This window comes from Tenrec ecaudatus, chromosome 17 (genome assembly GCF_050624435.1).
Source record: "Tenrec ecaudatus isolate mTenEca1 chromosome 17, mTenEca1.hap1, whole genome shotgun sequence".
Lineage (NCBI taxonomy): Eukaryota > Metazoa > Chordata > Mammalia > Afrosoricida > Tenrecidae > Tenrec > Tenrec ecaudatus.
Window position 1 is genome coordinate 38980514 of NC_134546.1, and position 142674 is coordinate 39123187.

Consider the following 142674-nt stretch of genomic DNA (forward strand, 5'->3'; position numbering starts at 1 on the left):
TCTTCCCTGAATCTGCGAACATAGACCTCCTGTGAGAACCTAAGGGTCGCACTTTTCCATAGAGCTCTGTAGTGTACCCATCAGGGTAAGCCTGCATCATCGGCATCTCTGCATTGTTTAAGAAGTAAAAGCTCTGTGAAAGAACTTCATGCACTTCGCCCCTTCTTTTAAAGCAGAATCCCAGCGCGCCAATGGTGGAGAATGTCTTCACACGAGAAGATTGATCGGTGGCCCCTCCGTGAAACCTCTGGTCTACTCTGTCATTTACTGATTGCTGTTTGTTTTTTCTGTTCTTAAGGCTTTTGAGGTTGTGAATTGCTCGACAATCAATATTAGGAAGTAATTGTTTAGCATGATCTAATCCCCCACCCCCCATAATGTCCTCTTCAAATATGTGAATACACAGGGAATGACTGACAAGGGTCTCTGGACGTCTTTCAATTTGCTTCTGAATCTTGGATTCCTTCCCTCGTCCGAAGAAAACACTGCCATGTGTTATCCCACAGAACCAACATAACACTCACTCGCGGTTTGCATGGGGTTCCATTTCTCTTTGGGTAGCTCCTCTTCGCGTCTATTCTTCGATGACAGTTCTAAAGCATCTGAAACCTAGGATGTGACCCTGGATTGGTTGTGCTGCTACAGCATGGGGGTCCCAACATGTCTTAGAAGGACCTTTGTAATCCTTGGTCAGTGACTAACTTTGTCTTAAGAACTGCCCACTGGTGACTTGAGATGGGGGGGGGGGGGCGCATAGAGTAACTGAATAGCAGAAAATAAAGCAGAGCTGCTTCTGGGTGACTCTGCACTGTACTCTGTGCTGTAAGATGAAGCGAGTGAACAGTACACGGCACGAAAGGGTACATTCATTAAGCTCGAACGTGTTCGACAGTTCGATAGAACTGGCTCCTGCGCTTAGAAACATCAATTTGCAGGCTTCGTATATATCATGAAATTCTTGACTTGCAATGTCTTCACAATATGACGTTTAAGTAGTAAATATGACCCATTTCTCAGCAGGTTTTCCATCTTCAGCAGGTTTTCCATCTGTTGGTGTTATGGGTCTCAAAACTGAGCAGATCTAATGAGAAAGGAAAGAGTGATGTGATTGGTAAATGATAACTGAATGTGAAGTTATACCTGCTCACCCTGAAAGGAAAATATAAGTGTGATCCTATGAGAAATTTATGAAATTGTATCCATGTCATTTAGGGGCCCTGCTAATTCCCTTCCATCCAGGTGCTCACGTCCCTGTGCTGTCTGCCTCGCAGCTCTGGGTCCTTGCTTTGGACAGCGGGTGTGCCTGTTTCTTGCTTGTAATTAGCTTGTTTATTTTAACAGTTTCACCGATGTACCACTCACATTCGTTTCAAGAGCTCAAGCTCCCCATTTCTGGCCAGCCTCCCCTGCCATGCCCCTTTGAACCTATTAATCCAGTTACCGTCTCTATCCTGAGTTTTATACACACACAAAATACAACAGTCAAAACAAAATACAAAGGGCCCAACAACGATCGAATAAAACAGAGAAAAACCTCCATCAAAAACAGCAGAAAATATTAAAAACTGGAATCGTTTCTACATTGAATCAAGAGGGAGACAATGATGAGGCGTCACATTTTGACCTAACTGCAATGACAATATTCCACCCGACAATGTACTCTGTCTGAAAACAAGGCCTTTCCCACAGCCAGTCCACAGTCAGAGGGGATTCACCAGAAGCTAATCCCCTTGGAAGACTCTTCAAGTGGGTTTGGGGCTTTCACTGTCATCGTAACCTTCTGCAAACCAGATGTTCAGAATTTAAGCTCGAATACCATTTCCTCCTCCAGGTTGGGATTTTATTATTTACAATTCTTGGATCACACATGCTCCTCTGTGGGGACTTAGCTGACGCCTCAGTTAGATGGCTGCTTGCTCTAAGAGACACCTTTTAAGATGCCAGATACAAAACAAATAAATAAATAAAATAAAATTGAGGGAGAGAGAAAAGGTTCACAGCCTTAAAACCCCTCCAGATGTTTTACCTCTCAGATATAAACGTTGGTCTGAGTGGCAATAAAAGGAGACAAAATAAAACTGAAGTGGACTTGGATTCTTTAGTGACATACAAGCTCATTTGAAACATGTTAAAAAAAAGAAGAAGAAGAAGACCCCAGACACTATGCTTTCTGCTAGTCAGGCAGTATCTGCTTTCTCCACCACATTTGCTGTAGCACCCATAGCGTCGGTGATGACTCCATGGGGTAGGTACTAAGCAAGGCCATGTGATAAGAACCATTTTTTCTTAGATTAGGGATAGGATGAAATTGGAGCTCAAAATCCATGCACATATCTGTGGTTTATATGTGTCCTTGGTTTATTTTAAAGATATCAATATTATTTTGTTGAAAGACATTGTAAATTATCCCCATGGGCATATGGTAGTTCTATTGATATTACCATTAACTTAGTCGATGGTATAGAATTTTAAACACTGACAGCATTTTAGACAGAAATACATGGATTGTTGGCTTGTACGGATTAACAATTTAGGTGCCTGAACACTATTTACACCAACAGGGAAAGTGGAAAGCTTTCAGTAATGCTCAGTCACAAAGGTAGGACTGGCCTATCCATGTCCTAGAAGAACAGCCAGCATCAAAATAGCAGATCCACAGTGGTCTTGAATTGCCACTTACTGGGCACCTCAAGGCAAGCCCCTTGAAGCAAAGTCCAGTGATTTCCACATCCATAGTCTTGGGACAATAGTTGTCTACTTATTCTCACACTGGCATTTCAGCCTGAGGTCCATGGGAATCTTCTGGTTTTCCCATCTACTACCAGTATGTTTAAGGAAAAGTCCAGTTCTTCTGGTGGGAGTTCCAAATTGGATCCTTCCGGTGTAGCCTTTGAAAGATGTTGTGTACCTCAAAAGTGCAGCGTCTAAAGTCCTGGTTGTATTACATGTCCTGTCACCAGTGCCCGAGTGAAAACTAAGCCAAAGGGGCCCGGTGGGGACATGATACACATGTCTTCTCTCCTTGGTAGAGGTCGTTTATAGACTTAATGTTGAGCATTTTTCCCAATGGCAGGCTGTCTCACCCAGTTTCCCCATCAATGAAAGCATGGTCGCCTTCTCTGAGGAGACGTGCCTTCCACTCTGCCACTGCCTGACTTGGGTTTCCAGTGAGGCTCTCTAATCATTCTTGCAGGGGGTGCCTGTTCATTTTGGGGTGACCATAGAATAACACTATACGGTAAGAACTGACTGGTCTTCTCCATCTCTCAGTATCATGGGAAACTGACCCAGTGGAGGTGAGGCCTCTCCCGTGAAAGTGTTTTTTAAGATACACAAACAAGGGGTGGTAGATGGTTTCAGATGGAGCCCTGGGGGTGTCTCAGTATTGAGTCAGACTGTGATCGGCATGGTTGGCAGTTCAAAATCACCAGCACCTCCAAAGGAGAAAGACTGGGCTTTCTACTCTCATAAACAGTTACAGTCTCAGAAACCCACAGGGGTGCTGTGAGTCAGCATTGACTCCATGGCAGTGAGGAGACCCAGAGGGTGCTGTGAGTCGGCACAAACCCTGTGGCAGGGGAGATGGTTGATGAGCTCTAGGCAGGCACATGACCTCGTTGTCTGGGACATTGGAATAGAAGATGAGATGACTTAGGAACAGAAGCCTGCCTTGGCCTTGGTGTTGTTTTTATAATAGCGGTCTCATATGATATTTGTCCTTTTGTGATTGGCTAACTTCACTCAGCATATCAGATCCCAGATTTATCCATATCATGAGATTTTCACGATTTCAGCACTGTTCTTAAGGGATGCGGTGTTTTGTTGTTGTTGTTTAATTTTTTTTAATTGTATCTGCCTTTGGCTCCTTTTGAAAACCTCCCTGTCAATTTATGGTAGAGAGTATTATCGATTACTCCCCTGGACATAACAGTCTTTCATTAATATTGTCTTTGATTAGCCCCTGGTACTAATTTTTTAAAGTCCTGTTGAGAGAGGGCTATTAGGCCAATGGAGGCGAACTCCATATCACAGTACCTGAATTATTCACTTGTACAGATCAGTGGGTTTCGTGACTGGATGCTATTTACACAAACAATGGGAATTGGTTATCAATCAGGAAAAGGTTATTATAACAAATTCACTGAGAATGTCAGTCACAGGTTTGCCAGAATAATATACACCTCCATACAACACACAGGACCTTGATGTAGCAAGACCACATTTGTCCAACTACCAACAGATCAATAATCTGGGTACCGCTGTCTTCTGCTTCCTCGGACACCATGTATTTTCTGACTTAAGTGCTCAGGTTACAAGTGTGTCTGAGGAAGAGGCCAGTTCACGCAGTGGTTTCCACATCAGGTCTCACTGATGCAGCATGTCTGGAGCATGTCATGGGCCTTGAAGATCCAGGATTCAATATCCCAGCATTCCACAGCACCCAGTCTGGGTCCACAGGGTGTGCCCAGAAGCCCGAGTCAATGTGGTTCATTCGGTGTATACCACTAGGGACACGCCTGCACTAGGGTCCCCCAAAGCATTTTCAGTCATTCCCCTCCCCCCTCCACTTGCAGTGGGGCTGATTGCTGCTTGTGTTGTGTTGTTTTAGAGGAGCCAGGTGCTATTTTCCAGGGAGTCAAAGAGCACTGGCTCTCTCTGAGAGACTCATAGGAATGCTTCTTCGAACTGCCTGCAGCTAATATCACTATGGAATTGAGCTACTACTTTATCCTCCTATGGCTTCACTCTTTCCTTAGTCAGTCAGTATTCTGTTATTTGGAGGGAAAGTTGGATGATCCTCTCAGGGGACGCTGGCTGGGTTTTTGTGGACCCATGAGGATGGTGTTGTAGTGGGTGATCTCACAAGAAGCCATGATGGTGTGCCCCGTGGCAGCTTGGGGCGCCGCAGAGAGCGTGTGGGGATGCCCATTGCAATGGGGGTGCCACAGAAGGCTGGTGGGTTGCCTGTTTTGGTGTAGAGCAGAGTGAATGGTGGGTGGAATTTCCCTGGTCGGGATGATCACTGTGGAGTTTGGGCAGAGGTTCCCGCAGCAGCGTGGAATGTTGGTGAGTGTTCACAGAGTTGCCTTAGGTGATGTGAGGCACTATGACAGGTGGGAGGAAGTTAATTCAGTCACGTGGGACCTCAGAGGACAGGTAGGAGCTCCACGAGTCATGCAGGCAGGATTTTCCCTGAAGAAGGTGGGCAGGATATCCCCTGGTGCAGGGCAGGCAGTTGGGCTTTCCCCAGCCTTGGGCTACGCTGCACAGGGTGGAGTTTACCTAACAGGGTGGAGTGCAGGCATAGATGTCCTAGGCTAAGGGGAATGATCTGGAGGTCGGCAGTGGTAATGTGACAAAAAATGGAAGAGGCAAAGAGGGGAAAAAAACAAACAGAAAATCTAAGCGTGCTGAGATCGTGGATGCCCTGAGAGAAGAGAAGGGAACAAAAGTAACAATATAGCTGAGCCCGGATCCCTGCCCATGGGGCTGCAAGGGTTTAATCTCTACCCCAAGAGGTGGCAAGCTGTGGCTGTGTGGAGATAAAGCCCGTCTGCCAGCTCCAAATAATCCTGGCTCTGGCCGAGACAGTGGCAGGGCTAAGGTCAAACCCTAGCCGGCCTCTACTGTGGTAAACTAAAAGCCCCGAGCCCCTCAAAACCCTGTGGGTCTGTGCCTACTTATCTTTATGATGCTCCTCCTGCGATCCGACAGTGTTGAATTTCCCTCTTAGTAACTCTTCTGGGCTGATTTCTGCAGAGTCCCTCTGATATGTGTTACTCAGTCACCATCTTTCCAGAAGTCATAATAGAATTTCTTTACCCATTCTTCCACTGTTGGATATTTGAGCTTGTGCTATTGTGAATTGCACTGCAATGAACATGGGAGTGCATACAGCTGTTCATGTTCTGTCTATTATTTCTTTGGGGCATATGCCCAGGAGCAGTATTGTTGGGTTGTGTGGGGTTTCTATTCTCTGGTGCTCCTGTTTTGTGCTTTCTGAGCAGATGCGTCCCTTACTAAATGATTAAACCATCCCTGCTTCAGGGGGATTTGCTGTAACCCAGACCCCAGGAAACAACCATGGGCATTCTGTAAGCCACCATGACATTTTCAGTGGGGAACTATGTTGACCTAATCAGGGAATGGCCAGGACTGTGCTTAATGTGTGGGGAACGCAGATCTTTTTAGGGCAGCATGCTTGATGATGCCTAGAACTTTTGATGAGATCCAGAACGGCTGCAGCCTGAGTCAGAAGCTGATCCAAGGAGGAAAGAATGGAGAGCACTGTGAATCAAGACAAATACATTTCTGGGTTTCCCAGTTCAGACATTCACTCTCTTCCCATGCTGCTGAAGTTGGTGTGGGCGGGCGTTTCTATTATTTGGAACCCAGAAACCCAGCCACAACACACAGGGATCCACCGAAAACTATCCCCCCTCTCCCATTTCTGGATTACAGGTATGGAAAGCTCCACAAAATGACAAAAATATGTTTTAGAAACTTGCTTTCCTCCTGAAATAACCCTTCTCAGTGTGATGTGGGCAGCTGGTTACATGGCTAAGAACCAGAAGAAGGTGGAATGATTAAGAAATGGAGAAGGAAGTCTAAAGAAGCAGAGTGGACAAAAAGGACAATAAAAGGGGGGAGGGAACCCAGATTAATGGGATCATAATGTAGAACTTCAGAATGACCCTAGAATTCTCTTTCTTTTTGCCTCCTTGACCCTCCTCACACGGAGTCTATTCTTTCACTTAAATATTCCTCAAGCCTTCTTGTTAGTTACCATGCTAAGTTAGACCTTCATGATACCTTGTTCTCTCTCTCTCTCTGTCTCGGCATTCACTCTCACCTCCTCCAAATCCATTTTTCCACACTATTCCCACAGTGACCTTCTCGAATAATAGATATAAACTTGTCCTACTTCTACTAAAAACTTGAGGTGCCTCTCTCAACGTAAAACATGAGAATAGCATGAGATTTGGAGACTGTTTTGAAACTAATCTCTGCCACTTGCCAACTCGCTGGCCTTTAATCAGGCTCACAATGACCTTATAGGACAGGATAGAACTGCCATTGTGGGTTTCTGAGACTAGAACTAAAGAGCCTTTCTCCCATGGAGAGACTGGTGGTTTCTAACTGCAGACCTTGCAGTTAGCAGCCCAACAAGGTAATCCACTATGCCAGCAGGGCTTCACTGTCACTTGCCCAGTCATTTCTTAATTGCTCTGCATGTCACTCCCCTCATCCTTAGTTGTAGCAGTTACATAATCCCCTGTCAACTTGTGAAGGGATGGAGTCTAGCCAGTCAATCAGGTCATAGCCAATGAGGCCTCTGTATGGGCATGGCCTTCTCCTGAGGATTCTGGGAATTCCTGTCTTCCTCCCTGGAGGTGGGACACACACTGTCTGCTAGACTTTCCTGTTGACAATCCACATGGAGCTACGCTGATGGAGCCAGAGCCCTGGAACTAGAGAAGCCATGTGGAGACCCATGCCAGTGGTAAGATGCTTCCACTGTCACTGGATCCACAAGACTTTCCACCCAATGGCCTGTGATCTGCCTGCATTTGACATCATTGCATGTGTTGTGTGAGTCTGAAGAGGAATTTATAGACTGGTATTGTACATACGGGCTAATATCAGACTTATGGACTTGAACTGGACTGGGCTGAGATGTTTTCTTAATATACAATTATTTTTTTGATATAAAGCTCTTTCTTTTACACATATGAATGCCTCTCGATTGGTTTCTCTAGTCAACCCAGACGGACACAGTAGTGATATACTGTAACGATTCCTTTGGTTGCTAGGGACAGAAAACAAACCAGTACTTGCAAGGAAAAAATTATTTTAAAGAAGAAGAGAAGGTACTGGAGAGGGGGAGCATTGATTAAACCAAATGACTGATGGGAGGCAGAATGTTAGTGCAATCGGATTGTAGGGAGAACTAGAAGCAGGAACTCATAAATGGCTTGTTTTCTTTCTTCCTTCTTGGGAAAAGAAGCCCTCCCTCCATGTTTGCTTCTCTCTGCACTTTGGCTTCGTTTTCCTGGCTGGCTATTTCCCTACAGCCATGAAGGGCCAACAACTTCCAGGCTCACCTTGTCTTCCTTCCTTAGTCAGTAAAAGCGGGGAAGCATCTTGTCTTGGGTTCCCCATTCAATAATCTCAGGAGAGGGCTTCAATGGTCCCAACTTGGATCAGGTGCCCACCCAGGGCTCATCACAGTGGACAGGGGCAGAGTGAGTTGATGATGTTTTATACAGCCCGTAAAAACTCTCCAAAGTCACTGACATGGAGTCATTCTGACTCCCAATGACCCAACGGGACAGAGTGGAACTGCCCTTTAAGGTTTCCGAATGAGCCCTAGTGGTGTGGTGGCTGTGTGTTGGGTGTGTTCTGCACGGTCGGCAGTTCGAAACCGCCAGCAGCTCTGAGGGAGAAAGACTGGGCTTCTATTTCCAGAAACAGCTGCCGTCTTGGAAACCCACAGTGGGGTCGCTGTGCGTCAGCGCTGACTCGATGGCAGTGAGTTTGGTTTGGGGGTTTCCAGATTTCTCCCATGGGTTCAAACTACTGGTCTTATGGCTACCAGCCCCCAAAATAACCCACTCCGCCACCAGAGCTCCTAGAAGTTACGAAAGAACATTCAGCAGAAGCAACGGTGCTGTTTTGGAGAGACAAAACCTTAAGTCTTTTCTCTAACTCTGCCCTGGCATGGTTGTTTTGGAGATTAAATAAGTGGTTGTTTTGGAGATTAAATAAGACAACCTACCCAAACAGGTGCAGCCCACAGCACAGAGCCTGTCTACAGTTCACAGAGATAGCATATAGCACAGCAGGAGTGACACAAATTCTTCTTCTTGCTCGTCATCCCACCTTGATTCCTGGGACCACTGCTCGCCTCTGTCGCTGCCCTCTGAGTCAATGTAGATGTCCAATAGACATGATTTCACCAACAGAAGTCGCCTTTGAAAAGAAAAAGAAGTGCCTCTTCTCAAGGAACAGTCTTGAGCCCGGGTCCAGATTTTGTGGGTAGCCTGTGGGCCAGCTTTCTCCCCACGGCCTCTCTTAGCTTGTTACTTTTGTGCAGTGTACAGACTGCCCAGCTGGGCAAGGCCCCACACTCCTCAACATGGCTTGCAGAGGCCTATGATTTGGCACCAATGCATGCTTCCCAATGAAACGCAAGCCTGCCCGTCTCCCAGGCTCACTGTTCCCAGAACGCCTCGTGCCTGGGTGCTGTTCCTTCTTACCTGGCTGCGTTTTCCAGGTTTGAGGCTCTCTGCCAATCAGCTGCTTAAGCCCCAAGTCCATGGCAACTCTTCTGCAAACCTTTCCTCAGCACACCCAGAGCTGAACACTGGCCGTGTCCTCTGCCCTCCCAGCAGCCTGCTCTTTATCCTCTGCCACGGACCAGATAATATTGTATCAGCTCCCCCACCTCTCCCCACCCCCAAGCGCTTGTGGCTTTTCCAGCTCCTGGTCCTCTCAGAAACAGAGCCTGGCATCTTGTAGACCTTAATAAATGCGTGCGAAACAAAATAGCGAATGAATCAGTGTGTGTGTGGGGGGGGGGGGGTAGAAAAAACTGAGAGAAGACATTCCACTGCTCTCAAACCCACCTGCGTTTGCTTTGACGTGTGCAGTTAAAAAGGAAGGGAGAAAAGCTCAGTCTAAGACGATTTGAAACAAAGTAGCTTCCTCTCTCAACACCCTCACATTTGAGAAGTGTCTTTTTAAATTATTTTTTTTTAACTACAGGGCATTATCTTCTTCGCTGTTGACTAAATGAGGTTGAGGTTTCATTGTTTCCTTGTGTCTGTTTGGTCCCAGCGTTCCTGGGCTGACCTGGGGGCATTCAGGAGAATTCTCTCCATACTTCACAAACAGGCTGGGTGTGAGTTGTTACAAAAGACAAATAAAATTGTGTCCCCCACAGGGGGTTAGGGGTGGGCTTTGGGCCCCCCCCCCACCACCACACACACACATACACAAAGTAGTCTGTCTTGTAAACCATAATCTCTAAACCTGTGTCTATAATGCCCTCAGGGGACTGAATGTCCTTTGTGATGTTGACTTGGCAGGATTCGTGTAGGGTGTGTTTTAGGGCCACCTTTTTTGAGATATAAAGGAGATTAAACAAGCAAGTGAGAGAAGCAGAGATAGGGGAAGAGAAATACAAGACGTGACAGCCCCTTCCTCCTGAGCCTACAATGAAGGAAACATTTCTCTAGAGCTTCTCAACCCGCGGGTCGTGACCCCTTTGGGGGGCCAAATGGCCCTTTCACTGGGGTCGCCTAAGACCACCGGAAAATGCATAAATATTTCACAATATATAATTGCATATTGTTTTGTGATTAATAACTATGCTTTAATATGTTCAATTTGTAATAATGAAAATACATCCTGTTTATCAGATATTTACACGATGATTCATAACAGTAGCAAAATTACAGTTATGAAGTAGCAATGAAAATAACTTTGTGGTTGGGGTTCACCACAACATGAGGAACTGTATGAAAGAGTTGCAGCATGAGGAAGGTTGAGAACCACTGCTCTAGAGCCAGTGCCCTGAATTTGGGCCTTGGGTCTCCTAAGTGGTGAGAAAATGCATTTCTTTGTTCGAGCCCTTACTGGGCTCTTTCTGTTACCGAAGCACCAGATAACGAAAATACTGCGCATGAACTTCCCTCAGCTGTAAGCTCTAAGTATTCCTGGCAGACGGTTCTGGCATTTCTATGGGCCAACAGGATGAGGTCATCGCCACCAGTGAAGTCAGTGCTGCATGATTCATCTGACATCAGTTCTCTGGTTGGAGTGCCGGACATTCACAGAGCTCCTCCTGGCACACCCAGAACCCAGCATCTGTGGACATCTTCAAGGTTCTGGAAGGGACTCTCCAGCTCCCAGGACTCCTGCTAAATGCCTGTCCCTTAGGGAAGCAATTTGAAATTTGGGAGCCGGAAATGCTAAAGGGGAGAAGACTTAAGAGAAAGCCCTGCCTTACAGACTGGGGGCAGCCTTTGCCCTGCCCTCATGACAACACTACCATCGTCTCCAGCAACTGCTTCCTACCTTTGTCCCAAAGCACAGCCTGAAGGGCCGGATTCTAAAGGACCCAGGTGTCATCCATGGGATGACAGATGAGGAAACTGAGGCCCAGAGAGGGAGGTGGCATGCTCAAGGTCACACTGCCACTTAAGGGGGTCACACTAGACCTGGGACCAAATTCAAGTCCCATTGGCTGAATGTACTTCAGTATCTTCTAAAGGTCTTCTGTGAAATCATTTTAGAATACGAAACCAGACTCCTAGCGATCCTATGGACTAGGTAGAACTGCCTCTGCTGGGCTTCAGAGACTGTCACTCAACGGGAGTTTGTCCTCTGCACAGACTTGTGGCTTCGCACCACTGGCCTTGCCACCAGGAATCCTTTTTTAGAATCCAGTCCCAGCAAATGCTGCTGGTCCTGAAGGTAAAGAAAGGGGCAAACCCTTCTCTCGTTTTCTCTAACAGCAAATGGAAAAGATTGGCTTTGAACCAAGATCAGGAGCCTTGGTGGCTAGTGTGTTACCCACGAGGCTGCTAACTATGTGGTTAACAGTTCCAAACCTCCGGCTGCTCCACAGGAGAAAAACGAGGCTCTCTAACTCCTTTAACCCAGAGACAGTTCTACCTTGTCCTGATAGGGTCACTATGAGTCAGAATCAACTAGATGGTTCTAAGTTGTTTTTATTTCTTTGCTTGTTTGAACCAACATCTATCTGACTTCAAAGGCAATGCAAATACCCACACTAAAATGCCAAGGGAGACTTCTGGTGAATCCAGAAGGAATGTCCAGGAATCCACGTAGACCAGGGAGAGTGGAAGTCACCATAGGGATTTGAGAGTCCTGTCCTTGGAGTCTAGGAAGCGGGGCTGTGGATATAACAAGTCCCAAAGTGGGCTTTGAGTCCGTGAGCGCTGTTATGAACTGTGGAATGCTCACTTCACCGATTTCGGTCTCCGTGCGCTCATCTGCAATCTCAGGGAGATGCTCCCAGTTTACACCGCCTCTCGCCTCTCGGTGTTTCCGAAGCAATCAGTCAATGAGAGGAAGCGATTTCTCTCCAGCCAGGCGGGGGATAGGGGCTCAGGTGTCTACATAGAGTGAAATCCTTCTCCCACCTGCGGGTGCACCATGCCCAAAGCTCTGCTGACCAGTGAACCCGCCCAGGCGAAGCCAATTGACGTTTTCAGGCTCGGCTGGCTCGGCTAGGGGTTACCACCTCAATCACATGCCTTTAGAGCATACAGCATGTCACTTCTCAGGAATCCAAAACGAGTGCGTCCAGGGACTTTAAGGACTGAAAGGGGGCCTCGGAGATGGTCGCCCCCACGGGAGACCAGGTACAGTCGCCAAACCTTAGAGCCAACAGCCCCGTCCCGTCCCCCATCTGTCTGGTGGTGGTGGTGGAGGGGAGAGAAGGGGGGGGATCCTTAGTTCAAGATGCTCTAACCGCCCCCGTCCCCCGTGTCCAGTTTCTCAGTAAACGATTCAAGCTTGGGCGGGGCAAGGCCTAGAGGGGAGGGCCAGGGAGGGGACAGCAAGGAGCCCGAAATCCCTGCCCCCGTCCGGGGTCTCCGGGTTTTGTTTTTGTTTTTGTTGTTTGAACCCTCTTGGCCTCTTTCCCTCCTGATGTCTTGCTGCGGGGACGCACTCATGGGGCCGACAGGACGGATCCTGCCTTCCGGGTGGCGTTCAGCTCCAACTGTACAATTGTGCATGACTATTGCGTCACCGTTGGAGTCGTCGTGGCTCCTCAAGAGACCTCCTAGTCTTCCCCAGCACCCGGGCCTGTGGACGCTTCCAGGCGCTGCGGGCACTTTCGCGAGGAGCCCTGGGCCTCTCGCTCGCGGTTCTCCCCGCCCACCCCGTCACCCGCCCACCCAACCTTACCTCCGCGCCCATCCCTCCCCGCTGACTCCTCCTCTCGCCCCCTCAAGCTAGGGTGAGCGCGCAGGCCCGGGAGGCGCGCGCGCGGGCGGGGCGCGCGGGCGGCCCGCACTCCGGGGAGGCTCCTCGGCCCGCCCTCCGCTGGGGCCACGGCGGGAGGGGGCCCGTCCGGCCGCGGGGCGGGGAGAGCCGCCTGGCCCCTCCCCTCCGCCGCCCTCCCCAAAGTTGCCGTCTCCCCCGGGGCCGGACAGTCTTATGATCCGGCGGATCCTCCCGGGGAGGCCGGGCCGGAACGAGGGCGCGGGCGCCGGGCGGCGGGGGCAGCGGGCGGGCGCGGCGGCCGGGGCCGGTGCCGGGGCGGGGACCCGGGCAGAGACCGGAGCCGCGGCAGCGCCCCGGGCCCGCCGCCTCCTCCCCTCGGGCGGGGGGACCGCTGCATGGGGCCGGGGGGGCGGCGGCGGACCCCCCAGGCGGGCTGGGGCTGAGCCCGGGGCCGGGGCGGGGGCTCCGGGGGGACCATGCCCGGAGGCCGGCCGGCCGCAGCATGGCTCACGGGCCCGGCGCGCTGATGCTCAAGTGCGTGGTGGTGGGCGACGGGGCGGTGGGCAAGACGTGCCTGCTCATGAGCTATGCCAACGACGCCTTCCCGGAGGAGTACGTGCCCACCGTTTTCGACCACTACGCAGGTAAGCCCGGAACTGCTGACTAAGGGGCTGCTCCCGGGCCGGGAACTTTGGAGCAACTTTGGCAGAGCCCCCTCCCTGCCTCCCCCGAAGCGCGCTCTCTACCGCCTCCCCCGCGGGCCCTCCGCCGCGCTCCAGCTCCACCCCCGAGGCGCTGCTGGCGGCCACCTAGCTCGCTCGCGTCCCGACCCCCTCTTCCTACTTCCCTCGGTCCCTGCTCCCCGCACTTCCCAAACATTTTGGCTCCGCGAAATCGCCCAGCCGACCGCCTTGACCTTCTCACAGCCACCTCCCCTACTGCACCAAGCCCCCGGGGGATGGGGGTGGGGTAGGGGGCGGCACTCCATGGGACCCGAAGGGAGATGAGCACCGCACCCTCGCACCCTCATCAGACACTACTTGGCTGTGAGCCTGGAGCTAGGGAACAAGAGTGACTTCTCTGGGTGGGAGGGTCCCTGCGAGCCAGACTTCATCCCACAGGCCTGGTCTTAGTGAGTTTCTCCCCGCCCCGTTTCTGTCCTTGCAGTCAGCGTCACCGTGGGGGGCAAGCAGTACCTTCTGGGACTCTATGACACGGCCGGACAGGTGAGTGAGTGCTTGGGCCTGGGTCCTGCTGACAATTTGGGGGAGCTTTGAAGGACCTTTGGAAACTGTCTGAAAGAGAGAGTATGCCTTGGAGTCCCCCCACCCCCTTGATCCGGATTCTTATTTCTTTGTAAAGTTATCAAATTAAGAGGGGGGGGGGACAACAAAAAATCCAAAGACCAGCACAGCCCACCCCTGGGCTGGGAAAGTGTTTGCCTGTCTGTACTTGTGTCCTTCTGTATGGCTGCTGGTGTGTGGGTCCCCACTCCTGTTGCAAAGTGGCAGGGCCAATCATGAAGCGCCCTTATTTTTAGTTGCCCATGACCGCGGCTCCCCCTCACAGCCTCTGTCTGGGCCCTCATTGGTGAGCGGGCTGCCTGCTCGAGGAGTCGGATTGGTGGGAAATGGCATCATCTAATAGGATGGGAAGGCATTTGGTCTTGGTCATGTTTATTACAACAGCGTTGCTCTCTGGGACTCCAGACTCTGGAAACGTAATTTGTGGAGCTACCCGAGAACCACAGGGGAAAAAAAATGACGAAGAAACAACAACCAGCCAGCCACTCCTTGGGGCGGGGTGGGAGAAGAAGGGTTAAGAGTTCAGTAAGAATCTCAGAGGAAGAGGTCCCCCCCACCCCCCAGGTGGCCAGGTGACTTTTGTCTGGTTTTCTTTGGGAGAATATGTGCAGAAAGAAAATGAACTCTTCCTACTGCCTCTGACCTGGGTTTGCAAGTCAGAGGTAGCTCAGCTTTGCCATTAAAATGAAAGCCTCTGAACTGTTGCCCTGTCCCAGCTCCGAAGGCAGGCACTCCGGCATAATGGTTACCGATTGGGCTGCTAACTGCAAGGTCAGCCCTTTGAAGCCACTAGCTGCTCCTGGGGAGAAAGATGTGGCATTTTACGCCGCCAAGATTTACAGCCTTGGAAAAGCACAGCACTGCTCTCTGGTCTCCTAGACCAGGGTCACTCCGAGTGGGAATCCACTTGATGGCAGTGTGTTTGGTTGGGTTGGGTCCCAGGTTCACCCTCCTTCCACGCCCTGTTTGCTAAGGGGCTAAGGATTGTGCATAGTGAGGTTTTGCAGAATCATGGAGACAGGAAGGTGTGGAGATGCTGCTGGGCTGATTGAATCGCTGAGTGCCCAGACTACGCAACCCGGGATTGTCATAGCCTTTCAGGGGAGAGAACTTAGTTCCAGAGAGCACAAGAACTTGCATAAGGTCGCCCAAAATTGAGCCCATTCACAAAGGCAGGGTTTCCCGTATGTGACCCTCCTCACTCTGGTGGAGGGTTGAAAGATGTGTACGGAGCAGGACCAAGCCTAGGCCGCTTTTATTCAGAGGTGGGACACCTACTCTGTTGGCCGCGTGTGGTTCCCTGGGCATCTCTCTCAGTGTCTTAGGCACCAAGTGATCGTTCCGCACAAAGGGTCCTGGTGGTGTTGTGGGTTTGGAGTTGGGCTACTAACTATGCAAGGTCAGCAGATTGAAACCAGAAGCCACCCCAGAGGAGAAAGATGGGGCTTTCGGTTCTCTTGAAAAGTTAGTCTTGGAAACATGCATGGGCAGTTCTTCTCTGCCCTTTAGGTTACTGTGAGTTGAATTGACTCACTGGCAATGAGTTTGGGTTTTGGTTTCTACTACTAATAAGCAGTCATAGCAAGGTAACCAGCACTGAGACGGAATGATGCGTGCTCCTGAGGGTCGGGGAGAATAAAGGTGCAGATTTAGGAGGGGTATCAGCCATGGCTGATTTTAGCATTGATAGAAACGCTTGGTTCAAACACCTGTTCATGTGTCATGTAGGAAATTCCAGTGTTGTACTTGGTCATTAAGACCCCATAAGGAAGGGTGGGGGAGGTAGGGGGGAAAAAGATACTCAAGTAGAAAGAAAATGCTTTGAGAATGATGATGGCAACAAATGTACAAATGTGCTTGACACAATGGATGGATGTATGGATTGTGATAAGATTTGTGTAAGCCCCCAATAAAATGATTTTTTTTAAAAGATCCCATACATCTATCATCCAAGATCAGATTCAGTATATGATCCGGCGTCAGATGCAATAAAAAGTGTGTGTGTGTGTGTGTGTGTGTGTGTGTGTGTGACCAAATCTGTTGCCATGGAGTTGATTCTAACTTACAATGACTCAATAAGACAGGAGACGTGCCCCATAGGGTTTTCAAGACTGAAATCTTACAGAAGAGGATGGCCACAGCCATGGACAAGTCCAAAAGCACACCACACACAACCGATCTCGGAAATGGCACAAATCACAGCAGTACGAATCTCTTAAGGGGGTGGACCCCACCTTCCTGAGGAACATGCGCTTTGCCAAAAAGCACAACAGGAAGGGCTGAAGAAAATGCAGGCCTACAACGCCAAGGCCACAGCTGCTTGCACTGTGGCGATCAAGGATCTTGTGAAGCCCATGGAGGTCAAGGTCAAAATCCTAATGGGCATCAACTGCAAGCTCAGCCGACTGGCCTACATCACCCACCCCAAGCTTGGAAAATGGGCTTGGGAATGTATTGCCAAGAGCCTGAGGCTCTGCTTGCCCAAGGTCAAGGCACAAAGCAAGGATGATGCTTCAGCCAAGGCCTTGACTCCAGGAAAAGTCCCAGAAGGTGCCCAGGCTCCCACAAAGTAAGTGTGAGCCCTGTGCCATCATCTGCATGGCACTGGTGTCCGTGGGTGCTGTTGGTACAAATAAACCCAGACGGCGCTGTTAAACAACAATAAAAAGATGGTCACAGCTTTCTCCCTGGGAGTGGCTGGTGGGTGCCAACTGCTGACCTCGTAGTCAACAGTCATGATTATGTGTTGAACTACGGTCTGCATGGACCACAGATTGAAACCACCAGCCAGACCCGCGGGAGAGAGATGGGACTTTCTACTTGCTTAAAGAGTTAGTCTTGGAAACTTAGAGGGGCAGTTCTACCCTGTCCTCCAGGGTTGCTGTGAGTCCGCAGCAGTTTGATGGCGGTGAGTTTGAGGGTTCTGTTTGTTTGAGAGTCAGGTGTGTTAACCACTGTGCCTCCAGGGCCCGTGTGTGTGTGTGTGTGTGTGTGTGTGTGTGTGTGTGTGTGTGTGTAAGCTTGATGGGCATTAGAGAAGAGCATGCTGGCTTGGGTTCAGCTCTCCACCTGTAGTAGCTGTGTGACTCTAGATAAGTTATGAGCTTCTCTGCGATTAGGCAAAATGTACATCATTTACGTCTCTACTCGGGGTGGGCTGTGGTTGGCCTAAATTGCTACTTTCTATGTAGTCCGCAGCCCTTGTCTTTCACACTCCGTAGGTGTGTATTAAGTGTTCTAAGGAAATATTGTGTTCCTCTGGCAGTTTCATGGGAGGAAGGGGTCTTCGGTGGAAGAAGACAAGCAAGCCTGGGGTTGATGGGAATGCCAGCTCTCACAGTACAGTCTTTCCAGCAGAGGCCTGGCACCAGCTCTGTGTTTCCTGACTCCCAGTCACCATCATGGACACTGGTCCCTGTAGACAGCTCTCTGCTACCAATGCCTTGTGGTTGTGTGTCAGGTGCTTTTTTTTTTTATGTCTAACCACTGTCTGCATCCCCAGTGTTGCAAGAGAAGAGCGAGCTCTGGGTAGAATTTAAGAAACAAGTCAGGGATGGGGGCTCCAGAGAATTGCATTGGGATGAGGAGGAAGTTTTCCAAGGATCCTTGCAGGTGGGCTGGCTCACTATGCTGGAATCCTGGCTACAGTGCCGCTCTGGCAGGACCCTCAAGATGGCACGCCTACCCAGGTCCTCTTCGGTGATCCACTCAAGTTCAACGCCATCGGCTTCCGTCACCCAGTTAAGCAGTGGCTGTAATAGTTAACTTTTCCAGAGCAGGCTTTCCCCTCCCACTTGGCCTCCACTGCTCTTAGCAGAGAGGGAGAATGAATGTGAATGTGCTGGACCGGGCAGTCCCCATCACAAACCCTGCCTGGGGACATCCCTCAACATCCCCAAACATCCCCAGCACACACACTAGTATCGCCCCCTGTGGAGAATCCTCCCCTGCCTTGGCCATCTCAGGGGGGTGGGTGGTGGTGGTGCTGCATCTTGGGGTGGGAGTCAGATGGAGGGATCTGATTTCCAGCCCAGGCCCCAGTGGAGCTGCTTCCTTATGATCTGCCATTCAGAACTTCAACCCAGAGTTCAGAAGTTCAGGGGGCTTCTGTCTGTTCTAGGAGGGGCAGCAAAGGCAAGATGCGCCCTCCAACCTCGGCCCTGTTTGGAGTGGAGAAGGAGGGAAGTGCTCCCCACCCCCCCACCACCCCATCATTCCCAGAGAAGCCAGTGGGGAGCTGCCTGGCCAGCTGCTCCTCGCTGCAGGCTCCAGACTGATGTCTTCATCCTTGGCAGGAAGGCAGAATTGGAGTCCCGTTTATCCCCGGTCCCAAAATCCTCACCCTCAGAAGGATACCCGTGTTGGGATGAGTTTGTTGGGATCCCTAGAATCCCTAGTGAACCGCTTTGTGCGGCATGGTGTGCCTGTTAATTCAAACACACAGAGTTCTGGGATGTACACACGGGCACTATAAATAGCCTCATCGCAGGCCTCCTCTGGGGTGGCTTTATAAATGACAAGTGAGATCTAGCTCCCTCTTGACAGAGCCCAGATGCTGGGGCTGCCCTGCTGGCCCCCAGGCCACCCCGCCTCCCGCACTTGCCCCACGGGAGGGACTCCTCAGTGGAAGTCCCTGGAATACCCTGCCTGCTGCGCACTCCCTGGGGCAGCCTCCAGGGGCCCAGCATAGTGGGAAGGGGAAAGGAGGGGCTAGGGGAGGGTATTGCTACCTGGGAATGAGAGGTGATCAGGACAGTGTTTTCTTTACCTGGGAGCATCCCAATGGCTAAGGAAATGCACCCTCACAGCGCCCAGTTCTGGGGAGCAGAGCAGACCCAGAGTCCCTACCAGGCATCCATGCAACAGGTGAGGGGCTGCCACTCGGCGTCCTGGGTTCCCTTAGTAACCCACTGGAGCGTTGTCATCCGTGCATCTTGCTAACCTTTTAAGAAGCTATTTATAGCCCAGCCTGCACCGCCTCACACGGAAATGCTGGTTTCCTCCTCTGCTTGAGAAGATGGATGGCCTGTGTGAACTCCAGAGCCGTTGCTGTTACTGAATGCCTTGGCTTCCCCTTCCAAAGACGCTGACGCAGGTGTGCATGAGTGTCAACTGAGAGCCTGGCCTGGCAGGCCGGGACCTTGGGGTGGGAGCTGGGGGCTCCCCCCCAAGCCTGGGGTGCTAGCACTGGCGTGAACCTGCGTCCCCTCAGCTGTGGCCCATCCTTCTCCAGGTCCTGCATCCGCCTCGGCTTCCCTACCCTTTCCCCACCTGTCCTGTGATTCTCTAGAGGTTTGGTGACATGTACGCTCTTCCCACCGGAGCCTCCCAACAGGTGCTGCAGGCTTGGGTGTTTCAGGTGTGCCAAGTTCCTCTCGGCCCGGAGGGGGCTGAGCAGACGCTGTCCTTTTGGGGGAGGCCTCGGGAGCACCGGGTGTCTGCGGTTTTGTTGTGGGATTTGGGCTTTCAGAACACGAGACCGAACGGTATGAAAACAAACAGAGCAGCCCTCCGTGGGGGTATCGCTTTCCAGCAGTGACACATGCTGGCAGCCCTGGCTACTACCAAGAGGGCTCCGGGCAGAGCAGCAGGGCTGGAGGAGGAGGAGGAGGAGGAGGAAGAGGAGGAGGAGGAGGAGGAGGAGGAGGGAGAAGACCTCTCAAAGGACTAGACGTGTCTTTTCACATGAAAATCCCAACCCTCTGTTGCATTTCCTCTCACTCTGAGGGGCTGGCTGCGCCCTAACACACACAGCTTGAGTCACGGAGCAGCTTTCTTCGGCCTCAGCAGTCTGATGTTCCTCTTTCAGGGCCCGACAGGAAGCTGATTTTACACGAGGAATGGACGAGTCGCAACCTGGGAGGCCTGCCTCGAGTCCTTGGGGTGGCCAAGCTTCAGGGTGCTCCTTGATGCCCAGCTCTCAGCTTGGCATCCTCTCAGATCCATGCCCCCCCCGCCCCCCAACACACACACAAATACACAGAGCCCTTCTTGGTCTAAGTGCCTGCCTTGCTCTCCACCAAATTCCCAGCACTGTGCGCCGCGGGTCAGTGGAAGGCACGCCACAAGCGTTTCTTCCATTGACTTGTCAGCTGGAGCTTGCCAGGGAGGGGTGGGGCAAGGGGAGCAGCTTGGCAGTGGAACGAGTGGGTTTGGGATTTTTCCAAAAGTAACTTTGAATCCCAGCACCGCCTTTTTGTAGTTGTGGGGACATTAGCAGGCCCGCTCCGTCTGTGAGCCCTTTACTCAACTCTACAAAATGGGGAGATATTTCTACCTGGCAGAACACCTTTAAGGATTAGAGGCTGTCTGTACGTAAAGTGGCCCCACATGGCCTGGCGCTCACAGAGGGCCGGCTGAGGGTGAAGGCCAGGCCAGATGTGTGGGCTGCATCCACTCCGTTGGTGAAGTGGCTGGGGAGGAGGAGGAGGAGGGAGACTAAACTGAGGAGTGACCTGTGAACACACCTAGGAAATGGTCTCACCTGGGATCAGGTGGCACGGGGAGCCTGGAAGAGATGCAAGCTGGCAGGATGAGGTGGGAGAGAGCTGAGAACACTGCTTACCAAGGTGGGCCCGCAAGTTAGGCTGTCTCAAGTTCAACCACCTCGGCCTTGCCATGTCCCAGAGAGGGGCTTGACTCTCTGAAGCCAAAGTTTCTTTATCTGTGAAGGGTGGGGCGGTGGGATGGGGAGGGGCACAGAAGTGCTTTTTAAAAAAAAACAAACAAACTCAGTTGTCCACAGGTTACTTTCAAGCCCTGGTAGCCCTCACGTGTCAGGGTACAGCTGTGCTCCTTAGCACTGGGCCTTTTTCTCAAAGTTCCTCTGGGTGGACATGAACCTCCAGTCTTTGAGTTAGTAGCCACGTACTTGAATTGCAGGCACCACCCAGGGACACTGCCTTAGAGGTTCTTGAATGAAGTCAGCCGCCCAGTTCCAGGAGGGGCAGGTGGGCATGCACAGTTTCGTCTTGGAGCCACGCTAGGGCTCAGGCTGGTCACCTCCAGATTGAGTAGTTGAACCTGAGCCACTTAACCCCTGGACCACGACTCCACCTGCTGGGTGTTGACCAGAGGGGCTCATCTCTATGTGTGCCATGGAGTGAGACATTGGGGGTGTTGGCCTATCCATCTCCAGCCATGGAGTGCGATATTGGGGGTGCTCACCTGTTCATCTCCAGCATGGAGAGGTTGAGGTGTTGACCTACAGGCATGGGGTCTTCCCCATTTGTCTTTTGATGGTCCTCAATGTCAATATGTGGGGTCAGGCTGGTACTCAGCTATGGAACTTCTTCATTGAGTAATGGATCACTCTCTAAGGCTGAGAATCTCTGTGGAAGGAGACTGTCACAGCTTTGTCCCCATGAGCAAGTGGTGGGCTGGAACTGCCAACCTCTCATTAGCAGCTGAATGGTTCACCAGGGCTCCACAGGGCTCCCAGGGGGTGCAGTGCTGTTCAGAGGCTTCTGGCTTGTGTCTTGTTCTATATGACTTTCTGTGTTAGAAATCCAAGGGAGGTAAAGCTGTAGCAATGATGGATAATGACCGAGGGTCATGGCAGGGAGGGTTGGGGGGGGAAATGGGGAGCTGACCACAAGGAGGATGTCGAAGAAGAAAATTTTCAGAAATGGATTGTGATGATGGTTACACAACTCTTCTTAATCTGCCGGACCTGTTGTATGACGTGTGAATTTATATGCCAATAAAACTGTTAATAGACAAGAAAGGGGGCGGGCGGAGGGCCTTTCTTGTTGCTGCTGTTGCTTTTGGAGGGGCTGATGGAATTAGTGGACCCCCTCTCTCCCTGTGCCCTTACCAAACTCATCAGCTGAGCCCCAGTTCAGTGTGATATTGGGGGCTTCATCAGGCCAAGCTGGCCATTGGATGGCACTCCAGCAGAGTGCAAAGCCCAGGCACCTGCTTCCTTCTTGAGGCCCCTCATCGCTCTGTGAGAGGTGAGAGGAAATAGGTGGTGTGTGTCTCACTTTGCAGTTCAGGGAGGGTGAGCGGCTTGCTCCGTGCCACATAGCCGGAAGAAGGCAGAGCCTAAATTCCAACCCTAAACCACTGTCCTCTATGTTTTATACTAAACAACTAAAATGAATCACCCCGGCCATGTTAAACTGTCTCCTTTGTGTCGAAGATGCATCTTGTGCCTGGGTGTTTCACATAAAGAGAACACTCCAAACCTGTCGCTTTCCTGGGGGAAGAGGTGTTGGATAAGTGTCGTCCTTAGATGGAACAAGTAGGGGCTGCTATTAAAATGCCCCTTCACCACCCAGGAAGTGAGGCAGGGGATCCACCGGCAGAGGATGGCCTCCGTGATAAAGGTGGATGCAGTAGCCGCAGCTGACACCCAGGGAGAAATGATTGTGAGCACGGTGCAGAACTGGGCAGTGTTTGGCTCCCTGGTACCTGTGGGATCGCTGTGGGTCGGAACCGACTCGACAGCACCTAGCAGCAACATCAAAGTGACCGGAGGTTCCTGAGGGGTCCTCTTGTTGACTAAAAGGCTGGAAGTTCCAGTCCACCCGGAGATGCCCAGTCAGTCCCTTGGGCACCCTGCGCATGGCACAGAGTTCTAGAACTCTGACACAGGACATCGCCACGAGTTGGAGCTGACTTGAAGGCAGGAGGTGAAGGGTGTCTACTCAGTGCGTTCCTAACCCGACACCCTGGCTCAAAACGAGGCACACTGCTGGGGGGCCACTTCCCAGGAAAGAGGAACTGTGGAAGATTCTGGTTTGAACCCATGCTGGCTCCAGTGGGCTCCCTCTGCCCCGTTCTGCTTACCAGCCCTGACTGGTCTGTGCTTGCTGTTTGGGGCACTGCCAGGCACGGCAGCTTCAGCCTTCCGATCATAAATGTCTCTTCTGCCCCACAGGGGCTGCCCCAGGTCTGCCTCCCTATAGTTTTTTGTTCAGGGAAATCCGTTGATGTAAATGCCTGTCTTTCATCTTAGCTTTCTCTGCATGAATTCAGAGACTTCCCCTGTAACCACAGCTTGTTTTGTCTGAGTTCCCTGTTCACACCCTCCCCCCCCCCATCATCCCCCCCCCCATCCCCACCTGCCTTTCCCCAAGGCTCCTGAATCTTCCCACCTGGTGGCTGTCAGTAAAAGAGAACACTGGGTCACTTCATCAGCAGCAGGTATCCCCTGAGCATCTCTCCAGGGCTGGCACCTGGGCCAGGCTCACGAGTTCAAAGATTGGCCAGGCCCAGGCCTGCCACCAATAACTCACAATTTCATGGAAGATTATGGCAGACATAGGTGAAAAGAATGCTTTATTTGTTCTCATTTTTGACCCATTTAGAAGTGTTTTAGTTTGAATAAAAAAAGAAGGGGAAATACATGTGGATTAAGCCTCCATTGAATTCCCTCTGACCATGTGAATAGGCTTGCAATCCTGCACTGGAAAGTGGATTGTGGCGGTAGTGTTTAGGTGAAGATTGAACACCTTCTCATTTGAGCTCCCTCTTGACTCATTTTCAAGTTGTTCTAGTTTTTAATAGCTTCTACTTTTTGTTTCAGTTGAAGTTTTTCTCTATTTTATTTTGTTGTTGTTGTTATTGTTGTTAGTTTTTTGTTTTGTATGTTCTGTATATGAAACCCAGGATAGGTAAACCTATAGAGACAGTAACTGGATTCATAGTTTCTTGGGGGTGTGGCGGGGGGGGGGGGAGGTGGGGGAAAACGGGGAGCTAATAACCACGAGTGGAAGAACAAACACAATGTTCCTAAGTTGATGGAGGTAGTGATTATACAACTCTTCTTGATATGATTGAACGATTAAATTGTTTGCTATGTGGATTATATGCCAGTAAAACTGTTGAAAAAGAAGAAGGAAAAAGAAAGAAATGAGGGGTGAGGCGCGGTGCCCTGTCCCTTGGGGGCCTGGAGGAGACAAGCAGATCCCAAGAATTAATCCTTAACAGTCGGGCTGGGTTCTCCAGGTCCCTTTCTTAAGCATGAGATGGCGTGCAGGCTGGAGGTTCACATGGACAAGATGCTCAGCATGATCCTAGGATAGAACCGCCTCTGTACACTTCTGAGACGATCCATCTTTACAGGCTCAGAAAGCCTGCTCTTTCTCTCGTGGGGCTGGTGGTGATTGTGAACCGCTGACTTAGCGGGAAGCAACCAATTGTGTAACCCGTTATGCCACCGGGTCTTGAAGGCAGTGAGCTTGTTTTTGTTTTGAGATGTGAATCATTGCCTTGACTCTCAGTGTGAGGTCCTGGAACCGAAGTGCACCTCCTTGGAATTCACTGGGAATGGGAATCCTGGGCCACATCCCAGACCTATTGTGTCAGAAATGAGGAACTCCCTGCTCTACCACAAGCACTCGGTGATGCTGATGCGTGCTAAAATTCCTGAGCCCCCAGAAGTGGTGACAACATGAGTATTTAGGCTCCTGGAGCACCTACCCGTTGTCCCTGGAGGGCTGGGAGCGCCATTTATTCGTTTTCATGCACCTGTCTTTTCTCATCTTTGCGCCAAGCTGGGCCTCCGCATCTCTGTTGGCCTGCACCGAATCACCGAGCCTTGGGACTGCCTGCCTAGCTTTCCTGGTGGTGATGGGCCCAGGCTCGATTCGGAAAAGAACAGGAGGAAAACTTCCCACGACACGCATCGTGGAGGGTGCTGTGCACACAGTCGGCCTCAATGCCACACCCTTCTCTCACCTGCACGCCAGTGGCTGGACAGGTCCTGAGGCTGAGCCCAGCTCTGTCCGCATAGCTCAGTTATCTCCTGTGGTGGAAGCCAGGTCTGGCTGTGCTAAGCGGGTTCCAAAGCAGCAGGTGGGCGGTGACATCCCTTTGTCTGAAAGTCCCGGGGGCAGTTAGAGGAAGGACTGGATTGTTCAAGGGCCATCTCCCCAGTCAGTGCTCATCACCCTCTGAGCAGAGCTTTCAGGGTAAGCCCCCCTTTCCCACCCACCTCCACGCCTCTTCCCTTTTTCCTCCCCCATCACCCCACACCCCAACATGTAGAAGCGTATAGCCTCTTTTCCAAGGGCAGGATGAGTTGGGATTATAAATGAGTCCGCTCAATGCATGGCCCCATCAAAAACCTGCCGAGAAGAGAATGCATTTCATCCTGGCTGGCTCCATTCAAATTCCATTTGACTCCAGCTAAGTTTTCCAAGGGGTTCTGCCCAGCTAGCTGCTTCAGGGCTCACAAGGTTACCTGAAGGGTCTCCTGGACTCTGGAGGTGTGCCTGTGGGGTGGCAGTGGGATCTGCTGGGAAGGTTATTATGGAAAGAACCTTTCCCATGACTTTGTAGGGGTCACCTGTGGCGTTGTCTGCTCTTTTCCAAGAGGACTCTGACCTGTCTGTTCCTTAGAATCAGATAAGATTGGGGGGTAATGTGTCACAGAAATCCTGCTCTTTTTACCACCGCTCACAATGAAGCGACATAAAGTAGTTTCATCATGTTGCGCTTCCAGTACCACTAGTCATTTCCCTTATTCAACAGTAACCAACCCCCCAGTCCTCATGGCCCTTTATTGCAGTGGTTCTCAACCTTCCTAATGCCGCGACCCTTTCATACAGTTCTTCATGTGGTGCTGACCCCCAACCATAAAGTTATTTCATTGCTACTTCATTACTGTCATTTTGCTGTTGTTATGAATCAGGCGACCCCTGTGAAAGGGTCTTTCGACCCCCAAAGGGGTCGAGACCCACAGGTTGAGAACCACGCTTTCTCGGGGATGTCTGTAAATCCCTCCAGGAGCAGACAGCCTCACTGTCCTCCAGCTGCTGCACATCTTGTTGTTGCTGTTGGGTGTCATTGGGGCATTTCTGACTCAGAGCGGCCCTGTGCACAGCAGAACAAACACTGCCAGCTGAGCCCGTGATCAGTCCGTCCTGGTCGAGGGTCTTCCTCGTTTTCTCTACCCCGCTAATAAGCACGGTGTCCTTTTTCAGGGGCGAGGCGCTCCTGATAACATGTGCACAGCACGTGAGGCGAAGTCTTGGCATCCTGGCCTCTAAGGAACATGCCGACGAGCGTTCTGTTGTACTTCTTCCAAGACAGATTTTGGTGGCGGTTGTTCTTTTGGCAGTCCCTCGTACTTTCAAGATTTCAAATGCATCCATTCTTCTTTGGGCTTCCTTATTCAGTGTCCGACTGTCACATGCTCAAGAAGCGCTTGAAAAGAACTGTGGTTGTGGCTGGCTCGGGGCAGGCACCCCTTAGTCCTCAAAGTAACATCCTGGCTTTGCAGCACCCCTGGTTCTCAAGAGGCCTTGTGGGCACGTTGACCCAGTGCAGTGAGTCATTGGATCTCTAGCCTGCTGCTTCCATGAGCATCAACTGCAGCCAAGCAAGATGAAATCCTAAACAACTTCAGTCGTTCCTCCGTCTGTCATGATGGTACTGTCAGCCCGGTTGTGGGGATTTGAGTCTTTTTTTACATTGAGTCGTAATCCCTCCTGAATGCTGAAAAACCTTGATCTGCATCAGCACGTGCTTCAAGTCCTTGTCACTTTTAGCAAGCACGATGGTATCATCTACCTATCACGGGCGGTTGTTAATAAGCCCTCCTCCAACCTGGATGCCACACTGTCCTTTCTGTAGTCTAACGTCTCGGCTTATTTGCTGAGTACGTAGGTGGAACAAGGATGCTGAGAGGGTACAACCGTGGGGCACACTTTTCTTGATTTTAAACCACACAGCCTCTCCTCAGTGTGTTTTCAGACAAACGCCACTTGGTCCATGCGCAGTGAAGTGTCCGGAATTCCCACTCTTCTCAAGGTTGGCCGTAGGCGTTATGGCCTCACAGTGGAATGCCTTTGCCTAAACAGAATACAAGTAAACATCTTCCCACAGTGACCACCAACACACTTCATTTTCTGTGCATTGCCTCTTCTAGATATTTCAGACCAAGTTGCAGTTGGTCGTTCTTGTGGGGTTCATTTCCAACTTTGGGGACCCTGTGGATCCAGGATAGAATTGATCCCTAAGATTTTGCCAGACTTGTCTTCTGAGGTGCTCCAGGCAGGTTCGAAGCACCAGCCTTTCTGCTAGTAGTCTAGGGCTTTAGCCATTTGCACGAGCTAGAGCCTCATTCAGGCTTCTACAGTGTTTGTCCTTTTGTGGCTGGCTTGCGGCATTCTGTCTTCAGAATTTACCCATGTCATGGTACGTATCAGGACTTCGTCTCTCTAGGTAAGTAGCCGATTGTGTGGATGCCCCACATTTTGATGGGGCCTAGGTTGTTTCCACCTTGGCCAGGGTGACTAATGCTGCAGTGGAATATCAGTGTATGCAGGTGGTGGTTTTAATACATGTCTCTTTAAGCACGGTGGAATTCATTTATTAACTCCCAGGACCCCATGAGCAGAGTGGCTGTCGGGAGTATTGGATAAATTATTGGCTACATGTTCTCCTGAGAGCCTAGAGCTGTAGGAATCCTTTGCCCTGTTCTATGTAGGGTATTCTCTGGTCTTCTGCTAGGAACCAAGAGAAGTGGCGGAGATGCACTGAGGGGACCAACCTGCTCAGTTATGCCTTCACTGGGAGGGGAGCCCCAAAGGTCCCCTGCTACACTGGGGGAAGGAGGTTCCATCTCACCCTGCTGCCTGAACAGACCTTGTGGAAGCCTGAGCAGCTAGGCAAACCGGGGTTCGGAAAAAGTGGTGGACCAATCTGCCTGCCACATCAATGCTTCCTCCTCCTTCCTTTTTATTCCTGGCCGTCAGACAGCCCCCCGCCGCTCTGGGAGCCATGCTCTGGCTTGCCAGGCGGAATGTGGAGTTCGGCTGCTGGGCACTTCCAGAAGCATCTCTAGCCTCTGCCTCCGGAAGGGTGTGGCTCATCTCCCTCTGTCCTTTCACTGACTGGTCCTCTCTCTGCTGCTGATCTCTGTCTTCCCCACCCTCTTAGCTTTGTATTAGTCAAACATAGAGTATCTGTTACGTGAAAGACAGAGATGAGGTGAGGAATGGACACAGTGATCTATCAGCCTGGGCCCGTTCTGTATCTAAACTTGGAGGCTGCCTGGTAGGGAGAGAAGACGCACACAGATGACCAGGAGCCGGGGGAAAGTGGAATGTTCAGTAACCAGATGGAAGTGGTGAGGCGCGAGAAGGGTCCTGTGATACCTGACCGGTGGCCAGAGTCTCCCAGGTGGGCAGTGTCCAAGCTGGGGTTCCTTGGGCTAAGGAACCTGACTCTCTGGGCCCTCAGGGCTCATCAGGCTCTTTGTCCCTTAGCTCATGTGAGACTGAGGCATCAATTAACCTGCGAAGGATTAATTTGTCAAGTGGAAAAGTGGGCAAAAGACAAACCAGTAGGTCACAAAAGAGGAAATGCAAAAACAAACAAACCACACAATATCCAAATATATACAAAAAAAACAAATAAATCCCCCTCCCTCAGTTGTTGCACATAGGACTGTGTCCCCCACCAAGAGACATGGTGAAGTCCCATGTGTCCCACGTGTCCCCTCCCCCCCCCCCAAGACATTGTTTGGCGCTAAGGGGATCTCAAGGACAAGAGCCACCCAGGGGAATGTCTCAGGGTAGAGCAGGGCTGCAGCGGAACTGCCCAGGAATGCCTGGGGCAACAGGGAATTGAAGAAAGGAATCTTCCCTGGCCCTGCTGGTTCCCTGAATTCAGACTCCCAGACTGCCAGGCAAGGAAAGGATGTTGGTATTTGCCATCCGGTCATGCTTTGCAGCAACCCTAGAAAATGAATTCCCCGATCAAATTGGACAAGATGAGAAAAAAAATCGATACACAAATGACTGGGAAGTGAATATTTTATGCATTATTATTGCGAGAAAAAAAATGGTTTTTTTTTTTCAGCTCAATTTGGCAACGACCCTCAAATTTGCAGTGATACATGTCTGTGAATGCCTGCCAAGGAGGGGGTGGCATAGACAGAGATTTACATGCATGTCATCCTTCACAGCATGATTAGTAATGGTGATAAATCACTGTGATCCTTGTCTATAGCACAAAGGATTGGTTCAATTAGAACATGGTGTGCAGTATGCAGCCATTAACAAGCGTGCCCTCAACAAATACTTAAAACTGTGCGCAGACTAATGATGGGCTAAGTGGGATAAGAACGAATCACGCCTATACATAGCTCGATGACAACTTTGAAGAACATGCATAGAAATAAATCGGTGTGAAATTGGGAGAATGTTCAGAGCAGTTTGCTGCTTTATGCCTCACCTTGGTGGTCCCCGTTTTCTCTTTCAACATCACCTTTCTTTGTATCCAAGTTGTGTATTTGGGTGGTTCAAAGAGCCCACACTTACTGACGGTGTTACTAGGAAGAAACAAATCTTGTCCTTCTCCCCCCCAGAAGGGGACTCCTGGAGGGGTGGCCCCTTTCAACAATGTATCTATTCTTTCAACAATGTATCTATTCTTTCAACAATGTATCTATTCTTTCAACAATGTATCTATTGGTAACACATACTTTCTATTGACTTTGCACCAGGAATAATGAGACTTTAGCTCTCACACTTTCCCATCAGCCTCCTGCTTCCCTTGACCTATCTCTGGTAGCTGCATTGTTCTTTCAGTTTGATGAATGATCAGTGTTTATAGTTTTATGATTATGTTATCAGAGCTGAGCCATATAATGTACTAGAATCACATTCCCCTCGGTACCACTTTTTATTTCTTTGGAGCTAATGGTTGTCTTGTTTTTTCTCTTGCTTAAATTGTCTCACTAATTTACCCAACCTTTACCTTCCTCAATGGGAGCCATAATGGCATAGGAATTACTCCTGGGGCTGCTAACTGCAAAGTCAGCAGTTCAAAACCACCAGCCACACTGTAGGAAAAAGACGGGGCTTTCTACTCTGATAAAGAGTTACAGTGCTGAAAACTCACAGGGGCAGTTCAACCCCGTCTTCCAGGGCTGCTGTAAGTATCAGACTCTGTGGCAGTGAGTTTTATTTGATTGATAGTTTACAAATAAGTAGAAAAAAATTTAAAAGCGGGGAGGCAGTCTATGCTGTTTAGAGGTCTGAAGACAATTTCCTCATGGATATAATGTTAGGGACCTGTTCTCGCACTCTGGAGACTGCGGGGAGCTGCTGTGTCACCCTCCCGACATGTCAGGCTGGACTAACTGGGACGGGCCGAGCCCTGGTGGCGTGGTGGGTTAGGTGGTAGGTGGCTAACTGCAGAATCGCTGGGTCAGGCTGCAGGGAGCTGGAATTGACTTGCTGACGGCAGATGGGTTTGTGTGTTTGTTTTGATTTTAACTGGGTACTGTGGATCTCTTATCAGGAACCTCGGGCCTTTCAGTTCTGGGGAAATTTCTTCACTTTGATTTCTTCACTTCCTGTGAACCTCTTCTGTTAGGCAGGAATGCCCCGGGTTTAGATGCTGGGCTTGCTGGAGCCTTCTCCTAATGCTTTTATATTTGTTCTCTCTTTGTCCCTTTGCTCAGCTTTTGGGGAAGAGTTTCTTAATTTTGGCTTCTCTCCCTACTGCTGTTTGTTGTTACTGTTTTCCTGATGTGATTTTCTTTTTCATCTTTAAGAACCTGTTCCAGGTCTCTGGATGCCCTCCTCTTTTTCTTGCGCTTCCAGGTTCTGCCCTGTTTTGACGGGGTGGAACCTCTGGGAATGTTAGTGATGGATTTTGGAGATGTCTGTCTTCCAACAGGGTCTCTGTCTCTCACCACAGGGGTGTACCTCCAACGGCTACTCGGATTTAAAAGGTAGGACCAGAGAGTATAGGAAAATCTCTGTTGCTTCTGAGGTTCATGGTAGAAGTGTTTCTCAAACATCAGCTTATGTGTGCACGAGAGTGGCTTGCCTAAGCTTGTCTGTGAGAGAGGCTGGCTGGTTCTGGCCTTCACTGTAGCTTAGACTTTCACCTTCTGCATGTTGACAGTTGGGGCCAGTGTGTTTGTTGTTGTGGGGGGCTGTTGTGTGCCTGTAGGATAACTGCCAGTGTCCTTGGCTTCTCCTCACTAACTCCCAGTAGCATCTTCCCCTCCCCTCCTCAGGTGTGACAACCCAAACTATCCACAGACATTGCTAAATATCCTCCTGGTAAAATCCTAACATCCTACTCGCTACAGCCCTCCCTCCCATGTGAGGCCATGCCTGGGGGGTCTTTTTACCAGGGACCCATAATATCCGGAGGTTTGTGAATGTGTTTGTCTGGGTAGACTAGAGGAACAAATTCCTAGACATCCATATGTGTATCGGAAAGAGCTTTAGATACAAGAGCAATTGAGTATTGAGAAAACATCCCAGCCCAGTCCAGATCAAATCCATAAGTCCAATATTAGTCCATAGGTCCAATACCAATCTTTAAAGTCCTCTTCAGACTCACGAAACACATGCAATGATGCCGAATGCAGGAAGACTGCAGGTCAGTGGGTGGGAAGTCTTGTGGATCCAGTGGCGGTGCAAGCATCTCAGCACTGGCAGGGGTCTCCACGTGGCTCCTCCAGCTCCCAGGGCGCTGGCTGCATCAGGGTAGCTTCATGTGGCTTCTCGTCAGAAATGTCGCACAGAGAGTGAGTGTGTGTCCTGCCTCCAGCAAGCTATTTATCTCCTTAGCGTCTCCAAATGAGGACATCAAGCTGGGACCTGATTGACAGGCTAAACTCCACCCCTTCGCTCTTAATCCTCTCAGATTAACAACAGATTATGTAACTGCCACTGCATCTGTCTCTTTTTTTCTTAGACTGGTTGTATTTTCCTGGGGGGAAAAAATCTGTCCTGCCTGAGGGGTCCATGGTGAAGTAGCATGTCCGTGACAAAGAGGCAGGACCTCCAGGAGACAGTGGCTGCAGCAGCAGGCTCCACCGGAACCCCATGTCGAGGTCGGTGCAGGCTGGGCTGGGCTTCAGTCTGTTGCCCATAGGGCCATCTTGGCGGCCGCTAACACCACCATCCCCACCAGTGTTCTGGAGCCAGAGGGGAAGGCCTCCCGTTTTCATGAGGACCCTGGACTCTCCAGAGAGCCTTCTGGTTGACCCTTTCCAGAGAATTGGTATCCTCTGCTGTTGGTCAGGGTGGAGGAGAGTCTTTTGCCCTGGTAAAAAGAAGAAAGGGGGATGGTGAGGACGTACCTCTAGCTGCTAACCCAAAGGTCAGAGGTTTGAATCCACTCAGAGACACTGGAGTCTTGGTGACTTGATTCCAAAAGAGCAGCCAGCACTCGCGGGGTCATCAGGAAGTTGGAGTCCACTCAAGGGCAGCTGGGATTTTTAAACACAGACTCCCCATTCTTCATCTTGCTTGTGACTCCCTCCTCAATGTGCCCAACTCCATTTCCAAGGACTGTGCCTTCAGGAGGCTGCCACATGCTACCTAAAGCTCCTCCCACCAGGGCCTCAGGATCCGATGCCCCGCTTCCACCAAGTCAGGGCTCACCGGTCCTCTGCCCTTTCCCTCTTTCTAAACACCGGTGCGGTATCCTCTTTTCCCTTTTGCTGTATGCTTGTGGGCTTATGCCTGTTTGTTTATTTTTTAAATTACCAGACACCATAGAGGGTTTTCAAGAGTAGCTGTGTGCGCTCAGCCTGTCAGGAGTTCACTGCACGTCTCCACTGTCCCCTTCTAAGTCTAGTTTAGAAAACCCAAGGGTGAAGGAACACCGTGACAGTGGTAGGTTCCCGTGTCTGTCCCCCAAGGAGCCTTCCTCAATTAGCATCTAGGCCTCCGGAACAGTGAGTTCCTGAGACAGCTGCGTGGCACCCCAGAGTCTGCATCTCATCCGGGTCCCAGAACTGCGCCGTGAATTCTTCCTGTGTTCACACAGCTTTGTAATGACCAGACTCTGTGTCGGCCAAGTTCAGTACTTTACCCTTGGCAGAGCTGGATGGCAGTCGTATCCTGGTTATGCAATCCCTGCTTTGTTAGACTCTGTAGAGTCTGGTAGGCCAGGCCTCTCCAGCTAACATATTTTTCAGACAGGCCAAAGTACACTCTATTAAGTTACAGGTTTCTCTAGTTACAGGCCAGTTACCTTGATTAGATTTGGGTGTTTTCAAGAGACTCCAGCATCTCTTGCTAGAATCCACAAGGCAGATGACTATTAGCTGTTACGTGTTGAGTTTTGTTTGTTTAATTCTCAAAAATGTCGCCCAATTTCAAAATGATTCCTGTGCCTTTGCTGGGGCCCCCTGCATATGTTAACTGTACCTAAGTGTCGGTGGCACTGTGAGTGGGGAACAAGCCCACTTGGCTGTGGGGGCTGTGGGGGAGAAGGCCTGCACTGTCTTCCTCCAGAAGATGGTGTGTGTGTTTGCGTGTGCGCGGCGCGCTCACGCACAGGTCTAGGGAGTAAGAGGGGGGACCCAGCTGGGATAAGGCATTCTGGGCCAGGTGACAAGCTTAGAAAGAGGCACGGAGTCATACTTAACCTGGCAGGGGAGAGACCATGATCACGAAGGTGGTTCTCCCAGGACGAGGCTTATTCATTGCTCTCCGGATGTGCTGACCCCTGCGATTTCCCCAAATGTGGGAAACTCGACTGCATAATTTGTGGTAGTGGGGGACTGCGTTCACGCTCTCCCCTGATAAAAGGAAAAAGAAAGAGGCACAGAGCCACAGTGCCTGGTGGTTACAGAGTAAGTGGTCACTGGGGAGGCTGCTAGAGACAAGATTGATGTGTTAGTCTGGGTTGACTAGAGAAAAAAATTCATAGGCACTCATATGTATAAGAAAAAGTTTTATATAAAAGAGCATTTGTATATTGAGAAACATCCCAGCCTAGTCCACATCAGGTCCATAAGTCCGGTCTCAGCTCATATGTCCAATACTAATCTATAAAGTCCTCTTCAGACTCACGCAGCACATACAATGACGCCAAATGCAGGAAGATCACAGGCCAGTGGGTGGAAAATCTTGTGGATCCAGTGGCAGTGGAGGCATCTCTGCGCTGGCAGGGGTCTCCACGTGGCTCCTCCAGCTCCCATGGCTTTAGTGTAGCTCCATGTGTCTTCTCAACAGGAATGTCTCACAGGGAATGTCTCAACAGAATGTCTCACAGGAATGTCTCACAGGGAGTGAGTGTGTCCTGCCTCCAGTGAGCTGCTCATCTCCGTTGAGTCTCTAAATGAGGTCATCAAGCTTCAACCTGATTAACGGGCCAGGCTCCACCCTCTTCCTCAAGTTGACAGATTATGTAATTGCCACAGTTGGGAAAAGATGCAAGGCTAAAGAGTGTGGACTCTCTAACAGGCACGGTGGGGACCTAGTGCAGGCTTCTGAAGTTGAGTGCCAAAGTGTAGAATTAGTAGACAGTGGATTGTGCTGATTTTCCAAAGGAGCTCTTTTATCTGGTGTACTCCTGACTTTGTTTGTTTGTTTGTTTGGTGGTTGTGGGTTCCTCCTCTGTCTGTATTGCTTCTCTTGATCTGTTTCACTGGCTCTCATTTTGAGTCGCTGACCGCCACGTGTCTCACTAGCCAGTTCTTTGTACTAGGAGATCTAGCGCGTCTATTGACCACGTTCCCGGGACACAAAAGCTGCAGATGTATGTAGATTCTATGTGTGTCCACTTAATGTTTTACGGTCAGCCGCTTCACAAGGTCCATTTTCCCCATAGTCCTCATTTCCTACTGCAACACCATTCGGGGAGAACTTGATGACCACACACGCCATGTGCATCGTAGGGAGGCTTCAGGTCTCATGGCGCATCCACCCCTGTGTGTTTGTTTTTGTAGTAACCCTATATATGTGTCTGTATTTGTACAGCGAGGGGGGCCAATATACAGTTGCAGTAAGTCAGAATTGACTCTGGCAGTGGGTTTGGGGGGCGCTTAAGATTGTAGGGTTTCTGAGACTAGATCTTTTCGGGAGCAGGTGGCCACCTCTTTCTCCCACAAAGCGGCTGGTGGGTTTGAACGGAGCCAGGCCCTGTGGTCAGCAGCTCACCACTTACCTTACTGTGTCAAGAAAGGGGACCCGCGGGACCCACCCACAGCTGTCAAGTCAGTCCCACTCAGTGACCCTGCGGGTGAGCGGAAACCTGCCCGGAGGGTCTCCAGGGCTGGAAATCCTTGGAAGGAAGTCTGCCTCCACTTTCTCCCACCGGGTCGGAAGCTGAGCACTTCACCACTGTGCCACTAGGACTCTTACAATGGGGGTGGGTGGGGGTGCAAAGCGAGTTGTCAGGAGACCTGACTTCCTCGGGCCAGCTCAGCTGAAGCTGGTCTTGGTGGCTCTTCTCTTCTCCCCTGGGCTCCCGGCTCTTCCCTGCATTGCTTCTCCATCTGCACTTCGAGCCCACTTTGGATGGACTTTTCAAGGCCTACATCCGACACCACACCCCTCCTTGTAACAACAAACCTCCTCTTCCACGCAGCCTAATGGAACCAGAGGTGAAATCGTTCCTCTGTACACAGATTAGCCACAGGGGTAACGAGCCACAGGGTCAGCAGTTGGAGATCATCAGCGACTCCGAGGGACACTTAGGACAGGTGTGCCCAGGATGTGACTGCTGCCCTCCCCACCCTGCCCGATCTCATGGGGCAGGCCCAGTGGGACAGTAGGGTTAGCATGTAAGCCGGACTTACAGTCACGGAGGGTGAATGAGGCTGCCATCATGGGGTCAGCTTACTCAGAGGGGCTCGGGAGTAAAAGTCCCCTTTCCAGGGGAGGAACCCAGGCTCACTTGGTAGCCCCCACCTGCATGTCTGTGGAGGCTCATGTGAGGCGAGGATGCCCAACAAGTTGCAGTGCAGCATACAGACTAGAGCCCACAAGGAGCAAAGGCTGACGGTCCGTCTGAAAGCACCCCCACGCAGACCCCACAGATCCCGGGGTCTCTGCCTGGGAACAGGGACCCCAGGTTTGGGCTTTAGTCTGTTGTACATGGACGTCTCCAGGAGTTGTCAGCTGATACCATGGAAGTGACAAAGACATAGTGAAGTGACTATCATCAGCCTGCTGTAGGACGGAAATGCCGGAGCCGGAGGGTCGAGGATGAAGACGAAGGGCAGAGGATGGGCAGGAGGACAGGCCTTGAAGCAGGTAGGAAGGAGGACAAAATGTGCTTAACCAGGTGGAAACAGGTGGTGGTGAATGCTGACCCGGAGGCGGCTCTGGGGACTCCCTGCAGGGTCAGTGGGCATGGCAGCGAGCCACCCCAGGGCTTTCTCCTCAAAGGACACGTGTCCCTGCACAGCTGAGGAAAAGCTGCTTCCTCTGGGCGCCACTGTCCATAGCTCCCTTCTGAGTTTGCTCTATCCCACCGTCCCAGCCCCTGCCCTGACACTAGTGCTTGGAGGCCCCGTGTGACCTGCATCACCTTTTTCAAAGGGAGAGGCTCTCGCTTCCTTTGAAATAGCAAGTCCAGGGCAGTGCCTGACCTGTGGTGCGTAGGCCTGGTGGCGCAGAGACCACGGTGCTGAGGGGGCAGCAGGGCCTGAGCAGCTCTTGTGTGCTGCAGAGATGAGGCCAGCAAGAAGCAAACTCTCCTGAGCGTGGATCCTTCTATGCTCATGTTAGGGGAGGGGAGGCAGGGAGGGAGGATAGAAGGGGGCACTGCCTTGGACAATCCTGGGGATGCCTTCCTTCTGATCAGACACTTAGGTCTGGTACCCCTAGAAGAACCAGTGGCTGGGGTGTGAGGGGCGCAGAGCTGAAGCCAAGGAGGTAATGTCTCTGTAGACTCCATGGCGTCTAGGACCACAGGGGCGTGTGTCTGGGTGGAGGATGGTGGGCCCCGAACTAAAATGGAGTTTGAGAGGAAGTAGGAGAGGCATGCTGGGTAGAAGTCAGTGTGCCCCAGACCTTGATCGAGTGAGCGCCAGGAAGATGACACAGACAGTATCAGAACTGAAGTGCTGGCCCGTCCTTCTGAGCTGCTCCAGTTTGGATCTCTTGTTTTTTCAGGCAGGACCATTGGTTGCCTTACAGAGAAACATCCCTGATCACATACTATTTCATTCCCGGCTGTGTTAGTCAGGGTTGACTAGAAAACTGAATGCATAGACCCTCATGTGTGTCTAAGAAGAGAGAGATATCAAAGAGTAATTGTATATTAAGAACACATGCTGGCCCAGTCCAGATCAAGTCCATAAGTCTGATATTAGCCCATAAATCCAATATTAGACCATATGACCGGTAATAGTTCCAAAATTCTTCTACAGACTCACGCAGCACATACAGAAATGTTGAATGCAGGATGATCACAGGCCAGTGGGTGGGAAGTCTTGTGGACCCAGTGGCAGTGGAAGCATCTCAGCGCTGGCAGGAGTCTCCATGTGACTAACACACCAGCTGAGAGGGGGCCCAGACAACGTGGGAAATCTGTCTGTTACTGGGGAATTCAGACCTCTGACCACCGTCTCCCGCTGGGCAGCTGGCTGAGGAGAGGCCAGCGAGCGTGGTGCAAGCACCAGGCTCCAGCACAGTTAACCTTTCTGATTCATCTTCCCACCCGCCACTGCCATTCATTGCACAAGGACTGAGTTAGATGGCTTTCATGAGCGGACTTGGGAGCACAGTCCCCTGCCTTCAGGGAGTCCTGTGGGTATGGGGAAGAAACACCCCAGAGTGCTGTGGAAGTGAGGAGGGGCTGCCCAATCCGAACAGGGGGTCCAGGGGATTCCTGGATGAAGTGATAGCTGGGTGGGAGCCTGAAGCATGAACAGGCATCGCCTGGAACAAGGGCAGAGTTTGGAACGGAGTGAGGCTGACTGGGGGGTGGGGTGGGGGTGGGGGGCAGTGTCGTTGTGGCACTGTGTGCATGAAGCGTTCACGCTGAGGCCTCCAGGCTTCTGGGTTGGGCAGCTTGGCTGGGTGGTGAGGCCTTTGAGAGGTCACACACAGCAGGGCCTGCAGCTGGAAGCGGGGAGTGGTGTGCTCCATGCAGAAATGTTGAGAGTGTGATGTTTCTGGTTCACCAGGAGGAGGTGTCAGGTAAACAGCTGGGTGTTTGGCGTTGGCTGGAACGGGGAGGCAGGAGCTCTGCCAGAAACAGTGCAGTGCCCACTAGACACCTCCCAGGTTTCCTGCTAATGTGTTTTCCCGCCCTCAGCCAGCCTCCTGTCTTAGAAGACAGCCTCTCTCCGGCTGCGGGAGCCGGAGGCCCACTTATTCCAGAGACTTCCTGGCCTTTCTTTCTCCTGATGCACAGCCAGAGCCGACTCCCAACATCTCTGCAAACCATCTGCTTCTCACCCTGGCAACTGCTGTGCCTTAATTCCAGCTCCCACCTCCACTCAGGCTCCCTGCCGCCACGTCAGCTCTGGCCCATGACAGCAACCCTAAGGGACAGGCTAGAACTGTGCTCACCCCTCCCCCCCGCTGGTTTACCTCAACAAAAGAAGCCCAAATTACCTTTCAAATAGAGCCAAACCTTTCCATGATTTGCCAGGGCAGGTAGGCCCAGTGATTAGGCTAGACCCAGGGACGGGCAAACGGCGGCTCTCGAGTCATGTGTGGCATTTTCAATGTGTACATATGTCTCCAAAGTAAAACTGAGAACATTTAAAGGATATCCTTCAATTTACAGACAGATGAATGGGCGATTTCATTTGTTTGTAGAAATATATTTATGACTCTCATCATGGAAAAAATCTTGTGAAGGACAGAATTGGCTCTTCCATCTCCAAAGTTTGCAGACCCCTGGGCTAGACACTTCCCAGCTCTGGTCCTCTCAGTCTGCTGCAGGGCATTTGCACACACAGGCTTCTGCCCCTGGCTCCTTCCTCCATCCTCAGATCTCAGGTTGCGTGGCACGTTTTCTCTGGACCACCTCGACTGAGCTGGCCTTCCTGGCTGTTCTGTTCTCTTCCCAGGACCTGGCCCTTCCCCTCAGAGCACGTCTAGCTTAGTTTGCGCTTACAGCCATTTTTGGACGATGTGTTAAAGTGCCTATCATCAGACACAACCCTCCCCCGGCCTTTTAATAACAAATACTTCTTCTTTACGCAGCCTCAAATTAAGTCTATCTGTAATCTAGCCTCTCTATGCATGTGATTTTCAGGAGTCTTGGTGGCTGCTAGCTACAGGTTAGCAGTTCGAAACCACCAGTGGCTCCAAGGGAGAAGGTTGAGACTTTCTCTTCTCAGGAAGATTGACAACCTCGGAAACCCACCGGGGCAGTTAATTATATGCTGTCCTGTAGGGTCGCTGTGAATTGGAATGGACTCATTAGAAGTGGATTTGGTTTTCTGTGTTTTCTCATAATTGTAAGGAGCCCTGGGTGGCTTAGTGGTTGTGTATTGGGCTGTAATCTGTATGGTCCGCTGTTTGAAACCACCAGCAGCTCCTCAGGAGAAAGATGGGGCTTTCTACTCCCATAAACATTTATAGTCTCGGGAACTCACGGGGGAAGCAGAGGTGAGGGGGGTGTCACTAAGAGCACTGGCTCCGTGGCGGTGAACTTAGTTTTTTGAGGTGTAGACACAGCATTTTTAGGAGCCCTGGTGGCACCCTGGATCTGTGAAGAATGCAGCCGTAGAAACCTTCTGGGGCCGTTCTGCTTTGTCTCACAGAGTCACCGAGTCACCATGGACCCAGCGATGCCTTGTTTGCCTGGTACACTTCCTTTGTAAATGTCAATATAATATCCTAGTATAGAATACTAGGAAGAAATAGAAAGACTCATAATAAAATCAGCGTTGATTTCAGTATTAAGTGTCGAACTCTCCAGAGTCATGGTGTAGATGCCGCACCTGAAGGCGGGCTCCCCCAAGGTGCGGTCACTGTCGATGTTGACCGTCGCCGTGCTCTGTTGGCCATCCAGGTACTAAGGACAACGCTGCCAGGGGCATGTGACTGTCCACAGTGGAGGCAATTCCTGCCATGTTTTAAACAAAACAGTAGCCCTTCCACCTGCCATTTGCACTGTAATTCCCTTCCTAGAAACACGCTTACAAGGTGCCCAAATACTTGGTGTCCCGCAGAGCTAAGTCCTGGGCTCAGGACTTAAAGGATGTCTCTAAGAAACCCAGTGCGTGCACTCGATGAACACGCGGGACCTAGGACTGAGCTTCCTTCACTCGGGCAGGTGATGCAGCTCCCCGGCTCTGGCTCTGATGCCCACTAGAGCTACCCGTTTGTTTTGACAACCCACAACACCTCCCAGATTCCCCAAGTGCCTCCCAGGATGTAGGACTGCCCCACTGTAAACGCCGTGCAGGCAGCTTCCCCGGCTGCTTCTCACCCAAGTTGGTCGTGTGTGTCGGCGTGTAACTGGGCTCCACGCGGTGTGTAGTGGCTGGTTATTTGTTTGCTTGTTTTCAGGGATAGACAACCAGGCCGTCCTTCTTGGGCTCCTCCAAGTGGATTGTATCTCCAACCTCCCACATCCCCCAGGGGCTCCGCTTAGCCTTCAATCCCCCAGGGGCTCTGCTCAGCCTTCTGCTTTGGAGCTGTGGTTGAGTTGGCCCTGCAGTTTGTGAGCTTGGACACTTGTGAGTCCAGAAGGTTTTCACGGGCTATTTTCCAGAAGTAAATTGCCAGGCCTTTCTCCCTAGTCTGTCGTAACCTGTTAAGCGCCATAACCCCACATGAGCCACTGCTTAGGCATGGGTGGTCCCTGTGCATGGTGGGCGGTCTAGCTGGGACTCGAACCTGCACCTCCCACGTGGAAGGTCAACTGCCCCGCGGCTCTCGGATGGTCAGTGTTCTCTGGGATGAGTGAACAAGCCTCTCGCCATCATGAAATGTGTGTGAGAGGCGTTGAGGGGAGGAGTTGAAGACATCGAGGCATGCCCTGACGTCACCCACGTCCTGTCTGCACGAGGCCAGCTGCTGCCAGCTGTCCCCTGCCTCCCGGGGCCCCTGTGTGTCTAGAGGAGTCCCAGACAATGCAGCAGCACCTCCGCTCTAAGTCCGGGAGAGCAAGCCACCTTGCCGCCACTCACAAAGGAAACGGCTCTGGCTGCGAAGTTGAGGTTGGGCTTTTTTTAGAAAGTCGGACTCGCCTGCCACAGAGCTCAAAGATCTTGACCAGCGTTCTCCTTCATCTTAGCATTTGTGCGCTATATTTACCCTCCCGGCACAGATGGGGGAGCGCAGCGCGCCTGCCGGCCATATTTAGCTAAGTCTTGATCTCCTCCCTTACGGGATCAGTGTCCATGAAGCTGAAGCCTCAAACTTGGTTTTCATCCAGTAGTTTAAGCCTGCCTCCTCCCACGTTAAATCTGTTACGAGGGCTATTACCGGGATTTTTTTCTTTTTAAGTTTAATATTTGCACATAGTTGGCCGTGTGATGTGGCACTCATCTGCTTCTGATTGTTCTCCGGCTGCAGAGAAGAGGAAGTGCCGGGGGCAGAGCGGCTGCCAGCTCTCACCCCCCGGCTGCTGCCCTCGTAGGGCTGACGTGTCCTGTCTGCTCCGACACACGCCTGTGGGCGTGCTGAACCCCCCCGAGGAAGGCAGCAGTGGGCAGGAAGCCCAAGGTCAGCGCTGAGAGCTCACGCCTCAGTAATTGGGAAATTAATTGGGAAATGGACTTATTATATAAAGTTGCCAAACGTCAGAAGCTAACCTCCTCATTTCAAGAATCCTTTCACTCTGGTGCTAATGAGGACAGCGGTGTATAAATCCTGCTTTATAACTGAAACGGAAGACCCCGAGATCGGAGACGTTTTGAAAAACCTGTAGGACTGTGTGGCACCTTGCTGCTCCTCCTGCCCACCCTTATCTCATCCCAAACCTCTGGTCGGAGGGTGTGGGGACACGTAGTGAACTCATCGCTGATGGGTTTCAAGTTGAATTTCACCGAAAGAGCCCCAAAGGGAACCAACCAGCTTCCTTGACCAACGAAGTGTTGGAGTGATGAAGACTAGTGAGGGAGAAGTGAATGCACTTGAAAGCGGATCACCGGAGCACAACTCTGTCCTCTAGTAAGTCCCACGGAAACTGTGTTGGGGGAAAGCCGCCAGGGAAGGAAAACCCAAGTATTTTCCTCTGAAGCGATTTGTAGGAAAGGGGTAACACTGCACCCTGTCTACGGTGGCCAAGGTGAGAGCCCAGGCTCAGCTCCCACAGGCTTCATGCATGCATTTGACCACAATGAAAGCTGTTAAAAAACACACGTTTTTTACAGCGGACTTAACTCTTAAAGGAAGCGAAAGTGATGTTTCCATGTCGCCAAGTTCAAGATGAAGTGAACTCAGAAGGGACAAAGGGACTAGAGGTGGGAATGAGGTAGACTGTCCTCATTACTGAGGAGTCTAGGAAACGCGGATCGTGTGGGTTGGTGGCAGAACACGGGAGCCTGCGGAAGCCGGCTTCCCTACCATCTCCCTTGGGGGGTAAGTGTCCAGAGTACCCTGCCTACACTGTAGTTTCGGGTTCTCATGAGAAACAGATGTTTCGGAGCGAGATTGCTACTGTGGGTCTTTAAAAAGGACTCTGCTACTGCTTCCTAGACCACAGGACCCACAGTTGTCAGGGACATCTAGTTGTCTTTGATATTTCTTTCAAAGCCATGTTTTAGACTTTGACAGACTAGGGCTTATTCTAGTGAAAGAATTATCCTATTGTGGTCCCACTTCTTCGCCCTCCCCCTTCTAAGGAACCCTGGTGGCATAGTGGTTAATGAGTCGGGCTGCTAACGGCAAGGTCAGCAGTTTGAAACCAGCAGCTGTTCTGAGGGATAACCTTGGGGCTCTCTAGTCCCGTAAAAAGTGACAGTGTCAGAAACTGACAGGGACAACTTGACCCCGCCCTGTAGGGCCAGTTGCACTCAACAGGCTTGGGGCTCCTCTCAGAGCACATTCCTTTTTCACTCGGGGGCCACATGCTGGCTCTTGTCACATGGTAAGTGAGTGCCGTTTTCCAAGGGTCAAGGCCGTTGTCATCCCAGATTACACTGGAGGGCCTCATCAAGTAGCTGCCACCACACACGCATGGCGCCTTGCTGAGGCCGACGGTGAGCACAGAGAATCACCCCCTAGCTTCCCCGAGACTGTGCGTTCGACAGAAGCGGATTGTCACGGCATTTCCTTTGGAGCAGCTGGTGGGGTGTGCCCCGGGGCTGAGCTCCAGTTCTTCCTGGTCCGGTCACGGCTGAGAGCAAAACTGGAGTGGACCCACATTGGTACCATGTGGTGAAGGGGACCAAAAACCAGAGCATGGAGAATTACTACTGGACACTGGCCCTCCCTCCCAGAAAACAAGGGCTGTGTATTTAGGGCATCGCGACCAAGTCTCCTGACGGGCTGAGTCTGAAACACTGGTACCCACGCCAAGATGGCAGCCCTCTGCTGGCAGCAAAGTGCTGAGCCTCTCCAGCACCAGGGCACCTTACTAAGCCACCAGAACCCATTGTGGAAGAAATCGATAACCTCATCAGTGGTTGCTAAGAAATAAAAGGTTGTAACTAAGTGGTCCAGCAGTCTTGTCGACTGAACTCACCGTTTTTCATGATTTTGATGTAAGGCATTAATATTTGATCTAAGGGTTTCATGTGCATGTCTTTGAGAGTGCTCTAGTTGCCACGCCCACTTTTTAAAGTACTTACCCTTAAAAAAAAGAGTATAAGCTATAATTTCGTTGTCCGTTTGGAGGTCCCTGGAAGTGTGGCTTGGAGGAATTCTGACTTCAGTAAGTGGCTCTGTAAAAGAATAGGCTCCCCACTTCACTGGGCTTGTGTGGCTGCATTTCCGGTATGTAGCCTGGGGAGAGATTCTGTGTGCCTTAGCGCATTCATTCCCAGATTCAGGACACACGGGTGTGTGTGTGTAATCTGCTATTACTAGATTTCTAATTACTCAAGCTGGGTGGAAGAGGGGAAGCAGAAAGGCCTCCTTCTTATAAGAGCAGCCAATTATTTAGCTGGAGGTTCCAGCCAGGAAGTTCACTTTAGAACAATTAGACTTTAGAAGTAGCATTTCTTCTGAGGGGTTGTAAACGTTCTTGGTTCAGTTGTTGCTGCTCATAATCACGATTCTTCTTATCTTAATTAGTCCAGTGAAATTGATAATTTCATGTATATCTAGAAATGATTGGTCCAATTTCTTTCCTCTGTGCCCATGTCTGTCTCCCTGAGGAAAGTCAGGACTCACTAGAGTTATAGGTGGGACCTGCATCACAGACCTCCGTGCGGTGGCACATTCAGATGTCTATTAGTAACCATTTCTAGAGACCTTTGCATTCAATTATTTATCACACCCCCAGAGAAAGAACGCACAATTCCATTTTCCTGCAGAGATAAAGTTAAAGCTTCATAAAAATGTCTAATTTATGTTAAATGGAGGGGAGTCTAATTTGATTTCCTTTTTTAAAAAAACGTGAATCTTTTGGAGAAGGGTACATTTTTAAAAGTCTGTTCCCATCTGGTGCAGTGGGTTAAGCGTTCAGCTGCTAACTGCAAGGTCTGCAGTTGAAAACCACCTGCTGCACCTCAGGAGACAGACAGGTGAGGCTGTCTCCTCCCAGAAACCCACAGGGTCAGTTCTACCCTGTCGTGTGGGGTGGCTGTGAGTTTGGAGTTTGTGAAACGCTGTCCGGCCACAATCACTCGATGGCATCCTCCCAGTTACCGTGTTCCCAGTGCAGTGACAGCTTCGGGACTCATTGCATTTTCTCAAAGTTCAGGGTGGCCAGTCACGCTACTTTCATCTTTGTCCTCCATTTGCTCTCTGAAGGAGCCCTGGGGCACTGTATGGGCTGCACGTGCCCACTCACCAGCCACTCCGAGGGAGGCCCCCACAGAGATGTACAGTTTGGGGAACCCTAAGCAGCAGGTCTCTCTGGCCTGTAGGGTTACGATGAGTCAGAGTGGACCAGACAGCGGTGGCTTGGCATTCAGAATTTCAAACGGGACAGTAAGAAAAACCAACAGAGCTGCCTTGCTTTCTCTAGGGCACGGTACCATCAGCCTGTGGAATGTTCCTACCTCCACCTGCGTGAGCGATGTTGCCCTGCTGGACTCCCAGCTGTGAATAACGAGGCGTTTCTTTCTTCCTTAGGAAGACTATGATCGGCTGAGGCCTTTATCTTACCCGATGACTGATGTCTTCCTGATATGCTTCTCTGTGGTGAATCCAGCCTCCTTCCAAAATGTGAAAGAGGAGTGGGTACCAGAACTTAAGGAATACGCGCCCAATGTCCCCTTTTTATTAATAGGAACTCAGGTACGTCTGCTTTGATTTTACCCATGTAAAGATGATCATTTCGGTGGCCTAATTTGGGAGAGAGGCAGTAAGTACTTTCAGACAAATCGCCCACCCTAAAAGTTAGCACATAGTCTGGGTGTTTCATCTCAGCTGACTACTGGCTGAAAGGTTGGTGGTTCGAACCCGCCCAAAGGCACATAGAAGGCAGACCTGGTGATCTACTGTCCAGGTTCATGGGCTTGAAAGTGCTCTGGAGTATACTGTCTGCTTTGCAGGAATAAGGTTGCCATAAGTCAATCAATTACACAACAACAACATAGTTTTTGGGGAAAAGAAGCAACTCTATTAATTGATTTTTTTCCAACTAAATTTTTTGTTTAATCTTTCTGTTTTTAATGTGAGGATTACATAAGACTGTGTGCTCTGATTTATCTTTAAAGGCTTGTAATGTTATGGGACATATTGCCCTTTCTCAATTAGATCGATCTTCGAGATGACCCCAAAACTTTAGCAAGACTGAATGATATGAAAGAAAAACCCGTGTGTGTGGAACAAGGACAGAAACTAGCAAAAGAGGTAAATGGAGCATCTTCAGAATTTAGGAATAAATGTTTAAAAGTTAAGATAGCCACGAAACTTAAACTTTACTGTGCTTTTACTGCTTGTCAGGCCCCATGCCGAGTGCGTTCTCTCACCGAGTCCTTGGGCCGATGGTGAGATATGTGAGATAGAGCTACATCCCCCCAATTCCGCCTCCGCCCCCCATTTTCCAGAAGGAAAAAGGAAGTAACTTGGCCAAGGCCCCACGGGTGGAAAACAGCAGAACTGGATTTCTGCCCAAGGCCCAAGTTCAGGGCCCTGACTCAGGCGCTCCCTGTGCTGCTACAGTACAGACATTGTACATGGTGGTGCTAAAGAACAGAAATGGGTTTCCCTAGATTTGAATGCTGAAAGCCCACACCAGCATTGGTGGCCCTGGGTGGTCCTCATGCGGCATAATCCCCCCCTCCCACCCCCGTGTGTGTGTGGTCCCTGCCTAATTTGCTTTCTAATTTTTCTTCAGTAACTCAAACGTGAATAGACTTAGCACCCACCCAATAATATAAATATACAGAAGAAAACCCTCTCTCTGAACAGGACTTACATGCATAGGATTCTGGTACATTGTGGGGGAGACGCAATTCAGTCCCCAACAACTGCCTGCCAACACTATTTTCCCGAACAGCAACATCAGGAAGCAGTGGTAACACTTTAAACCCCACTGAGTTATACAAGCGTTTTCGTAAAATACTTCCCATCTAGGAAACAGCATTCACTAGAATGGGGAGGTGTACATAATACTTTTTAATTTATATTCTCCCTCTCCCCAGCACTGTTTGCTTGTTTGGCCATGTGGCCCTGGCATGATTGGGTCCTGTTTTAAAAATGTGACTTTAATAGGACTGTGGTGGAAACAGAATCGACTGTGGCCTTTTTCAGCGCACCATCAGGAGAAAGCAAGGAAAAATGTGGAGGACAGTTTTTCCTTAAGCAAAAGATAACTGGCCTCACTGACAAACTGCTTTGGGAATTCCCTGTGTTCACATGTGTGATCTTGGGAAGAGGCCTCTCTAAACGTGTCATTAAAGGTACAAGTCATAAATGAAAATGATGACGTACAGAAAACGTTTAATGTACCCTCAAATGCCTTAATAAAATGCCTTATAACAGAAAAAAAATAGCCTTTGGCTAGACGACTTGCTCCTGTAGAAACTAATCAGGAAAAGATATATACCCAGTAGAAAAACAGGCCAAGAACACCAATGGAAAACACACACACACACACACACACACACACAATCATCATAATTCAAATTGCCTGTGTTAGTCTGGGTTGACTAGCGAAACAAATTCAGAGACACTCATATGTGTATAAGAAAGTTTTCTATAAAAGAGCACTTGTATATTGAGAAAACATCCCAGTCCAGATCAAGTCCTTAAGTCCGATATTAGCCCGTAGGTCCAATACCAATCTATAAAGCTCTCTTCAGACTCATGAAAAACATGCAATGATACCGAATGCAGGAAGATCACAGAGCAGTGGGTGGGAAGGCTTGTGGATCCAGTGATGGCGGAAGCATCTCAGCACTGGCAGGGATCTCTATGTGACTCCTCCAGCTCCAGGGCACTAGTGTAGCTCCATATGTCTTGTCAGCAGGAATGTCTCCCAGGGAGGGAATATGTGTCCTGCCTCCAGTGAGCTATTTATCTCCTTAGCACCTCCAAATGAGGTCATCAAGCTGAGACCGACTGACAGGCTAGACTCCACCCCTTCACTCTAACAACAGATTATATAACTAGCATATTGCCATAAAAGAAACTATGATTAAAGTCATTAGTAGTCAGAGGTTACATTTTCTCACCTATAAAATGAGTAAGCAGTGAGAAATTAATCGTACTCTGCACTGTGACCTAGGGCCCCGGGAATGGCCACTCCTGGACCGTCAATTATAGATGGTTAGCAGCCTGGTGTTATGACACTGGGGCCTCTAATGAAGGCTGAGGGAAAGCAATTTCCTTTTCTTTTTTTGAAAAATAAGTTTATTTTATTTAATGTATTACATTTGATATATATTCAATACTTTTACTGGGGGGCTCTTACATCTCATCACAATCCATATATTCATCCAATGTGTTAAGCACATTTACGCATTTGCTGCCGTCATTTTCAAAACATTCTCTTCCCATTTGAGCCCGATATCAGCTCCCCATTTCTTCCTCCTTCCTCTCCACACCTACCCTCCCTTACGAACCCTTGGTGTTATAGATTATTATTTTCATTTCTTACATCATCCTGTCACTCCTCACCTACTTTTCCACTGTGTGTCCCTCTGGGAGGGGGTTATATGTTGATCCTTGTGATTGATTCCCCCTTTCTCTCCCCACCCTTCCCTAATCCTCCTGGTATCTCTACTCTCATTGTTGGCCCTGAGAGGGGGTTATCTATCCTGGATTCCCTGTGTTGTGAGCTCTTATCTGTAGCAGTGTGCATGCTCTGGTCTAATCCGATTTGTAAGGTAGAACTGAGGTCATGATAGTGGGGGGAAGGAAGCACCAAAGAACTAGAGGAAAGTTGTGTGTTTCATTGGTGCTAGGCTGCACCCTGACTGGCTCATCTCTTCTCTGTGACCCCTCTGTGAGGGGATGTCCAATTGTCTGCAGATGGGCATTGGGTCTCCACTCCATGCCACCACCCCCGTTCACATTGGGTATAATTTTGTTCTGGGTCTTTGTTGCCTGATACCTGATCCCATGGGCACCTCATGATCACACAGGCTGCTGTGCTTCTTCCATGTGGATTTTGTTGCTTCTCAGCTAGATGGCCGCTTGCCTATCAAGCCTTTAAGACCCCAGACACTTACCTTTGATAGCCAGGCACTATCAGCTGTGAAATCTTAATGAGCATTTCAGCAATATCTAAAATCCTTAAAATCTTGCACACTTTGTGATAAAGCGGCGCTACACGTAGAATTGATTTTCTTAGAAAATTACTGGGATGTGCTCAAAGAGATGGCTTGCAAGACTGTTGCCCTGTTGTCAGTAGAGGGGGAAAAAAATCTTACGCCAGTAAACGTGTGCTAATATCGCTACTGAGATCATATGTTTATTATATAGTTTCAAAGCAGAAGTTGGTAGCTCAGCAGTAGGATCCCATTTCTGGACTTGTCAGCAGCAGTTGGCACAGCCAGTTTGTTCTTACAACACATTCTTCACTGTCTTCCATGCTCAGCCTGTCTCTGGGCTTCCTCCCCTCTCAAGGGCTCTCCTCCCCTTCCCCATCTCCCGAGTCTCTGTGAATTTTGGAGGGTGCCAGGGACCGGTCATCTCTGTCACTCCCTAAGCCTAGGTGGGCACTAGCAGCCTTGGAGCCTAGTCTGCCACCAGGGATCCCCACACTTCTGTCAACATCCCAGGCTGTCAACCAGTTGTTCCCTCAACAAATCCATCTGGGGAGCTGAGCATCTCAAAATGAACATTCCCCTACCGGATCCCTACTGTTCTCCAAACCACAGGTTCCCAAACTTACTTTGCCAATACCCCCCCCCACACACACACACACACTTTACAAAAAAATAATTACTCAGAGCTCCCCTGGCAATTGAAAAAAAAGTCTACTGTAGCCCCAAATCAAGGATAAAGGGTGGGTATCTGCTTTTGCAGCCCACGGAATCATTCCAGTGCCCGCCACCCCCCGGGGGCAGCACTGTTTCTCAGCTTGGGAAACACTGCTCCCACCCCAGCCTATGGTCCTGCTTACTCGACTCCAAGGCCTTGAAGTTACACTTGACCTTATTCTTTTACCTTGTGCTTCCAGTTCTTTGGGGAAAAACAGAAATCTATTGCTCTACCTTTAGGATCCAGGATCTAGCTATTTCTCATCACCCTTTCCTGTCACCCTGGTTCAGGGGCCCCCTCCATCCCTGGCCCATATTCCTGGAACAGCTTCTAACTCATCCCTCTGCTTTGGTCTGTGCCCCACTGTAGGTTCTCAACAGAGCAGCCCGTGAGTCCATTCACTTGTGAGCCTAGTCAAGTCAAAGTCCCTGCTTTCAGGGCCCTCCCAGAGTAAAAGCCACATCCTCGGTGTGGCCAATAAACCCTACGTTCTTTGGCCCGACATCGAGTCTTGGCTAGTCTCACCTCACTCACAGTACTCCCGCCGGCCTGGCCTCTCCTGCACTGTTCTCCCAGCTCTTCCGTCCCAGCGTCTTTGCCTCCTTCCCGGGACTGGCCTTCTTTGCTCTCGTTCATTTTAGGTCTCTGCTCTGCACTTGCTTGGTGATATTCTGCCTGATCTTGGTCATCTTCCTTATCTTCCTTAGCAAATGCTTCTCCACACAACTTACTTTGACATTCTACCCAGGTACCGACCTGCCTGTTTGTACTGAATCGTTCACCTTGGGGCTTCTTTCCTTGAGGCTAGAGGCTTATTTTGGCCCCCATGCACTCACATCTGGCGAGGAGCACTGCTCGGTGAATGAATGGCTGGGTCCATTCTGAAAGAAAAGCTAGGTGACTGACAGTGACTCTGACGTCCTTTTGCTGACCGCCTCCTGTCGTCATTCTGCGTCAAGCTCTCCTCCCTCAGTGGGGCTTCTTTGGTGCTCCATGCTTCTGCCTCGGGGCCTCTGCCTGCCTGCCTAGCTCTTCCTCCGTACCCCTTACTGTTCTAACTTCTCACTTCTGTGATGTCCTCCCTGGCAAGCCACTCCCCTCATCCTCAGCATGCCTAGTCTCTCTCCCCCCACAGCAGGGACCACCTTACAGGATCCCTGCGGGGCCTTTGCTCTTTTGCACCCTGGCACCTAAAACCGTGCTGGGCATGTGGACAAATAGAAAGGAGTTTTTCCTAGGAATCATCTGAGGCTATGACACTGGTAGTTTAACAGCTATCTCTGGATGCTATGAGTTTGGATGACTCATGTTTGCCTGTCTTTATTGTGTAATTAACCTTAGAGTGGTACGGTCGGTATACCATTATCGTAGTACCATGTGAAGGTATTATGTGCTTGTGATTTTGTTTTCTCCTTCCTTCCCAGATAGGAGCATGCTGCTATGTGGAATGTTCAGCTCTAACCCAGAAGGGGTTGAAGACTGTTTTTGACGAGGCTATCATAGCCATTTTAACCCCAAAGAAACACACAGTCAAAAGAAGAATAGGATCACGATGCATCAACTGCTGCTTGATTACGTGAGGATGTCTTCAGCGGCCACGGAGACTCTCTCTTGCTCTCAGAAAGCACATGAAAAGCTGCAGCTACACACAGACCTCTTAGAGAGAAGCAGTTTCAAACTTGGGGGGGAAATGATCAAACAAAACTGCCCTCAGAATTCCCTAGAGTTCCCTGAGAATGTTTCCTAAAGGTCCAAGAAGCAGCAAACAGCGTCTGAAGCCACAATCTATATTATAAATACTTTATTTCAATAGAAGGTACAATCTCTCAGGGGTTTCATAGTTTTAAAAAGCTACAATCACATCGTATTGTATCTACATAGATAAAACAAAACAGTGCTGTAAATGGAACTGCCTGGCATTGCCCATATGTATTTCTGCACAGTCTTTATGGAATCTGCACAAAGAAATAGCTTCTCCTTTTGCTCCCATTTAATTATTCTTGTATCTAAGTTGCTTTCTGTTCCAGTAGATCCAGAGTGGAGAAATAGCGAGCCCAGCCACGTAGCCAAAGGTCGCACCAAGCGTGCAGGAGATGGGCCAGACCTGAAGGGGCAATGGGAGAGATCAAAAACAAACAAATGTTCTGTTATTCCTCGAGCACAAAGTCAGTGTAACCGAACTCCTCCTCCATTGAATGTGTCGTGCTTTCTGAAAGAAGGCCAAAGTGTAATGAGGTCCTACCCGCATTCACCGGAACACTACACCTGTACACGTGTTCGTTCACGCGCATTAAACTGTAGCGAGGCTTCCGGCAATTGTAGATTTAGTTCGAAGCTTCCCAGAGTGCATGAGTTACATGCTGATGTGACACATTAAAATTTGGGCTGACTTTGCCATAACCCTGGGATCCATTTAGCTCGCTGGACTAGTTGGTAAATTTCTTCTCTTTAATTCCCACATTGGCTGAGTACATATCAAATGATAGGAGAAGTGTGTATACTGACCAAACCACAGAAACTTTTCTTTTGTGTTTGAGAAAGAGAAAAACCCAGCACTCAAGCACGTCACCTGGAGTTTGTGGCGGGGCAGCTGCTTCCGTATTAAAACCGAACAGAAACCCAGGAGCTCTCTGACAGAAGTCAGAGCTGATCTGTAAGTAAGCGCAATATGACTTCCAGATACCTCCTGCCTTCAGCCGTACAGCAACTGACAGGCCGTCACGCGGACGTAGTTTCTCCCACGAGCAGTGCGTCGGTCCCCGGGTGAATGGCTCTCTTAAAAACACGGCAGAGGCACCGTTTCCCTGGGAAGCTGACTTGGTTGACCAGAGCTGTGTTTTTTCTTCCTCTGCTGGTGTGGCCAACAGCACTGTGCTGGAGGTGAACCACCCAAATTCCTTCGGTCTCTTCCCTGATGAAGCTGATGAAGCTCGCTCGGCTCTCGTGAGGATCGATCTGCCTTATCACCAATGCCATGCAGCTGACATAGTGTTAGACTCAGTGGCAGTGTGAGCCAACGGATGAAGTTTCATAAAGAAACATGATTAACCCACACCCTCATGCCCCAGCTTTTCCGACATGTAAGCTTGCTGTTGCCTAAATTATAATTACTTGGGTCTGCGGTAGGAATCTGTTCATTTCTACGACTTGAGCTTTCAGCTACATTGCACAGATTGGGTAATGGAACACTAAACTCTTATACTTGAAAATGACAGCCTTAAGTGCTCATTTCAGCCACAAATCTAGGATAAACTGTCTTGCTGTATGTCTGCTTTGTAGAGATTTTTAAAAAGCATTGTCTTTCTCACGGAAGAGTGGAGAGCCTCCTAAATCACGAGCCAGAGCCTTCTCGCTGAGCAGGACTTCGGACCTCTTCTTCTGCCCTGGAAGCAGTGGTTCCTGTCAATGCTCATGGCCTGATGTCCGCGCAAACCGAATCCGATGTAACTTTCCCCTTTAAGTTGTGGTTTTACAGAGAATGAAAAGGAATTGTATAAATCAATTCGTCTGTTAGTTCAATTGCCCAATACCTGGTATAAAGGAAATAAGACAGTTAAGTATTATACGTTTCCAACTTGCCTTGGGGGATTTGATATGATGTCTCCCTTCAAATTCATGTTTCTGGAACCTTCGTGTTTTGGTTTTAAATGTAGATTTGCCCCAAGCGACAGCAAGTGGACCAGGCATCTGTGCCTGAGCTCCGGCATTGCCTATTTCTTGTCTGGGTCTCAGTTTCCCCAAATAAAATCTGGGAGGTGGAGATCCTATCTAATGTCACTCCTGTTTTTCAGCTCTAGAGACGCTCCTCTTGCTCACAAGCAATAATCACTGTTGGATAAGACCCTGCAGCTGCACCACCTACGATGGGAAATGCCTGTCACTGGACCGCTAGCACTCTGTGCAGAGATGAGGGTGCCACCTCAACCGGGGGGGCCTTCAGGGCTCACTGGGCACCTTGTGGGCTTTGCAGCTTCCCATTGCTTACAGAGAGCCTTTTTACTGCTTTGGTTCTTCAGTGTTTTATTTATTTTTTTTGCAAAATGATTCCTTCCCCTTTAATTAAAAAGAAAAACAAACCAAAGATTTATTTCTATTCATAAGCAAGCTGCAGAAAAGTGGCTTTGTTTCCAGCACATCTTCACAAAAGGGTTAGGTGTTAACAGAGGTGCAGACGCATCGCTGAAGTGACTCATTTCATTCAAGCTAGTGAAAAATCTGGGAAATGAAATACTTCAACATGCGCCCTCGACATGCATTTTGCGAGTGAAACACACGGCGCTTCAAATGAGGTCATGCACCAAGGGGCTTCAAAACGTGCGGTAAAATGGACCTTCATCACAAGCCTGAAATCCCCCTAGTGTGAGTGAGCTTATTCAATACCAAGAGCCGCATATAGACAACGAGTCCTACGGTTCTCACGCAAAAATAAGCTTAGCGTCTTTCTGAAGTCTTATTTAATACTTTACTAACGTATACTTTTATCCTATCTATAAATGTGCATTTTAGGTTAACCTCGGTTGAGTTATTGACATTAAGTAGAGCTTGAACTAATGGTTGTTATGAATTATCTTAGTTATCTTAGACACTTGCTTCCATTCGACTTTTAATTATTAATTTTAAATACCAATTTATCGGTTCACTGGTTGTTGCTTTTACAATGATTGTTACTTTAACAGTGTCCCATATTTACACATGGGGTTACAAATAAAATAATAGTTTACTATGATATAAAGTATTGAGCTTCTTACCCTAGCACTCTCTGTTGCACACACCTCGGATGTAAGAGTCTGGGCCCCACGTACTCCGCTGAGTGCTGTCCACACGTGGGGAGGAGGCCAGTCCCTCACGCTGCCCAGCAAAGCCCTACATGGGCTGCGTGCTTCTATTTGCGTCGCCTAAGTTCAGCCGGGCCCCTTCCCACTCCCCACATGCATGTCACACTCACACATTCCTTACACGGCTGCCACACTCCAACTCCAACGGAATTCCAAACTAAATGCTGGTCAGAAAGTCCAAGCAAACAAGGAGTTAGAGCTTAGAACGCTGCCTGCCCAAGGTCACATGCGTCTCGAGACATTTATGCTACGAGGAAATCAAAACGGTGGCCTGACTTCCAAGATTTTACCGGTGATGGGCCCAGCTTTGTGCTTACAATATCTGCCGGACTTTTCTGAAATAACCCACTGCCATTGAGTGATGTCTAACTCATTGAGGTTTCTGAGGCTATAAACTCTTCGGAGCAGACAGCTCCATCTTCCTCCCAAGGAGCAGCTGGTGGATTTGAACTGCCCACCTTGCAGGTTAGTCCAGTGCGTACCCAAGTGTCACCACGGGTCTTTTTCTGAAATAAGCAGCCTTACTTGTGGCATAGTAATTTTTAAGAGAATTTCATTACAGAGAGGGGATGGCAAAAGGAGCAATTAAAGGGAGCGGGGGAAGCTGTCCACACCTTAGAGTTCCCAAGTGGTACAACTGAGTACTGACCCAGAGGGGGACAACTCGAGCCCACCCAGAGTACTGCTTCTGAAAGCCCAGCTCCGAAGGCTCCTGGAACACTGTCCTGTCCTGTCCACAGGGGTCGGTGTCGCCAGCAGCTGGAGTCAACTCCTTAGCAACTCACAATAAGCAATTGCCTATAATTCTCTTATAATTGTTTTTGTAGAAAAAAAAACACTATAGAAGCAAAATTTGTATTTGTTAAACCTAACTTAATCATGTATTTGCATGCGTATGTCTTTTAAAATGTCCATTTAAAACCATCTTTTCTCACACAGGAAAATGTTGCCACAGAACAGCCTTTGTGCCATAAATAGGGTTTGAAGCAAACATGGTATCATCTATTAAACAGGCAATCTGGCCGCATCCCTATCAACATTTCTTCAAATTGTCACTTCAGATGGATGGAAGTAATTATATTGTTTTGTTTAAGGAGACAGAAAACTCAGAACAGAGGCATCCACAAAAAAAGTCGCTCGCAAGTGTTACGACAGCCTTGTTCCGTTTTATCCATTCACTCCTTAAATGAGTTTTTAAATCACTAAATAGAAGACCCATGGTGCCTAACAAAATAAATCATCATGCAAGAGCAAACTTATAAAGATTACCGTTAAAAAGGAATACGATGTTTTAAAAAGCAGCTACATCATGTAGGGAAATAACTGTCTTGTGTACAGTCATTATCCTCTGTCCCCGACATTAGTTCCTAATTATGTATTTTTAAATGAGGCCACTGCTCTCTCAAAATGATAGTCAAAATTAGCAAGTGCCTTACCTAGTGCAGGGCTTGGTGGTACACGGTGTCAGCATTGTTTTCTCTCACAATACAGCTGTTTACGTAATTTTAAAGTTCCTCAAAGGATCAGTATAAACCAGGCATGCATTTATGGTTATATAAATAAGTATTCTTGCCGGTTGGAAGACGTTCCGAAATTGACAGGCATTTGCCCCGGGCAGTCCGACCTGTCCTATAGAGTCACCAGGAGCCAAAATGGACTCAATGGCAGGACGACGGGTTGGTTCGTCTTTTGGTTTCCTCCTGAAGCCCACACTGCTTTCTGCCCGCTCTGCAGAGCGCCGGGCATGTGGAGGGGGAAGGTTGGAGGGCACGCTGCGCATGCTGGTAGCGCCTGCGCCTTCTCAGAGCAATGCAGTAGATGGGTACAGTTTGGTTGTTAGGCTGGATTTGATTCTTGCTTCTGCGTGTGACTGTGGCCAAGTCACCTAACCTTCTCGGTGCCTTGCTTTTCTCATGGACAAAATAAGGGCCGCAGTAAAATCGCCTCAGGGTTACAGTAATGACCGAAGCAAACAATACACTGCGCAGTGTTTACCACAGGCGCTGGCACAGGGGACCAGTAACCAGGTCGGTTACAATTAACAGTGACTGTTTCATCTTCCTAATAAATCAGACCCACTGCCATCATGTCAAGCCCACTCGGTGACCCTACAGGGCAGAGCAGAATTGCTGCATAGTGCTTCTGAGGCTGTCCGTCTTTACAGACAGCCGGCTGCATCTTCCTAACGCAGATCAGCTGGAGCTACAGACCTCGTAGTTAGCAGTCCAGTGCTTAGCCCACGGCGCCCCTCTCTAACGATTTCGCCAGGCTCACTGAAAGGCTGGCTGGCAGGCTGAGTCGCCCAGAGATGCCTCCCAAGGAAGGCCCGGCGAGCTTCCACGTCATCAGCCACTAACCAGCGTGTGGAGCGCGGCCGGCGCTGCTCTAGCACACACGGGGCTAGACGGCAGTGTTGGCTCAAAGTGGCGCCTGCTTCAGAGCAGTACGTGTACATACATGTACACCCTGCCCCTCTTTTCTTTACGTAGGAAAAATATTAAAACAAACCAAGAGGACTAAGTGAACGCACATTCCTTTCTCATCAGACCTAATCCTTGGACATGCAGTGGAACTCGGAGCGCGCCTTTCCCAGTTTCCCACCTGCGCAAGGGTGCAGTGGTCTTCCTGCTCTCTGTGGCCCCCTTGAGTGGGAAGTAACGCTGCAGGTTCTCTTCCTGCCAAGGGGTGCACCATACAGTTTCTCATCTAATTTCAACAGTTAACAGACCCCCTGAGCCCACCTCTGAAAGCCTAGTTGACCCTCCCTACCACCTCCCACACTATAACCTAACAAGGGTCTTCACTAGCTGTTTGAACTGATCGGAGAATAATTCTCTGCACGTTCTCTCTCGGGCTGACCCTTTAGGACAGGCTCGAACTGCCCCGTGAGTGTCCAAGACTGCCACTACTTACAAGACTAGAAAGCTCCGTCTTTCTCCCTTCAGACTGCTGACCTTTCCCATCGCAGCTCCAGGGCCCTCTCTGGGTTTGCGGGATTTTAGAGGTCTTTGTTCATCCAGCACGGAGCGGTGGCACTGGGGGAGGAGCACTGGGCGGCTGACCTAACGTCACTTTTCAAGAGAAGGATCAGGCTGCTGCTCCTCTGGAGGTGTGCGGTCTTGGAAACCCTGTAAAGGGTTGCTCTGATGGGAATTGACTTTCCCGTGGCAGTGGGTTTTCTTCCAGTGATGTAGATGGCACTTGTGACTTGAGAGTAAATTTAACAGCTTCTCCAGCATGTTCAAAAGCTACTGCAGGCTTTCAATAACATCACTTGAGATAGTAAAACAATAATCTACTTTCTAATACTCTTTGTTTTTACTTTTGAGCTTGAGAGCATGGGGCAACAGAGTCAAAATGATCTGAGTCACGGACCCCATTCAATGACTGGCCACATGCCCACGACCCGGTCAATCAACATCGGAGCCTCAGTCTGCTAATCTGTAAACCAGGGGCAATAATCTGCACCACTGTACTTAAAACATAGAAAATCACTTGGGGACACAAATGCAGTTAGAGATGTCATGCAGAAATGGATCTACTTATTGATAAGACTCTCTAGAAACACTGAAAAGAACTCACACCCATTCTAGGTTGACTGGCTCGCTCCAGAAACAGAAAGGAGGGCAAACCCAGGGAGCGTGTTCTAGAGTCAGCACAAGTTACTTTTCAATGTGCTTGTCTCTTCCTATGGGCAGCTGAAGTTCCTGGCCTGGAGACATTTTTCTGGCCGTTAAGTCTACACTGGCCACTCAAAAACGTATTTCTACAAAATCACAGACATTTTTATGACATAAAAAGACCCATATGAGAAGCTATTGTTTCTTTCCAACCCTTTCTCAAATTCTCGGTGCTGATTTACCGCACATTAGAGATTTACGTCAAGTCCAATGGCAGTCTGCGCTTCCTTGAGAGACTCAAATGCTGGGTTCTGGCACGGAAAGAAGTCTGACGGCAAGGCCAGGGCTGTCGGGTGCATGGGCTAAGGTCCCCCACTGAAATGCTCCCGGGCCGGTCCTGGCCACCCTCCACAGAAGGAGCAGATGCTTCGTTGGGATGGAAAGTTCCTCAGGGCAGCGTTCCTGCCCTTTTCCGCACTAGACCTTCTTCCTAATAGTCCGCTGTGCCCTCTGAGACACTCTCCTAAGAGTTGGGGATCCCATAAAAGAGTCGCCTCAACCTTCAGGGCTGACTCTGCTTCGAGTTTAACTGGCCCCACACATCCCTAGGAAGCCATTGTTCTGTCTCACTTTATGAAGGTTCCCTAACAAGACAAGGTGACTGCCCAGAGGATTTGTCTGTAGCCATGACTGAAGCCACCATTACATGTGCTTTGTGTGAACTGAGCCTGTGACTGTATGAAGTGGAATCTTAGGAGGAATTTCTAACTTGCCCTCAGACATTTCCCCCACACCTTAGAGCGCAGACTGTGACCGAGGCATCTGTAGAGATGCCTGCAGTCTCTGATCTGGGACTTCTAGTCAAAGCTAAGCAGTGCTCGCCAGGACTCTGCCCGTGAGCTCAGATGCCAGGTCTATTAAGTATCCCAGGGAAATCCGGGGACAGAACACCGGCTGTCGCTGACAATGCACCACCATTTCAATGCAAAGCTCTTTCCTCCCCTTTCTGAGTCAGCCTTGAAACATGTAACTCGTATTCATATGAAGTAGTCCCTTGAGCACTGGTCTGCCTGCCCTCGTGCAATTTGTATAAGATGACCCACTGACTAAAACACTTGTAATTCTCCAATTAATCTAAGCTGTAATTGTAGGTTTAGCACCCACCCAACATTATTATTTATAGTAATTAACTTAGTGATAGTCTGTATAATATCAGTCCCAATGTATGCGCAAACTCCCAGGCCTCTATCACTTTATAAAATGAACATCTGTTTACAAAACCAAAAACCAAACTCGCTGCCATCAAGTCGATTCCAATTCACAGCAAACATATGTTTAGCGAATCATAAATTTCAACCTGCAAAAGCTGCAGAAAACAAACAAACGAAAAGGCTCCTTAAGTATAACCAATGCTTTATTTACCTGGTATTTCGTGGGAGAAAGTTTAAATATTTTTAAACATTTTGATATAATTCTAAAGAAACTCAAGGGTCTAAAACTTTAAAAACATCAAATTCATTTGTTTAAAATATTATTAAGTCGAGTTTTTTTGTAACTCTGTGGGGAAGCCAGTCATCAGCGGTTTATGTGCGGAACAGAATTATCCTGTCCGAGTCGTGTTAGAGATCCTCGTTACTGTGGGTGATTTCAACTCAGGGTGCCACCCACGGGGACCTAGCAGAGCTACTCCCTCGGGCTTCTGAGGAGTAGAAACCCCCTCTCCCTCTCCGAAGAGCGGCTGGTGGTTTTGAGCTGCTGACCTGGTGCTGAGCGGCCCCTCCACGGCCAGGGCTCCATGTGCACACCGAGGGATAAAGCCTACTTGGCGCGACAGCTGTCCAGACCAAGTTAATCGGGTGATGGCACGCAGCTCCACGTCGGAGACAGAGATCTGTAAGCATCACTTTCCTTTTTCCCCTCGTGCCATCGTCTGAATTGTCAGAAAGGATGGAAAATTATGGGCCATCAAAGAAGATGATTACATTAGAGGGCTGCTGGGCAGGAGGGAAAAAGCAAAGAGTAAGAACCTTTTCCTCTAACATAGGAGAACTGATATAAAATGTGCCCCATTTTGCTTTTTGAGATGCTCAAAATACAGTTACTACGCTACTCCAACATCGTGGGTTATGCACTGGGCTGCTAGCTGCAAGGTCAGCAGTTCAAAACCACCCAACATCTCCACAGGAGAAAGATGAGGCTTTCTCTGCTCTATTGGGTCACTAGAAGCCAGAAATGACACAATGGCAGTAGTTTGGTTTGGTTGTCTGCAATTAAGGAACCATGGTAGTACAGCAGGGTAAGCATTGGGCTGCTAACCTCCAGGTTGGAGGTTCAAACCCATCAGTCGCTCTGTGGGAGAAGGATGAGGCTGTCTGCTACAATAAAGGTTTAGTCCTAGAAACCTAAAGGAGCAGTTCCACTCTGTCCTACAGGGTCACTCTGAGTCACAGTGGACTGGGTAGTATGGGTTTGAACTGGTTGTACAGACAGGTGGTGAGCTAAGTATTTCAAAAGGACTATATTATTTCTCACTTGCAAGTAGCTGAATGAGGATCTATCAGTCTGACGCCAGAGTTACTCATCGTGCTATCTGCCGACCACATGGGGGCTTCAAAACATCTGAATAACCAACATTTCCTCAGTAATTTTTTATCACATGAAATATTAGCCCATGTTTTGAGAAAGGAGAGAACTGGAACATTTTCCAGATGAAAGACTTGGCGGCATTCTAGTTTATAGCATTTTTTAGGAGAAATTCAATCTGAAACTAATTTTAAATTACTAATCCAAATCTGAATTCTTGTGCTTGAATAATTAAATTCTAGCCCTGGGTGATATTTAGAGGAGCCTGGTGGTGTAGCGGTTATGAGTTGGACTGCGATCTGCATGGTGGGCAGTTCTAAACCACCAGCAGCAACTCCAGAGAAAGACTGGACTTTCTATTCCCATGAAGTTACAATCTCGGGAACCCATTTTGCGGGTGTTGCAATGACTCAGCACTCATTCTTAAGCAGTGAGGCTAGTTTTTGGTTTTGGATGATATTTATGTATCGGTTAACACATACACAAAATGCATGGTTTGTACATCATAAGTATTCTGCAAATACTGATTAGCTATGTAATTACAGCAGATACAGAATCAGAGAAATTCCCAGCAGTTCACACATTTATCTTATCCGTCTCTGTCACTAGAAGCTTTCCCTGGGAGTGAGGAAAGTTGGGATGAAGAGAGGTCCAGGCATGTCTTTTACTGCGGACATTCAGAGGCAAGTGAATATGGCAGGGGGGAGGCAACGAGAACTTCCAAATACTGTTTAGAAACAAAGCTGGTCAACTGTGTAGTGGGGGGGCCACCCTCCCCTGCTCCTTTTAACCAAATCCCCTTGCTGCCTTCTACAAACACAAGGGGGAGCCCAACTAGAAAAACTCCAACTCCCTGCCTGAGTCAATGCTGACTGACAGCGATCCTGCAGGACAGGGGAGAACGGTACCTGGGAGTGCCCGAGGCTGGACGGCTTACCAGAGCGGAAAGCCCTGTCTTTGTCCTGTGGCCCGACTGCTCACCTAGAGGATGGCAGCCCGATGAGTGGCCAGGGCCCCTTCTCCCAACTATAGAGCCGCCTTGATAAACTCTGACAAGATCATTCTTCATTGCCTTTACTTAAAACTTACTCAAAATTCTTTATTATTAAGTTAAAAAATCCTGAGTTGATAGCATTGCATATTAATGAGCCCTTCTGGTTGTTTAGTGAAGAAGTCAATTTTTTTCCCATTGTTCATCACAGAACTCCTCTCATCATAATCTTAGGGTCTGTTCTCAGGGACTTTATAGTCATATTTGAGTTCAAAGTCAAGAAAACGGAACTAAAGCACACAAAAGCTTTCGTGAGATTCTGTATGGACACATGTGTGTCATTTAAGAAAACAGAACGTCTTAACCAGATATTCTTGCTTCTCAGACTAGCATATAAATAAAAAGCAGTTCCCAAGAGAGAAGACCTTTCTTTACCACAAACATCAAACTGATACTGGGCTAGAAGGAACAAGAGAAAATCTCTTCTTACTGCATATCATGCTTTAGGTAATAAAGGATATGCAGCATCAGATCATGAAATTCTGCTATAGAAAAAACCCATTTTGACCAAATGCCACGTTCCTCTATCTGGTTTCTTGCTTCCCCAGCATACTTTGTCAGCATCCCACGCTGCAAACAAGGACCATGGTTCAAAACCACCAGGTGCTCCACAGGAGACAGATGAGCCTTTCTGATCCTGTAAGAAGTCCCAGTCTCAGAAACCCATAGGGGCAGTTCTACCCCATCCTAATGGGCCTCTGAGTGCGAATCGACTCGATGGCAGTCAGTGAGTGAGAATTCCTAATCACTACCTACAATAACGGCAACACAAAAACTCTGCTGACTTTTACAGGCTGGCAACTGAGGTTAGTTGTGCCAGCCTGGCCGATAAACACATGTGGGATTAATTGAAGGGCTGAGAGATAAATGCCTCAGCGAACCTCACCTTTCTTATCTCTCGCTCTTTGATCATCAGACCAGTGTGAAGCTGCCTTGCTTGTTCTGTGCCTCAATTTGCAAGCTGCACTACCTGTGAAATGTGCCACTGTAATTTGAGATCCCTTTAAGATCTCCTTCACCATACAATTGGAATTTACATCTCTTGAGCTGAGGACTGACAGTTGGTTACCTGCCTTGCCGTTTGCTGCCTGTGCGGGGATAGCCTGGATCTCTCTACAGAGGACTACCTGAGGGCCCTCAAGACTTTTAGGACTGCCAGTGTCTCACAACTCTCTCAGGGGAGTGAGTTGCACTGAGCCATTTGTACTGCTTTATAATTTAACTGTTCATTTCTTGTATTGCCTATCTATCTATCTGTATATAATTTAACAGTTCATGTCTTGTGTTATGTATCTATCTTTATGCATACATATATATAAGAAATATTTAGCAATCTGGTTTTGTCTCTCTAGAGAACCCTGTCTAACACAGCAACTCAAATGCAGTCCTTTGAAACAGTCAGAGAAATCTCAAATAAGGAAGCTCTATTAGCACTCAGACCTTAGGCAGAAGATCAGTGGTGCCACGTACTCCCGTATTTCAGGGGTTCCTCTACCGCAGTGGTTCTCAACCTTCCTAATGCCCAGACCCTTTCATACAGTTCCTCATGTGGTGGTGACCCCCAATCATAACATTATTCCATTGCTACTTCATAACTATAATTTTGCTACTGTTATGCATCAGGTGACCCCGATTCGACCCCCAAAGCGGTCAAGACCCACAGGTTGAGAACCACTGCTCTAACGTATCAAAGGATGAAGAAGCAACATAAAAGAAGGTAAACCTACCTGTGATAGGTAGGTTTATTATCCCAACCTGGCCAGTGAACAGTTGTGGGATTAATTGAAGGGCAGAGAGATAAATGGCTCAGCAAGCCTTGCCTTTCTTGTTCTCTTGCTCTTTATTGATTGGACCAGTGTGCAGCTCCCGTAGCTGATTCTCTGCAACTTGCAAGCTACACTACCCGTGGGACACCCAACCAGTGGACTATGTTGCTGTAGTTTGAGGTTCCTTCAAGACCTGCTTCACCATGCTACTGGAGTATACATCTCTTGAGCTGGTGACTGTTGGATCCTGTCATCTGGCTGTTGGTGACCTGCCTTGCTGTTTGCTACCTGTGACCGGATAGCCTGAATTGCTCTACAGAGGACTCAGCTGTCTGCTTCCTTGACTTGCACCAGGCGGCCCTCAAGAGTTGAAGGGCTGCCAGTATATTAGCTGTCTCATGGAAGTGAGTTGCACTGAGCCATTTGTATTGCTCTATAGATTGTTTATTTTTTATGTTGTATGTATATCTATCTATATAAATATATATAAAATCCTAAGTGTCCTGGTTTTGTTTCTCTAGAGAATCCTAACATACTGAATGCTAAGAATGAATCTAAGTAGGCAGTTAGGTGTGGTACATACACAATCTGGATCCCACAGGTGCCCTCAGCAAATGAGGTAGCGATCAGTAATTTAACCCAACTAGTCATTCATTAAGAAGCCCTGGTGGCATACTGGTTATGAGGTAGACTGCTAACTGAAAGATCAGCAGTTCAAATCCACAGGCACAGGAGAAATATGGGGCTTTCTACTCCTGTAAAGTGTTACAGTCTTGGAGACCCAAAGGGGCAGTTCTACTCTGTCCTATAGAAATACTGTATCAGCATCGACTCGATGGCAGTGAGAGTCCTTTGTTCAGGAGTCGTTGGGGCTGCATGGATTATGAGCTGGGCTGCTAACTGCAAGGTCAGCAATCGGACTCCACCAGTGTTTCATGGGAGGAAGATAAGACTTTTTGCTCCTGTAAATATATACAGCTTCGGAGGGGGCTAAAATGAGCTGATGTCAAGGGCTTAAATGGAGAGCAAATGTTTTGAGAATGATGAGGGCAACAAATGTACAAATGTGTTTGACCCAATTGATGTATGTATGGATTGTGATAAGAGTTGTAGGTGCTCCTAATAAAATAGTTAAAATTTTTTTAAACAGTTGTATGATCCCCCAGTAAAATGATTTTCTTAAATGTATGTATATGTGCAGCTTCAGGAACCCCCCGGGAACAGTTTGACTCTGTCCTACAGGTCAAGTGGATGGCAGTGAGTTGAGCCATGCATTAACTAGGAGTTTACCATAAGGAGAGAACTAGACAAACATGCAAAGGTACTTGTGTACACTACAGAAAATCAGAGACATTCTGAATGTCCATGAAGTGGGTTCAATATATGATTTTAGAGGACTATGACATATGTGTACATTTTCATCAACATGAAATGCCCTCCATAGTGTACTGCTCTCTGTGTGGGCACTAGTTTGCTTCACTGGTTTTATTATCAATGTACATTTAATTTGTTGCTACAAGTGCTTGAAACCAACCTGCCACGGTCTTTCCCAATCCAGTGGGATAGGAAACGCTCCGAGCCAGGACCCGACGACGCTCGACACTGTAGTGATCTGGAGACTATTCTCCCAAATGGACGTCACTCTGTAAAGCACAACACACGAGTCACTGGTGTACACAGGGAGAATCAAACCAGCAGCTGCGCAGACAGTAGGTACGTATTTCCGTGTATTTAATTGATTAAATAACATCAGCTATTATTAACTAACTAGGAAGAATATGTAACTATGCTTTTCAAATAGAAAAAACACATACACATACAAGGGGGCTTCCTAAGTTCATGGGAAAATTCCATTATCTTTGGATTCCATTTTCCCATGAACTTTTGGAAGTGCCTGCATAACCAGTCAGACAGTCAAACAGCACTAAAGAATACTTGCACCGAAAATCTTCCTCCCATTCACATCATCACCTGGTGCTCCCTTCCTCCCAGCAGTAAGCACTGTTACCAGGAGAACGCTTCCCCTGCCCCAGGGAGCAGCCATCTGCAACCCACTGTGTCACCAGAGCTCCTCACAATACATTCAGTGAGGCTCAAATAGTCAGCTGCCGAAACCTGTGCTACTGTGGAGTGAATGCAGCGTAGCATGGTCCAGAGAGTGCATGGGGGAGGAACAGGGAAATTATTGTACTGGGTGAATCTTTCCTTAGAGAAAGGAAGTCCCAAACGATCACCAGGAAGCTCATAAAGCAGCCCCGGGTATCACCTGTCTATCTCACATCGTCCTCCTACACAAGAAGAAAGCTTTTGCTTGTTTCCATCATCAAGTTGAGAGCCAAAAATCACCTATCTAAATTTGGTCATCTGTTGGGCTTCATCTACTTGCTTATTTTTATATATAACACATTCACAAACATTTCTTCAACTTACATTCCTAGGAAGGAAAAACCGAGTTGAACCAAAGAGAATCATACTACACTGCTCAGGCAGTGAAGGGTAATTTTTGACTACATGGCTGGCAGATGCTTCACTTAAAACTTCTCCATGTGCCCATTTGCCGGCCACTGGAGATCCCCTCACAGAGGGGTCTAGGGGAGGAGATGAGTCAGTCAGGGTGTGATGTAGCACCGATAAAGAATACAGCTTTCCTCCAGTTCCTAAATGCTCCTCCCCCACCCCCACTACCATGATCCGAATGCTACCTTGCAAGTCTGGATAGAGCAGAGGTTGTACACTGGTGCAGACAGGAGCTAGAGGCACAGGGAATCCAGGGTGGATGATACCTTCAGGACCAGGGGTGTGAGGGGCGATACTGGGAGAGTAGAGGGTGAGTGGGTTGGAAAGGGGGAACCGATTACAAGGATCTACATGTGACCTCCTCCCTGGGAGACGGACAACAGACAAGGGGTGAAGGGAGATGCCGGATAGGGCAAGATATGACAAAATAATAATTTATAAATTATCGAGGGCTGGGTTTATCTCAGAGCTCCCGGGAGGGAAGGGAGACCAGAAAAAGGGGCGGGAGCATCCTGAACTCCCAGGTGAGGGTCATGGGCCCCCAGTTGGGGCCCCTCAAAGTCACTGTCCAGGCGAGAGGTGGAGAGTTGTACAGCCCAGGGCTGGGGGGAGGGAGTAGCTGGGGAATTTTCCACTGCAACTTTGTTGTCTGCAGGTCCAGAGCTAAGCAACAGTGTTCAATGTCATCTGTTAGCAGTCAGGCTTCTGCACCTGGGCCTGAAGGCCACGGAAGGGGAGGGGGAATGGGGTCTGGGCTCTTGTAGCGTCCTTGAAGTCTTTCACCAGCTCCAGCTCCTTGTCCGCCTGCCCTGTTAACTCCGCTCCTGCCTGACACTAACAAAGTAAGAGGACGTGGACTTTTTAAGAGTTCAAAGCACACTACACAGCTAACATAATCAAATCAGTGTGGTGCTGATACAATGAGAGACAGTGTTAGAGAACTAAGCTCCAGAAAGGAACCCAAACAACTCTGGCAAATTAATTTTTTATAGAGTGTGTCATTCACTTAATGGGGGAAAGAATAGTCTTGCCCATAAATAGTGCTTGAAGAAACTAGATTTCTACATACCGAAGAATCAAGTCTACCTTATATAATGCATTAAAAATTAACTCAAAATGGATCAACAATCTAAAGAAAGAACTAAAACCATAAAGTTCTTAGAACAAAATACAATGGTAATTAGTCAGGACCTAGATTTTGACAATCGGTTCTTAGATAGGACAACAAATGCACAAAGAACAAAAGAAAAAACTAGTAAGTGAACTAAATCAAACTGAAAAAGATGAGGGCATCAGCAGACTTAACCCTCAAACAGCCAGCCCACAGAAGGGGTGCAAGTGCTTGAGAACCCTGTCCGTGACCAAAGGTTAGTATGCAGGCGGCATAGAGAACGGTAACTCAGAAACCACCGAATCAAAAGGAAAGCAAAAAAGCAGATGTTTCACCCGAAACACCAATAACAAATCCGCACATTTTAAAACGTTTCTGTTTGTTGTGCTGGTTAGGTACTATTAAATTGACCCTGACTCACAGGGTCCCAGAACGGGGCAATCTAGCACCCAATCCAGCTCCAACCTCCTAAACTGGTTCTATGTTTCAGCCGGTGTTGTAACCACTGTTGTCGGTCCCTGCAGGTCCTTGAGTCTTCCTCTTTCTCAAGGACCCGCATGATGTCCTTCTCCGGGAACCGGTGCTCCCTGACAGCATTCCCAGAGGACGGGAGACGAGATCTGGCCTTCCCCACATCCAAGGCGCATTCTGGGAGAAATTTCCCAGAGCAGATGTATTCCTTCCTCTGGCAGTCCATTTGATACTCGATAATCAAATGCACCCACTCTTCCCCTGGCCTTCCTTATTCCTTCCGGGTTTCACATGCAAGACAAGGCAACCAAAAGTCCGACGGTCGTGGGCCACGTCACTTAGTCCTGGTGACATCTGTGCTAACACTTTAAAGAGGTCTTTGTAGCAGATCCGTCCAGTGCAATCAGTTGTCTGTTTGACTGTTACTTCCATGGACAGACTGTTGGCCAATAACGTGATAGTTGTTTATCATGCTGTTGCGTATTGGTTCAGTTGTAGGGACTCCTGCTCTCTCTCTAAGGTGTAACCCGTATCTCACATCAGGAAGTGTGAGAATTCCAGAAAAACACCAAACCCACAGACCTAAAGGTACAACTCTTCCTTTGGGTTTCCAAGAGTGTAAAGGTTTATGGGAGCAGCCAGCCTCAGTTGAGGGTATGACCTACTGCCCCTTAAGTTAGCAGCCCAACATGTAGCTTGCCAAGCCACCCAGGTTCCTTAAAAGAGGATAAGAAATAAGAAAACAAAAAATCACTGCCCACTCTAAGTGACACTACAGGACAGGGTAGAACTGTCCAGGTTACTCTTTTCAGGAGTAGAAAGCCACGACTTTCTCCATCAGAGCAGCTGGTGGCATCAAAGCAAACTGTACATGACCTCACAGTTAGCAGCCCAATGGATACCCACTAAGCTACCAGAACTCCTTAAAAAAAATAATTCCCTTCCATCAATTCAAAGCTGACTCCTAATGAGGGTGTAGGGCAGGGTGGAACTGTCCAAGTAACTCTTGCTAAGCGTGGAAAGCCTGTCTTTCTCTTACAGAGCAGCTGGGGGTCTTGAACTGCTGACCTCGTGTGTAACCACAATGCCATCAGGGCTCCTAAAACAAGGCAGCATGGGGTTTACACTAAATGGCTGAAAATCAGCAAAGATGCAGATGCGGGTTGTGTGCCTTCCCCAGACGAATGCAATGTGTAAGCTAAGCAAATAACCCAAGAGTATGAACTGAATGAAGATGAATGTAGCATCAGGATTGGAGGGAGGCTTAGTAACAACTTGCAGTATGCAATATTATACTTCGATTGCTGAAAGTCCGTACTGGTGGAATTTCTGTTCAAGATAATATGTGGAAATAGCAAGTAGTGGTTTCAAATAGTAATGAATGAACTAATATTGATGAATCAAACACGTCAAAATGGTTGAAATGGCCATTTAAAAAAATCAAAGATTGGAATCAGAATAAATAAATTTAGTCTCCATCCTTCCCCACTCCTAATGTCTGCTACCAAGGCCTACTGCTATCTAGTCAATTCTAACTCACAGTGAAACATCTAGTTTCCTCACATGGCTCATCTTTCTTCCAAGGAGACATCTTGTGGCTAGCAAGCCAATGCTTACCTAATAGCATCACCAGGGACCCTGGGCAGACATTACTTTCAGCTCTGCACTGTTTAAAGGAGCCTTAGTAGTATCATGGGTTGCGGGTTGCTAACCACAAGATAGGCAGTTCCAATCCACCAGCCTCTCCTCTGGAGGAAGACGCCGCAGCTTTCGGATGCTGCAAACACTACAACTTGAAGCCCAAAGGTGCAGTCCTTCTCTCTCCTATAGGGTTGCACTGAGTTGGAATCAATTCAATGGCAGTAGGTAGTCTTGATCTATTCACCTCAAGCTTTAAAACACAAAAAGAGTTGGCGTCACTCCCAAATCATGGTGAGCCCATGGGTGTAAAACAGAGTGGGATCCACAGGGCTTTCAAGGCTGTGGTCTTTCTCTCAGTGTGGTCAGCCATCAGCTAGGACGTACTTCTCTCAACCTTCCTGGGGGTATAAATTATGTACAAAACTTGTAGATTTCATCATCGAATATTCCACATTAAAAAAAAATAGTTCCAGGTCTGTTTTTTGACCTTTAAGAGTGTTTTCCAGTCGAGTCTGATGGGATGCCACATTCTGTCCCCAAAGTCTATTTTTGGTATTCCCCATTGCTTTGATCCCCTTGCTGCTCAGTTACATGCCCTTAGTGTTTCTCCCCAGTGTGATGGGTCAGATCGGGCACAATTCCCACCCTGTGTGTCCAGTGTTGTCCCCTGGAGCGCTGTGGTTCAGTCAGAGACGTCGTGTCTCATGGTGGGACCAGCCCTATGGTCCTCTCTCTGCATTGTCTGCTCTGAGCAGGAATAGTATCCTCGGGGCTTGGCGGGCCTGGATCTGTTCCCCTCACTCTCTATGCCTGTTTTTCCTGTGTTCCACACTCTTTATCCATAAGCCTCCCACCTCCTACGGAGTTTCATCCCTCACTGTCTCCTCTTTGATGGTAACATCTCCCCTATTTCTGACCAGACAGGATAAACCACAGTAACAACTCCTTTCTTGTAAGAAATAGAATTTTAAACTTTCCTGGAATAATAAGACCTACTGCTTTTATTCCCTCCACTTACTTAGATACCTGCCAGTACATTATCCTGAAACATGCTGTGTTAGACAGGGTTCTCTAGAGAAACAAAACCAGGACTATCATGATAGGTAGGTAGGTAGGTAGGTAGGTAGGTAGGTAGGTAGGTAGGTAGGTAGGTAGGTAGAGAGGAAGAGGGAGAGGGAGAGAGGGAGAGAGGGAGAGAGGGAGAGAGGGAGGGAGGGAGGGAGGGAGGGAGGGAGAGAGAGAGAGAGAGAGAGAGAGAGAGAGAGAGAGAGAGAGAGAGACAACACAAAGAAATAAACAGCTAATTAGTCCACAGAGCAGTACAGAGGGCTGCTGGGTGCAAGTCAAGGAAGCAGACAGCCGAGTTTTCTGTAGAGCAATACAGGCAGTCCTGCCACAAGCAGCAAACAGCAGGGCAAGATACCAAGTCACCCCGATGGCAGGGTCCAACAGTCCCCAGCTCAAGTGATGTACACACCAGCAGTGTGGCGAAGCTGGTCTCGAAGGAACCTCAAACTATATTAACACGGTAAACAGGTTGGGTGTCCCACAGGTAGTGTAGCTCACAGGTTGAGGCAGACAACTAGCTAAGGCAGCCACACACTGGTCCAATCATCAGAGAGCAAGAGAGAGGAAGGCAAGGCTCACTGAGCCATTTATCTCTTTGCCCTTCTATTAAACTGCAACCTTATTAATCTCACACGTGTTTATTGGCCAGGTTGGCACAATAAACCTACCTATCACACATGCCAAAAAATGAAACATCACCTCTAAGATTTCTCTCCCATCCTTCCTATTTCCCATTCGGCTCCCTCCCCCCACCCTACCCCCTTTGTCTTCTCCCTCTTTGTTTGGAGGCACTTTTGCTAGGACATAGTTGCAAACTATGAGAGGTGCCCATTTAAGATGTCTAATAAGAGCAGAGTAAAACCCTTACCTTAGCAAAAAAGTAAAGCCCATGAAACGGATGCTCCCTGGGCGAGGAGGTTTCTTCAGGTGGCAGGGCCCTGTCTTTCCCTCAGAGGACACCTCCATGTGGGGCCATTTTCCCCAGAAAGGAAACCCCAATAGTCTGCCTGAAGGGCATAGGTCTGACTTCCAATATTCTGAGCCATCAAGAAAGAGCTAAGGCGAGGATGGGACTCATGTTTGAAGCCTAAAGAGGTTAAACCAAATGGGCTCTCGATGGAGTTAGCCCTTAAATGTACACATGGAATACTGCCTTTATTTGGGGAACTAATCATATCTTCGAATTATTTCTGTTCTGTACTCTAAGAACATGAAACGAACCAGTTTAATGTTGAATCCACATGAGAGTATATCTATTATGTACATAAAATATACATCGGACCTATCCTATCTACCTCTGTATCTGCCTTGTTTTCTCAAATTGCTTTCTTCCCATCACTCATTCATGTTGATCAGCACAAGCCTTTCCTCCATAACAGAACTTGACTTTCTGACTGTTCTGTCTTTTGATGCTTCTAATTTATATCTAAGGGTGTAGCTAAGGCACCCTGGGGGTGGAGTGGTAGTGTGGTTAGCAGTGACTCTGGGAAAAATGAGGCTTTCTGCTCCTGTAAAGACTTAGAGCTGTGCAAACCAAAGGGACAGTTGTACCTCACCCATAGGGTGGCGATGAGTCAGAACAGGCTCAGGGGCAGGGAAGTTCGTTTTTATGGCACGCACAGCTTCTCTGATGCTCCCCGCCTTCTCTTTCCCACCTTACTGCACTGTTCTATCATCTCCTGCCTGTCTGAGCTCTGGATTCGCCTCATTGTTCTATGGTTTACTGCATGGAGTTTATTTGCTTCTGTTTCTTGGGTACTATTTTCTCTCTTCTTTCTTTTCACAGTGCTTTGAGGGCTGCCATGCTACTTCTATGTATCTTGCTTACACTCATGGGCAGGCCGCCCAGCTTACCTATTTCCTCACGAAGAACGAGTGAGTTATGTTTGAAGCTGCCTTTCCCAGTTAACTGGCACCAATTCCCGCTCTCCGAGCTGCATGAGAGAGCAGGGTGGTACTTTCTATCCGTGCTCCTATGGCGAGAGGCTGAGGGGCAGCACAGAGGCAGAGGATGGGAATGCTATCTTGGTGCTCTGACCACTGATATCCTGAGAACACTTAGTACATGGAGATTCCATAACTTAACACTTAAAAAAATATATATATATATGTGGCCATGACTTCTCTGCTTCCCATCTGCAGTCAGATGAAGCTTCCACAGCGCAGTGTGCCCCACTGACAGGCCTCCGGTCGGCTGCAGCCCAGAGAGGCTGACTACAAGGGGAAGAGCCGGATGAAGACGTAGGGAACTGGTACTCGAATCCGAGGAACACATATGGAACACCAAGCTCACAGCCAGTCTATTCTGACTCCTACCGTAGGCTATTAGGAAGGTGTAGCAAGCCTCATCTTTCTCCCCAAAGACGCGGGGGATTTCAAAGGGGTTACCTTTCAGTTAGCCGCCCAACACGCAGGGGTAACCCACTACACCACTGGGGTGCTCAGGCACACATGTAGACATAAACAGGCGCAGGGAAGTTTGACAGGGCCTATACATCTTTTAAGTGTGCATATCTTTGAGCTGGGAATTCCACAGAAACTTGTGCTCAAGCTTATAAAATGATATGGTACAAAGATGTTCATAACATCATTTCTTACTGTCATGACCATATGGGTGGCCCCCTTTACTAGGAGATTCGTTAAGTAAGTCAGGGTACACAGGACCCTGCTAGTGAGCACTAATTTAACGCTCCTCTCGCCCCTTTAGATTAGACTAATCCATTCATGACAACCCCACACTCTTGCCCAAGGCTGGGTTCAGAAAAGCAGTTGCTGTCATCTTACCTGCCCACGGACACGATCAGAGAAAACAAGGGAGACGCAGGGCTACTACCCTCTCTGCACCTAGAACCACCCAGTCTCTGCCAAGAGAGATGACCAGTTTACTCATGGTTCAAACCAACAGAGGACGCGATGTCTGCTCCTTATACGTGCAGACACTAAGTAAAAGGAAAAAGCTGCTGCAGTTAGAAAGCATGAACTGGTACACTATCATTCGCTACAATGGCCATGCTCCGCTGTGGACCAGGGCAGCCATCTGAGCCCACCTCTCTGTTCCACGCTAGGGAGGTGGGAGTCCGTTTCCATAAAGACCGTGCCCGTGCTGACACTAAGCAACAGTCGGACAGGGGTGTTATGAACTGGGATTGACTTGATGACAGTGAATGACTTAAAGTGGCTCTTCAAGCCAGTCTTTAACTCCTACCAAAAGGCATTTCCCTGCAAGGTCAAGGTCTGATAAGGGAGGGGATGGGGAGAGATAGGATTCACCTATGAGTAACTGTCAACAGGATTCCCTGGAATGGCTTACTGCTTTGTATAAAATAAGCCCTGAGAAACAGGAGGAAGGTCCCATTACCAGCAAGAGCCAGGAGCGGAGCATGTCCTCCTGCAGTGACCCTCCACGTGACAGCTAGAACACCAGAGAACAGCAGCAGAACCAGGAGTCAGGGCATGGAACACAGGATGGACTTCCCAACTCAAGGAGTGAGTTGAGTGTTTTTGTACAGGAGGCTGGCTTGCGGAGTGAGGCGTCTCTGGGCACTTAACTGGGGAAGTTGGGCTAGCTGACCCATGGAAGGGGGAACTGCGTGCCTCAGGACTAAGGCTTACTGGCATGGGGTGCCTTTGGGCACTCACTGCAGGGAGCTGGGTTTGCTGAGCCAAGGACCTTGCGCTGAATGCCTTCAGGTTGAGGCTTCCAGGGGCATGCCCTTTGGGCATTCTTAGCAGCCCTGAAAGAACTCTGTACAATGTGCGGATAAACAACTCAACCCTGAGCATTTCTCACTGCATTACCATTTGTTAACTTTCTTAATAAACCCTTTGATCATGAATTTTCTGAGTCCTGGGTAGCCATTGCAATGGTTTTAACATCTCTAGAAGTGAAATAAAAAATACTAATTAAGTCCATCCAGGTTTGGTGTTTTGGTATTTTACACATAAACACACACAAAACACGAGGGAGTTTCAAAAAGTTCGTGGTAACATGAAATGGAAAGATCATGGGATTTTTGCACCGGGATAAATGAGCAAGATAAGAAAGAAATAAAACAGGTATACTCCTTTCTACGAATTACTTTGTAACAGCACCAACATTGACTTCTTATTTCAAAACTAAAACCAAAATCACTGCCATGGAGTCAATGCCAACAGAGGGTAGAGCTGACCCTGTGACTTTCTGACGCAGTTTACCTTTCTCCCTTGAAGCAGCTGGTTGGTTCCATACTGCTGACCGTGCAGTTCGCAGTCCAACTTGTACTTAAGGTTTCCCATTAAAAAGCCATTTTTATTTATGGTTACTGGCTACTTTTGTCGTTTAAAGAACATAGAGTGAATATGGCCGAGAACAAAGGTACTACTAACACGCCACAATACGAATGAACCCTGAAAGTATGTCACGTGAAAGAAAGGCCCCATGTCGTCCAATTCTATTTATCTGAAAGGTCCAGAATAAGCAAATCAAGAGAGCTGAGGATGGTGAGGTTGGGCCATGTTGTCAGGGGAGCCCAGTGGCTAGCAAAGGACCTGGTGCTTGGTGCAGTAGAGGGGCAGAGAAAGCGAGGAAGGCTTCGGACCAGATGGACTGGCAGTGGCTGCCACATGGGCTCCGACATGACAACAGTGGGGCCGGGGCAGGTCTGGGTGGTGTCTCGTTCCGTGGTTGGTCAGATCCCCATGAGTGGGAGCCAATGGATGGCCGGCCCATCACCCACATCACCACAACACAGGCATAGAAGGGACATCGCCTTCAGTCACACGGTGGTGGCTCCGGGCTGGAGAGGCTGGTCAAAGAGGTGAGTGACAGCTCAAGAGCTCAAAGCTTTCTGAGGTAACGAGAATGCTCTGAAATTGGCAGTGGTGAAGGTTGCACACATCTGTAAACAAGCTAAAAAAGAATCACTGCATCCTATACTTGAAATGTGATGTACTTAAAATGACAGGTAAAATGTACCTCAATGAAGCAGTTGTTTTGTTTTGAATTAAAAGATCGTTTTATTCGGGGCTCTTACAGCTCTTATAACAATCCATAATCTATCGTATCCAGTACCTTTGTACTTAAGTTGCCACCATTATTTTCTAAACATTACTTTCTATTGAGCCCTTGGTATCGGCTCCTTTCCTCCTCCCCCCCATGACACCGTGATAAATTATAAATTATTTTCATATCTTACACCGACTTGTCTCCCTTCCCCCATGGTTTCTGTTGTCTGTCCCCCTTGGGTGGGTGTGCTTGTGTGTGTGTGGTTATGTATAGATCATTGCAATCAGTTCCCCCTACCCCTCCTTCTCTCCCCACCTTCCCCCTGCATATCTGGTATCTCTACTCCCATTTCTGTCCCTGGATTCCGTGTGTCATGAGCTCTTATCTCTTATCTGTACCTGGGCACATGCTCTGTTCTAGCCTGCAGTGAAAGGCAGGACTGGGGTCATGACAGTAGGGGGTGAGGAAGTCTCAAGGAACCGGAGGAATATTGTGTGTTTCATCGGTGCTATGCTGTGCCCTGGTTGACTCTTCTCTTCCTTGTGACTCTTCTGTGAGGGGATATCCCATTGTCTACCGAGGGGTTTGGGGCCTCTGCTGTGACCCCCCCAACCTTGTTCTCAACAATATAGTTCATTTTGTTTATTTGTTTTGGGTCTTCTGATGCCTGTTACCTGATCCTGTTGACACCTCATGATCACTCAGGCTGGTGTGCTAATGAAGCAGTTTTTTAATAAAAGAAATCTACCAGGTGCCACTTTAGTGTTCTGAGCCCCCAGGGAGCTCCCCTCCTGAGCTCGCAGGCCGCCCGCCCTCCTCCGTCACGTCACCCTCGCTCACAGCACCAGCAACCCTTGCCACAACCGCGGCCAGAAGCCAACTGTGCACCTCACATTCATTTCTTGATCATCTTTTCGTAAGTTCCTGGCTTTCCTCTTTTCATGCATCACTGACAGGCTTTGCATGTTAATGCTGTCCCCCAACCTCAACGTTCCCTTAAGCCCTGTGGTTTCACTGCCCGATTTTGCACAGTGTGGGGATTTGCAGGAGTGTATTTGTCATGGTACAGCAGAGCTGAATGCAAAATCACAGATGACGATAAATTCTTAATGCCACTACCCGGTAGAGGGCTCGGGCTAGAGGACCACCCTCCATACCACAGTCTTATGTTTCCTGGGTGGTGCAAGCAGCTGAAACACCTGACTGATTAATCAAAAGGTGGGAAGTTCAAGTTCACCCAGAGGTCCCTCAGGAGAGAAGCACAAGGATCTACTTTGAACTTCAACCACTGAAAACTCCACAGAGCACAATTCTAAAACTCTGTGTGCGCGTGCGCGTGGGCAGAGGGGGGTGGGACGGACGGACGGGGGTGCTCTGAGTTTGAGCAGGCTCCACAGGTCACTGCTTTCAACAGATTTCCACTGTCAACACATTCCAAACTAAAACAACGAGGAAAGCACTTTCATTTGGGATGTCATGGGTAGCAATTGTTTCTTTTGTTTGCCGGCATCTTCATGAGAGGGGAGTAAATCACTCAATAAGGCATGGCTGCTCTGTTTTCTCTCATTCATGCCACTGCCTGAGCAGAGTGCCTCTCACTTTCCTTATCTCGGCTACCCCCACACTTATGAGCCCAAGGCCTTCCCAGTCAGTGCCCCCTCAGGCCCGTTCTTCAGGGGTCTCCTACTTTGAGTTTCCCTGCTGCTGTCTCTGGTTGACACAATTCTAGTCCTGTATCGCTTGCTTGTTCCATTCGCGCCCCTTAGCCTTGCAGACTCTGCAAGAACGCATCACAGCCAGCACCACTGACCGACCAAGACCTCAGCACAACAGGAGGTCCAGAGCCAGTGCTCCAGAAGTCCTCATCACTTGCTTCACTGAACAAAAATCCTTGATAAATGAGACAAAACTGTAGGCTGCAGATTACCTTCTGAGTTACACACACAACCATTTTTGACATACGTCATCTCAATGCTTTTTAAGAAGCAAAAAGTTTCACTTAGTGATGCTGAACATATGTATGGCTACGCAAGAAATACAATTCGCTAAGCTTTGGACCCTGGTTGCCTTACCAGGAAAGAGGCTAAACAGGAAATTACAGCTGTTACACAAGACATTTTTAGATTGGGACCCCACTTCAACATCACAAGATGCAGAGGCAGAAATTATAGCAATTTGAACATGGTGCAAAATTATCTCAGAACAATGCTTTCAAAACTATCTTTTGGTAGCAAAAACCATTTTTCACATATTTCTGCTTTACTATATAAGACAGACAAAAGCAGTGCTGACCAAGCTGGAGCAGAGGGCTCAGCATCTCCTGATGCCTACTTGACCCCCTCAGATGCCTTACCCTGGCTTCCCTACCCGAAGGACCCAATTGAGGTGGGTCCAAGACCCCAACAGGGCTGAGAAACACTAAAGGAACAATATCAAGGGGTTATGAGTAGAAAAAGACCTCATGTGGGGTTTTTTCCCAAAATTTATTTCAAATACTACTAAAAAAATTAAATTAAAACTTACCCATTCCGGCTGAAAACTCTCAGCCATGCTCTGATGTTTGGTCCTAACAAACATAAACAGGGCACAGTAGTAAAAGTAGACAAAATAACTGCAAATAAAAATGTTTCCAACACCAATCTAGGTAAGGAAAAAAAACAACTATTAATCTTTCTTACAATGTTAAATGTGCAAACATGTTTTTCTTGCAAAAAAAATTTAATATTAAAGTATACTGACACGTCACTTGGAATAGTAATACCAAACTCACTGCTGACTCCTACCGACAACCCCACTACGAGTTTCCGAGACTGTAACTGTTTATGAGGGTAAAAAGTCCAGTCTTTCTCCTGAAGAGCTGCTGGTGGTTATGAACTGCCGACCATGCAGACACAGCCTAACTGCTACACCACCGGAACACATACCAAAATGATCACAACCAATGTTACTGCTCAAATGGAAGCTAGGAAAAACCGCCCAGTGTGTAGCTGGTTGGAATGGCAGATTTTAGAAGGGTTAAATACCAGGGTCCTTGCTAAGATTATCTGTGGGATTATAAAGACTTTTCCCCAGCTTTGTCTCCCCCAAAGATATGCCAACATTAGATCAGTCTGCTCCCTGTAGGTGGGGCTCACACCCTACTGATAATGGTTTCCATGGAGCGCCAGAGAAGAGGTCAAACCCGCTCAGTGACATACAAAGTTAGGCTGCCATCCTGAATCTAGGATCCGCCCATCTTGTCACATGTATACCCCCAATACCTACCCCTAGATCATCCCTCCCTCATTACTGTAGTACCCGTAGCACAACCTCTGCTTGTGACGTATGTCTTTACCTATAATCAGGGGCTTGCAGCCCCCCAAAGATATGTAAGCCTTAGTTAGCAATAAAGAGCCCCTCCCTGGCTCTCCCTCACCTCCCTTTCTCCCCGTCCTTGCTCCCGTTCCGTCCCCTTGTCCTCCTTTCCCGCCCCCTCCCTCTCATGCCCTCCAGCCTCTCTCCACGTGGACCACCAAGGGCTGAGGTGAGCATGCTACTACTATGAAACGTGTCTAACGCCAATATTTCAATCTCTCTTCTATCTCTCATGCTCTCTGACTTTATTATAATCTATATATATTATAATTATACAATTGCGCCTATCGAACCCGCGATTATATGTGGGGGGCAGGCCTTTTCTCCACAATTATCCTCTGCAAGAAACCTCATCAGCTGATGCTCAGTCGCTGGCACTTATTTTACAGGCAATGATTCAGTATAAACTTCTATCAGAAATACCTGGAGAGCCAGGTGAACTAAAGACTGGGGGCCGGACTGTTAGTTTTTGAGGCCAAAGAATTTGTGTTTCTAAAAAATACTGATTCTGCTGCTTCAAGTGCTAGAATTTGAAAACCATGCTCTAGAACATATTCTCTAAGACGTATTTGGCTTACCTCTCCCTTCTCAGAGGAAAAAAAAATGCTCAGCAACCCCTTGGCAATGAATCATTTTTGTACTACAACCCATGATCCAGCATAAAGGGTAAGTACCGTATATCCTTGTGTATAAGCCGAGTTTTTCAGCACATTTAAAAAAATCATTTTATTGGGGATTTGTGCAACTCTCATCACAATCTATACATGCATCCACCGTGGCAAGCACATTTGTTGCCATCATTCTCAAAACATTTGCTTTCTACATTTCAGCACATTTTTAATGCACTTTCTGTGGTAAAATTAGGTGCCTCCGCTGATATTCGGGTTGGCTTATACGGTATTTGCTTTTGCAGCTCTGGTGCCTGGGCAGCATCGCCCACTTTGGGAAACACTGCTAGACATTCATTGGACTTGAGAGAAACTTTCATTTCCCATTACAAAAGTCTGGGTCTCCCATCTAGAAAATAGCAGCCTGCTACCTGGCCAGTTGACTTCCCTAAAGACCCGACCTGAATTTGTTCTGGGTGCAAGTATCTCCTACTTGTTCCATGACAGAAATTTCTTCCCTGGCTTTTTGAATGTCGATGGGGCTCTTTTCTTTCTTACTCATTTGTATTTTTGTCGTTCTATTATTATTATTTTATCCACACCACCTTATTTTCTCTTGTGTTTTATTGTTCCTGTTGGGTTTTAATGGTGATGGGAAAAGAGCCCTTGATGAAGGACAGGGTGGCAGAGTCAATGGCTGCAATTGCTGTCAAAAAGTTGCATACCTGTAAAAAAGTTGAACTGGCAAAAATTGTGATAGAGATTTTTAACAATCATGATTTTTAAAAACAAAACAAAGGAGCTGCTATATATCACCGATAGCCTTATGAAATCTGAAATACTCTCCTAGGATTTGGTTCCTTGGATTGCAGGTTTAGGTTCCTGGTTTCATTGGATTTTCTGATGAATTAGCCTGATATGCTTAAGGCTTCTGTTCTACCTCCTAGTTTGTTGTATAGTACCCAGGGTCTAACAGTTTGCAAGCACCCATTCATGGCACGAAACTGGTCTCCATCTGCCTGGGTCAACGGAGGTAAGATAGTCAAGAATCTAAGGAGGCCATGAATCCATGAACAACTGACTGAACATTTTGATCAAAGATCCTACAGAAGAAATCTGATCAGAGAGGGAAATTCCCTGTGAAACAGAATTTCAAATTCTCATAGACTCTAGACATCCTAAAGCCATGAGGATCAGAGTCTGCAACTACTGCCCAACATGTTCATTAAACCATAAATCAAAAATATCCCCTAAAGTCTTGTCCGAAGCAACCATAGTTTAGATAACTAGTAAAAAATATCTGCCTGGAGCATTATGTCCATTTAGGAACTAGTATAAGAGATTGAATTAACAACAACCACTTGAAGGATTCAACAGGACCCTTAGGGGCAGTGAGTTTTAATTGATGGGGAAAACAATGGAGAAAAGGAGGGTTAGAATGGTTTGTGTCACTAAATGGGCTGAGTAGAAACTCTTGAACTGGTGTAAGTTCTCAACAATAGCAAAATAAAGTCTGAAGTAAACAACGTATGTATAATTGTCCTTAGGTAAGAAAATGTTGGACTTACTCTATAAGTGGTGCTCCATACAGAACAAATATTATATGAAAGCCAACACAAGATATAAGAAAGTAGATACAGCATTTCAAAAATCTGGCTACCTATAAAAAAAAAAAAAGAATGATTTGAAACTCAACAGAATGCCAAAAGACAGCAAACTCTTCCATTTCCTCTATAAGTACAATCATTACCGTGATGTGTGACACACTTGAATGTTCCTTGATTTGGATCCTGAGCAGTAGAATCACATGTCTTCCCCAAGGGGTAGCACTGTCAAAAGGGCACCCAGGGAAATACCTGTCCTAGGTCCCAGGCCCAGCAAACACTCCAGTGACAGGAGATTCTGTTTCTATGCCCCATAGTGAACTCTATTGCTAATGGTCAGGTAGGGAATACGTACCAATAACAGAGGGCAGGGATACAAGAAAACACAAAACCGTCCTTATGATCAAAGAGCTGCTAAAGTATGTGCAGAATAAAAATGAGCTAAATAAGTTATTTTAGTTTAAAAAAAAACACCCTAGGAAATGTCCCCAAAGCAAATTAGTAAATAACCCCCCAAATTACTTTCGTGTTCCCACACCTAAAACCTTGGTTGCAAATCAGCATGTGGGGCCTGCTTGACTTGGAGCTTAAAGAGGAGATACAATCGTGAAGTACAGATACCGAGCTTCTTGAATCACTGCTTAACAGAAGCACCGTCAATGATCTAACAGCAATTTAACCCAAAGTACTGAAAAATGGTTAAGTGAAGATGTCCTTAAACAGTCAACGTGTCAGACTGCAGGTTCTAATAATAGCTAAGATTCTTACTACCTTTTCGTCAAGGAAGACCCTGTGGAGGGGATTACTTTACAGTTCCTGAAGCAACTGAAAAATAACCTGTCCTATTTTCACTATTACTGCATAGCAAGTATCTGTCAAACACTAGGACAGACTTCTAGGCAAGATAAATTGGCTACTGATTTGAAAAAGTAACATTTGCTTACTGAGAACTGGACTGACACTTCCTTCCTGAAAACAAACAAAGGAACAAGCTTGGCCCAATCCAAAAATCAGTTGTGAAGGACTGTTTTACCTTGTGTGATAATGAACTTCGTTTAGAGGGTGTCTTCGGTTTCACGACTAAATACAATACCAGATTGATAGTCGTTACAAAGGCAGAACAGATGCACAGCCACGTCAAGTGGGTTTCCAATATTGAGAAGTTCTCCAAGAAGAGGGAGGGGATGAAGGTGCTTAGGATAATTGAAAATATGCACAGGAGATGGGCATACAATAGTCTCTTGATGTCAGTATCTTTCATGGTGTTTTCTTGGGTGACTACCTAGTGAAATGCAAATTAAAATCATTAGATAAAGCATGAACATGTGCCCTCTTGACTTTTTGCACTGTTCCAACCCCTCAAAATCAGTCATGAATTAAAATCCATTTATAAGCAGTAATGTATTTGTTTTAAACACAGGAAGACACATGTGTTAATATACACACAGATTTAACATTACATTTCACCTCACATTTTCTTACTGTAGTATTTATTGGTCCTTCTACCCAAATCCCTACAGCCTAAATAGGTCAAATTTAATCTATCAACTTATTAACTTGTGAACTTATCAAATATGTGACTTGTGTTTACAAAACGAACATGCACTAGGACCAACTGAGCACTTCATTTGACTTTTTGCTCGTCCAAATCATGGAGATCAAAACTGTATGGTTTTAAAAAAAATCTGTAATCTGTCCCCATTGAAAATAATAACCTATGCTTTCTAGAAACCCCATGAATACACGTAGGCCAAGTGGTTGTTTATTTTAATCATGTGGATCTATAGTCCAACATCACAGTACTTCACATCTTCCAGCCAAAGCCCACGTGTGCAGGTGAATGTTCAAATGATAGTGTCGGTATAATCTGGAGCGTTCCAAGCGCATTAAGCTAAGGGATTGCAGAAAAGGAAAACCAAAAAGCTACTTGCCTATTCTGCCCCGTGGCTGCCCTATCTGCAGAAGAACAGAGCCATACTCCAGAGTATTCAAAGTTGTGACCTTTTTGGGGCCAACTGACAATTCTTCTAAGGAGCCCTGTTGGCTGCAAACCCAAGCTTTGCAGGTGGAGAAGAAAACAGCAGCTCCGCAGGTTTAAGACAGGGTTTTCTAGAGTAGATTTACAGCCTCGGAAACCCCTAAGAGCGATTCTATGTTGCCTTTAGGGCCGCTCTGGGGATCCCTGAGTCGGAATCGACTCAATGGCAATTAGTTTGGTTTGGGATTTTGCCACTCAGGGATCCCTAAAGGGTCCCAGTGTTCCAGAGATACCAAAATGATAAACGTCTCTTACGGCGCGGCGTGACGTGTGCTAGATATTGATCAAAAGTAGAACATTAAGGGGAGGGGGAAAGCATGTACTTGACACGCACATACTGAGCGAACTCGAAAAGGCGCGTGAGAATAATCTCCAAAGGCACACACGTTACTGATAAGAAACAAAATGCACAGAGACACGGTGCAAGGTCCCGAGTGCTAAATTCAGCTCGCCTCTTTCTAGCAAGCACACCAAGAGTGGAGAAGAGAATGCGGGGCAAAGGGGTCAACGGAAAATTCCTCCCAGGTTGGAGCCCCAGCGACCCGCGGAGGAGGAATGCGTTCTCTTTCGGACGCCACTCTCACGAACCATTCTCGGAACGCCCACCAGCATCGGCAGATTCGAGCCTAAGGCAGCGAGCAGCGCCCAAACGCTCACGTGTGGAATGAATGCCCGGTGCAGAGTAGGTGGTGTGCCCTTCCTAAGAAACGAGCGCCGACAAGGGCCCGGCGAGGCCATGAGGACCCCGTCGGGGGGGTGGGGGGCTCTCCTCGGCGCCACAGGCCCCACTTGGCCCAGACCCTCGGGCATCGCGGCGGGGCGAGGGCTGGACAGAGCAGCGGGCAGAGGCGCCGACCGCAGGACCTTCGCTCAGCCCCACCCCGAGCTGGTCCGTGCGGCTCCATCGGCAGCAGTCTCCGCGGCAAGCCGCGAGCCGAACGGCACGCTCTAAGAGCACAGGTGGTGGGGACCTGAGGAAGCGGGTCGAACGCCGGATCCGAACCAGCATCGGACCGTCAGGGAGGCCCCTCCCTCACGCCGGAACTGTGGCGCTCGAACGGACAGGGGCACGCTGAGACTCGCGCGCACTTCGGCAGTTGGCAGGGGCGGCTCGCACCTCCGGGAAGCGCGCGCGCAGCGGCTTCCTGCGGGGCTTACCTGCCTCTCCGGGCCGGAGAAGGTGAGGGGCGGCTACCGCCACCCACCATCAGGCGCGACTCGCGACCCTGACCCTCGCGCAGGCGCAACGTCGTGGGGGCGGGATCGCAAGCCCAACAGCCAATCTCAAACGTGGAGAGGCGGGGCAACGAGGCAGCCCCGCCCACCAACTCGCGTTTTTTCCTCCCGCGGCTTTTCAGGTGTAGGGCAGGCGGAAGCGTAGCGCCTATAGAGACCGGAAGTAGATTGACGTACCCGGAAGGGAGGTCTTATACAGCTGGAGTGTTGGTGTTTGGGAGTTGCTGCTGCTACCGCTGTTGAGGAAACCGTCAGCTCTGAAGGATGGTGTGCGAAAAGTGTGAGTTAGGGGCTGGCTCTGCGGGACAAGGAACCTAGGAGAGCCTAGCCGACTTCCCCAGCCCCTTGTCCCCTTTAGTTTGTCTCCCTACCCAGATCTCTTGATTCTAGCTTCTGTTCTCCTACCCTGCCCTCTGACCTGCCCAGCCCCTTTTTCCGGAGCCTTGGCGGTGTAATGGTTATGCGCTGGGCTGCTAACCAGAGTCATCAGTTCGAAACTATCAGCAGCTCCGTGGGAGAAAGATGAGACATTTTGCTCCTGCAAACCGTTCGTCTCAGAAACCCACAGGGGCAGTTCTGCCTTGTTGTATAAGGTCGCCGTGTGTCAACTCGATGGCCCATTTTCCTGCGACCAGACAGCAAACCAAATCCACCGCCGTGGAGTTGACTGCGACCCATAGTGACCCTACAAAGTAGACGGAGGGGGCTGCCCCATAGGGTTTCCAAAGCTGTGGTTCATTTCGAAAGTAAACTGACACGCCTCTTCTGCCCAGAGAGACCGGTGGTCTGGAAACGCCGACTGTTTCCTTAGCAGCCAAGCGCTCTAACCAACACGCCACCGTGGTTTCTATCCACCTTATAGTTGTATGTATTTAACCTTCCGTGTGGTCACGGTTCTGCCCTCCACGTAATTGTGTTGCCTACTCCAGCCCCGGATCTCATTCCACACAGCTTTCTGACAAATTCTGTTGCCTCACAGACCTTAAGGCTTGGTTGGAATGGATCTTTAAAACCAGTCTACAGTATCTCTTGGTTGCCAGATTTAACAAATGAAGACACAGGACACCCAGTTAAATTAAAATTTCGGATAAAGCACGAATAATTTGTCAGTTTACGTATGCCCCAAGCAGTATTTCAGGGCTTGGTATATTTAGGACGTATTTTACTAAAAATATTATTTATTGTCTATCTGAAGTTTGTGTTTTACCCAGCAGCTCAGCATGTTGAACCTTAATCTCATGTCACTTTTGGGCATGTTACCCTGCTCCGTCGTTGAGTCAATTCTGACTCATAACCACCCTACAGGACAGAGTAGAACCAACCCCTTCTGTGCATTTCCAAAGCTATGAATCTTTATACCAGCAGGAAGCCTCATCTTTGTCATGCAGAGTCCCTGGTGGATTTGAGCAGCTAACCCTGTGGTTTACAGTTCAGTGCCTAATCCACTACCCCACAAGAGTGTGTTTTCAAGAGTGACCAAACACTTGGTAAAGTAGGGGTTCACTAAAAAAGAAGAAACCCTAACCAAATGGATTGACACCATGACTGTCACCATGGGCTCCAATATACCTACTATTGTGCAGTTGGTGCAGGCCAAGGCCATGTTTGTTTGAGGGAGTCACAATGTGTTGGAGCCAACTCCACTGTATTTAACATCAGATTTTTATCTGTCAACCTTAAATCAATTCCCCATCCAATGGCATAGCCACTCTGCAGGAGTACTTATAGAATTAGCACAGGCCGAGATGGAATGGTCTCATCTCAGCTCCAAAATAGTCTAGCTAGAGATTGTCTATTGACTTTTGGAAAAGTCTGCCCACCTGGTGATTGTGAACACCCAATTTCTAGAAGGCTATGAAGGACAGTGGGAGCCCAAAATCTTACCTGCAAAGTTTCTAGTCAGATGGAGCCTCTGGGAGATCCCCTCTGGCCACAGGCAAGGGACTGGTACAGCTTTACCATCAGACAGGAATTATGGTAAACTGGATTATGGTGGATCAAACGTGGTATAATTTGATACTGGGTCAGTTGACCTTCCTCTTGACCCAACCTGAATTTGTTCTAGGCTTAAGTACTTCTTGTTTGTTCCATACCAAACATTTCTTCCCTGGCTTTTTAAATATTGATGATGGCCCTTTCTTTCTTACTCTGTGTTTTTATCATTATATTATCATCATTTTATTCTTGAAAAAGAAAACGCTTTACAGCCTCAGAAGCCCTGTCTAGTGTTGCCGAGTGTTGGAGATGGCTTGGTGGCAGTGGGTTTGGATTTTCAGTCTCCTTTACCTACAACTGTCCCAGGGCTCTGCATTGCCCAACGATGAAAGGACACGCCCCTCTCGAGTTGTATGATCTCCCGCACCCGATCAGGGTTGCTATAGTCAAAGTCGACTCGGGGAGTAGGCTCGGTTTGGTTTTTGTATTTTCCAAAGAATAAATTCTGCAATCTCAAAAAGTAGAAAGGCTCCGGAAACCCCCAAGGGCAGTTCTTCCCTGTCCTGTAGGGTCCCTGTGAGCTGGAATCACTCGATGGCGATGAGTGGGTTTGGGTTTACTTCTCGCCAGGCTTCTTTCATTCTCTTGTTCCTCCTTCATTCCTTAAAATAGATGTTCTCGGCTACTCGTTCGGCCTGGTCTTCTCAGTCATTTTTGCCTCTCTTTTGGAAGTCTCCGGCTCCAAAGAGCACATCCATGCAAATGCCTCTTTAATGTACAGTGGCAGCCTGACCTCTCTCCCTTATAAGCACCAATGAGTGGTCTTTCCTATCTAACACTGGAAGCTCTGCTGGCGTGTCCTCTGGTGGCTCATCATTATACTTCAGAAGCCTTACCTCCTCTTTCATCATCAGATGGCAACGCAGCCGTCCCAGCCACCATTCACAAAGCATCGGTCATCTCTTACCTCCTTCCCTTTGTAAACTTGCCTCCAAACCGTGGCCATTTCCTATGTGTTTTACTTCCAGACCATATTCAGATTTCCCCTAGCTTCTTAGTTCCCCCTCCAGTACCCTAGTGCCGATTCATATCACTCTGACCTAAGACTAACCCTCCCCCACCTCCGGCCTCCTTCCTTCTCAAAGTGCTCTTTCTGTGTCTGGACCCTCTTCCCTCTAAACCCCTGTGTGCACGTGAGGGCCACTGGGGGAAGCTGTACAAACGAGTCACCTGGTGTCATTAAAATGTTATGGTTGGTAATCTCAGGTGCTGACTGTTATTCATCAGTCTTTAACTTATCTTTAGTCGGTTCTCTTATTCTTTTCTCTTAGGGACTGCTCCAAACCTTCCAAATACTCTTAGTGTCCCCCACTCTCATCTCCGTATTCTCTGTTGACTGTCACCTCCGTACATCTGTCAGAAAATTGAGCTGTTCAGATAGGAATGTTCTCACCTCCTCCTTTTGACAACGCTCTGGCTATGCTTTTATTGTCTGACTTCTTCTGAGGTGTCTCTTCTCATCCTTCCCACCTCTTCCTGCCCCTTCATCACCATCTCCTCAGGGCTTTGTAATCAGCTCTCCTTTCAAATAAAAAAAACAACCTCATCTTTCTCAACATAAGAAAAAGCAAATAGAACCTTGACTCTGGCTTCTCTTGCATTGTTGTTCCATCTCCCTTTGCATGTGTGAGACCAGTGTTCGGTGTAGTCTCCTGAAGGCACAGGTGTGTGGACCTGGGCATAGCCATCTGTAGTATCCAGATGTTTGAGCTGCATTGACTACAAGTCCATTCTATCATTCCTCGGTCTAAAATCCTTTAGTAAATTCCCAGTGTCCAGAAAATAACATTTGGGTGTCAATGTTTGGCATTCTGGATCCTCCACAAAAAGGCTGAAGCTTTTCTTTCCAACTTTGTGTTGACTAGCCCTCTGTAAACTGTACAGAGCCAACCCAACTGCTTTGTGTGCCCAGAGGTTTCCAGGCCTTTCTGCAGTGTCTTCCTCATCTAGTTTAGCCTCATATCCCCACTCCTCCTGCATCATTGTCACATTGCTGCGTATCCAAGCCTTCTCTGTTGCCTTCTCCATAATGTTTCTCCCGAGTTGTCCTAGCCAAGGACTTCTTCCTTTGTGGGATTTCTCTTAGTACTTCATTTTGGATTAGCAATTATACGTTTTAGCAACCACTCAGTGGTTCAATGGCTTAGTGGCTAAAGCACTCAGCTGCTAAGCAGAAGATCAGAGGAGGAAGATGCAGTTGTCTACGCTGTCAAGATTACAGCCCTGGAAGTCCTTTGTGGCAGTGTGGCTCTATCGTGCAGGGACACTATGAGTTGGAATCACTCCGCTGAGAGTGGGACAGGGTTTGGTTGAGTATGGTTTTTATCTTCTAGCGTATATTTTAGCTCAGTGGATCTTAATCTTTTTTGGGGTATCTAACTTTGCGAATCTAATGAAACATGAGCTCTCAAGAGATACAAAAGGTTGGTGCCCATCTGTTATCTTGATCACGGATGGAGCCCAAGGTTAAAAACGTGTCAGAGAAACCTGGAGCTTTGTCTTAATTCATTGATTCCATTTACTCTCATCCTTGGATAGTGCCTTATACATTACAGATGCTTAGTAAATGTTCACTGAACAAATAGGTTTGCTGAATGTATTTAAAGTGCATCTGTCCTGTGAAAGAGAGAAACCACATCACTGTCCAGTAAGAGTCAGACTGCTAACTAACTGCAAGGTTGGCAGTTCAAGCCCCTCTTGGGAGAAAGATGAGACTGTCTGCTCCCATAAGATTTACTCTCCGCACAGTGAGTAGGGGGAGTGGATGCAGTGAACGCCTACTATAGACATCTTGCCCTCCCAAGCGTCTCACTTGAGAGGCCTGTTACCTGTTAGCCACAGTGGCCATCTCGAGACTCGGGTCACTGGTTCCTGCCCTAGCGACTGTGAGGCTCCTGCTATCCCACGACTGCTGCCATTGGGGCACCTTAGGGACAATGTAGTGTGCTTGTCACATGGTGAAGACTAACCACCACCCTCTCACTTTCCTTGCTGATCCCACAGGTGAGAAGAAACTCGGTACTGTCATCACTCCAGATACATGGAAAGATGGGGCACGGAACACCACAGGTATTGCTTCCTCCGAAAGAGAAGGTGGATGGATGCTTTCGGCCGTTAACTATTTATCAAATGAGATGTGCACTTGCCAACTCTTCTATTAAATATTGAAGAATACTATGCCTATGTACAATTTAACATTTTTAATATGAATTGAATAACACTGTTTATTATGTAGTATTGGATTGAGATAGTAGTCACTTGTTGTGTATTAGTGAATAACCATTATAGTTTAATAATGTAAATTGGTATGTAATTTAATTTCTTTGGAATATAATGGTTCTCTCGGTTGCAGGTAGGGGTTCTTAGTTTGGTAAGTGAGAGAGAGCAACAATCATAGTTTATATTTAATGCCTCCTTTCCTCAGCGGCTTTTAATGGCCTTGGGAAGCCATGTCCGCTGATTTCACATTCATAATCTCGTCAACTGTACCAGTAAAGCTGTTGAGATTGACAAAACAAAAGCACTGTATTCAAGCCGGGCTCCTAGGAGTGGCTGTCTGGTTAGACGGTGGTGAGAGGAGGTAGGTCCCTTTCCGCAGGCCCTGTTCTGAATACTGGAGATGGAGCTCACTCACGGTGTTCCTACAAATCCCCGTTGTTACCCTTGTTCGCCTGCCGAATCAAAACCAACCTGTCATTCAAGTTGATGCCAACTCATCGCGACCCTCTAAGACAGGGTCGCCCTGCCCCAGCAGAGGTCTGAGACTTCCTGATTATGGGATCTTGTTCTCCTATAGTAGTGTCTTTTTTTTTTTTCAAACCTGTTTATTAGGAGTTCGTACAGAGCTATCATTCCATAGTTCAACCACGTTAAGCAGTAGTGTGCAACTGCTGCCGCGATCGGCTTCATGCAGTAGTGTCGTCATAGACGCTATTGAGTGAAGAGTTTGTTTGCTTGAGGCCAAAGAATGAGATTTTTAACTCTTTTACATCATAGTGTCTAGAAATAACTTACTAAAATTTATGTCTATCTCGTTATAGAAAGTGGCGGAAGAAAGCTGAACGAAAATAAAGCTTTGACTTCCAAAAAAGCAAGGTAAGTCTAAAGCAGGCAAAGTTTTGCCACTTTGTTGTTGCAGCTCAGCCTCCTGGAGTCCATGTGGTGGCTATGCCTTTTTGTAGCGCAGACTTTCGTAGTCACTAGCACACACAGCCAAGCGGTCTGTGTCATGTTATGGTTTCACCCTGGTCCCCGCCGCGTTTCAAGATACGGAAGCAGGATTGCTAGTTTCGCAATACCCTGCATCTCCGAGAACAAGGAGAGTGGTAAGGTTCTAAGCTTTGGAGTCACTTAGATTTGAGCCCCAGACTCTGTCACTGTCGAGCTCGGTGACCTTAAGCAAGTAAAGCCAGTGTCTTAACCTTTCTGAACCTCAGTCTCTTTCACCGTAGAATGAGGACTAAATTGCTTTCCATCTTCAAAACATGTTTTTGACCCTTGGCTTTATTTCTCCTCACTTAGAAATCCCAGAAACCTCTCCAACCATGACCTCAGTTCCTTGCTTTTCTTCACAACAGAAGTTCTCTAAAGCTTGATAGAGACATGTGTTAAGGTCCCTAAATTCCATCCTTTCTCCGGACACTGTAGTCAGGCTTTCCTCTCCACCACACCCCAAAACAATAATCATGAAGCTTCCGCTGTGTCCAGTACCTGGCACCTGCTCACCACTAACCACACTCCCTGCTATTGAGTCGATGCTGACTCGTGGCGCCGCGGTAGCTCAGGGCAGAACTGCCCCTCTGAGTTTCCGAGACTGCATCTCTTTACGGGAGCAGAAAGTCCCGACATCTTTGATTTCGAACTGACCTTGTGGACCAAAGGAGAACTAGTGACCACTACACCCCAGGACTCTTGACACCTACTAGGTGTAAATTAGATAATAGTTAAGAAACAGCACAGTAGGCCCAATCTCCAGACTTATTGCAGACTGACTCATTGCAGACTTCTCAGTTGTTATTTGTACAGATTGTATTGGTTCATATACTTCTAGTTCCTTTGTATTCCCAAGCACATATTATTAAAAAGTGGCTGTTACTTTTGAGTTCTCTAGACACCGCACTTAGAATGGCCTCTGTTGCCTTACACCTGCATGTTGCACCATTAGCTTCAGGAAGGAAACCCTGCTATGTAGGTGCAGGATTGTAGCGGTATTAAAAGGAACACCTTACAGTGAGGAAATTCCATTTTAGGAAAACGTCGTCTCCAAACGCAGGTCATAAGAAATGAGCTTACTGAAAGGGAGGGCAGTGTCTCTTCACCTTCTGGGGTGGGAAGGGAAGCGCACTCTGTGGGGTCGGGAACATTAACCTCTGAAGGGCCGCTGTACTGTCCCACAGGGAAGCGTGTACGACTGCTGTTGGCGTCTGAGTCTCCGTACAGAAACTCATTTTGTAGTTAGGGAAGAGGTTTCGGTGAGAGTTATTGCCAATCTAAACACTATCTCTCTGAAGCTGTTTTTCACTATAGTCCCTGCAAGATGTACTGTTTTTCTACTGTGATAAGGGACCCCTTTCTCTGGAGGAATTGGGTCAGTTACTTGAAGCCGTCAGTTAATGCAAGAAACTGCTAAAAACTACCCATGCCTTATTTTCACTTAAGACATGCAACTGCACATGCACTCATCAATCCTTTAGTAATGAGCCAACTACCAGTCTACTCATGTGCCTCACTTTTCACATGATCACAGCCAGAACATTGATTTCCAGCGCCTTGCTAGGATCGTCGGTTTCCATATTAATTCATTTAATTATCCAAAGAGAAGGTGTAGCTATTCATTTGGCATGAATCAGTGTGAAATCAAATACAGGGAGGGGGGAGGCACACCTGAGGATCCCTGCCAGCTAGAAGGTTCTGGGCCAGTCCTCTGGCGTCTGAGGGCCACGGAGAGCTCCAAGTGTCTGCCTGCGTTGCGCACCTGATCAGGCTGTTGAAGAGAACTTACCTGTCTCTCTCCTTTTGCCCATATCTCTAGATTTGATCCCTACGGAAAGAATAAGTTCTCCACCTGCAGGATTTGCAAAAGCTCCGTGCACCAGCCAGGTTCTCACTACTGCCAAGGCTGTGCCTACAAAAAGGGTATGTTCCTCTCACTCCACCGTTCTGCCCTGACCATACCTGCTCCATTTGACAAGCACCTTTCGATGAGATAATTAAAGAGCCCCGGTGGTTATGCCTTGGGCTGCTAGCCACAGTCAGCAGTTCAAACCCACCACCCTCTCTCTCTCAGGGAGAAAGATGAGACTTTCTGCTCCCATTGACTTTGATTTGGTTTTGGTTTATGAGCCAACCACAATTTCTTCTCCCCCCCCCCAAATCATTATATTGGGGCTCTTACAGCTCTTATATCATACATCAGTTGTATCAAGCCCATTTGTATATATGCTGCCATCATCACTTTCAAATCATTGTCTACTTCAGCCCTTGGTATAAGCTCCTCTTTTTACCCCACCCTCCCACCCTCGTGAATCCTTGATCAATTATATATAAAGTTCAGAGCTTGTCCATAGGCAAAAATGCATATTTTCTTTTTTCTAATGTTACTATGTTTTGAGCTCCAGAATTGATTTCAGTTAAGCAACCTGTTGGTATTGTAGTTTGACTGTTTACGTGGTTGTTTGTTTGTTTTAGGCATCTGTGCGATGTGTGGGAAAAAGGTTTTGGATACCAAAAACTACAAGCAAACATCCGTCTAGCTACTGATGAAGATTCTGGCATTTCACGATTTTACTTTCTGCTTTGAACTGTTAAAGCATAGCATAGATGTACAAGTTACAAAATGACTTGTTGTCAGACAAATAAGTTTGAGGGCAATTGATTAATATTCATCACTTTGCTCTCAAGAAGGAATAGTAAACTGTAATTAGTTTTCTGTCTTCAGTTGTTGTTTTTCTTAACATTTTATTCAACTAGAATAAGTAGCTAATTTAATGGGGAAAGAAAAGAAAAACCCCAGTTCTGTATGCACTTTCTGTCCCACACCATTCATGTCATCCCTGGTGTTGTTCCTCCTGTGTGTGTAGGTGTTGGAGGAATGAATAGATTACTGATGTTTTGTTCCGGGCCTGGCATCTAGGCTTATGACTCTTACTGACTTCTGCTTGCCTGTTATTCCCTTACTGGTTGTCTGGTTCCCTTACTGCAGTTTCTCGGGGGTTTTAATTGTCTGAAAACATTGTTGCTGAATGCTCCTGTCATGCTCCAGAGTCAAATCAGCTACCAGTTGGATTTGTGTACTTGGGTTGTGGTGGTTCTTGACGTGAGATTCCCAGTTCCTTTGTTATAAGAACAAGGAACATCTGGACGCCCAACTTCATATAGCAGATTTCAGAAACACATGTGTACGTACACACATTACCTTGAGTTCAACTGTCATGAAAGCCCTAAGAATAAAGCCGTGTTTGTCCATGATAACGTGTGTTGAGAGTTGACTGTCGTTGGTTTTGCACATTGCCATGCTTTGGGAACGTTCTGAAGCAGAAACCAGACCCCGCCCCACCTCTCCAGCCCCCTCGCCACGTACACTCACACCCCAAGAACATAGCAAACGTCTTGACTCTTTTTATAATAACAACAGATAAAAACAACTTGAAGTTTCCAAGGAGGATTTTTCCTTTGACTGCCTTCAGAGGTTCAGGCCCCTGCGTCTGCTACCAGCAGTATCAAATGACACTAGGAGGGCAAAAAAGGGTTCACTCTGGCCCAGTGTGAGTGGTGATCACTGTGTAGGGGACAGAGTAGGTCATGTAATATGCGAGGGATGGGTTGCATTTTTATTTGTTGAAAAATAAAGTAAAAAAAATAAATAAGGTTTTACCTCTTTATATTGTTCTCCTTGCCCCTATTCCCATCCCAAGATGCAGTTACTCATTCATATCCACAAAAATCGTAAGGACAGTGTAAAACTGTAATAAATAACAATGATGCTGAGGGTGGAAGTATCCCCCCTCTCCTACTTGAATCCATTTGAGGTTTTTAATTGAAAGCATAGCACAAGGCCTGCACAGGACCCAGTAAGAATGTGTCCCAGGTGGTAAACAAGTGAGCTAGTGGATTTGGGGAGAAGTAGGATTTTAGGCCGGTGGGGATCTGGACTCCCACAATTGCCCTGTCAGGTTCCTGCCTGGAGTTACTGCTTCCACAAATGGATCCATTAGCCAGGCTCGGGTTTCCTACAAAGACTTTTGCTAATCTACTAGCTCAGAACGTAATACTAATAGAAATGTGCATGTTGGGAAAATCAGACCGAGTAGGCAAAGTTGTTGATAGATGGGAAGGGCAACCCTAAAGCAAAATGAGAACTAAAAGCACACTTTTTCCTTTAAGGAAAGTACAAAAATAGAAATTATAGCAAACTACAATAGAATTAAGACCCAGCAACTTTTATCAAGGTAAAATCAATATGATCAATAGGAAAGTGTTTAAATCACCTTTTTTTTTTCTTTTCTTTTTTTCTTTAAATCATTTTATTGGGGGCTCATACAACTCTTTTTTTTTTTAACAATTTATTGGGGCTGATACAATTCTTTTCACAGTTCATACATGTACATACATCAATTGTATAAAGCACATCTGTACAGTCTTTGCCCTAATCATTTTTTTCTCTTTTCTTCTTTTACATTTTATTAGGGACTCCAACAACTCTTACCACAATCCATACATATACATACATCAGTTGTATAAAGCACATCCATACATTCCCTGCCCCAATCATTCTCAATTAAATCACCTTTTAAAAGAAAGACTTTTATTTAAAAATAAATGAAAACAAACAAGTACCAATAGGACACTTAAGTAAATTACACATATTCATTGGTTGGCATGTGCAGCCATCCAAATAATAAGGAAGTCACATACATCTATAAAAGTGTATATCTGCAGGTGCCAGTGTTAGCTCTGTAGAGGGGTGAGGATTAAGGAGAAGGCGACTATGTCTTTACGGCCTTATGTCAACCACCTCATAATACCTTTGGGCTCTGAGTGTCTTGAGGTGAGGGGTTCAGTGAGGAAGAAAGGAGTAGTACTAAATTCAAAGTCTGTGTATTTATTTGGGTACTTGTAATGGGAACAAAAGTACATACATTGGCCCCAATAAAAATATTTATTAATTTTTTAAAAAGTACATAGATTGTTCTGTCCCTGACTTTTTCATTTTTTTGTCCCTGACTTTTTAAAAAACGTTCCCATGTTCTCTCTTGAGAAAGACTTGCCCCCTGGAACCATCGGAGAGGACGATACAGGCGCCATGTCCTTTGTGCTTTCGTTCTGCTGCCTGGTGCCTCGGGAGAACAAGAAGAAAAGCTCACCGGCAGGAGAGTTCTTGGACTCAGGCATTCCACATTGGCACACGGTACAGCGCATGTGCCATGTGACTCCACTGGGAATCTTTTCTGAGACCACGTGTGTGGCCATGAGTCTCTGATCTGGAACAGCTCCTCCGCCTTTCCTTGCCTCTCGTCCCTTTGATGTGTATAATTCACTGTTTGTAGAATTCAGGCCAGCTAATGTATAGACTCAGTCTCTGGGCTTTGCGGAGTTGTCTCTGGGTCAGTCGGGTTGTGAAGTCGGGGTGGGGAGAGGAATACTGGGGTGCTCTGCTTCTCCAGGTGGCACAGCCAGAGGGACAGGAGGTCACTTGGCCCCTTGTTAGGTCAGTCAGTTCTGATCCCTTGAGCAAGGCATTTGTCCCGTCTGTAATTTGGCCTAATTTGTCGGGAGAAAGTTGGAAAACACGCGGCTGCTTTATACCTCCTCCAGCCTGCCCCTCCTACGTTTGTGGAGCATCCTTTGATTACATTTTCACTGTGATCGTTATAAAATTGTGATTCCTCATTGCAGTGTTCCTTTTCTCTATCTCCCTGCCTACTTACTGTCAGTAGAGAATACGGGCTCTGTGGTTTCTGAGCCCTGGGAGAGTTCCTCACAGAAATGATTCTTCGTTACCCTGAACACTTCAGTTTGAGTTTCTTAAGGGCCTTTGATGGAAGGGGTGGGTGGGAATTGGTGACGAATCCAAGTCAGGACCACACATTACATTTGATTATCATGTTTCTTTATAATATCCTTTAATATGGAACAAGGAGCCCTGAGGGCGCAGTGCTTCAGCATTTGATTAGCTGGAAGATCGACAGTTTGAACCCGCGAGCCCCCTTCAAGGGAGAAGAACGAGGCATTCTGCTCTCAGGATTTGTAGCCTCAGCAAACCTATGGGCCTGTTCCACTCTGAGCTGTGATCAGAACCACGGAGCCGGAATCAATCTGGTGGCAGTTGGCTTGGGTTTGCTGCTTGGTTGGTTAAATCTGGAATCATTCTTCAATCTGTCTTTAATTTTCAACAATGTCATGGTCATGAAAGGCATAGGCCAGTTATTTTATAGAATTATCTCTTGATTTAGCTGTTCCTAATATGATTACATTGAATTTCTCTACTTTGACAAGAATTCCACGGAAGTGGCATTTTGCCCTTTTGAGACATTGTGTTGCTTGTCCCATTCCCACGATGTTCATTTTGATTACTTGTTTTAAGGAATATCTGCTAGACTGTAGAGTTTCTTTTCTGTTTCTTTCTTTCGAGGAAGTTTCGTGGGGCGAGACACTGAGGCGGTGCGTGCTCTGCTTCTCAGTAACCGTTCGCAGCCTAGTTTTCGCATCCACTGGTGTTTCTTGGCTGAATTAGTTACTACTCTGACGCTTGCCAAATGGTGATCTTCCAGTTCTATCACGCCTGCATTCATGGTTGGTATTCCACCGTAAGGGAGGTTTTCCCTTTCCCACTTAGTCTTTTACTGACGTCTGTCCACACAGACTTACTGTGCCTGTATCATTCGGTCCGTTATGTTTTGATGCCAGATTGCCCCAATTTGACCAGTGGGGGACTTTTAAAGCGGCTCCTGGGGGCATTTAAAATGTATTCTTCGTATTCTTGGGCAGCTAATTTCTTCCCTTTTAGCACAAGTTGCACATTTACGGGGAAAGAGGAGGCTTTCTACTTCTGTACAGAGTGACCGTCTGGGAAACCCACAGAGGCAGTTCTACCCTGTCCTGTAGGGTCACTATGAGTCAGGGTCAACTCGATGACAGCGAGTTTGTTTTTGGTTTTTTGGTTAAATAATTACCTTGGATTTTTGTTTAATATGTTCTTGGCATTCTTTAGGCAGTTGCTTTCTTCCTTTTTTAGCATTTATCTTAGTGTGGGGTTTGTTTGTTGTTTTGATCTCCACCTTAACCCTGGAATCAGCCACCTCTCTAACTAGCCATAGAGTCTCTTCCGGGAGATGTTCTTTAGGCACTCAGAGTCGGAGCCTCTGGTGTGTCATGCTGCTGGGCCCCTTCAACACACAGGCCAGGAAATACAGAGATGTGTCTTAGAAATCACAAAGTTGACAGCTCGTTCCAATTTCCCTTCAGCCCCCCAAGGGTCCTTCCTTGCCTTCCCCAACTGCACCTTTGTAACTCCTCCCGCAGTGAGAGCCCTAGCTCTTCCCATTAACAGTATGATCCCTCAATTGCTGAATTCTGCATGGTTTTATAGCAGGATATACATTTTGTAATTAAAACTAATTTTAATTTTCAAAAATTCTGGGTAAATCCTCAGAATTGTTACACCTGTGAATGCCACTGATCAGTTTGTTCTAAAAGAAGCTTAAGGAAGTGTGTCCATGTGCTTCCCAGATGGTGAAGGAGCAAATACTACTCAGTCTTTCAGGGGGCCAACATTAGTGACCTCAAACAGCCAACCCCCTACCACAAAGTCAGTTTAGCCTCAGAGAGACCCTGCTCTGTGGATTTCCAAGGCTGAAAACATGATTTACTTAAGCAGAAAGGCTCATCTTTCTCCTGAGGAGTTGGTGGATTCAAACCACAAGCCATTTGGGTAGCAGGAAGGGCTTTAAACAGTGCACCACTATGAGTTCTTAATATTATTAAGCCTCTACTATATTCTTATTCCTAGTCAGGCATTTGGTTTGGGTTTCAATTTTTTTCAAAAGTAAAAATTTAGCCAGTAAACCATAAATGTAAAATCTCAAAAGTAAGATGCAACTAAAGGTTAATGAAGAGATACGTTAAAAGAACAGTGACCAAAGGAGGACCAGTTTGAAAGAAACAGTTCAGAAAAAAATATATATATATATATGAGGGTGTGTACCCCCAAATAAAACTGAATTTCTCTCTTCAAAGCTATGCATTTAAATTTTTTTACAAAACAACCTTATCACTTTAAAACTATACTCCATTACCCTTAATAACATTTGTCAAGTCTGATTCCATTCTTGGAAACATTTTTCAAACTCATCTGTTTGGATGGCTGATAGCACCACCCCCTTTTCTTCACTTTTTCTTCTTCATCAAATTGCTGTCCTTTCATGTCCCTCTTCATTCGTGGATACAAAAAGAAGTCACACAATGTGAGGTCAGGTGAGTAAGGTGCATGGGGCGAGAGAGGCATGCTGGGTTGTTTTTTTTTTGTCCAAAACTGGCACACTGAGATGGCTGAGTGTGGGTGCATTGTTGTGATGGCAAACTCAGTTCCCTGTGTGCCACCAATCGGGTCTTTTTTGTCACACTCTGTTCAGAACCTCCAGATAGAAACCTTGATTAATAGTCTGGCCTGATGGAACAAACTCGAAATGCACTGTCCCTCTCACATCAAAAAATCAAATGAGCATCATCTTGAGCTTTAATTTCACTTGACAAGCTTTTGTTTTTTGTTTTTTTGAGCAAGGTGATTATGGTGTCTTCCACTGGTTTGACTGATGTTTGCTTTCAGGGTCATAAGAACAGCATCATGTCTTGTCACCAGTAATGACCTTGGGAAAAAAGGCTTGGGTCCCTTCGGAGCTGTTCTTTCAAAGCACAGCATGCATCCAGTCACTTTTTCCTGGTCAAGCAGAGCCCAAGGCACAAATTTCACAGCGACTCTTCTCATTCCCAATCTTCTGTTAAAATTCGAGTCCGGATAACTTCCCCATCTCTTCAATGGTCCGTTGCTGTCAGTCTCAAGCATGAGTGCACGGATTTTATCAGCATTTCGCCCTTTCGGAAAGTTGGCAGATGTCCACAATGAGGTTTTTCATCAATCAACATTTCACCTTTTTTGAAATGAGAAAACCACTCATACACTTGAGTATTTCCCATAGTGCTGTCCTAGTAAGCTGTGTTCAATATCACGACAGTTTCTGTAGCATTTTTTCCCAGCAGGAAACAAAATTTCATAGCCACATGCAGTTTTCTTAAATCAACCATCACAAAAAAAAATAGGTTTGTGCAAAACTGCTTTTACGAAAAAACACCATGACCAGAGAGAACCTTCCCAGGCAACGCCACTGGGTGCACTAAGAGCGAGTTGCTCAATGCTCATTTAGCAGGCAAAATGCCTACTACTGAAACTCCACTCTACCCAGCTCAATTCTGGGTTTTTGGGTACCCCCTTGTGTGTATATATATGAGCAAGCTTTACATTTTAAAAAAAGCAATTAAAAGATGAAGTAACCTAAAAGATGAAGTAATTTTCCACAAACTTTTTCAAGTCCATATATGTGTATGTGTGTGTATATGTTATATAATGCTATTATGTCCATGTATAACACACACATGTATGTAAATGTTTGCATATATGTACTTGCATATATGTGTACATACACACATACATAGAGAAACTTCACAAAGATAATTACTGGGAATGGGAGTGAACAAGTTTGACAAACTGCCACCACCACCAAAGAGACTTGGCAGGACGCTGACGAAATGTGAGAGGAGTCAGGTGGGGTGTAGAGGGTACGCCTTAGATGTGATATTAACAGTTCTCTCCACCAGATGGCAATGATGCCCTTTCTCAGTTTTCAATTTTCTCGTATGCTAAAATATTTGCTAGTTTAGTCATTGAAGATGAAGTGGATGGACTTAGTTTTCCAACAACCTTGTGGGCATGATTATGAGAAAAACTTTACACAGGAAAGTTTTATATGTATATTTATATGTATAAATATCAAAAGATATATACAAGGGAATGTAACAAAGTAATCCTGCAAGGTCATTGTGATCTTTATTAAACAGTAGTATCAAAATGTGATGCTCTTGTGTGTCAACATATCCTCCATCCAGGTCTATTTACTTCAGAAGGTGGGATTTCCATCTCCCTAACCCTTTGCTAGAAGCCCTGGTGACGTTGTAGGCTACACAGTGGACTGCTAACCACAAGGTCAGCAGTTTGAAACCACCAGCTGTTCTGCTGGCGAGAGATGAGGCTTTCTACTCCCATCAGATTTGCAGTCTTAGAACCCCATACAGGCAGTTCTGCTTGTCCCTCAGGGTCTGAGTCTCCATTGACTTGATGGTAATGAGGGAGTTGAGTGAATTCTTTCTTGAAATTTCTGTGCTCTTTGATTCCTGCTGCATCAGAACAAAAGTGTGGTCATCCTCAAGGGAGTCATCGTTTTCCTTATAAATGTTCTTCGAGTTTGGGAATAAAAAAAGATCAGAGAGGAACAAGTCCCTAGAAAAGGACATCTGGCAAAGAGGCTGAGAAGGGAAGAGACCCTCGGCTAGATGAACTGGCGCAGTGGCTGCAGCAAGGGGCGTAAACACAGCGATTCCGAGGATGGAGCAGGACTGGGCAGGATTCGTCCTGCTGGTCATTGTGAGTCAGACTGACTGACTAGATGGTACCCAGCAACAATAACAGGTAACTAGGATACCATATTAAATATTAAAATCTTAAATGATATGATCATCTCAAATACACGAAAAACATTTGATAAAATTCAACATCCATTCATGATGGAAACACTAAGCTAGAATATTAAGAAATTTTTAACCTAATAAATGCTTCCTTTTTAAAAAAAATCCCGTAGTAACAGAAGCCCCCTTGTATAATTTGGCAACAGCATAACAATAACTAAAAAATGAGTATACATATGTATACATATAATATGTGCATAACCATATTGTGTATGGGAGTTACAGGTGAGTATTCATCTATACCCAGAAATATGGGGAGGGAGGGAGAAAAATGAGGAGCTGATACCAAGGGCTCAAGTGGAAAGAAAATGTTTTGAGAATGATGCTGGCAACAAATGTACAAATGGGCTTGACACAATGGATGGATGGATTGTGATGAGTTGTACAAACCCCCAATAAAATTTTAAAAGAAGAAGAAGAAACGAAAAAGCAACTCTGCGGCAGATGAAAGGGATCTGATAGGGGCAGCCATGCCCACGGGGGTAATGAGGGACAGGAAATGAGGGAAAATCAAGAGATGCTACATGTGAAAAAGGGGAAAAAAGATTCTCTCTGATTTCCAAGGGTTTGTTTATGATGCAGCTTGGTGTGGATCAACTTGGGTTTATCTAACTGGAGTTTGTTATGTAGATTCATGTCTTTCATCAGATTGGGAACGTGTTGGGAAATTTTCTTCTTCAATATTTTTTTTGCTTTTCCTCTCTCCTGTTCCCTCTGGGGCCACCTTAAAATACATGTTTGCCTCAGAGAGACCTCTGCTCACTGGCTCTGGGAGCAGCCTAAAGAGAATGATAGAGGGACAAGAGAAATAACCACCGCATACAGAGGAATCCTCAATACATTGACTACCAGTTTCCCCGGAAAAGACCAAAGGTGTCAAAAAGGCAGTGGAATGACCAATTAAATGCTGAAACCAAAGACCTATCACCCAAGGCTTCCATGAAACTGTGCTTCAAGAACAAGGGCAGAACTAAAGCATTCCCAGATAAGCCAGAGCTGAGGGTGTTTGTTACCATGGTACCGTCTCTACACGAAATGTTCAGATGACCTCATGGCTAAGTATAAGGTTTACTGATATTTATTGTTTGTAGCGTGTAATGTTCTGCATGGCTTCAAAGGTAAAATTCATAGAAAATAATTATGGATTTATGTGTCAAGATGTTATCTGTAACCACAACATAAAAGGGGGCTGGGGGGAAACTGAATGGTAATAACAGTTTCTGTTTGTTGTTGAAACGAAGTTGCTATCAATTTAAAGGAGAATGGCACAAGCTTAAGATAGTAAACGCAATCCTCCTGGTAAAAACATCTACACAAAGGGGACGAGAATGGAATCAAGATGGTTCACTACAGAAAAATATCAGCTCATCAAAACGGGAAGCCATCGCAGAGGAAAGAAAGCGCAAAATAAGGCATGCACCGAAACCAAAGAGCAACATGGCGTAAGTCTTTTCTTCCCAAAACACAACAATAACAAACCCACTGAGGTGGGGCCCACTCGTCGTGACCTCATTGGGCAGGGTAAAATTGGCCCTGTGAGTTTCTACAGACAGACAGAGCCCGTCTGTCTCCCAGGGAGAAGCAAGTGATTTCAAGCTGCAGACCTTGTGATGAGCAACCAAATACGGACACATCACACTGAGGGTCCTCAAGTCCTCGATTACTGGTAATTATTTAAAATACAAATGGATTTGGGTGTTATATCAGGATAAGTCAAAGGTATTGCTAAAATCATAGAAATCTTTATTAAACAAAAACATCAAAATGTGAAGCTAGCATTTCTTCATCGTATCCTCCCTCTAGGTCTTTACGCCTCTGAGGGGATGTTTCCATCTCTCTCACCCTTTCCTAAAGATTTCTGAGCTCTTCAACTTACACCGGTTAAACCAGCAGCAGTGGCAGTACCCTCAAGGAACTCAACTTGTGTTCGTTTGAAACATTCTTTGAGTTTTAAGAGTTAAAAAGGGGGCAATGTTAGGGATGTGGGGTGCAATGTTAGGGATGTGGGGTGGGGTGGGGTCGGTGTAGGATGGACAGGGCAAGGTTTCCCAGTGAACTCCCCCTCGGACAATGACCTTCGCTGCCCTCACAGCATGAACAGACAACAAGGAAAGAGTCTTCAGAACAGCCTTCCTGGAATATGTGTCGCCAACGCAGTTCCGATTTCCTTAAGACTTCTTCCCAATAAGTCCTGTGACCTTCCTGTCTCCTTTGACAGAAATCTAGCAAGGTCACTCCTTTGGTTCCCACAACACAGTCGCTTGCCCTTCTGAGCTGCCCTCTCGGCCTTGGCTGTAATTGGCTCAGCAGATGCCCTGGGAAGCCACTTTTTTTATTGGACTTTAAAAAATCATTTTATTAGGGGATCATACAACTCTTATCACCATCCATGCATACATCAATTGTGTAAAGCACATTTGTACATTCATTGCCCTCGTCATTCTCAAAAATTTGCTCTCCACCTAAGGCCCTGGCATCAGCTCTTCATTTTTCCCCTCCTTCCCCGCTCCCCCTTCTCTCATGAACCCTGATAATTTATAGATTATTATTTTGTCACATCTGATTGGGCCTTTTTCAAAGGCCCCCTAATACTAAACCACGTATTTGACTGAGAGAAGGTATCAGAGGCATATGTACACACATTCGGTTTGGAGTAAGCCCACATGTTTTTATGGACAGGAACCATTGTAGCTGTATCTGTATTGCTTACCCTCGTGTAGACAACAGAACAACAGCAACGACAACAAAAAACCTCTGCCAGCAAGTCAATTCCAACTCATGGGGGCCCTGGAGGACAGAGGCGGACTGGCCTTTTGGGTCTCTGCAACTTTTAATCTCTATGGGAACAGACAGTCCTCTTTGTCGCTCCCAACAAGCTGCAGACCTTCCATGCGCAGCCCAATGGCTAGCAAACCAGGCCACAAGGACTCCTCAAAGTATCATGGAGAAATTCCATGGCCTTTCTATTCCAGTTCCCCCAAATATTTTGAAACCCCTTCATATTTTACTACAAGGAAAAGCAATTTAAACCCCACCGCAAATATCACATCAGATGTTAAATGTGTGTCCTGTAACGTCAGGAGCAAGACAAGAATGCTGACCCCACCCTTCTTCTCAGCATTGCACCCCATCTAGTCACAAGGAGACTGGTGGGGCCAGAAAAGATTAGAGAGAAGAAACAAAACTCATTGTTTGCAGGTGATTGTCTAATCAAAGTCCCCAAAGAATCCACAGCAAATTATGATGATGAATAACAGTTTATCTAATTTGTCATAATCAGGATCAATATGCAAAAGCAGATGGACTTGTGTACACCGACGAAGTCAGAGCATGTAATGAAAAGCCAAACAAGAGTGCCATTTACAATTGCAACCTAAAATACACTTAAGAATCAATGTAACCAACGATAGTCACACCCTAGATGTAGAAAGCTACACAACTGTATTGTGCAAGATAGAAATGGACAAGCTCGTTAGTAACCTGGGTACTGCCTAGTCAGTAATTTCGTCCAGACCAGTGGTTCTTAACCTGCCCAATACCGTGACCCTTTCCTACAGGTCCTCATGTGGTGGTGGCCCCCCAACCATAACATGATTTTCCTTGCTACTTCATCACGGTCATTTTGCTACTGTGATGAATCCAGAGGGGTCGCGACCCACAGGTTGAGAACCACTGATCTAGGTGTTGTTTGGCGTTGATCCCAAAGCGTCTTCATCTACTCGGGCTATTTGCCCCAGCGAACCCCCACGCCCTCCGGAGGATCATTTCCTCTGTGATCGGCAACGCGAGGGCCTCGCTTCAATGCAGCCGTCTGATGTGTTTCCAGGACATGGAGCTGGCCTGTGGGTGAGGTGGCTGATGTTCCCCAAACAGGATGTTCATGTTCACTCGCCACAGCTGGAGACACAAATCCTACCCCCGCCTTCAGAAGGTCAGGAGCTTCCTGCCTTCGCACACTGCTTCCCTAAAGGACGCATTCCCTCGGATTGTCGGTGAATCACTTGGATCTGCGCTGCGCTTGTCAGGAGCTTGTCTCACACTCAGGAGCTGCCCAGGAACGGCAGCTGGCTGGGAACAAAGGAACCAGGGGTTTCGGGATACAATCCATTCTTACACGCGCTGGTAGTGGGCACCCACAGGTTTCCTGGGTGGCTGGGCCCACAGCTCCTCTTTGTCCGGAATAGGGACTCTTTTAAGGGAAGCTGCCACTGAGAGGCGAGGCGGAAGAATAGACGTGACTGTTGCATTGTGGAGGCGGACGGACCCCCACCCACGGGCTTCAAAGAGACAAACAGCGCTCATCGGCGAACGGGGACGTGGACCTTCTCGCCCAATCATAAGCAGTTAGTGCATGGGACATGTCTGACACGTACAGCCATGGCTGCTGCATAGCTTTCCCCAGACCCTCTCTCCTGCGGAGAGGATCAGGCCTCCGGTCTGCCCTGTCGAAGCTTGCCTCCTTCCAGGACGCTGCTGCTCTTTCTGTGGAGTCTCTACCGCGTTCCTTCAACTACCCAGCGTGTCTTCTCAGACACCCCCAGTCCCCACTCAGTGTTTCCACGGCAACCTGCACCGCCCCTGTCGCGCCACAGGCTGCGCCTTGGCCCGGCTGTCTCTCCAGGCAGGTTTCCCTCCCAGAACTGCCCTTGACACATCCTAAAAGCCAGGGATCTCAGACTCTTGTTTAACAAGACTCTTATCAGAACTTCCGATCTGGCTGAGGTAGAAACTACAAAGTCAGAACCAGCTGCCATTGAGTCAATTCCAACTCAGGCAACTCCAGGACGTCAGGTTGAAGAACGCCCCATAGGGTTTCCAGTGGCCGGGTTTGGGAAGGGAGATGCCGGCCTTTCTTCCATAGGGGCCTCGGGGAGCAGGGGGCGCCGAATTGGTCAGCAGTTGGGGCAGAGACGTGCCAGGGAGAAGCTGAGTGACAGCAGCACCTCCAGGTGGGGGGATAGTGTGCTGTTGTCTTCTCGGGCCCCCTGCTCCCTGTCCTGAAACGTCCCTCTGACTGGCTGCAAGCTTACAGACACTACACAGAGCTCTCCCAGGGCACTGCGTGGGCAGAAAGCGAGCTCGCCTCGGTGTGGTGCCTGAAGATGAAGGCACTCGGCTCCAGATGCCACCTGCAGGCAGCGTCACGTGTCTGAAGGAAAACTGCACCAGCGCTGGGGTCTCGTGTGAATTATCCCTTCCCACGTGTTACTCCTGTCATCTTCCAGGCCCTCAACACAGGGCCTCTATAAAACCTCCCTGCCATCGAGTTGATTCCAACTCATAGTTGACCCTACAGGACAGGAAACCTTTGGGTTTCCAGGACTTTAAATCTTGACCGTAGCAGCTGGCAGGTTTGAACCACTGACCTTGTGGTTAGCAGCCCAATGTGTAAGCCACTACACCACCAGAGCTCCTCGTTGGCATCTCTATAAATGGGGATATTTGGCAGAATAGCTCCAGCTGACCTACCGAGAGTGTGGCCCTTTCCCAGAGGAGAGATGTGAGTGCAAGAAGCAGAAAAGTGTCTCCTGCTTTTGTGTCCCAAAACGACTCCACTCGTCCAAACCCAAACTCACGGCCATTGAGTCAATGCTGACTCGTGGAGGCCCTGTATGACAGGGTAGAACTGCCCCTGTGGGTTTCCAACTGTAACCCTTTCCAAGAGTAGAAAGTCTCATCTTTCCTCCTACAGAGCGGTGGGTGGTTTGAACTGCTGTCCCCACTCATAACCACTACACCACCAAAAACACAAACTCACTGCCATCGAGTCAGTGCTGACTCACCGTGACCTCCTGCAGGTTTCAGAGACTGTAACTGTTTACAGGAGTAGAAAGCCCAGTCTTCCCCCCTTCTCTTCCGCTGCCCCGGCCGGCAGGAGCTGCTGGTGGTTTTGAACTGCTGACCATGGACATCACAGCCTAACATGTAACCACTACACCACCAGGGCTCCTCAAAAGCAACTCTTAAAGGAGAGGAAACAAAAAAAAAATATATGAGTGACATAGACTGAAACGTTTGGGACAAAGACTATGAGTTGGAAAGAGTTCCCTCTGCTTGAGGGAGGCCCCAGTGGTGCAGTGGTTAAAACCCTAGCCTGCCATGTTAGTTACATAATCTCCTGTCAATTAGAGGGTATGATGTGTGAAGGGGTGGAGTCTAGCCTGTCAATCGGGTCATAGCCAATGATGCCTCTGTGTGGCGTGACCTTCTCATGAGGGTTCTGGGAACTTCCTCTCTCTTGATTCTGCCATCAGAAGAGGTGGGGCACACTCTCGCCACTTCACTAGAGTGCTAGTCTCCTGCTGCTGGGACACTCAGGGAGCTGGAGGGGCCACGTGCAATCCCGAGCCAGTGCTGAGATGCTGCCACCAGCATTGGATCCTCAAGACGCTCCACCCACAAGCCTGTGATCTTCCTGCATTCGGCATGAGTCTGAAGAGGACTTTATGGACTAACATTGGACATGTGGGCTAATATCGGACTTATGGACTTGATCTGGACTGGGCTGGATCGTTTTCTCAATATGCAATTGCTCTTTGATATAAAATTCTCTAACACATGTATGAATGTCCCTGGATTTGTTTATCTGGTCAATCCAGTCTAAAATACCTGCTAATATAAAGATCAGTGGCTTGAACTCACCAGCCTACTCAGAGGGCGAAAGATGTGTCAATAGCCATTGGTCAAGATTTACAGCTTTGGAAATCCTGTTGGGAAGTCCCACTCTGTTGGATGTGGTAACTGCTAGTGGGACACAGCTCAAAGGCCACAAAACTCAAACCCACACCCACTGCAATGGAGGCCTCTCCATCTCCTGGCAGCCCTCCAGGACAGAGCAGGGCTGCTATACACCTTGACGGGAGCAGACAACCTCGTCTTTCTCTCACGCAGCAGCTGTGGAGATTGAACTCTTGACCTTGCCCACACTGTGAGCCACCAGACACTTAAACCACAGCGCCACCAGGGCTGCTCTTCGGGGGACGAAGCCAATTCATGGGGGGAAATACTGGCATCGCCCTGCTTTTCAAAAGCCACATCACTGTTACCCCAAAACTACATCAGTACCTAGTCCCGTGAACTCAAAAATCAGAAGAGAATTTTTGATTTTATGAAAATAAAAGTGATTTTTTTAAAGTTCCCATATCAATCAATGGTTAGGGCAGTGGTTCTCAACCTTCCTAATGCCATGACGCTTCCATGCAGTTCTTCATGTGGTGGTGACCCCCAACCATAACATTATTTTCATTGCTACTTCATCACTGTCGTTTTGCTACTGTTATGAATCGGGCGACCCCTGTGAAAGGGTTGTTCGACCCCCAAAGTGGCCGTGACCCCCAGCTTGAGAACCGCTGGGTTCATGTGTCTTAACTGGCCGCCACATTTACGTTTGGCAGGTTCTAAAGGCATGCTCTAGATTGGGATAGCAGGGGACCTGCAGAGAGAGGCTGCTGATCTAGACTCCCTTCCCCAGGCCCCACTGGGAGAGTGACCAGCTCCCTGGTGCCTTGGTGGGGCCAGGGCCACCTTTTAGTGCCAGCTGATCAGGAACAAACTAACAGAAAACTGAAGTGAGAGCAGTCAGGCTGTGAATGGTTTATTTTCTGAACTCATCACGACGTGGCCGTGTATTGGAAGGTCGCCCCGATGGGGAGTCCGGTTTCCATCCAGTCTGCAGACAGAGGGCACACGAGGGTGTGCAGGTAGGTCCCTGGCTGAACTGTACAACTCCCAGGAGCCTGAGGGCCACAAGGTGGGACCTGCTGGGCCAAAGACCCTTTAAATCGGCCTTCTGGGGGAAATCCAGCCTGGAGGACGGCAATGCCTTGTCTGAATGTCTCTTTCAGAGGGGCAGCCTGTGGGTTCCGCAAGAAATAGAGGTTCACTTCAAAGCAGACCACTCTTCTTTCTGTTTGCGACGTCTTCGTACCAGCTGAATCACAGCTTGCTTTGCACTTCTCCCAACACCTTGCAACATCGCAAAATATTTGCCGGAGCTTGTGAAGGGCGGCTGCCGAATTAGTAAACTGAGGGGAGGCCTGCCTTCCCTCCCACCCTGTCTTCACCTTCTGTTCCAGCAGACAGAAAGGCAGCTTGAGCGCTCTGATGGTGTCTCCAGATTATGACAATTCTTGGCGCCGTGGCTCAGGGCAAGGATGGAAGCAAAGGAAACAGCGTGGACTCCAGCAGGTGCTGGTGCAAGCTACTGCCGCTCTGCGGAATTTCATTATAAAAGTCTCCAGGAAGGTGAGTTGCTATGGTAACCAACATCGTCAAAATTTGTATCTGTAAGTAAGAACCGTGTGGGGGTATAGACTCCAGGCTTAATGAAGAACTAAGCACTCCTGAGAAGACGCCGAGTTACCGAGGCTCCTGTGAGGCCAGAGCAGGAGGGGATGTCTGAAATGACCTCGTTCCAGCGTCCTGGCCGGTGGATGGGACCTGAGGCTCGGAGGAGCGAGGAGGCTGAGCCCTACCGTGTCAGACTCCGCTCCGTGGCTCCTCGCTTCCTTTCCTGGTGCTCTTCTTCTTGTGCTGCCTTTCCGAAATGGATTTCCCCAAGTTCCTTGAGTGGAGCAGAGAAACGGGACCGTTCCTAGCCACGCCCCGGGGCCATCATCGCTTTTTATTGAAATGTGAAAGCAAAGTCCTAGTAATCTGCTTTGTTTGGTTTTTTCCATCAGAGATTTTCTGGCTCCCACATTCTAGCACCTTGATTTGCCCAGGAGGCTGCGGGCGGGGAATTATCTGGGGACCCTTCATCCGCGTTACAGTTCTAGCACATGTGCTAAAGAATTAGAATATGAGGGGACTCTAAAATCTCATGGGGACGAAATGAAGCTAAAGGCTCTACAGGACTGGACATGAAGGCTATCGGACACCACAAGCCCCAGCAAGAGGAAGAGACTTTCGGGAGCCGGGGTGCTCGGCATGTAGCCGGATCCATGTTGCTGCTGTTGTTGTTTTTAAAATATTCTCAGCTGAAGAAAGATGGGTGCCTTTTAACGACTTTTTAAGATGAAGAAAACCTAAAAAGAAGTCAGAGAGAGCCAAATCAGGCCTGTGAGATGGATGCCTAGTGATTTCCCACGGACGTGCTCACGAAATGGCCCTTATCTGCTGAAGGGAGTGAGAGGAGCGTTGTCAGGATGGAGAAGGGCTCTCTGGCGAGGCTCTCCCAAGCATTTTTCTGCTAAAGCTTTGGCTAAGGTTTTCAAAACACTCTCATAATAAATAAATAAAAGTTATTGTTTTGGGCCCTCCAGAAAATCCACAGCAAAATGCTTTGAGTGTACCACAAAAACCATTGCCACGATTTTTGCTCTTGATCTGTCTGGTGGTATGGTGAGTAGCCCTGGTGGCATAGTGATTACACGTTGGACTGCTTACCACACGGGCAGCAGTTCAAAACCACCAGCTGGTCTGAGGGAGAAAGATGAGGCTCTCTGCTCCTGTAAAGAGTTACGGTCTCAGAAATTCAGAGGGGCAGTTCTACCCTGTCTGATGGCCGTTGACTTGATGGCAGTGTGGTTTGTTGGTGGTGGTGGTGATGGTGTTGTTTGTCTGCTTTTGCTCTGACTGGGCCACTTCCACCTTTTGGTGCCATTGATTTGCTTGTGCTTGGTGTTCAGGGTCATAGTGGTAATGCCAAGGCTATCTCCTGTTACAATTCTTCCAAGAAATGTTCAGGACCGGAATGCCACTTGCTTAAATGTCCATCAAAGATTCTGGTCCTGTTTTTAGCTGACCTGGGCACAACTCTTTTGACACCTATTGAGCAAAAAGTTTCCTCGACTTTAATTTTTCAGTCATAATTGTGTAAACTAGACAAATTGAAATGTCCATTGTTTGGGCTACTGTTTATCATTGGTCCTATTGTATTAGGGCACATACAAGATTAATTTTTTTCTTCACAAATTTATGTCTATAGCTGTGGGCTTCCTCTTTAACAGCAGTTCATTTCTTCTTAAAGCCAATTAACCATTTTATAAACTGCTGATTTCCTGAGGCATTGTCTCCATAAACTTTCTATAAAATGTTAATGATTTCACCATTCTTCCACCCAAGCTTCATCATAAATTGGATGTTTGCCTTGCTTTTATTTTAGCACAATTCCTGTTGCTCTGATAGGGGGGCTCTTTTAGAATCGATGTCTTATCCTTCTTAGCCCTTCAAATTAGATCTTGTTTGGATATGTTATAACAAATTAGTGCCAGTTTATTTGGCAGTAGAGAACATTTTTGGCATGTATGCACCATTTTCTTATAATATGTGTTTCTATGCACTTTTGAAGACCCCATTGTACACGAAAACTATACACGAAAACTATCCTAAACCTAAGGTATACCTCCATCACTTGTCTGTCAGCCTCATTCAGAGAGTTCAGCACATATTCCTTTTCCAGAGTTTTTCTCAAGACAATTTTCTCCCGAAACTTATGAAGAAGTTGTTGCTGGAAACCTTAATGCATAGCTTCAAAACATCTTCAAATACTGAAGCCTGAACAAAGGAAGCAGAACTCTGTTGGAGATACTGCCCAAGGATGGGCTCCTCGGGCACCAGGCCACCAGTATTGTGACTGAAGAGGAGTTGATTTCTTGGAGGGCAGTCAACCATGGTGATATGAGTCGGGTCAAGCCTGTGGGAGTGAAGCCTTCAGGGTCTTCATTTGCTGATGGGACACCACTCAAGGCCAAGAGAAACCGCTGCAACAATCTTCTGGTGATTGGGACTTGGAATGTGCGAAGTATGAATTTAGGAAAATTAGAGGTGGTTCAAAATAAAATGGAGCACACGAAGATCCATGTCCTGGACATTAGTGACTGAGGTGGACTGGTATTAGCCATTTGAATCAGACAATCATATGAGTTACTATGGCGGGAATAATGCGATCAAGAGGTGTGGTGTGGCATTCATTGTCAGAAAGGATTTTGCTAAATCCATCATGAAGCACAATACTGTCATCAGATTATATCGATTTGCCTTCAAGTAAATCCAATCAATGTAACTATCATTCAACTCTGTCCACTGACCACAAAAGTGAATGACGAAGAAACTGAAGAATTCGACCAGAAACTTCAGTCAGAAATTGATCAAAGATGCACTGATAGTTATTAGTGATTGGAATGCAAAATTTGGAAATAAAGCGGAAGGAATGGTAGTTGGAAAATATAGACTTGGTGATAGAAATGAAGCTGGAGATCTCATGGTAGAATTTTGCAAAACCATTAACTTGTTTGTAGCAAATACCTTTTTTCAACAACGCAGAAGGCTGCTACACACATGGACGTCCTCAGCTGGAACACAAAGAGACCAAATTGACTGCATCTGTGGGAAGATGTGATGGGAAGTACACCAGCGGCCGACTGTGGAACCGACTATCAATTGCTTATACGCAAGTTCATAATAAAGCTGAAGAAATTAAAACAAGTCCATGAGAGCCAAAATTTGACCTTGAGTTTATCCCAGCTGAATGTGAGAGCATCTCAAGAACATATTTGATGCACTGAGCACTAATGACAGCCCTGATGAGCTGGGGAGGACATTAAGACCATCATTCATGAAGAAAGCAAGGGGCCATTAAAAAAGACAGGAGAGAAAGCAAAGATCGAAGTGGATGGCAGAAGAGACTCTGAAACTTGCTCTTAACGGTACAGTAGCTAAAGCAAATGGGAGAAAGGATGAAGCCAAGGAGATGAGTAGAAAATTTCAAAGAGCAGCTCAAGAAGACAAAGCCAAATAGGATAACGAAATCAGAAAATGCAAAAGGACATGCTCAGTGTATCTGAAATGGAAAGAACTGAAGGAAAAATTCACACCTTGAGTTGCAATTTTAAAAAATTCTATAGTCAAAATATGAAATGATGAAGGAAGCATCAAGAGAAGATGGAAAGAATGCACGGAGTCGCTGTGCCCCAAAAAACCTAGTCGGCACCCCACCATTTGAGGAGGGAGCATGAGCAAGAACCAGTGGTGTTGAGGGAAGAAGTTCAAACAGCACTGAACGGATTAGCCAAAAGCAAGGCTCCAGGAATTGCTGGAATACCCATGGAATGGCTCAGAAAGCTGAAGAAGCACTGGAAGCACTCACTTCAATGCCAGGATATTTGGAAGACAGCTACCTGGCCAACTGGCTGGAAGAGATCCAGATTTGTGGCCATTCCAAAGAAAGGTGTCCCAACAGGATGTGCCAGCTATGGAATGAGATCGTTGATATCTCACACGAGTGAAATTTTGCCGAAGATTCTCCTACAACGAGCGCAGTGGTACATGGACAGGGAGCTGCCGGGAGTTCAGGCCAGATGAGGAACAAGGAATGTCATTGCTGATGTCAGATGAAGGCAGAGAATACCAGCAAGATGTTTACTTGTGTTGTTACAATGCAAGACAGTGGACTGTGTGGGCCATAATAAACTCTGGATGACCTTGAGAAGAATGGGAATTCCAGAACACTTCATTGTGCTCACTTGGAACTTGTGCATGGCTCAAAGGGCAGTTGTGTGAGCAGAACAAGGGAACACTGTGTGGTTTAAAATAAGGCAAGGTGTGCATCAGGGTTGTATCCTCTCACCATATTTGTTCAATCTGTATGTTGAGCAAATCATCAGAGAAGATGGATTAGATGAAGAAGAATGTGGCGTCAGGATTGATGAAAGGCTTAGGAACATGCCTGCAACATGCAGATGGCACAACCTGGCTTGCTGAAAACGAGGACTTGAAACACTTGCTGATGAAGATCAAGGATTTATGGATTACAACTCAATGTAAGGAAGACCCAAATCCTCCTAACTGGACCAATAGGGAAGCATCATGATAAATGGAGAAAAAGTTGAAGTGGTCAAGGATTTTGTCTTGCTTGGATCCACAATCAATGCTCATGGAAGCAGCCGTCAAGAGATCCAAAGACAGACTGCATTGGGCAAATCTGCTGCAGAGTACTGAAGAGCAAGGATCTAACTTTGAGGACTAAGGTGCGCCTGACCCGAGCCATGGTCTTCTCCTTTGCATCATATGCACGTGAAGGTTGGACATTGACTAAGGAAGACAGTGGAATCCTTGGCGCATTTGAATTGTGGTGCTGGAGAAGAATATTGAAAATATCACGGACTGCTAAAATGACAGACAGATCTGTATTGTGAGAAGTAAGACCAGAGAGCTCCTTAGAGGCAAGGATGGCAAGACGTCCTTTTACATACTTTGGGCATAGTGTCAGGAGAGACTAGTCCCAGGAGAGGGACATTATGTTTGGTAAAGTGGAAGGCCTTGGACAAGATGGATTGACAGTGCTTCATCGATGGGCTCAGGCATGGGAACAATTGTGAGGATGGAGCAGGGTCCCTGTGGGTCGGAGCAGACCCAATGGAACCTCACAACAACAAGGGACACCTTTCTTCCGTGATTCAAAAACAAATGCTCTCTCTGATCTCTCCTAACCTAGTTTCTTGAACGATTCTTGTTGCACAAGGAGCTTTGTGTGAGGCTTTTCCTTCCGGTTCATGAGCCATCAAGTCATAGCAAATGTCGCTGTGAAGAGTATCTGTGGCTCCCACAGGGAGGGCAGTTGGAGATTGGAGTATCTGGGAAATGTAAGTCACAATGCGCCATCCAAACTACGCACGAAAGGAAGGAGTTTGAGTGAGCGGCACTTCGTCTTAAGGGGACATCTGAATACAAGCACGTGGTCCTCAGAGGTCTTCAACACGGGCATCTCCTCTGGGGGTCTTGTTAAAAAGCAGCTTCTGGTTCAGCACATCTGGCCCGTGACCTGCATTTCTCACAAGCTCTCGGGCACTGAGATGCTCTTCTGGTGCTTGTTCCAAACCTTTAATAGAAAAGAACCCGTTTATTTGTTCACTTGTTCTTCCTCAGTGAGTTTTCTATGAATCGGAAGACCTCTGTCTCAGACCTGTGACTCCCTCCGTCAACCCACCCCCACTCCGAATTCCCAGCACTGTGTGGCAACAGGTGCGTATGTGTATTGTCATGTGCCCATGTGTGCATGTCTTTTGTCTCCAAACAGATGTAAGCTCACCAGAGTTTGCTGACTCCTGTGCATAGGCACTGTAGATGCTGAATAAAGAACTATTGATGGTTGGTTGATTGATTGGTAAATTAATATATATTTCCTCCTTCCTCAGAGTACTAAGCTCAGCTCATCAAAGAGCTCAGGACTTGAAAGAAGTCAAATGTCTGCTCTAAATGACAGGGTCCTCATCCCACCTCTCATTTCCACTCCCCAGTGAGTTGATGTTTTAGAGATTAATGTCTGAATGGAGAGAATTGATTTGGGTAGGTGTAGAAATGACCTGCTATGAGTGGGTGTGGGGTGGGAAGGAGCCCCAGCCACGTAGAAGGCTTTATATGTTGGGCTGCTCCCCACAAAGTCAGTGGTTCAAAACCATCCACTCCTTGGGAGAAAGACAAACTTTTCTACTCCCATAAAGAGTTACAGTCTTAGAAACCCACAGGGGCAGTTTTACCCTGTCCTATAGGGTCACAATGAGTCAGAATCAACCTCATGGCAGTGTTTGGTTTTTCAAACATTTTTAGAAGAGGGGGAATGAAGTGGGCCTGTCACTGTAGTGGTCCTGCTGACTGTCCCAAGCACTGGGCCCTGTGAGAGCGAACAGAGGCTTGGAGACAAGCCAGCCTGGGTTCAGAGTGTTACAGTAGCTCATAGCTGCCCACATGACGGAGTAGAACTTCCCACAGGATTTTTTAGGCTGTGGCTTTTAAGGTAGCCCATCTCCAGTTCCTCCTCCTGGGTGGTGGGTGGTGAGTGGGTTTGCTGCCTACATTCCAGTCAGAAGCCAAGCTTGTTACCATGCAGCACAAGGGTGGGGTGCTACCTGACACCTGCACCTCATGCATCTTTAGGGGGAAAACCCAACTCATTGTCATTGAGTCGATGCTGACTCATAGTGACTCTATAGGACAGGGTAGAACTGGCCCTGCGAGTTTCCAAGACGAACTCTTTAGAAAGCCCACTCACAAAATCCTGGGGCTTTATTGCCTCGGTTGTGACAGGGGGCAGTTTCTCCTGTGGCATCTCTGAGAACCAGAGAGAAGGCCTTGCAAATGGCCTGCTCGGTGCTCAGGGACAGGTGGGCCTTCCTCCCAAGGTAAGCTGAGAAGTGAGTCTTTGCCACTCTGCCTTCCTTGGAGAAGGGCCTCCCGGTGCCGAGCATTACTGCCACCTAGTGGAGAGCCGCTGCACACTTTACAGAAACCCGCCTTCCCCTGGGACCTTGGAAGGGTGGATGGATCTTTTGGTTTTCAAAAAGCTTTTAATCCAGTTCTACTTTCTTTTGCATTGAGGTTTTTCAGTGGTTTTGTTTTGTTGTTGGGTTTTTGGTTTGGTTTTTATTTTTTGTCTGCCCCCCAAAAATCTATTTTCCTTTGAAATATAATATACAACCCAAAGAGCTCACAGCCTGGGGCAGTCAGGAGGCTTGGGGAACCCGAAGGAGCCCATTTTGGTGAAGGAATCTGCCTAGGACACCTCCACCCCACACTTTTGCAAAGGACGAGAAGGGTCTGAATGGCGGACATTTCAACGGGGAAAGGAAAGGCATGCTGAGCCGGACTCCTCTTCTGGAGCAGGTGATCACAGCGGCAGGCCACCACCTGCATCGGGGATGGCAGAACCCCAGATGGGCAGAATCCTTGGAAACCATGTCCCGCCCACTGTCCATTATACAAGCGGAAACACGAAGGCCCAGACAGGGAATATTATGCCCAAGGACAGCCAGGGCCCAGAAGGCGGCGACGGAGTTGATGGTGAGTCTCTGTTTCCAGCGGTAGGACTTCGGCTCCTCTGAGAGAGAGTGAGAGAGAGTGTGTGTTAGGTGTCAGAACTAGAAACACCTGGGCAGCGGGCAGCCTTCGCAAGGGGTTAGCTGTTGATCTGATGAGCACAGGAGATCCTAAGACCGCCGAGTGGCTGACCCCGTGCAGAAAAAAGGCTGTGGATTTCCTGAAGCAGCCCCTGCTCTGTGGTCCTAACCTCAGGGAGGTGGCTGTGTACAGTTATAAGATGGGGATGTGCTTGTGAACCTCAAGACTTTTTTTTTTTTTAGCACCAGAAGGTGGAGCTCCAGCCTAGCTTCTTGAGGCTTCAGCAGGGGTGGGAGGGTGGAGGATGCTGCTTGGAGGCCCAAAGCTTAAGTGGGAAAGGGACAGGTGTGGGGAGAAGGAAGGACCATCAGCCTCCCTTTCCCGCCCCCACATAGGTGGGGGTACACAGATCAGAGTGTCCTCTTCCTGGGCATTGCACCTGCTTTACTCAGAAGTGATTTTTATTTTTTGTTCAGGCTGGGAGGCAATGAGCAAGCAGCTCCTTGTTCCAGAAGTCCCACCAGGCCGTCATGTGGAAGGCCACGCTGGTTAGACCCACGGTATACTCCAGGAAGGCTAAGATGGTGTGCACTCCGGCCTCACAATGCATGTGGTGCCCAAAGTAGACAGCCAGGGCCCAGAAGGCGGCGACGGAGTTGATGGTGAGTCTCTGTTTCCAGCGGTAGGACTTCGGCTCCCCTGAACGTACTGTGTGCTTCTTGGTGAGCCGCCAGAGAAGGCAGGTTAGGAGCATGTCACTGAGGGATGAGGCGGTGCATACAACGCAAGCCTTCTCGCGGATGCTGAAGTCCTCGGAGGAGGAGACTTAGGTGAGCATGAGCAGAGCCAGGTTCTCCAGGGATGACGTTGAGGCTGAACTTGAGGCGGCAGAGTGGGCACTGGCCGGCACAGCTGTGGGAGTAGTCCTAGCAGGTGAAGGCCACCTTGAAGGGGCCGATGCCGAAGCACCACACGGAGCGCTGAGGACCCACCCTGCCGATGGCCCAGGTCACCGATGGCAGGTAATTGGGCACCTCCCTGGCAGACAGGGCAGGAGCAGGCCGTCCGTCCCAGTGGTTCACGGTCCTCTCTCCCTGGAGGCAGCAAGCGGAGGGGCCGAGCGGGAACCTTTTGTTTTGTTTTTGTATGGTTTTCTTTATATGAAATCGAGGGTAGGCAAATCTATAGTGATAGTAACTAGATGAATACATTCTCAGGGTTATGGCAGGGGAAGTTGGGGGCTGGGGTGGGGGAGGAGTGGGGAGCTACTCATAGTGGAGACAAGAATGAAGACAAGGTTCTCAAGCTGTTTGTGGTAATGAATGCGCAACTTTTTAAATCTACTTAAATGACTGGATTATGCGGTGTGTGAACTATGTATCCATGAAAGTGTACATTGCTTTAAAAAAGATGTGTGCTAATATTAGTACATTGCTCCCCATCAGTGTAAGATCCATGGTGGAGGTGAGAATGGTCCAGTCTTAATATTAGAAATATGAGGGGGTACCCCCCCAGAGTGGGATTTTTTTCAAAGCTATGTATTTAAATATTTTTACAAAACAACCTTATCACCTTCAAAGTACTCTCCATTACTCTTAATACATTCGTCAAATCTGCAATTCCATTCTTGGAAACACTTTCCAAACTCATCTGTTTGGATGGCTGGCAGCGCCTACCTCATTTGTTTTTTCTTCACCTTTTCTATGTTGTCAACTTGCTGTCCTCTCAGGTCCCTCTCCATTCGTGGACACAGAAGGAAGGCGCACAGAGCGAGGTCAGGCGAGTCAGGTGCATAAGGCAAGAGAGGTGTGCTGTTTTTTCCCCAAAACTGGCACACTGAGATGGCTGCGTGAGCAGGTGCATTGTTGTGGTGGCAAAACCAGTCCCCTGTCTGCCACCCATCAGGTCTTTTTTGTCGCACACTGTTACATAACCTTTTCAGAACCTCTAAATAGAAAGCTTGATTAACAGTCTGACCTGGTGGGACAAACTCCAAATGCACTATAAGTCAACATTTTCTTCCATTCAGGAAATTGATGGACATCCAGAACAAGGTTTGTCATGACATTTCACCTTTTTTGAAATGAGAAAACCACTCATACACTTGAGTTTTTCCCCTAGCACTGTCCTTGTAAGCTGTGTTCAGCATCACAAGTTTCTGCAGCAATTTTTCCCAAGCAGGAAACATAATTTCACAACCGCTCACTGTTCTCTTAAATTGGCCATCACACACAAAAAATGAGGATAGAACAAAACTGCTTTTACAAAAAAATTCACTGTGACCAGAGAGAAACTGCCCAGGTGACCCCACTGGGTGCACTACTCAGAGCGAGTTGTCTGATGCTCGCCTAGCAGGAAAAAATGTGTATTATGACATCTCTGCTATGCCCAGCGCAATTCTGTTTTTCAGAGGTACCCCCTCATAAGTACATTTTTCATGTACAATGAGGTTTTTTCCCCTTGAACTGAGTTGTGTAAATCATCACAGTGTTCCTGTTGTCTAGCAGAAATCAAATTTGTTGTTAATGCTTTTAAATATGTAGGGTGTCATGGTTTGTAATCTTGCATTAATTTCTGAAATTACTTAAATTGGGCTCTTCAATCTATATCTTTCTAGCACCCACAAGATGCTTGGTTGGGACCATACAATAGGGTGTGTGAAACACTAGTAGAAGGGATTGCCTAGTTTTGCAGTTCTGTGAAGTTTCTGGAGTGGGTAATACCTCAGTTCTTGGCTTTGCAAAAGAAAAAATTCACGCCGAAGCCCGTTGGTAATGCAAGTGAGTTTTTATGAAGGACGGGAGAAGGCTCCGGTCTTAGAGTCTCAGAAGAGCACGTGCTATTTCAGGGAAGCATGCCAAGCTGTGCGGAAGCCACCCTGGGGATCACAACCGGACACGAGCAACCTCGTGGAACTGCACACCCACACGTAGTCACCTGAGGCCAGAGAGGGTGCGGCAGGGTACGAGGGGACACAGGGAAGGGAGAGTGAGTGAGAAGAGAGAGAGAAGCTGTGGGCCCCAAATAGCCCTGGCCCAGACACATATGGGTTCCAAGCAGACCCGGAGTAGACACGTATGTGCCTCTTACCTCTACCTGTCTCTGAAGGTATTGGTTGATACCACTGGCTGACTTAAGTCCACCTGGGCCTGGTTTGGGCTGCCCAGGTGTACCACCCACCTGGCTGGGGGCTTGAATTGGAGCATGCTCAGTTAAGGGGTCTTCATAGGGCCACACAGAGGCTGAGAGGCCGGCATTCTGGCCCACAGAACAAGGTAAAGGCCAGGGTGTACATGGCTGAGAAGCTGAGGATCGGAGAGAGCTGTGGCTGCTGGCTGGAAAGAGGTCCTGGTGAGTACCTAAGACCATGTACTTCAGTTCTCTGATCCTGACTTGTGGGGGGCTACCTGTTAACTTCCCCAGTCACCACCACCATCCCCCAGTAGTGAAAAGAAAAGGGGGAAAGCTTTTACGGTATGCCTACTCTGCCGATGACTTGGGTGCTAAAGAGACAAGAAACAAGCTAGACATAGTCTCTGCCTGGGGTTTGTAGCTAGGTGGGGGAGACACGTAAATGAAACCGTTAGCCCAATGTATCAACATTGGACTCAAATTATGGAAAGAGGGGTGAAGAAGGAAGGGAGGGGCCTTTGCATTCACCAGGGTTCCCTGGAGAAGCGACCCTGCAGGGGAGCCGAGTAGAAGTTGGCCACGAGGCCACATCAGGCAGGTCTCGCCGCCCTTTAGGCGGAGAGGCCTGCCGGTCCATCCAGAACTCCACCTTTGAACTTATGGCTTCCGCCCTTCATAATACTTTAGCATCTCATTATATACAACTCACTCTACTTAATCAGCACGAAGCCCATGCTTCCCTTTTACAGGCTCGGGGAGGGTCAATAATTTGCGCAATGACTGAAGAGGACATATCAGAGTTGGGATTCAGATGCCAGGCTTTCTGCCCCAAAGCCCAGGCTGTGCCTCTGTGCCTCTCTCCCCGCCAGCCCGGGCTCTCTTGATTCTGCACGATGCTCTGGGCTCCAAGGAATCCATTCGGAGAGGTGTTCTGGGAGAAGGAAAATGCCGAGGGAACGAGAGCAGTGAACACAGACCCTCGTGGGTCAAGTGTGAATCACCTTGAGGAAGCTGCTGACGTGGCTAATTACTCGGCTTCAGCCTCGTGTTCGAGCAGTGAACCCAGGAGATCTCTTCCACCAGGAGAGGAAACCTCACGTATGATGCGCCTCATGCGTTGCCGATTGAACATGTGTGGCGGCGGCTTGTGAGGGATTAAAATAATTTGGAGGCTCACTGAGAGAAGAGAAGTTGTTCTCTGGCGATCTGTAAGAAGAGCCGAGGAATGCTGAGCTTCCCGGGGTAAAACACCAACTGGGCCAGGGCGGTGGCACGAGGCTTGTGGGATGGACGGGCTGCTCTGCCATCCCGGTGTGCCCAAGGCTAAGAGGATGCTCTTCCTACGGGGCTTCGCTTTTTTCAAATTGGGCAGGTCCCAGGCAAACTGGGGAGGTGGGTCATCTGAGCACAGGACCTGCAGACTCAGAGGTTCTGAGCCACACCCACGGCAGCTTGCCTGGGCCCGTGTGGGGAGCCAGATGTAGCTGAGGCCCTGGTCGAAGTCCAAGGCAGAAAAGCCACAGGCGAGATCAGCGCAAGAGGGCCTTAGTGAGGAGTCTTCATTCCCGATTCAGGCCCTCAGAGGGAGCACTGCTGTCCCAGGCCCTGCGGGTGGCCTCAGGAGGGGGAGAAGATGAGCGCAGACTCAGACTGGTTGGTATCTCCGTTTCATCATTTTTAAGATGGGGAGAATCACCATGTGTACCTCTAAAAATAGAGGACTATATGAGTTACTAGGTGTCAAGTGCTCAGACCAGTGTCTGGTTCATAAAAGGACAGGAAATCTCACCACGGAAGTTTCAGGAAGGCGGCCCTGCCACAGATGAGCTCTCTCATACTTGCTCCCTTCGGTCTTGGTCTTGATGGACGTGAAGTATCTGCGTGAGGGGGAGAGGAGGAAAGGGTGGTCTGGAGCCCAGTCAATCTCGAGCAGCTGGGGGGGTGGGAGGGGCAGAAGTTGTCTATTGCCAGCAGGGGGGCAGGGTCCCACGCCTGTTACCTCTTTTTGCCTTTCACTGCCCTTCCCGTACTTGCTCTTTGGCAGGTGGATGCAGCTGTCTGATCAGCAGTTAATCCCGGGAGAATAAACATGGATGTTCTCCTCCCGAGATGTGAAGGGAGGCATGCTGGGCTGCAATCCAGCCCTGTGGACAGGAGCCTAATTTCAGGACCCCGGGGCTGAGGATGGTGGGCATTCTTCTTCTCAGCGCCGTCCTGACTACAGACTTGTGCATGCAGGGCGTGGCAGCCCCATGCTCTCAAGAGCTCAGTTTCCCCATCTTGAAAATGGACATCAAAATCCCTGGTCCACAGCATGGGAATCATCCAAGTGGCCGGGTGAGACCCAGCTCTTCTTGATTAGATGTTTCCATTTATTTGTTAACAAACACTGATGGGCCAGGCACTGTTTGGAACACTTCACGCAGAGGCACTCTGTGGATTTTCCAAAATCTAACCAAGTTGGGTGCTGCTATCCAGTCCGCTTTACCGAGGGGAACCCTAAAGCAGAGGGAGTCATACTTTACTCAGGTCACACACGAAGCCAGAGTCTTGGGCAAGGCTCTCCAGCAACACCTGCTTCCTCAGTTTCCGCAGGTGCCCAGGAGTGAATGGATAGCCAATGATGAAAACTGCCTCATAGAGGGGCGGTGAAAAAGAGGATAGCCCTTGACATAATGATCGACACAGTGGCTGCAACACGGGCTTAAACAGAAGAACGTGAGGACGGACCAGGCAGTGTTGGGCTCTTAAAGGAGCTGCTCAGAGAGCTTCCAAGCTGCTTCAGTTAGGCCCCCTTAAGCCCAATTTCCCCAGCCCCATTCTGCACTCAGGTCTGCGTTCCTGTGCTGTGTGGCCCCACCGCCCACTCATTCCCACTCACATTCTGCTGGGCTCCATGGATCCTGTAGGAGAAGCCATGGTAATGAACGCCCAGGCTTCCCACTGCCGCTACAAGCATCCGAGTACATGTGGGCGCCACCTCTGTTTCTCGCTGACGCCCTGTGTGAAAAGCAGCCGTCGGCTTCTCCTTGCCAAGCATCCTTGGCACAGGAGCTGTAATGAGACACATCGTGAACACGAGCTGGCTTTGAGGATCCCTCACTTGGTGGCTGCTCTCTGCTGCTAAAAAGGAGCCCTGGCCGCTAGATTAGGGATAAAAGGGGGGCTGTCTTCCCAAATGCCTACGCTAAACGAAAATTAGCTGTCTGTGCCATACATGGGATGGAAAGAAATCAGTCACACCAATTAGACACCTATGGGACAATCCAGCCTGGGCCCCACACAATGCTAGGGACCAACAACATGACAACACAAAGGTGTGCCTAAACTCAGCCAATAACGTCAGCCAATAACCTCAACCACGTCTCCCCAGCCAGTGGGGACGGGAGGGAATAAAAGCAGGATTCAGGCTCTGTTTGCTCTTTCTTGTTCTGGTGTGCTCGGCAAGCTAGGGTGGGAATCTCTCCAGCATGCGAGGTCAAGGGGCCGCATGCTCTGGACACCTGGGGATTCTGGCTCTTGGTTCCTCAAATGCGGTTTCGAGATCCTGTTCCGGAATTCTTTTTTTTTTTTTAATCATTTTATTGGGGGCTCCTACAACTCTTATCACAATCCGTACACACATCCATTGTGTCAAGCACATTTGTACATTTATTGCCATCATTCTCAAAACATTTGCTTTCTACTCGAGCCCTTGGTATGGGTTTCTCATTTTTCCTCTCCCTCCCCACCTTCCCTCCTTCACAAACCCTTGGAAAATTTATAAATTATTATTTTGCATTGTGTCACACTGTCCAGTGTCTCCCTTCACCCACTTTTCTGTTGTCCGTCCCCCAGGGAGGAGGTTATATGTAAATCATTGTGATCGGTTCCCCCTTTCTAGCCCATCTTCCCCTTACCTTCATTATTGGTCCTGAGGGGTTTATCTGTCCTGGACTCCTTGTGTTTCCAGCTCTGATCTGTACCAGTGCACATCCTCTGGTCTACCCGCATTTGTTAAATAGACTTGGGATCATGATAGTGGGGGGGGGGGGAGGAGGAAACACTAAAGAACTAGAGGAAAGTTGTATTGTCATCGTTGATATCCTGCACCCTAACGGGCTCTTTTCGCATGGTTTTCGTGTGCTCTGGAAGTGGCCATCCTCAGTTGGGAACTCCTGTAAATTTTCCAGAAGTAGTACGTACTTTTGGAGACTATCATACCTGAAACTTTCCCTCATAAACATCACGGATTGACAAGAGTGCTTCCCCTGTGTGAATTCTTTCAGCCGTGGGAAGCAAGAGCCGAGGTATGCCACCCCAGAAACCTCACAGTGGCACAATGGTTAAGTACTTGTTGCTAAGCAAAAAGCCGGTGGGGCAGACTCCCCAAGCTGCTCTGTGGGAGCAAGGCCTAACCATCAGCACCCAGAAAGATGAAGGAACCAAATCTGTTCTTTCTGGCCCATGGAGACCCAGTAGGTCAGAGTAGAACTTTCACCTAGCAGGAGCACACTGGGGGAGCCCCAGGACACTCAAGGAGAGCCCCTTCCCTTACTCCAGGGGTCCTCAAACTACGGCCCGCCAGGGACATTTATCCGGCCTGCTGGGTGTCTTTGCCCCTTTGTTTTTTTGCTTCAAAATAAGATATGTGCAGTGTGCATAGGAATTTGTTCATAGTTTTTTTAAACTATAGTCCAGCCCTCCAATGTGTCTGAGGGACAGTGAACTGGCCCCCTGTTTGAAAAGTTTGAGGACCCCTGCCTTACTTCCTGATCAGTTTCTACAGCACGGCCTAGGGGCAGGCGGTCTCACACCCGTGCAAGCAAGCGTGCATGGAATATGCAGGTGGCCCCATCGTACTGCGTGCAGTTCCATTTGGACCACGCCTTCATAAATGGGTTCTGACCTAAGTTGAATACCTTTTTTTGTTTTAATTACTGCAGTTTATTAACAGTATCTTTATAAATCATAACACTGAACATAGATGAACACCTGAGAATGATAGTACCTGCTCCCACGTTATCCAAACCAAACTCTGCCATCCAGTGGATTCTACGTATAGCCAGCCACCCTAGAGGAGAGGGTGGAACCGAACCGCCTCTGTGGGTTTCTTTATGGGCATAGAAAGCCTTATCTTTCTCCGATGGAGGGACTGGCCAGTTTGCGCTGCTGGCCTTGTGGTTAGTGGCCTGATGCATAATTAGGCGACCAGGGCTCCAGGGAAGAGTTAGCCTCAAAGGGTAAGCCACGAGGGCTCCTCCTGCAACATTATTTGTAGTACATGTTACTAATGATAAGATGTACTGCCCCCCCCCCAAAAAAAGCAACAAACATCAGATGGTCCTAAGTGCAGCTCCTGGTAACTCAAATACATGGAACTACCTGTCTAAGGAACTCTGATGATACAATGATTAAAGCACTCTCTGCAAACACTGCTCTGATGGAGAACTGGAGGGCACTCTGCAACCCTGACCTCTGGCTAGTAGTCCCATGCTCAATCCACCATACCACGAGAGGTTCTTCGTCAAGACCGGTGGCCGTGGAAATCCTGTGGGGCAGTACTACGCTGCCCCACAGGGTCAGAATGGACTCAAAACAGTATGTTCACACATGATGCCAAGTCAAGATGTAGCGCTCCAAAATAATAGAAACCTTTCTTAAACAGAAAGATCAAAATGTGAAGCTATTGTTTCTCGACATCTCCATCTAGGTCTTCTCTCCACCTCGGAAGGGGGTATTTTCCATCTGTCTAATCCTGCCAGGGTAGGAGAAAGATGGGGCTTTCTACTCCTGTAAAGAGTTACAGTCTCACAAGCTCACGCAGTTCTACCCTGTCCTGCAGGGTTGCTACGAATCAGCATCAACTCAATGACTTGGTTTGGGGAACCCTTCCTGGAAGAATTCTGTGCTCCTTCATTTACACTCTGTCAAAATCCCCGAAAGATTCAAATCATGTTCCTTTCCAGTGTTCTTTGAGTTTTGAAACAAAAGGAAATCTGCAGGGGCCAGGTCAGGCTTGTAGTGTGGATGGGGTAAGCCTCCCAAGGGAAGTCCTTGCTCCTCTCGAAGCAGGTACTTTGTCATGATGGGGAAAAACAAAGATTTTCATGGTCTTTTTCTTACCATTGCAGTTTTCAATTTTCTTCAAACCTCTTCATAATAAGCTGTGGTGAACTCGGACTAGACGAGAAAGTAATGTAACTAAATCCTCCATGTTCACAATTATGTGTCTGGAGAGCCAATGCCAGTGAGGGGAGACCCTCACGGTTATGTTATATAGGTAAGTCTTAATATACAGTCTCATGTCTGAACAGTCTCTCCAATAGCCCCCCATAAAGGAACTGTCTAAAGGAGCCCCCATAAAGGATGACTCCTCCCTGCGTCTGGCTAGTCTCTGTACCCGGAGGTTCACTGTAGCAAGAGCTATCAGGTTCTATAGGCAACTCACTGCAAAACATAGCAAACTCTGTTTTGCCATCTCTTGCTGATACTGATGAGAGATGACTCCCCGCTGGGAGGGCTCAGGGGTGTCCGAGGTCAAGATGGTGACTCCCCTCCTTGCTTGTTTATTATATTACCCACGTGTGGTATTACCCTTTGGCTATGCAATATGTCCAGTGAATGACAGGTATGCCATTTTCAAGATCTGTAAGCCCCATTATATATACCCATTGGAAAATACATTCTCTCAGGCCTGACATGGGCTGAGGAGCCCTTGGGCCCTGTGGTCTGTCTGTCTATCTTTCTGTCTTTAATATTTTCCACAATCACAAGGTCGCCCCGGAGGACCCGTTCGAGTGTCAGGGACCACCATGCCCCCACCCTAACAATAAGCCTTCAAGATCCACCCTACAGCTTTTGAGATCTATTAAGATGACTGCCTTTGGAATCCTGAAAGAGTCGCCATGAACCTTTTGAGCTGACCTCTCTGCCTTGAATTCCCTTGTTCAACAGATCTCAGAAGCCACTGTTTTTATCGACCCTTTTCCCTGCAGACACTCACCCCAAAGATACCAAAACAAATGGCTTGCTTAGGGCACTTGACTGCAGTCATCCACTTATGTCAGAGACACAGTCAATGCAATGGGTTTTCTCTGGAATAAACCCCAGTATGGATAAAATGGAAAACCTTGTTACCAATACTTTTTGACATAACCTTCATGCCTATATTGATGGCTTCCTTGGAGGTGCAGTGGGTTCTACATTGATGTGCTAACCTCCAGGTCTATGGTTCAAATCCACCAGCTGCTCCACAGGAGAAAGAGGAGGCTGTCTGCTCTGGTAAAGATTTTATTCTGGGCTACCGGGTGGCTATGAATTAGAGTGAACTCAGTGGAGTGGGTGGGTATCATGTGAGGAATCAAAAGCCCTAGGACACATGGATGGAGCTGTGGGCTAGGCTGTGACCTTGGAGAACAGAGTGGACAGGCAGACAGAGATGCCATGGAAGTTGGGTCTAGGAGAGAAGCCAATGCCTACACACTCACCATGCATGTCCTGTTCTCCTTTTCCCAAAAGGGTTCAGTCCCAGAATGAACAGTTGTATGTGTGAGAGAAAGGACAATGGTTGAAGGGGTGTGTGTGTGTGTGTGTTGATCCAGGAATGACCACCACAGGGCCCCACAGACAGGGTCAGGATTTAAGTTGAGCTTTCTCTGGCAACCTCCTGCATTTCACAGTGTATCTTTGTTCTTGTCCCAACCCTCCGCAGGCACCAATCCAGGCAGCTCTGTGCAATCCAACTAAATTTATAGGCCACCACGCAGCTGGGCACTGTGCTTAGGAATACAGAGTCATTCCAGCACTGGTCTGCGGCGCTCTGTAACCTTGGGTTTCTCCAGTGACTGCCCTCTTGTTCTACCTTAGAGAAACTGGGGCAACACAAGCGAGACCACGCACCGAGGAGGCCTCGGCCCATCACCAACTACCTAAGTGCATCTTTGTGTATCTTACAATCAAACGAGATATTTAAGCCGGTATGCTTCGTTTTCTTAGTGATGATCTGCTCTCATTTGCCAACGAGTCTACGGGCAGTGGTTCCCATGGCAGCGCCCCAGAAGTTTGTCAGGGACGCTGGGCACTGCGCGGGCGGAGGCTCCTTGAAGGGGAGGCTGGGGCAGGCGTGGGATGGGCAGACTGACATGCAGCTGCAGGATGGAAAGGGATAGGGTCAGGGGAAACGAGAACACAGACATTTGTAAAGGAGCAATAGCTTGCTGCCTTTCTTGCTGTGGGAGGCTGAGTAATATTGTGAGGTGCTGTGTCGTCTGCTCTGAGACGTGTCCCTAGGGTTTCTTGGCTGTAATCTTTACGAGAGCAGTTTGCTAGATTCTTCTTCCAAGGAGCTTCTAGGCGGATCCCATTCACCAACCTTTCCATTAGAAGCTGAGCACCTAACTGGTGTACCACCAGGGCTCCGAGAGGTGCAAGGGGCCGGTATGTGCAGGCAGACAAATAGGCTTCTGTCTCCATAACTCTGCCTCCAGTGTGTTCTACTCTATTCCCGGATGCAGTTGCAGTCTGTGTGCCCGAGAAACTGGCTCTGCCCGAGGAAAGCCCCGGCAAACTCACTGCCATCCGGTCGATGGCGACTCATAGCGGCCCTGTGAGACAGGGCAGAATGAGCCCTGTGCTTTTCTGAGACTGTAATTCTTAACAGTCAAGAGCCCCGTCTTTCTTGTGGGAAATGGCCGGTGCTTTCAAACTTCTGACTTTGCAGTTAGCAGTCCAATCCATAACCCCTATGCCCTGCACCACCACCTCCGTCCGAGCTCCTCCTCCTCCGTCACACCTACCTAGATATGTGTGAGGATGATCCTATTCAACTTTCCACACCTGTTCAGCTTGCCAGTCTATCTGCGTATTCACTTATAAATCATTTCCATGACGTTGTTGCAGGGTTGTGTGTTAATGGTATTCACCTCTGTGTCCTTGAACTCTGTGCTCCTCCCAGCGTCTCCCTTCACCTTGACCATTTGGCGTGACCTCCTCCTCCTCTGCTGCCTTCTTCTTCTCCAAGGTAACAAATGTCTGCCCTCTCGTCAGGGAGCTCCTCCCCCTTCCATGGGAGCCTTGGTGGCACAATGGGTCAGGCATGGGGCTGCTAACTGCAAGGCCAGCAGTTTGAGCCACAGGAGACAGGAGACAACTGAGGCTCTCTGCTCCTATAAAGAGTTAGAGCAGGGGTCCTCAAACTACAGCCCGCGGGCCACATGCGGCCGGCTGAGGACATTTATCTGGCCCACCGGGTGTTTTTGCCACCGCTGCCTGTCTTGCTTAGCAGCCGACTCGTCCAATGTGCATAGGAATTTGTTCATAGTTTTATTTTTTTAAAACTATAGCCCGGCTCTCCACCGGTCTGAGGGACAGTGAATTGGCCCCATTTAAAAGGTTTGAGGACCCCTTGAGTTACAGCCTTGGAAACCTACAGGCGCAGTTCCACTCTGCCCAATGGAATCACTATAATTTGGAATCAACTTGATGGCAGCGAATTTGTTGGTTGGTTGGTGGTGATCCCTCTCAGCCCTGGTAACCACCAAAGGCTATTTCTGTGTTTAAAACTTTTTCTTGACTTTATATAAGAGTGGTCTTATGCAATATTTGTACTTTGTGATTCGCTCATTCCACTCGGCAAACGGTGGTCCAGGTTCGTCCGGGTCAGGAAGCATTGTCCAGAGACATCATTCTTTTATTAAAAAATCATTTTACTGGGGCTCGTACAATTCTTATCACAATCCATACACACATCCATTGTGTCAGCACATGTGTACATTTGTTGCCTTCATCATTCTCAAAACATTTGCCTTTTACTTGAGCCCTTAATATCAGCTCCTCATTTTCCCCCTCCTTCCCCACTCCCCCTACTTCATGAACCCTTCATCATTCATAAATTATTATTATTTTCATCATTATGAACACTGTCTCATGCTCCAATGTGTGTATGGACCCTCCATTTCTTTGAAGGCCTTTTGAAGTCTCTTGTCCATTTGCCAATTGGACTGTTGTCCTTTTCCTATTGAGTTACTGGTGTCCTTCATCTCTTCCAGATACTAATCGCTGACTTTACAAAGGACTTATTTAAGGCACTCCTTCCTATCCTGGTAGGAGCTCTAGTGGTTTAGAGGTTAAGAGTTGGACTGCTAACCAAAAGGTCAGTAGTTTGAAACCACCAAAGACTCAGTGGGAGAAAGACAAGGCTTTCACTCCCACAAAGAGTTACAGTGCTGGAAACCCACAGGGGCAGTCCTCTCCTGTCCTGTGGGGTCGCTGTGAGTTGGAACCCCTTGGTGGCAGCGTTGTTTTATTTTCTGGTGCTTCCTAGCCTGATGAGATAGTTAAAGTTTATTGTGCCAACCTGGCCCATAAACACGTGTGATTAACTGAAGGGCGGAGAGATAAATGCCTCAGTGAGCCTAGCCTTACTAGTTCTCGGGTCTCTTGCTCTCTGATGGCCGGACCAGGATGCAGCTGTCTTAGCCAATTCCTTGCTTCAGCTGGCAAGGCTCACTTCCTGCAAGACATCCCTGAGAAGTCACATGAACCTACCCCGATGCAGCCCTGGGTGCTAGAGTAGCCGTGTGGAGACCCCTGCCAGTGCTGAGATGCTTATACGTTCACTGACTCGGCTTTCCTCCTGCAGTTGGCTTCATTGCATGTGTTTTGTGAGATGGAGGAGGACTTTGTGGATTGGTACTGGACATATGGGTTAATGTTGGACTTGTGGGCTTGGGCACACACCTTTCATATAAAACTCTCTCTTATACATAAGAGTTTCTGTGGATTTGTTTCTCTAATGTGCCTAGACTAACACACCTGAGCACACAATTATTCTGTAGTCTACTTTTAGTATATATATATATATACCTTTAACATTTAAGTTTTGTTCTACTTGAGATTAATTTTCTATTGAGTAGGGATCCATTTTCCTTATCACCCACATGAGTGGAGATCTATTTTCCAGGACCACTTAGTGCATCTCTCTCCACCACCTGCTCCTCTTCAGTGCCTTCTCTGTTATATATTTACATGTAACATATCATATGAACATGTGATTCTGTCTCTGGGTCTTCTCTTTATCCCACTGGTCTATGAATAATATATCCCTGAGCCAATGACACCGCTCTAATTTCTATGGACTCACTAAAAGCTTGGTGTCTGATAAGGCAAGTCTCATTTCTCCTCCATTAGTATCTTGTCTAGCCCTTGCTCTTGATTCTTTCCCTTGAAATTTTAAATGGCTTGTAAAGCTCCTGAAGGCTTCCTAGCAGGCAACGCCCCGGGTAAATAGCAAGGAGAGATCAGACTCCACGTGCAGAGCTACGAGTGTCGCGTGGGGCACAGTAGGGCCACCCTAAAAGATGATGTCAGAGACAAGGGCATGCCTGAAGTTCAGGTACCAAGGCTTCCTGGGAACCAGAGTAAGGCCACCAGGCACGGCCAGCTCAGCCAATGTCGAGAATGATGTGTGGTGGTGTCTGCTGGTTTTCATGGCCACCCCGCGTGCCAAGGGAGATTGCTCCACGGGGTCTTCTTGCCTCTTGTCCTGAAAGAACCAGATTGCCCGTCTTGCAACATTCAGTGCTTGATTTTAGTACTTGGTGGCTCAAGGACAGTCCCTGGGTGGCACAAATAGTTTGCAGTTGTCTGCTAACCAGAGGTTGATGGTTTAAACCCGCCAGTGGTGCTTCGAAAGAAAGGCCTGGTGTTCTTCTTCTGTTCCGATTGCGCTAAGAAAACTCCATGAAGCTGTGGACTCTGTAACACACGAGGGCGCCACGAGTTAGAATCGCTTGGTTTGGTTTGGGGTTTGTGGTAAACCTTGATCATGGATCTCCTTTGGGGAGATCAAAGAGCTGGCGATCTTTATTCAGGGGGTGGGGAGCTAGGAATGACCTCACAGTTGGACACTGTCCTCGGCTGAGCAGGCAGGTGAAAACAAACACTAAACCCCCGGTTAGGGAAGCAGATGCAAAGCGGTTGATTGGTTTCGCAAGGGGACAGCCCAGTTCCACCCACAGAGCGTGCACATGGTCATGACCTCTGCTGTGTGGCTTTCTCCACACACGGTAACACCTGTGGACTGGCTCTCTTCTATGTTTCACATGTATTAAGCCATTTAAACCCACCCCCACCCTCCACCCAAATAAAATCAGAGTATGGATCCAACTAAGGTTTGGTAGGAGAAGTGTTTCCCATAAGGAAACTCACCAAGGAAAGGCCAAGAATCCCATTTTAATTTGTCAGAATTTTTCTTTTTTTCTTTTTGTATCCAAAATCAATATCCATTGAAATAAGAAATCAAGTTACGTATTCCTTTGGGCAATTTTTCTGGAAAAAAATCTCTTTAAAAAAATCATTTTATTGGGGGCTCGTGCAACTCTCCTCACAATCCATACACCCATCCATTGTGGCAAGCACATTTGTACATTTGTTGCCATCATCATTTTCAAAACATTTTCTTTAGAAAAATCTCCCTTTAAAGTGTTAAAAAGCAAAGCTGTCACTTTGAGGACTAAGTGCACCTGACCCAAGCCCTGGTATTTTCAATTACCTCATATGCATGCAAGTTGGGAAATGAATCAGAAGACCAGAGGAGAAGTGGTGCATATAAGTATGGTGTACGTATGACTACGTCTGTGTCTACGATTGACTCGCTTTCTTGATGTATTCTCCTTGAGGAATCTCCTTTATTTACAGGCCGTCCCGACACTGGCGACCACTCTTCCACGGGGCTCTGAGCTAGGGGATCTTGTTTATTTAATTGGAATGGGAATGGGAATGGGAAGTCAGTAACTGGTTTACGCAGTTAAAAAACAAAAGCAAAACAAACCAGGATCTCCACATCCACACTTTGTCTGTGGAGGTGGACAGGAGGGAGGGGCTGAGCAGGAAGATGGCTCTTCAAAAGCCTCCCTGGAGGGCCACTGTATCCTCCAGAGAAGCTGTGTGAACAAGAGAGACTTGACCCTTTTCTCCAGGCCAGGAAGGCCAGGGACTCAGATGCCAAGCATTGGCACGCAAGATTTTCCAACAGCAAGGCAGCCACCTCAAATCCTTTGTGGAGCGAGACAGGTTATAAATAGATGTCTAATTTTTTTTTTTTAACTAGAAGGCACAGCCGGCTTTCTCGTTAGGTTCTCCTCCCGACACGGCTCTGCCTATGACATCGCTGCTACCAGGCAGATCCGACTGCCTGTGAGCCTATCAGCTGCCGCAGCCTCAGCAGAGCCAGGCTGAAAGCTGGCTCTGTTATAAATTCCGGCTGTGACCTTGGTCATGGCAAAGAGTAAATCTTCCTATCTTACCTCTGGCTAATTGGGCAGGAGGGAGAGGAGACGAGAATAGATTGCATGATTTGCCACCCGCTGACCAGAACGCCCATGTATTTCTGGTCAGAGGCAGGCTCTGCTTTTCCCGACAGTCTGACAAGGAAAGGGATGCGGGCTGTGTCTCGGGACATGAAGTGATGACCTGCTCATGGGGCTCTGGGCTACAAGGGAAGAGTGGTAGCTTACTGGCCTATGGGGCATGAGGTTGCTGGGGTGTGTGTGTGTGTGTGTGTGTGTGTGTGTGTGTGTGTGTGTGTGTGTGTGTGTGTCAGACAGAGACAAAGACAGAGAGACAGTGGGACCTAAAGAGAAAAGTACATGCACACACGCACACACACTCACTCACACTCTTCTTTCTATAGATGCACGTGAGCATGAAGAGGCTGAGAAAGCACTCGTCCAGTACTCAGATGTTGCTAGGCATCAGCAGGGCCTCCAGCACAGACTGCCGGGCCCCACTCTCTGAGTCTCTAATTCCAGAGATTGGGGGGAGAGCCTGGGAGTTTGCGTTTTTCATAAACTCCCCAGGGTGGGAGTGGGGAGTGCCGAGGCTGCTAGTCTGAAGTCCATCCTGTAAGAGAAGTGTCAATTTCACCCAATCCCTTGATTTCACAGATGGGGAAACCGAGGCCCACCCAATTCCTGAAAAGCCGCATCAAGGACCTACAGCTGGTGCTGGTTAAGCCACGACTAGAACAGAGACACCCCCCCCCCACACACACACACACCTCCAGCTCTGGTGGGGTCCCCACCACGTCAGCTGGGTGCATCGCCAGGGCGCTGTGAAGGTGCTAGGTTAATAATAGCGCCCAGTAATCATCATCACGGCATCCTATGAATAACATTCTAAGAATAGTGTTCTAATAATTGTGGGTGAAGATTGCCACCACCCCTGCCGTTTCCTCTCCCCTGCCTTTCCCAGCCCAGCGTAACTGGCTCTGCCAGCTCAGGACAGAAATAGCCCCAGCCCAGCCCATTCACGCCACCGCCCAGCGGGACTAAGAATCAGGTCATGTCTCTACACCCACTCAATGGCCTAGTGTCTCTCTGGTAAATGAGGCAACTACCTGCGCCTTTGGAGTGAGGGACACTGGACGTGCACACTGGGCCAAGACTGGAGCTTTCTGTGAACTTCTCCTTGTTCACCAGCGCCCGTGACCTCTGTTCCTGACCTTTAACTTCATGGTCCTGGCCCACCACCTAAGTCTCCATTGCCCTAAGGGGGCGGGAACTGGGCTTCTGTCGGTCCTCAGACCTGGCCTGGAGCCTTGGCCTGCCCCCAGAGCTTGGTGACTGAGTTCTGTTTTCCATCAGCACACCTCCTGACTGGTCTCTGCCCACTCCGAGGCCGAGACCGAGTGCAGACTGGCCCCTTGGGTTCTCTGGAGCTGTGCTCTGCATGACCCCAGGCTTGAAATGGTGTGAAATCAAGGCTAAGATTTTCCTAGCCTTAGGAATGCTTATTTATGGCCTCTGTTCCTGGCACTGCCAGGGCCAGCTTCTGCATTGGATCAGGACCCTTGCCCCCTCCCCTAGCACAGAGCTAGTTTTCCCCAGCACAGGGCTGGGGCACACCCACCCATTCCCAACAGCATCTGGAAGGCTTCCTTAGGTATGGAAAGCTGTACACCAAACCCTCTTCTGGGAGGAGACCCATGAGTTGGCCAAACTATTCTGCTTGAATAATTGGTATTGGCGGTGAGGGAGAAAGGACGAGAGGATGCTGGAGACGCTTGGGGTGGGTTTGATAACCTGGCAGGAGCTAGTAAGCTGGGGGCCAGAGGCCTCTTGGCACTTCATTTGCATGTCTTCTGTGGGGCCATATGACCTCCCCAATCCTGACACACCTGTATAACTTTCGTGTTGGTGGCTTGGGGAATGACAGAGCTGGACAGGGCAGGTACGGCGGGGGTATGACTGCCTCACCACCCTCTGGGCTGGGACGCCTCTGTGCCTTAGCACTGTCTCCTGGTTCCCGGGCTCACCAGAAAGGGGGACCACAGCTCAGAGTGGGAGTAGGAATACCAGGGACAGCCCAGACAGGAGTGGAATTAATACACGTCCTGGTTCTCCATGCAGGCCGAAGGCTTCAAAGGCAACTCGTGAATGATGGTGCTTGGGTTCTACTCGAACCACGTGAGGGGTGGAGGCAGCTGCCGTGGTACGTCCTGACTCCCGGTGACCCCACGTGTGCAGAGTGAAGCTTCCCCATAGGCATTCGAGGCTGTCACCTTTCTGACTCAGCCAGCCAAACCTTCCTTGAGGTGCGTCTGGGTGGGCTGGAACCTCCAGCCTTTCAGCTGGCTGTCCAATGTTTGACCGGTTTGTGCCACCAGGGACAGAGGCACTCTCCTGAACCCTTTGAGCTTGGAAATTGTGGTCCCTGGGTCAGATGCTTGGGTGACTGGCCTTTTTCCTTGTTGATGAAGAAAGAAATCTGAGGGAGAGAAAGAGGAGGTGGTCAGAAGAACGTTTAGCATCGCATGCAATCCTGTGATACTTTCTGCAGATTACAAAAAACTCCAAACTCACTGCCACCGAGTCGATTCAATTCCAATCTAGCAGCCCCGTGGGACAGGGCAGAACTGCCCGGGGGGTTCTGAGGCCGTACGTGTGTACGGGAGTAGACAGCCTCGTCTTTCTCCTGTGGAACAGCTGGTGGTTTTGAACAACTGAAGTTGTGGTGAGCTGCCCATTGAGAAACCCACCCTGCCGCCGGGGCTCCTTTTCTGCCTTTTGACAGTGTTGATCACTCTAGGGAAACGGCATTGGCAGTAAACACGGTGATGGTTTGCAGGGGGTTATGGTTTCTGAGAAAATGTTTTAAAACCTTTCATCCTTTCTTTGGTTGGGCAATTTGGTCTGAAGGCAGTTCCAAACTTCTTCCTTAGCCCTCCCTCACGTGACGATCTTTGTCCCTTTATTGGTCCAAGCAGACCTGGAAAGGTGGGGAGGTGACAGGGAAAGCCAGGCTGCCATGACTTTAAAGGCTCCCTGCAGCAGCCTGGGATGGATAAATGTCTTCAAATAAATGCCAAGCCCGGGGCGGGCATGGATGGTCCGGACACTGCAGCGCTGCTGAAAGGGGTCAGGGAAGGCTCTTGCTGGAGCCATTCCCTGTCTTTATTTGCTACTAGTCCAGCAGCTGCTGAAAGTGTCTCCTGGGGCACACACACCTTGGTCCCCTTCCTGAGAAGCTAAACGTGCCATTGTGGCATCAGACTCTGGCAGGAGACAGAGAGGGGCCCGGAGTCCTCTGGCAGGAGAGCGTCTGGTGGATCCAAGCCAAGCTGCTCACAGCCCCTGGAGCTGTCTAGGCGCCTGGGCAGTACCCAGCTCCATGCAGCCCAGATGGTCTGCCTGCCTGGGCTTTGGGGCCAGTTGGAGCGCCCAGGCAGACTCCCAACATAGCCCCCCAGAGAACCCAGGGCAGCTGTCCAGGTGGGCAGGGTCAGGCTTAGCCTACTGTGGCAGGCTGGGAATCATAGGGAAGGGCCTTTTTGTGAGTGTGTTGAACATCTGGATATCATTTTTCAAGCTATTAAAACACCAACTCTACTCTGCTCAATACAGCCAACCTGCTTAAATAACATTAAAGTGCTAATAATAATAACAGAGCACCAGAGGGACCTCAGGCCAAGTAGTTGCCACCAGTCGGATACAAATGCTTTGGGGCTGCACGACGCAGCGGCGCTTAGGGAAGGGGCCAACGTTGTCAAGCAGGCATCCAGCCAGACCCCTCCCCACACCAGCAGGCAGACGCTCAAGGGCAGGCGCAGGACTTTGCAAACTGCACGGGGACTGCAGAGCGCTGGCGGAACAATCCCATCGTCTCGTAATTCCACTTTCTACTAATCTTTTAAAGCCCCTCTTGCATGTTTCTTTCTTGTTTTGATTTAGCCTGTGTGGAATGTCCAAGGCAGACATGGAAGGTTTTCTCCCATGTTCAAGGTGTTGAGACTAGACTAGAAAATCACCATGAGACGGGCAGGGATGGAACAGTGCCCAGGGAACCACTTGAAGGGCTTGGTGGACTCTGTCATGTGGGACTCTCCTATGAGTATCACAGAATGCTGACAGGAACCAACACCCCCCCACCCTCACCCCCACCCCCAGCCCACTGCCATCAGCCCACTGATTCTGACTCACGGAAACCCTCGATAGTGTTTCAGGACCTGTACGTCTTTTCTGGATCACACAGTCTCATCTTTCTCCCAGGTAACGACTGGCAGATTTGAGCTGCCCAGTGCCTAGCCCACAGCATACTAGGGCTCCTAATGGCTGGGAAGAGGCAGCTTTTTGGTCTGCGGCCCTGTTGCAAGCTCGTGGTTGGGCAGGACCCTGAGGGGAGCGAGGCGGTGAGGAACGTGCTTCAGCCTTCAAGTGTCTCGATTGGACATTGTTGTTGTTTTTAACTGCCTCGGGGCCAGTGCTAACTCAGGATGACCCCATGCATGCATGAAGGAAACGCTGCCCTGTCCTGCTCTGTTCCCATGATGGGCAGCAGATTGAACCATTATGAGCCCAAGGTTTTCATGAACTGATTTTTGGCAGGTCTTTCTTCCTAGTCCATCTTAGCCTGGAGGTCTCCACTGAAACCTGCGCAGCCTGAGAGCAGTGCACAAGCCTCCACAGACAGATAGGTTGTGGCTCCGCGTAGGGTACATTGCAGGGAGGTATTGTACCTCGGTCTCCTGCAGGGAAGGCAAGCATTGTACCATGTAACCACCCCCACCTCCATGAGTTTCCCACGCCAGGGGAATCCCGACTCAGGCAACATTAGGACCCAGGGCCGAGGGAGCTTCTGGTTTATCAGAAGAGAATAAACCCAGAGCAGCGTGTGCTAACCCACCCCCAGGGGACAAGGTACGCCGAGACTGATGGGACACAAAGGAGGGCTGAGGAGAACAGGTTGGGGCGTTTGGAAGAAGCAAAGCTGTCCACCGAGGAAGCCCATGTACACTATGGGCACCTGCCCAGCCGTGTGACAGTCAGTCCTCTGCTGTGGTGTTTTCACCTGTGGCTTAGGGACACTGTTTTAGGCACACCTCCGAAAGGTATGTGCCAGAGACTGAAAAGCATCCACATCAAAGGAATGCCTTTTTTTGTGGGGTGGAAGCACCTTGCCTGTCTCCTCCAGCTCTGTGAACTGCCGATGATGGCAAAAATATGTTCTCAGAAATGTCAGCCTAGTCCACATGGGGGAAAAAACATCCTGACAGACAGCACAGAAATGCGTACTATCACTATATCTACATATAGACATCAATAAAACAAGGGCCGGACAGACCCAGGTGGGGCTCCTGGTGCTGTGAGCACCCCAGGCTGTACAGCCCCTCCCTCCTAACCTTGACCTTCTTGGGAGCCTGGAAGTACTGTTGCCCATCAACCAGGGACCGAGGCTGCCCCCCGACCCTCCTGTATGCCACCAAGGCTCAGCCCTAGCCTGTCTTGCCATGGGCTCGTCTGGGATGCCGGCCTTGCCTTGATGAAGGAAAGTCAAGGTGTTATTAATTGATGCTGGGCTGTCTGTTGGCAGCCCCACTGGGAAATGCCACTCCTACCCATACCCGGTGTTGCGCCCCAGGCTTGCCTTTTGGGAGTTGGACTTCAGGTCTGACTGCCGGCGTCTTTTAATATCAGTGCACATGGACAGACTCCCCACTGCCACAAACAATTCTTTTCTGGCACTCATCCACCTTGTGGTAGCTGGGATGCATCTCGAACACCTGCCTATCTCTCTGAAGGAGTCTGGTTGTTCGGTGTCGGCGCACAGGGAAACAAGGGGCATTTTTGCTTCTGGATTTAAGCAGTGGTGTTTTGGTGCTGCGTTCCAGAGCAAGAGGCTTAAGTGGTGAACTTCTTTCGTAGGTGGTTTCATTGGAAGCTTAAGGGAGACTCTGTACGCAGGTCCAGACAAATGCAATTTCCCCCTAATTCTTTCCATGGAGCGATTGCAAAGGAATGTCTGTTTTCCTCTTCTTTGTCCAGACCTGGTAACTGGAGCATGGCTCTTCTGTGAGGCATGAAGCACCTTCCCACCATGGCTGGCTGCTCTTCTTGTGGTCCAGGTGAGACCTCTGAGACCAGGAGTTTCCTAATCACAGACACCTGAGATTGGCCCCAGACTGGCTTACCTGCCGAAACAGCAGAAGCAATAGCAGTTCATGTCTACTCTGCTGTGGAGGGATGTCCTTCACTTCTGCCCAGCCCTAACTCCCATGACCACCCAGGCCGCCTTTCCTGCCCCTGCTCCTGCCCCTGTGCTCCACCTGAAACGGAGGCACCAGGGTTAGAGAGCAGATGTCTGGGGAGCTACTCTGACTAAGCCTGTGTTGAGAGGCTCTTCCCGAGCGAGGCTTGGTCTAGCTTTTCTGACAGTTCATTGCACTGCGGGGAATGAGCTTATCTGGCCCCTGACCTGGCAGATGGCACTAACTCAGAACTGCAGGGCCAAGGAAAAGTCCCCCAGAGACTGCACCTCCTGTCTGTGACTTTGGTAGCAGCACCACTTGGATGGTTCCCTCACGCACAGCCTTGTCATACCAGCGAGGGCACCAGCGAAACCAGGCCCCTGGGATCTGCTTAGGGAGTGTCTTGGTGGCATCTGACCCATTCTGAAGCAGCAGAGGAGCATCCGGCCAGCGAACTCTCCCTTGGGAATAGTGGAGACTGTTCTTTGACGCTACCCTCATAGAGTTCACCCTGGAACCGCCTAAGGGTTAAGGAAAAGTTGGCTGAACAGAGAGAAAAGCATCCATGGCACTGCGTTGGAGGCACACACATCCTGCCCTGCCAGCGACCATTGGCTACAGGTAAGCCACTGGCAAAAGAGTGTGCTTCCTGTTCGGCAACGGCAACCTATGGCTGGCTCAGGGGCTGCTGCGGCAGGGCATCTGCACGTGGTTGGAAGAGGACCCAGAGCCTTCTGTCTGCTGCTATTACAGTGGTCCCACTCATACTATCTGCTCCCCTGCTCCCAGGAGGCTTCCTTCCCTGGTGGCTCTCCAGGTGAGCCCTCTAAGACTTTCCAGCTGAGAGAGTGCAGCAAACTCCACCCTGCCTCGGGCCAGGCTTCCATCTCAGAGATTTCCCTGCATTCTCCGTTGACCCAGGTGATCGCAACCGGGATTTGTCCCTCAGCTTCTCCCCTGTCAAGTGGATCCTGGTTCATGCGACCCCACACATCTCCGAGTCAAGTTGTGCTACAGGGGTCATGTTTGGGAAGTAGATGCCCAGGGCTTTCTTCTCAGTGTCTTGAACCATTAGCCTTAGGTCAGTAGTGGAGCACTTCACCGTGTGCACTACCCAGGGGCTCCTAGAGGATCTCGGACTACCATGTCATACTGCCACTCCAGGAAGAAGGCACACCCTCTGTTCCCGAGCGTCGGTGAATGAGTTTTGCATTCATAGCCACTCCTGTTAGGGAAAGGCCATCGTAGTATAGCTCAGCATCATGAGCATGTAGGGACCAGCTAACTCACCTCCCTGTGGCCACTGAGCAAGATGCAGCCGAGCAGTAGCTCAAAGCTCATGTCTGGTCTTCTGAGCTCCACTCTGGGATTCTCTCTCTACTCCAAAAGTGAAAAAGTGTCTACTACATGCCATGGAGGAAACCAGGTCTTCGTGCATCCTAACAGCTAGGAGCTGCTATGCATTGGGCACAGCCTAGACACAGCGACCAGAACATGGGGGGGGGGGTGTCAGAACATGGGGGCGGGCGGCAGTTCAAGCGAGGGCGTGGCAGGAGCAGGGGTGACAGCACTCATTTTGGTCGCCCTGAAGCAGATGGTTTCTGAGGGTGGGCTGTGCGTGATTGGACTGAGACCCGTTTTCCTCCATGGCATGTAGTAGGCACTTTCTCATTAGCTGGTTTTGAGAAGCAGATCACCGGCTCTTTCTTCCGAGTCTAATCTTTGTCTGGGCTGACACCTGTCCCATGTCACAGCCCCATACCAGCCTGCACAGACCAGGCACAGAACCTGGGTCTCCCTAGCAGAAGGAAGGCAACAATTCTCCCACCGAGCCACCACTACCCCTTTATGAAATGTAAGTATCTTTTCAACCCAAGTCCGGCTGTTTTCTCCTGTAGATTGACTTTCTGATTATTCTAGAAGGAAGCTATTTCTCTTGCTTGGAATACAGGTGTTTTATTTGTTTTTGTTTAAAAGCAACTGTGATACAGTCAAGCACTGCCTTGGATTATAGCTTTTTTTATTGGGGGCTTGTACAACTCTTAACACAATCCATACATACATCGTGTTAAGCACATTTGTACACTTGTTGCCCACATCATTCTCAAAACATTTTCTTTTTTTATGTGAGCCCTTGGTATCAGCTCCTCATTTTTTAAAAATCTTTTTATTGGGCTCATAAGGCTCTTATCACAGTCTGTACATACATCAATTGAGCAAAGCACCCTTATACATTCATTGCCCTCGTCACTCTCATAATTCAGCTTCCACTTGGGTTCCTGGAATCAGCTCCGTTTCCTTCAGCTCCTCATTTTTTCCCACTCCCTCCCCGACCCTCCCTCCCTCCCTAACCCTTGATAATTTCTAAATTATTATTTCATGTTTTAGGCTGTCTGCTGTCTCCCTTCACCCACTTTTTCTGTTGTCTGTTCCCCAGGGAGGAAGTTATATGTACATCATTGTGATCGGGTTCCCCTTTCTACCCCACCTTCACCTTACCCTCCTGGTATTGCTACTTTCATTATTGGTCCCAAGGAATTTATCTGTCCTGGATTCCCTGCTTCTACTTCTTATCTGTATCAGTGTACATCCTCTGGCCTAGCTGGATTTTAAGGTAGAATTGGGATCATGATAGTAGGGGGGAGGGGAGGCATTAAAGAACTAAAGGAAAGTTGTATGTTTTATTGGTGCTATATTGATGTATGTTTTATTGGTGCTGTACCCTGACTGGCTCATCTCCCTGTGATTCCTTCTGTAAGGGGATGTCCAGTTACCTACAGATGGGCTTTGGGTCTCTACTCTTGCATTCAGGGAGTACTTGAGTAGAGGTCCAATGTCCATCTACTACCTTAATACTAAACCTATAATATATGCACATACATCTATTTCCCCGTTATCATATATAAATATATTTACATATGTACATGCCTGTATTTGACCTCTATAATTTCCCTTTGCCTCCTAGTTCTTTCTGCTATTTCCTTTTACTTTACTCTTGTCCCACTATCATGTTCAGCCTTCATTTGGGTTTCAGTAATTCCTCTCGGTTACATTGCCCTTGATGAAGCCCTACCAGACCTCCTACACCCTCCTCGCCATTGATTTTAGATCACTTGTTGTTACCTTGCCCCTGGGTTGGTTAACACCCACTTCCTTTCCCCTACCTCTCCCTCTCCCATGTTCCCCAGGAACTGTCGGTCCTGTTGTTTTCTCCTCCAGATTGTTCATCCAGTCTTTCTTATCTAGATAGACCCGGAGAGATAATAATATGCACAAAAAAAACAAGACAGAGAAAAACAAAGCCACAAAAAGAAAACAACAAAAAAGAAAAGCTTGTAAATAGCTCAAGGTCTATTTGTTGACCTTTAGCAGTGTTTTCAGGTTGAGTCTGATGGGGTGTCACTCCCTGACCCCAAAGTTTATTTTGGTATTCCCTGGGGACTTCAGTGCCCTGTTCC

General features: G+C 48.2%; 3 protein-coding genes, 1 non-coding gene and 1 pseudogene across 5 annotated transcripts; 3 read left to right on the forward strand and 2 right to left on the reverse strand.

The window, feature by feature from the left end:
• Window positions 1–13227: 13227 nt before the first annotated feature.
• On the forward strand, window positions 13228–55343 carry RHOQ (ras homolog family member Q). Its single transcript, XM_075535269.1, has 5 exons — window positions 13228–13628; window positions 14152–14210; window positions 45170–45334; window positions 45797–45892; window positions 50896–55343. The coding sequence occupies exons 1-5, from the start codon at window positions 13487–13489 to the stop codon at window positions 51049–51051; spliced, it is 618 nt and encodes a 205-aa protein (XP_075391384.1). The 5' UTR covers window positions 13228–13486; the 3' UTR covers window positions 51052–55343.
• LOC142431201 (U1 spliceosomal RNA) lies at window positions 33643–33807 on the forward strand. Its single transcript, XR_012780746.1, has one exon. It is a non-coding gene; the product is annotated as a U1 spliceosomal RNA (small nuclear RNA).
• PIGF (phosphatidylinositol glycan anchor biosynthesis class F) lies at window positions 51154–83996 on the reverse strand. 2 transcript variants are annotated; one of them, XM_075535267.1, is made up of 6 exons: window positions 83881–83996; window positions 81718–81966; window positions 80649–80740; window positions 77642–77758; window positions 64861–64969; window positions 51156–51575 (listed from the first exon to the last, which is right to left on the reverse strand). In XM_075535267.1, the coding sequence occupies exons 2-6, from the start codon at window positions 81943–81945 to the stop codon at window positions 51462–51464; spliced, it is 660 nt and encodes a 219-aa protein (XP_075391382.1). In that variant the 5' UTR covers window positions 81946–81966; window positions 83881–83996; the 3' UTR covers window positions 51156–51461. The 2 variants fall into 2 exon arrangements, with proteins under 2 accessions (XP_075391383.1, XP_075391382.1); XM_075535268.1 differs by lacking the exon at window positions 83881–83996 and having other exon boundaries at window positions 51154–51575; window positions 81718–81962.
• A 94-nt stretch (window positions 83997–84090) lies between these two features.
• CRIPT (CXXC repeat containing interactor of PDZ3 domain) lies at window positions 84091–93729 on the forward strand. Its single transcript, XM_075535270.1, has 5 exons — window positions 84091–84238; window positions 88957–89022; window positions 89994–90048; window positions 91985–92088; window positions 92641–93729. Exons 1-5 carry the CDS (start codon window positions 84223–84225, stop codon window positions 92703–92705), a joined length of 306 nt encoding a protein of 101 aa, XP_075391385.1. The 5' UTR covers window positions 84091–84222; the 3' UTR covers window positions 92706–93729.
• A 23295-nt stretch (window positions 93730–117024) lies between these two features.
• Window positions 117025–122610, reverse strand: LOC142431070 (acyltransferase PGAP2-like; annotated as a pseudogene).
• Between the last annotated feature and the right edge of the window lie 20064 nt (window positions 122611–142674).

Bases quoted from the DNA above. Each gene is read 5' to 3' on its own strand.
- RHOQ (XM_075535269.1), top strand. From the start codon at position 13,487: ATGGCTCACGGGCCCGGCGCGCTGATGCTCAAGTGCGTGGTGGTGGGC. The intron at 45,335-45,796 runs GTACGTCTGCTT...TTTCTCAATTAG, and splicing joins TTTTATTAATAGGAACTCAG to ATCGATCTTCGAGATGACCC. The intron at 45,893-50,895 runs GTAAATGGAGCA...CTTCCTTCCCAG, and splicing joins GACAGAAACTAGCAAAAGAG to ATAGGAGCATGCTGCTATGT.
- PIGF (XM_075535268.1), bottom strand. From the start codon at position 81,945: ATGAAAGATACTGACATCAAGAGACTATTGTATGCCCATCTCCTGTGC. The intron at 80,741-81,717 runs GTAAAACAGTCC...TTTTTTTTATAG, and splicing joins GAAGTTCATTATCACACAAG to GTAGCCAGATTTTTGAAATG. The intron at 64,970-77,641 runs GTAAGTTTTAAT...TGTGCTTTACAG, and splicing joins AGAGTTTTCAGCCGGAATGG to AGTGACGTCCATTTGGGAGA.
- CRIPT (XM_075535270.1), top strand. The intron at 89,023-89,993 runs GTATTGCTTCCT...ATCTCGTTATAG, and splicing joins TGGGGCACGGAACACCACAG to AAAGTGGCGGAAGAAAGCTG. The intron at 92,089-92,640 runs GTATGTTCCTCT...TGTTTGTTTTAG, and splicing joins AGGCTGTGCCTACAAAAAGG to GCATCTGTGCGATGTGTGGG.